The sequence below is a fragment of the Pantherophis guttatus genome, chromosome 2, assembly GCF_059756535.1.
Source record: "Pantherophis guttatus breed Tessera chromosome 2, ASM5975653v1, whole genome shotgun sequence".
Taxonomy (NCBI): domain Eukaryota; kingdom Metazoa; phylum Chordata; class Lepidosauria; order Squamata; family Colubridae; genus Pantherophis; species Pantherophis guttatus.
The window spans coordinates 71,253,220-71,375,115 of record NC_142064.1 but is presented as its reverse complement, the minus strand read 5'-3'; the positions used below and the strand labels follow the sequence as shown (position 1 = coordinate 71,375,115).

Genomic DNA, 121,896 nt, shown 5'->3' with positions numbered 1-121,896 from the left:
AACTTTTAAAAGCATTTTTTCTACAACCTCTTCGGCCGAAGAGGTTGCAGAAAAAAATGCTTTTAGAAGCCTCTGATGATAAGGCAACTCAGCTGGGATCGCCAGAGGCTTTTAAAGGCATTTTTTTTCCTACAACCTCTTTGGCCGAAGAGGTTGTAGAAAAAATGCTTTTAAAAGCCTCTGATGATCCCAGTTGAGCCGCGTGATCATCAGAGGCTTTTTTTTTAACTTTTAAAAGCATTTTTTTGGCTGAAGAGGTTGTAGAAAAAATGCTTTTAAAAGTAAAAAAAACAGCCTCTCATGATCGCACGGCATGGGGGGGCACAGGGATTTTTGCTACCGGTTCTCCGAACCACCCGCTGCCATCGCTATTGGATCGGGCGATCTGGTCCGAACCGGGAGCATTTCACCCCTGGCCTTCCATCCTTCCAAGGTCGGTAAAATGAGGACCCAGAGTGTTCGGGGCAATAGGCTGACTCTGTAAACCGCTTAGAACAGGGCTGTAAGGCACAGTGAAGCGGTGTATACCAGTAAATCTTAAGTGCTACATTCTAAATTACAGATTAAAATGAAAACAATGGCTTTATGTTTTTACTAAAGCAATTTAAAATTAATAAAATTAAAATTAATAAAATAATAGCTTGTATCTTCCAAAGGAGAACTGCTAATTCTCCATAAGGCATTGGGTCCAACTGACTTATTACTAAACTCATTTAATTTACTGCTTAGCATCATCTTTGAGTAACATATTTGGATGAATTTTTTTTTCTTACACTTTCCTTCCCTTTCCCTTTTTTTCTATTTTCCTTAACAGCCAACCAAAACAAAAATTGGCAAATTTGAAAGTTTAACATTTCTTTGTGATTTTTGGGGTAGTTTTTTTTATCAGAATTACACTGTTATGTTGTTGGATTTATGCTGTGACTTCCTGTAATTAATACTGTTAATTGCATGTATTTTCACACCATAACACTTACAAAGATACATAAATATCACAAAAGTAATTAAGGGAAGCACTTGCTATGGATGGCTTGGTGATTATTTAAATGTGACTGAATTTAACTATGTTCACTTTCAACGATTTTTTTTTAAGGTTAGTTACCTAACACTAAAATCTAAGTTAATAACAAACTCTTGACAATTTAATTCTAGCTAAATCTCTATTGATAGCCATGTTGGGGACCAATTAAGGCACCATGCTAGAAACCAGGAAGTCCATAAAACGTAGTTTCATCTTTGACATAACACCAGTCGTGTGATTTTGGGCCAGTTACTCTCTCTCAGCCCTAGGAAGGAGACAGTGGCAAATCACTTCTAAAATCTTGCCAAGAAAATGGCAGGGATTTGTCGAGGCAATATAGATATATAGATATATAGATATAGATATATATTGATATATATATAAAACCACTACCTAAACTAACTCTATGGAACGTAATCCAAAATATTAGATGTAAAATGCAAGTGAGAAATGTAAACTGCAGTTTCTATGGATGGGCATGGATGTTTCATAATAGCATCACTTTGATGTACATTTGCCTAAAAACTGAATCAGATTCTTTGTTACGTTCATATGCACTCCTTTTTCTTACTGTTGCATTAGCAGCATTTAGTCAGCTTTGAATGATCTCTAAACAATAAGCAAGATTAGACCCACTAGTATTTGGAGTGGAAATCATGGGGAAGTTCCAGAGCTCTAGATAAGACTTTGTGTGTGTGTGTGTGTGTGTGTGTTTATAATGTGTGTGTGTGTATGCATATATATGTGTATGTGTGTGTGTGTGTGTGTGTGTGTGTGTGTGTGTGTGTGTGTATATATATATATATATATATATATATATATATATATATATATATATGCAAAAAATTAAAATCTCGGGTGTTTTCCCACGTCATTATAAATAAGTTGGTTAAAATATTTAAAATCCTGGTTAAAATCCCAGCTTAAAATCTTCTAAAAATCCTTACAGAGCACTCTGCAAGGTCCTTTAAAACCTCAGTTAAAATCCTACCAGTGACTTTAAAAGTTTTTCTTAAAGCAACGTTTCAACAGGCCCACAACCCTGTCATCTTCAGGCTCTGTTTCATGTAGAAGCTATGGGTTCTCAGCTCCGGCCCCGCAACAGAGAACCCATAGCTTCTACATGAAACAGAGCCTGAAGATGACAGGGTCGAAACGTTGCTTTAAGAAAAACTTTTAAAGTCACTGGTAGGATTTTAACTGAGGTTTTAAAGGACCTTGCAGAGTGCTCTGTAAGGATTTTTAGAAGATTTTAAGCTGGGATTTTAACCAGGATTTTAAATATTTTAACCAACTTATTTATAATGACGCGGGAAAACACCCGAGATTTTAATTTTTTGCATATGCACACCTGCGAAAACTTAAGAAGACATAGATAGATAGATAGATAGATAGATAGATAGATAGATAGATAGATAGATAGATAGATATGTACTGTATGTATGTATGTATGCATATCAGTGGTGGGATTCAATTTTATTGAAAAATTTTATTTTTTTAAAACATAAACATAAAATACATCTTTTTAGAATGAAGCATTGATCCGGTCATAAATTGGTACAATCACAAATTTATCTTTAACAACGAGTCATCTCCACTAATCATCATCTTATAAAAATAATAAAAAAAATAAAACAGAGAAAAAAAAATCTCACAATAACTCGCTCAAAACAATTATCTTTCTATTTTTTCACCTCAGATCTTAATTCCCAAATAACACAACTTAATGTTTTACACAATTTTCCCCCTAAATTCTATCTATTTTATAATACCATTATTCAAGAACCCGTTATTTAAACCTTTAAATCCTAACTCAATATCATTTCATTATCTTTTCTTTTTATTTAGATGAATGTATCTTAAAAATATAAATCATTACTATTATCATAAACAATATCTTAACTATCACTCACAACAAATCATCTTCATTACTGTTTATCTTAACATAATCATCCTAATTTTACTAGTAATCACAACATAATCATCTTTAATTGTTTATCACAGCACATCATCTTCATCTTAATCCTCATCTTTTATTTTTAATCCCAACGTAATCATTTCTATTTTTACAGTTGAACCCAGCATAATCATTTATTTTTACTGTTATTCCCAGCAAGATCATCCTTATTTTTACTGTTAAACCCAGTATAATCATTTTTGTTTTTGCTGTCAGTCCCAGCGTAATCATCTAAATTTTACGGTTAAACCCAGTATAATCATTTTTGTTTTTGCTGTCAATCCCAGCATAATCATCTAAATTTTACTGTTAAACCAGTATAATCATTTTTAATCTCAACATAAACTTCTTTAATTTTACTGTTATACCCATTATAATCACCTTATTTTACTATCCATCCCAACATAATTATCTTTATTTTTACTGTTATACCCAGTATAATCATCTTTACTTTTGCTGTCAATCCCAGCATCATCACCATAATTTACTGCTTGTCCCAACATAATCACTTTTTTATTTTATAATCCATCTATACATTATTTAATCATATTCAATCGCATTATCATTATCATCTTTGTAACAATTTAACAATGAGACTTAGTTCTTACACCAAACACATCCTTATATGAGTTAATAAATTTCTGTTAGCATATTCTATTCCTCTCATATTCTAATTTCCCTCTTTATTTCAATTTTTAAAATATATATCTATAACAAATTCTTCTTATATTCATATTTATTCTTATTCATCTATAAAAACCTCCTTTTTATTATTACTTTCCATCTATACATTGCTTTTTCATTTTTAATCACATTATTTTTATCTTCTTTTTTCCCAGCCGTGTGTATCTTGTTCCTCATTTCCTTGTCTGTTAGCATATATTTAATTTCAATTTCATAGTTTGCAATTTTAATTCTCCATATATCAGTTTAGTTCTTTTTCTTACTTCTATTTCAAGCAAATTACATCAATTTTCTTCTTTTGTTCCTGCGCCAATTAATACCAATTATAGGAGTTCCGTTATATTTTCCCTTTCTTTTCGCCAAAGTCAAGCTGCTTGCAGACAAAGAAAAAACACCTCCATCGCCAAAGTCCCACGGTTATTATCTGTAAAATTCACAATGTTCCCAATCAAAAAGCAAATTACAATATTTCTTTTTGAAACAGAAGGTGTCTCTCTGCAATCCACAATTTCCATTAGTCACGCAAGTAACCATTTTGTTTCAATTATTTAACGTTCCTGCTTGATTCTTTCCTTCTTCTGTGTTTTGAAAATAATAATTCTTTTTTCTTTTTTTCTTTAACAGTCCAATTCAAATTTAAAACTTTGCTCCATTTTTGAACCAAGTCTCAATGTTTATTTTTCGGATTTGTTCTATTCAAACATCAATTTTCTATCGGGTCTTTTCTTTTCTTTTAAAAATTGCATCCTAAAATCTTCTATGCCCCATAGTTCCACAGCCGCTATTTTAAGGCTAGGGGTCTTACAAGTAAAAAACCATTGCTCCAAACGTTGTTTCGAGCCTGGGTTAGTTGTCACTCACCCAGCTTCAAAGAGCATTGTTCCTTTCCGCTTTCCTCCTGCACATCACTTTGCCCGGTTTGTCCCAGCTTTGTGGCAGCCGCCATGGCTGCCGCCTCCCACTGCCGACTTACAGAGAGTTCCCTCTGACCTCTGAGGAACTTGCCTGTTCCTCTTGGTCATCTGAGGCGCCTCTCTTTCTACCCCATCTCTGCAGGACGGTTCTGGTCCGAAGGCCCATCAGCGGCAGTTCGGCAGTCGGGGTTTTCACTGGGCTCTTCAGAGCCCGCTATCCCCAGCTGTCTCAACGCGATGCCAAACCGGAAGAAACCGGATTCAAATTTTTTTACTACCAGTTCTGTGGGTGTGGCTTGGTGAGTGTGGCAGGGGAAGGATACTGTAAAATCTCCATTCCCACCCAACTCCAGGGGAAGATTACTGCAAAATTCTCATTTCCTCCTGATCAGCTGGGACTCAGGAGGCAGAGACTAGATGGGGGCAGGGCCAGTCAGAAGTGATAAAGTGATATTTACTGGTTCTCCGAACCACTCAAAATATCTGCTACCGGTTCTCCAGAACTGGTCAGAACCTGCTGACTACCACCTCTGATGTATGTGTGTGTGTGTGTGTGTGTGTGTGTGTGTGTATGTATGTAGCAGGGGGTTTGACTAGAAGACCTCCAAGGTCCCTTCCAACTCTGTTATTTTATTCTGTTCTGTTCTATTTCTCACTGGATTTGGATTGGGCTGCTAATCACTGGTGGGTTGTCCCCGGTTCGCAATGGTTCTATAGAACCGGTAGTAAAACTGGCAGGAGACTCCGCCCACCGACTCCGATGTCATCAGAATGCTTCTGCACATGCGCAGAAGCTTCTGCGCATGTGCGCGGCCCGGTTGAGAACCGATAGTAAAGGTAAGTAGAACCCACCCCTGCTGCTAATGTATTCCAAATTCCATCTGAAAATACCCCACTGTATGTTACAAGCAAGTTATGTGTACAGCAAATTAAAGACTTATGCTTATGAATATAATAGTTTGCCCAGTTCAGAAATTCAGATAATCTCTTAACACTCAGGAGATTTAGGACAGCATGCAGTGGGAGGGAAGATTCCATTATGGTTTAACCAAATATTTGAATCAAAATATTTTATTTTGTCAATCTGAATAACATTGGAAAATTATTGGGAAATGCCAGAATACTTTTCTCTTATCTCGAAGAATTATGGAAAAGGTAGTGTAGTTGTTAGCAAAATGTTAAAGTAATCATTTTCTTAGATATGTTTGCACCATACTCATTGTTTTGATTCTCAAATAAATATGAAGTAAATTTTGGCAGTTCCAGTGCTTATTTTATAAGAGTCCACAAATAAGTTTCAAAATAAAAAATGTAAAGATTTCTTGCATATTTTCTTAGCACCTGGTAGAATGAGGTTGTCCTCTCTCTCACAATAAATAGGTAAAAGCTACTTACTGGAACAGAGCTATAAGCAAGAATAAGGTATCTATCATATAAACATTGTCTTGCCTTTTACAGTGGGGTGGGAAGTGTGAGAAAATTGCATTTTCATTTTATCATTGTCTGAGAAAGAACTTTTAAAAACTTGGAAGCTTAAACTGTTTGGAGATCTAAAACTGGCCAAATAAAAATATTGGTTATCTGAACACAACTACTGGAACTTCACTAATTCCTTGTAATTCTAAATTGAGACAATTCAATGTTTTTATTATGGATTAGAAAAACAGTGAATGAATATTGCCAAAGTTTTGTGAAAATAAGCACAGCAACATCATTATAATGCATATTTTATTTGCCTAATTTAGAAGGCTGCCCAACTCTAAACATCAAGAACAGTAAGAACTATAAAATGAAAGAAAGATGTGCTTCCAGAAGAGAAACATTCTGAATAGTATGTCAGATTTTAGAAAGGTTCACCCTCCATCCTAAATCCTAGGGAGAAAGCCAAATTTTCAAAAGTTTTTAAACCTAGAGGCCATTAGGGTCTATGGTAGGATGCTGTTCCCGAGAATAATTACTGCAAAAACAAAAGTGCCAAAATCTAGCAAGATTTCACCATGTTAAGGTAAGCCCTCATTTAGCAACCACAATTGACACTGGCAACTCAGTTGTGAAGTGGTCATTAAGTGAAACCACAACTGCACTTCCTATCTTACTTCAGCTTCCCTTTGCTTTAAAGACCTACAAAAGTTGTACACATCGAGTTGCAAAATTATATTTTTATCACTGTTGTAACTGCAAGTAGTCTCATTTAACAAGGACTATCGATATGTTCAATAAGGGCATAAAATAAAAAGTTGAATCCAGGATACTTCATCAATTCTTATGTACATTAGGGCTAAGTACACTTTGAAAACGGTTTAGAAGTACTTTGGACAACCCAAAAGCACAATACTTTTCATTAAAGCAGTTCAGTTTTTGAAAATGAACATTTGCTAAAAGAAGCACAATGGCTGTATATGTGAGCATGCTTCATCCCTCTTTCTTATATGGAAATAAGAATTGGAGACTTTAGGAGAAAATCAAAAGTAAATTGAGTGGAGTGGGAATCAGATGAGTAAGTATGTGTGATATAACAAGAAGAGGTTGGGTCAAGAATGAATATGGATTGAATATGCAAGTGAATGACCATGAAAGAAGGACACAAGAGATAGTCTGGTCAGAAAGAATAAACAATCAAATCACAAAACTTAAAGGAAGAGTGAATGGAGTGAAGGAGAGAAGAAATTGTGGTTAGATGGAGCTGAAGAGATTGTGAATTGAACAAAGGCAGTGCATTAAAAGTGGTATATGGACAGAATGGCCCCTAATAGAAACAAGAATGTTTAAGAAGAATAGAAAGATATAGAGAGGTATAGTGAATAGTGTTGGTATATTTCCTTTTCTTTTTCTTTTTCTTATTTCATGCCTCAATTTGGCTGAATTACTATTTCTCACTTATTTTCTGTACTTTGCGTAACATGGTATGCTCTAAAGGGAATAATATCCTGATGGGCATATATGAATGCTGCATTATGCAAGGAGACATTTCAGTTATCTCACATACCGTAGTTTCTATTTGCTGCTTTCTTCCTACACTGCATCACGTACCCTCTAAATTTTAAGAATCACAATTTTGAAATACTTTTGTGATTATGGGAAATTGCATAGGAAGGGAATCCGTTATGCTGGCAAAAAACAAGTCCTGTATCTAGTATTGACTATTTAATATAGCCGAGTCAACTATTACGTTCATTTACAAATGTACGTTACCTCTGTATTATAAATGCAATTTATATAAATATATATTCTGAAATGTTTAAAATGTGAGTGCCTTTTTGAGTACAACAATAATAAAGGCGGGATATAAAAAAACAAATGACTAGAATCCAGAATAATTTATATAAAAAACTATTTAACTACTAAGAAGAATTGTTTCAGCCTTTAATTTTTCCAGTATACTTAATGCTATTTTAATAATGCTGGTCCTATTAGAAAAATATATTTATTAAACAATTCTCGAATTAGTTTTTTCTTACTCTTATTTTTTGTAGCTGCTACCCGGTAGAAATGTCATTTTTAACCACACAGTGACACCTCCTGGGCAGTGATATTGCTGTAAAAAAAGCAGAGAGAGGTTTACAATGGGAAAAAAAAATGCTGGGAATCCATACATCTGAGAATAAAAACGGCTACTTTTATCTATCTATCTATCTATCTATCTATCTATCTATCTATCTATCTATCTATTATCTATCTGAAATGTCAAAAAATAAAAGGATACCTATGTTTGGAAGGAACCCATAGACAATTCTATTATAGAAATAAACAGAGAAATGAAATAAATAATTCCTTATCTCTTTATCTTATGTTTTAGTTTTTCAAATTTGTTATATCCAGTCTTTTCCCCCAGGAGCAGTAGGTAACCAACACAGTGTGTCCTCTTTTGATTTTTCCTCACAACAATGGATCTGAGATGTTTATGGTGGGTTATTTATTTTTAACAATTTTTTTGTTTCCTCCTAAATTGTACCCCACATGTTTGAGCAGGCTCCATTGCTCTGGCCAAGCCATGAGGACTAGAAAAGAGGATCTCTGTCTGATACCTAGGAAGTAGGGTACCTCCTTAGCTGAAACTTTGATGACCGGGTGACTCCAAAAAATGCTGATATTTTTGGACATGAGATAGTATTTTTAAAAAGAATGAAGAGTGACCCTGCCAAGCAGAAAGCATTTGTCCAAACATCCTCTCAGCTTGCCTATGTGTGTTTTGGGGAATTATTGTTAGTTTTCAATTAACAATAATTGCGCTTCTGATTAACATCATTGATTACCACTGTGCAAAGCTTAGAACTCTTTACCCAGTACAAATACCCAGGAAATTCTGACTTTTTAAAATACACAGCTGTAATCTGACCAGTTTGATTTAGTTTCCTTGAACATAGCCAAATTGTATTGCCTGTGAAATTAGGCACATTGTGACTGCTCACAGACGAGCCCATCACCAAATGCAACATTCTTGTTTTATTGGTTCAATTTATTGGTTCGATTTATATGCCGCCCAATTCCGGAGACTCAGGGCGGCTTACAATGCATTAAGCAATAGCCTTCATACTTTTGTATATAACTGCTTAGTAGGGCTTTTGCCCCCCCCACCCCAGCAGTGTTCTTTTTTATACAAAGTCAGCTTATTGCCCCCACAAACCGGGTCCTCATTTAACCTACCTCGAAAGGATGGAAGGCTGAATCAACCTTGAGCCTGGTGAAATTTGAACTTGCAGTAATTGCAGGCAGCTGGTGTTACTTAACAGTGCTTTAGTCTGCTGCGCCACCAAGGCTCTTTTGTGTTTTTATTCTTATATTACTTTTAACATGTTTTATTTTTCAACTCTGAACTGTGACTACAATAAACTATCTGTGTGTGATAGGCTTGAGGGTCTTAATAAAATGGTGACAGGTTTGATGTAAGATAAATGCATTAGGTGAAACTGGCAAATCTATTTGACAATTAAGGATCTGCGTTAGTTGACAATATGGTTATGAGCCCCAAGGAAAAGCCAATCACTCACAAGATGTTAAACTATATTCTATAATGTATATTCTCACATATTCTAGAATATGACTATTTTGCTTAGGCTTTTTATTGTTTTGTAATTGTAATTTTAGTTTTGTATTAAATATATATTCTCCCTATGTCTGATGGATTTACTTTGTATCCCAGCTGCCCTTAAAACTCCCTCTCTCTCCCCCCCACTTTATAGAAAGAGCTGCCAAAATGTGAAAAAATAAGAATGGAGGCAGAATTAAAACCCGTCAACCAGAAAAATTGCTGCTGATTCTTCCTGGTGGAAAAGCCTGACTTTCTCTATTTCCCATTTCTTCCATTTTGATAACGATTTTATTTATTTATTTATTTATTATCAGATTTATATACTGCCCTTCCCCCGAAGGACTCAGGACGGTGCACAGCCAAAGTAAAAACATAAATACAGACATTAAAATACAGTTAAAAAGATATATATACGTTTGGCCCCATAGTTAAAAAACAATAACAAACCTATTAAAACTATTTTTAAAAGTGTTAAGCCAGCCCGGCTTGCTGAAAAAGAAAGGTCTTAAGGGCACGGCGGAAGGCACCGAGGTCTTGGATTCTTCGTATCTCTGGGGGCAGCTGATTCCAGAGGGCAGGTGCCCCCACAGAAAAGGCCCTCCCCCTGGGGGCCACCAGTCTACATTGCTTGGCCGATGGCACCCTGAGGAGGCCCTCTCTGTGGGAGCGCACAGGTCGGTGGGAGGCCATTTCAAGGCCACGATGACCTTGAAAGAGAATTAATTACAGGTGGAAGCACTTTCGCTTTCTGGGCATTCTTGGGCAATCCCTTTGTCTCCTAACAAAGAGAACGGTTTAGGGCAGGAATTTCCAACTTTGGCAACTTTAAGACCTGTGGACTTCAACTCTCAGAATGACCCAGCCAGCAAATTTTGGGTAAAGATAAGAAGAGATTCTTTTGAAGCTTCTTTCTTTGAATGAAGAAAGCTTCTTTTACAGCTTCACAAAAGCTCCAGAAAAGCCTTTTCATTATTAAAAATCAGGCAAAGTGTTTCCAAGATACTAGGTCCTGCAAGGACCCAGCAGTGGCTGTGAACCAAGGTCATTTAGGGGAAGAGTTAGTCAACACACTAAAAATGGTGCACATACCTTTTTAAATCTATGCCACATGTGTTGCATGTCCACCAAAAGCATCAGAGTGTCAATCACTCTTTTGTGCCTGCCACTCCTATGGACACACCAGTTTTGATCTCTCTCAGATTGAGAGAGCAGAATAGAATAGCAAATGTTACTTAAGGTAAGTATAAGTAATACTTATTTGAAAAATGATTAGGGGGCTGGAGGCTAAACCATGTGAAGAATGGTTGCAGAAACTGGGAAGGTCTGTCTAACAAAGAGAAGGACTAGGAGTGACATAATAGCAATCTTCCAATATTTGAAGGGTTGTCACAAGGAAGAGGAGGTCGACCGATTCTCCAAAGTACTTGAAGTCATGATAAGAAGCAAGCGATGGAAATTTATCAAAGAGAGATCCGACCTAGAATTAAGGAGAAATTTCCTGACAACAATTAATTAGTGGAACTGCATGCCTCCAGAAGTAGGTGCTCCATCACTGGAGATTTTTAAGAAGAAATTGAACAGCCAATTGTCTGGAATGGTATAGAGCTGTGATGGTGAACCAGTGGCACCCATGCCAGATGTGGCACACAGAGCCCTCTCTGTGGGCATGAGAGCTGTCACCAGCTGCCGTTCTGGTTTCTGGAGCAATGGAAATCCAAAGACCAGCTGACCTGCACGCATGCATGCACCGGAAAGCGGAAGACCAGCTGGCTGGCACGCACATGCACGCACCGGCCAACTGGTCTTCCACTTTCCAGCTCTCTGGCATGCGCAGGGGCCAGCTGGCTGGTGCACATGCATGCACCAGAAACTGGAAGACCAGCTGGCTGGTGCATGCATGTGCACCAGCCAGCTGGTCTTCAAGGTTTCCGGGCTCCAGTGCACGGGAAAACCAGCTGGTTGGCACGCATGCGTGCACCAGAAATCGGAAGACCAGCTGGCCAGCACGTGCATGCTGGTCTTTGGGTTTCTGGGCTATGGCGTGCACGCATGCACACGCATTCCCTTTTTGGCACTTGGAGCCAAAAAGGTTCGCCATCACTGGTATAGTCTCTCCTGCTTGAGAATGAAGTCGGACTAGAAGACTTCCAAAGTCCTTTCTAACTGTTGATTTTGTTATTGTGAATATTCCTATTTAAGTCCAATGCTTTTCCCTCTCTCTGTTCTCCTTCTGTTTTTAGCCAGAGGAGAATAGACTCCTATTCAGCAACTCTCTTCTCTCTTTTGAACCCTTTTCCTTTCTCCAGAAGAGGCTAAGCCAGCTTCTCTCACATACTGAGACAGCAGACAAAAATAGGTAGCTTCTTGTTTCTTTTCTAACTGATGATTAGGTACAGCCAGGGGTGGGTTCTAAATTTTTTTACTACCGGTTCTATGGGCGTAGCTTATTTTGTGGGTGTGGCTTGGAGGTCATGTGACTAGGTGGGCGTGGCTAGCTGGTCAGAGTCATTTCTGGAAGGTCCTCGCACTTACGACCAGTCCTCGCACTTAGGACCCGACTCATTTGTTTGCTTTTAACACTGATCAGCTGTAGGATGGCCCTTTGAAGCCCCGCGGCAAGAGTTTAAACTTTAAACTTTAAACTTTAAACAAGAGTTTTTTTCCCTCTAGTCATCAGCTGGGACTCAGGAGGCAGCAATAGATTGGGGGTGGGACCAAATAAAAGGTAAGAATAATGTACGTGGGTGGGTGGGAGGGCGGGGGGGGAACTGGTTCAGTGATGTCATATCATCACCGCTACCGGCTCGGCCGAACTGGATCGAACCGGGAGGAACCCACCACTGGGTACAGTAAGTCCAGTGGTGGGATTCAAATAATTTAACAACCGGTTCTCTGCCCTAATGATTTCTTCCAACAACCAGTTCACCAAACTGCTTAGAAAGTTAACCACCGATTCTCCCGAAGTGGTGCAAACTGGCTGAATCCCACCACTGAGCAAGTCCTCAGGTGTCCTTAGGTCAAATTTGTATCTAATCTGGAACAGGTTAAGCAAACGTTTCTCTTACTACAAACCACTGAAAACAGGTCCCAGTGATGCAAACCCTGGCTGGGGGAGGGGGTTGTACACATCTGTGCAAGCAGGCAGATGGGCAAAACCAGGAGTGGGTTCTACTTACCTTTACTACCAGTTCACAACGGGCTCGCGTGCCTTGCTTCTGCGCATGAGCAGATCACTGATGATGACATCTAGGGCAGTGGGCGAGGCCTCTCGCCGGTTTTACTGCTGGTTCTTGAGAACTGATCCAAAAAGGGAGCAACCCACCACTGGGCAAAACCCTTGCTGAGGAGAGTGTATACGGAGGAGTAGATGGTGCTCTGTTTGTCTGCCATACCCCTCCCCTGCAGCACCAGCACACACCTGCCTTTCTTCCCAGGACAGACCTGCCTTTCTGCTGGCTCAGATTGGCCTTATGGCAGTCTCTTGGTTCCCAACCCTGGTGCCTCTAGGTGTCTTGCCCAACTGGTTTTCTTAATAAAAGATACCACTCCAAATTCTAGAACTTGCCAGTAGGAATATTTTCAATTAGGCCCTGGAGGGCAGGTGCCAGGCTGGAAAAATCCAGCTGCACTAGTAAATTACTCCAGCTTAGTGGAAGCCAGAAAAGTAAGTAGATAGCTAGACAGACATATGTAGACAGACAGACCGATGGGTAGATGGATGGACGGATGGGTAGATAGATAGATGGGTAGACAGACAGACAGGATGGATAGATGGATGGATAGCTAGCTAGCTAGATGATAGATAGATAGATAGATAGATAGATAGATAGATAGATAGATAGATAGATAGAGGATGGATAGATGGATGGACGGACAGACGGACAGATAAGACAGACTGATGTGTGCACTCTGTATGCTTGTGTCAGCCTCATGATTGGATCGAGCCTTGGTGGCGCAGCAGACTAAAGTGCTGTTAAGTAACACCAGCTGCCTGCAATTACTGCAAGTTCAAATCTCACCAGGCTCAAGGTTGACTCAGCCTTCCATCCTTTCGAGGTAGGTAAAATGAGGTACCCAGTTTGTGGGGGCAATAAGCTGACTTTGTATAAAAAAAGAACACTGCTTAGCGGCCCCTGAAAGCCCTACTAAGCAGGTATATACAAAAGTATGAAGGCTTAATTGCTTAATGCATTGTAAGCCGCCCTGAGTCTCCGGAGAAGGGCGGCCTATAAATCGAACCAATAAATAAATAAATAAAACCTCCTAAGAGCCCTCGCCTTCAGTTCCAAAGCCAGCCGGCTGGGGTCGCTCTTGCCAACTCGAAGCGACCGCACCGCAGCTCGCCAGAACGTCCCCTCGGCTTCTTGTGAGCGCGCAAATCGTTTTTCGCTGGAGGGACATTTTTTTTTTCTCCAGAGGAAGTGCGGGAAGAGGGAGGAAAACGGGAGAGGGAGCCCGATTCGCTGCAGATGCCGAAGCGAGCGAGGCGGCGGCGGCGGCATCTCCGATGGGGAGCTCGTTCGGCAGGAAAGCTCGCCGCTCCCCGCCCGCCTCCTCGCCTCCCTCGCCGGCCCTATAGCCTCCAAGCGGCTCCAGGCGCCCCGACCAGCCGCCGCCTCCTCCGTTGCCTGCCGTCTGCGCCCGCCAGCCTCTCCCCGAGGCGGCATCCATGGCTGCTCCGCCCGGCCAGCTTCTGCAGTGCAGCGTCCGGCTGCTTCGCCTCAATGAGGAGCAGCTCCGGGAAGGGCTGCAGATCGCCCAGCCCGCCCAGAAAGCCCTCCGCCTGGAGCTTTGCGCGCGGGACGGAGGCGCCGAGGTGGCCGTGACAGACGGTTAAGTAAAGCAGAGCCGAAGCGGCGCGGGCAGGTGTGGCCGGCCGGGGAAAGGGCGGGAGAGACGGGGCCGGCCGCCCGGGGAACCGAGCGTCCCGGAGAGAAAGCTTTCTCGGCCCGGGAGGAGAAGGAAAGGGAGAAGCAGCTCCGCGGAAAGTTTGGCGCTCTCGGCAGCCTTTGGGGAGCCGCTGCTTTGCCAGCCTCGCTTGTCCCGAGGAGCCTCTTCGCCTTTCTTAGGCTTGAATCCTAAAATGGCTCGGAGGGGCGGGGGGAGCTCGGGAGGAGGCTAAGAGGCAGCACGCAGCAGCAACCGGGTTTCTCTATCCCTCTGACCGGTCCCGGCGAGGGATTGCGGCGGCTGCTGCTGCTGCTTTCGCTTGAGCGCCATGGGGCAAATGGGGTCTGGCCGGTTTGGGGAATGCGGGCGAGGGCGACGTTGATTTGGGGGAGGTGATGGCGGGGAACTCGCGTGTGCGGGGTTTTCGGGTTCCCTGCCCCCCCTTCATCCGAGTGTTTGTGGGCTGATCGTGGGAACCGGTCTGTGGGGAAACCCTCACACCCTTAAATAATCTGTATTTTCCCCAAAGGTGCTTCCCCTCCCTCCCCCCCAAGAGACAACTTGGACTTTCTGGTTTTTCTTTGAAGACATTTCACTTCTCATCCAAGAAGCTTCTTCAGCTCTGGCTGGGTGATGAGGAAGTTTCCTCACCCTCCAGCCAGAGCTGAAGGAGCTTCTTGGATGAAGTTTCCTCACCATCCAGCCAGAGCTGAAGGAGCTTCTTGGATGAAGTTTCCTCACCATCCAGCCAGAGCTGAAGGAGCTTCTTGGATGAAGTTTCCTCACCCTCCAGCCAGAGCTGAAGGAGCTTCTTGGATGAAGTTTCCTCACCATCCAGCCAGAGCTGAAGGAGCTTCTTGGATGAAGTTTCCTCACCATCCAGCCAGAGCTGAAGGAGCTTCTTGGGTGAAGTTTCCTCACCCTCCAGCCAGAGCTGAAGGAGCTTCTTGGGTGAAGTTTCCTCACCCTCCAGCCAGAGCTGAAGGAGCTTCTTGGGTGAAGTTTCCTCACCATCCAGCCAGAGCTGAAGGAGCTTCTTGGGTGAAGTTTCCTCACCATCCAGCCAGAGCTGAAGGAGCTTCTTGGGTGAAGTTTCCTCACCCTCCAGCCAGAGCTGAAGGAGCTTCTTGGATGAAGTTTCCTCACCAGCCAGCCAGAGCTGAAGGAGCTTCTTGGGTGAAGTTTCCTCACCATCCAGTCAGAGCTGAAGGAGCTTCTTGGATGAAGTTTCCTCACCAGCCAGCCAGAGCTGAAGGAGCTTCTTGGATGAGAAGCAAAACCTCATCAAAGAAAAACAAAGCCCAATTGCCTCTTGGGAAAAAAAAAAGGACCTTTGGGATAACCATGACCTGGATGACTGAGAATCTCCATAGACATCTGTATTTTTGTTTGTTTCACGTGAGAATGTGTAGAAAGAGAGATGCCGGAACACGCATTGGTTTGTGGCTGAAGAGTTGGGCAGACATTCTTCAAAGTTTTTAATTTTTATTATTCTAGATTTGTAAAAAGTTGCTGGGATTTTCCTAAGAGCTTTGTTGTGTTGTGTATACTCGGACTTCCCAACTATTCTTCTTTTTTTTTTTTTGCACTTTGCGGAGTAAAATAAATGGTATAGCACAAAACAAAGGAGGATGGGATGCTTTGCTTTGTCCAATCTGTGGTCCTTGTCATCTCTTATCTTGTTTTCCCCTCTGTTAATTGGTTTTGTGGTAATTGCCTTGCTTTGGTTATTATGAGGTACCCAGTATCATTGGGAGTCAGGCAGCATGCAAGTTTGATTAATAAATAAACAGATACAATATGGAAGATGGTACTTTGTAGCTCTTCTTAATTCCATGGTTGCTGCCATAGAATTATTGCAACTTCTCAACTCTTAGATGTGTATCCTTTTTAAATGAACTGAAAAAATAAACTATATAGTAAGTATGCAGGTCTTATTTTTTTCTTTGTGTTGCAGATATTCGAGGGTTGAACCCTAACATGTAAAGTTCTAGGAAGCAAATGGAGCTGCTGACTTAAACTCCGATGCGCTTGAACTTTCAATGTGTTCAAATTAGACACCAACTCCTAATTAAGCTTTGAAATGTAAAAATTGTTTATGAAAGGCATGGCAGTTGTTTAGGTCAGACTTGCATTTAATTCTAATGTCTCATAACTATTTGGTTATACCTATTCCAGTAGTAAGCAAACAGAACAACCAGCCAGAGAAGTCACCCACATATTCCCGAACCATGCCAATTACGGTATTCTTTAAGGACACGTCCTCATGATGTTCCTTCTTCTCATCCAAAGCCCACAGCTGAGGCCACCTAACTTTGTAGTTATCTGAGCCAGGGTTAAAGTGTTTTCCATCTTCTGATGACACAGGCTGCACAATTACGCACAATTTGTGGTGCTTTAGCAGCTACTATAGAAGCATTGACCACAGCTAGAATTGATCCAACTCTCATTTGCTGCTTTTGGCTGCTACTGGTACAAGCAGATCCTTTACCTCCAGTCCCTAGGAACTTCCTTCCATGGCCATTTTCATTTGGGAAGCAGGAATGATCAGGTGCCAGGTATTGATGGAATTATAGGTCTGGAAGGGACTTTGATGGTCTATTAATCCAACAACACTCTTATCTATACAGATGTAGCGCTCTAATATGAAACAGATAGACATATACTTTTAAAATGTTCTGGCTGACTTGCAGCCTGCAGTGGTACTGAATAACAGGGTCATCCTCTATCCATCACTGGCTAATAGTTCCCAGTCACTTGTTTTAGGGCAGAGAGAGAGAGAGACAAGCAAGAGACAGGGAGAAAGCATGAGAGAGCAAACAGAAAAGCAGTGAAAATGTGTGAGAAAGAAGAAGTGAGAAGGAAGAACCATGGCGAAAGAGGAGCGTGTGCGTGGAAAAAAGTGACATAAGGATGAGCAAGAAAAAAAGATGAGAGAGGATAAATACAAGTAGTCCTCAACTTACAACAGCTTGTTAATTGACTTTTCACAGTTACCACGGCACTAAAACATGTGACTTATAAGCATTTTTCAGTTAGATCTATGTAGCATCCCCATGATCATGTGATTAAAATTCAAACGCTTGGCAATTGGCTCATATTTATGACAATTGCAGTGTCATGTCATCACCTTTTGTGATCTTCTGACAAGCAAAATCAATGGGGAAGCCAGGTTCACTTGACAACCAGGTTACTAATTTATCAACTGCAGTGATTCATTTAATAACCGTGGCAAGAAAGGTCATAAAAGGGGGCAATGTCTCACTTAACAACAGAAATGTTGGGCTCAATTGTGGTCATATCTTGAGGACTATACATTGTACATTGATATCAGGAGACACAGTATCCATTTCTGTCCTACTGTATTAAAACTCATTAGACAGGGCCTGGTGGCTCAGCAGACAGATAGCATTGTGATTAACACCAGCTGTCTGCAATTACTGTAAGTTCGAATCTCACTAGGCTCAAGGTTGACTCAGCCTTCCATCCTTTCTAAGGTAGGTAAATTGAGGACCCAGTTTGTGGGGGCAATAAACTGACTTTGTATAAATATACAAAAGTATGAAGGCTATTGCTTTATGAGTCTCCGGAGAAGGGCAGCATATAAATCAAATTAAAAAAAAAAAGATATGAGTAACCAGATGTTATTCCATGGGGTTCTAACCCTCTATTGGGAATCGAACTCACTGTCCTGCACACTTTAAGGTGCATTAACCAATTGTGGTCATAGGTTGAGGACTATCTGTAAGAGAATCCATGGATAATATGTGGGTTGGGTAAGGGCTACAGTGTCTTGATCTCTGAGTCAGTGTGGATTTTCCAGGAACCAGGAGAGCTGAAAAGTCTCCATCTACTCTTGTGAATCAGATTAAGGCAGATAAATATACTTACGAATACAGTTTTGGGTTTATCTTTCCGTTGGAACTTACCTCCTACCCAGTCCATCCCAAGGCTTTACAACAAGCACGTATAATATTTTTTCCTGCTAGTAGGAAATCACCTACTGCTTTCCTTAACTTTCTCCACATTGAGGACAGGATCACCCTCATTGGCCTTGCAATTAAGGCACAACAGGGAACAGAACAAATTATGCTGGCAGACTTTGTGCCACCTGGAGGAAAGTTAAACTGCCTATCTGGATGTGGCCATACTGCTCTGTTGAGGATATCCATTTGTCTCTGAAGCAGAGAACAATACGAAGGCAAACAGGCCCCACATGTTGCTATATTTTTCATTTAGTATGTGCTACCTGAGGGGACAATAGCTGAATCAATTCCTCACATAAGCTGTTCCTGCAATTTGTAAAAATTATCTTCATTTTTTTTCCCTGTAATGTGTGTGGTTTTTCCCCACTGTGGTCTGCAATCGACTGAAGGTTAATAGAAATGAGATCGGGCTCTCACATTAGTAGATGAGAAGCCTAGATTTATTGCTTTCGCCATAGTATTTGCAAGAGGTATAGCCTATTTATTTCTAGGGTCAGCTCAGACATTATGAACAACAAATCAATAAAATGAACTAACATGTAACCAACTACAGTGTCAATAATTTCTTAGCTGACCCTGAAACACTAGGAGTGCTTTTAAAAGGCTTCAGGCACAGGTAGTCCTCAACTTACAACCACAATTGATCCCAAAATTTCTGTTGTTAAGTGAGTTTTGCCCCATTTTATGCCTTTTCTTGCCATAGTTGTTAAGTGAATCACTGCAATTGTTAAGTTAGTGACACGGTTGTTAAGTGAATCTGGCTTCCCTATTGAATTTGCTTGCCAGAAGGTCGCAAAAGGTGATCACATGACCCCGGGACATTGCAATCGCCATAAATATGAACTAGTTGCCAAGCATCCGGATTTTGATCATGTGACCATGGAAATGCTGCAACGGTCATAAGTGTGAAAAATAGTCATAAGTCACTTTTTTCAATAATGATGTAATTATGAACGGTCACTAAACAAACTTGTAAATCGAGGACTACCTGTATTCCAATACACAAATCTGTAAGGACTGAATTATAGACTCAGTTTATGGGTTACCTGCTTCAAATTGAAATCCAAACAGGTGCTTTGGAGCATGTAAATCCAAAAGTAGTACCTATTTGCAGTTCTTTAAAGCAGCAGTGACCTTTCCTGAGATACTACTGTTGTCATCTATAGCTGCCTCACAATTGTGGGAAAAGACAACTGCTTTATGGATTCCAAAACACCTGTTTGAATTGAAGTCAGAATATTATATCTTCTTTCTGTTTACCTTTGTCTACTTAGTTGATCCAGAAGTAAATTAGAGATGCCTCCAGTCAGCCAGATGTCTGTATCACTGTACAATATATTTTATTTCAAATCCTCAAGTGTTAAAATTATATTAGTTTTCTAATGTTATTGTTGCCTTTGCTCTTCAGTAAAATAAGTTAGCAGCAAAATGTGAACATGGGTAATGAAGGAAGGCAGTTACATCTGAATGGTACAGCAAAACCTAGTTTACTTTAAGGGAGAAATGAATTTGTGGCTGGTACAATCTTCCTCTCCAATGTTCTTGCCCTATAAGAATCATGTTAGATAGAACGGACTGCTGTTATGCAAACATTTCAAAAGCTTTTCTTTTAAAAAAAAATTCTATATATACCACGCTGGAGCTAAAAATATTTATAGAAGTGGAAACTCTTTTTTTAAGGAAATGGGGGAATATTATCCTTTTAATTTATTTTTATGTATTTTTATTAATTATGGAGATTTATCAGGATAAACAAGCATCTGCTCTCTCTGAATCTCATCTCCAAAGAAGATCCTTCTGACATATTGAAAATATAACAATAATGCAAAATTATACTCTCATGTCATATTTAAAAATGCAGTGATCTGATTATTGTTCTACTGCCTACTGAAACAACCATTCATTTAGTGACTTTTCAAAGTTACAATGGCACTGAAAAATGTGACTTATGTCTGCTTTTCACACTTATGACCATTACAGCATCCTCATGGTCCCATGATCAAAATTCAGATGCTTGGCAACTGACTTCATTTTTATGATGGTTGCAGTGTCCCAGGGTCATGTGATCAACTTTTGTGACCTTCTGATAAGCAAAATGGGGAAGCCAGATTGACTTTACAAATGTGTTACTAATTTAACAACTGTGGTGATTCATTTAACACCTGTGGCAAGAAAGGTTGTAAAATGGGGCAAAACTCACTTAACAACTATCTTCTTAGCAACATAAATTTTGGGTTTAATTGTGGTTGTAAGTCAAAGACTACCAGCATTAATTCAAAGTGGATATGTGCTCTTTGGAAAGCTGTTTACAAATGATAGCAGCTTGTACTAATTACATGTCAGGGTATAAATTCCGCAATAAATATTTTCAATGGGGTTATAAAATTAAATATTGAAATAATACTTTTAATAGCAATAAATAAAAACACTGATGCAGCATCTGCTGTTTATTGATGCAGTGATGAAGTAGCTGAGTTTATTTTATAAATCTTAAGCCACCTGCGTATATTTTTTCAGACAAGTTTATGTGGCCTACAGGAATTGTTCCTCCTTTAGATCTCACCTCTGGAACTAATGACTAATGACTTTTTCCAGCTGTCGGTCCAGCTGACTTTTTCCAGTCAATAACAATCTCAATTTTGGATTAATCCTGAAGAGCACATTGCAAGTACTGGTCAAAATACAGACTCTGGATGCCATAAAACAAAATTTCAAAATAGTACACAGGAAACGGGATCTATATCCAGTTCACATATATCATATACCCAAAGGGACTTCCAGTAAAATTTTGGTTTACAAATAGAAAAAACTTCTGAAAATGGCTGAAAGATATCCTGGCCAGACTATCATATAGAAAATTCCCATGATTACATACATGGTGTCCCAATATTTTACTGCAGCTTTTAACCAGTGCTGGAGAGATGGGCACCACACACATAGACAAACATATCCATGTACTTGAGGATAAGCCCTTCCACAAATAAGCTAACCCTCAATTTTTGAACAAAAATATCATAAAAGTACACTGCCCATGAAAAAGCTGACCTCAATATCCTGTGAAAGCTTAGGATGAAGATATGAAAATGTAAAACATGTTGCCCTCTCTTCCCCCAAGGTTCCTGTAGCAGTATTACTTTTACTTACCGATTTGCCTAAAGCCATCCTTGAGTATTTGCCTGAGTTGAGTACTGAAAAAAATGTCCCGGGCACAGATCCAGTATATTAGCCACTGAACCATGCCGCTAGAAAATAATGAAACAGAATGCAGCTGGGATTTAGGCCATCTTCTGTTTGCTGTGCACTAAGTATGCAGTTCACAGATGCTGAGAAGAATGATGTTATCTCTGTGTATCTTAGAAAACTAATGCCAAATTTTCTATGGCTTTTGGAAAAAAGACTGCTGCTATTGTGTGTTGATGAATAGAGAACATGGGGAGTCCTTAAGGATGGTGATGCATTTCACAAAAGTAAATATTGAGCCCTGCCTTCTATCCTGAATCCATAGAGGTTGTGGGATTTTTTAAAAAACAAATGAAGACTTTCTTTTAAATGTTTGTTAGAAAAAGGAGATGCTGATTGAGAGAGTTCTGTGACCAATAGAAGCCAGAAGAATGAGATTAAAGTATGCTTTGGACTCTTTGTATGTCTGTATTGCAAAATACATTTGGGGTCCTTATTGATGGAGTCCCTGTTTGGGCAAATATGTGGCACCTATTTTTATTTGTCTAGTTAGTGGGTAATTTCTTTTCTTTCTCTCTGACATCTTTTCTGTGCTGCATCTGAAACTTTTTTCCCCAACTTTTCTATTTCAGCATTCAGATTATGAGATTTGTTGCTCAGATCAAATGGCTATAGTCACAAGGAATGTTTGCTAGCAAGATAATGGCTTTTGTGTTGTTGCTGTTTTTGTGCTGTTGCTGTTGTTATAAATGGATTTTGCCAGCAGATATGAAGGGACTACAAACCGTATTTGTAGCCGACAATATTATTGGTTCAAAAGCCATTAATCAGAGGCTTGGTTGCCTGACATAATCCAGGCTAAGTAGGAGTCTTCCAATCCACACCACTGGTTTTTCAAAGTTTCTTACTCTGAGAAATCATTCTGCTCCAAAAGTCCAATAAGAATATCCTCATGTCTCCTGTTGAGTCCCTGTTTGCTGTATAAGATCGTAGGATATTTGCTGCCGTGTCCATTCTTTTAATCTTGGTGTAAACAAAGTCAATTTACCCTGTGTGGAATATACCCTTTTACAGAATGTACCTTTGGAGATCCTTGTTGCTGTGATGATCACTTGCTGGAAAAGACAAGCTGTCTTCTTGGGGGGGGGGGAATGTCTGCTATTTCTGATGTTCTAACTGAAGAGCCATATGGTTCCCCAGGAAACAACTCAAAAACACACACATGCAGAAATCTATTATAGGGTCTGTAAAATATTATGTTTCTCAGATTGTCACAGAGAGCCGCTCAGTTACAGATGTAGATCTTTTTTAACGGTCAACCGCAATGAGCATGGAGAAATAGGTGAATAAAACTTCAGCGTATACTTTACAGTAGATTGATTTAATAGAGCGTTCTCCTGAAGCGCTGAATATCTTTAATGTTTCATGGAGGCATTACTACCTTGTCTTCACTGCTAGCAGCAGACTTCTACATCAAAGTTTATAGTCTGTGAAAATGCTTCACTTTGGGATGTTAGCAGATGGAATGAATGAATAATTAGTATCTTTGTTAAATGAAATCCAACTCCTTTTGATTCAAGAAAGCTAGAAATGATACTATTAAACGGGTGCATTTGTTTTCCTTCTCTTTTTTTTATTACATCTTCTTTCCCTATCTTGCACTCAGAGTAGTCAAAGCAATAGATTGAGTAACTTCTCCAGTTTTAACTTCACGAAAGTTACCTGAGGAGGAGGAGGAAGTGACATGTCACTTTCCCTCAAGTGACATCGCTGTCTGCCTGACATCTACACCAATCAATCAATCTATGTTCATCAGTAACACTCCTGGATAAATAACCTCTCTCACTGTCTCCCTCTTATGCAGGCTTCTTTCATTGTTTAAAAAATGAAATGTTTTCAGAAAGATCAAAAATCTGCCACTACTAGCTGAATTTTCTAGGAGATATTAAAGCAAGTAAAGTATCTTATTACAAGGAACACATAATCTTTTGAATTTTTAAAAAGTCTACATCTTCTGTAGACTTTTGCTAGTGTAATAATCATCCACAATGATATTACTATTGTTTCTCACTTTTTTTTAAAGCATTATTTTAATGCTTTCAACAGAACCATCTTCAGGAACATTAATTCCTCCATAGACATATGAATTATTTATATAAAGGTGCTGTGTTCCTTTTTGTTGGTCTTCCCAAAGATGCTTTTTCAAGAGGCAACTGGACTTTCTGGTTTTTCTTTGAAGACGTTTCATTTCACATCCAAGAACCTCCTTCAGCTATGACTGGATGGTGGGGAATCATCACCATTTCACTGATGATGGTTCTTCAGTGAGATCCCCCACCACCATTAGCCATGGTACACAGTGGTTAGAATGCAGTATTGCAGGCTGAATCTGCTCAGTGTCATGAGTTCGATCCTGACTGGCTCAAGGTTGACTCAGCCTTCCATCCTTCCAATGTCGGTAAAATGAGGGCCCAGATTGTTGAGGACAATATGTTGCCTCTAAATCACTTACAGAGTGCTGTAAAGCACTGTGATGCGGTATATAATTCTTATTGTTATTGCTATTTCTATTATTATAATAATTATCAGTTTATCTTGGCCTATAATTGAATTTTGAGTTCACGGGGGCTCTTTTATTACCTCATTTGATTTTGTAATTATTTTAAATCCTTTAAAAATAATATTTATCCTATACAGTGTTAGGAAGGTTTAGGAAACATATGTATGTTTAAAATGAAGTAAATAAAATAAGCTTTGTATCATAAAATTGAAAAGATTGGTCTCTTATTATCCATCTGGGCAGGCTGATAATAAAGTAATCAGTGAAGGTAAATGCACCACCCTTTTCATTCAATGGGAATTTTTCCAGAGTAAGACCAGTCTTACCTGCAAAAGTGAATAGCTCAGTTATCTTGTGTATTGCTATCCTGAGGCTCAATATAAAGTCCAAGTTAATTATATTGGATTAATATAGACAATTGCAGAATTATTCTAAATTTCCTTAATGGGTAAAATAAGGGAACCTTGTATATATTTGTATTTGACTTAAGCTAGTACCTTTGCTTAGCTTTGCCTGAAATAAACTGAAATTACTCGACTGTGCGGCTTTGATGTATTTGACATCAGTGGCTATATAAATCAAAATTACAGCTAAGGCAATATTCTATGTGGCTTATAATATCTTATTTATTTATTTATTTATTTTATTGGTTCTATTTATATGCAGCCCTTCTCCGGAGACTCAGGACGGCTTACAATGTGTTTAAGCAAAAGCCTTCATACTTTTGTATATACCTGCTTAGTAGGGCTTTCGGCCTCCCCTAAACGGTGTTCTTTTTTATACAAAGTCAGCTTATTGCCCCCACAATCTGGGTCCTCATTTTACCTACCTCGAAAGGATGGAAGGCTGAATCAACCTTGAGCCTGGTGAGATTTGAACTTGCAGTAATTGCAGGCAGCTGGTGTTACTTAACAGCACTTTAGTCTGCTGCGCCACCAAGGCTCCTTTTGACTAAGATTGTGTAGTATCAATGTAAAATATTAAGTTCCACAAGACTTTTGTCATTCTACTAAAATTGTTCATTTTGAAAATACATATGAACAAACTGGAGAAGTTATAAATAAATATTTTTCAGGTAAAGAATCTGACAGTTTTGGCAGATTTCCAAAAAAAGTAGAGTTTTAATTTCAAATATCACTGAACTGTAAAAGGAAAGTTATGCACAACTTGTTCTTCAAGATTCTTGCATTTAGGGTTTGATTGCATGTATATTTTTGTACTTTATACTGGAAAAAAGCAGTCAATTTGAATTGTTGGAAAATATTTGAGGAAATCCACCTTATATCTTTCTGTATAGCTGTGTATACTTTTATAATGATTGTTCTGCTTTAGGAAACCTGCCATATATTTATAATATATATTAATACTTGCTTATGCATTAGCAGTCAGCAGCAATTTTAGTATCTACTGTTTGCAGCAATAGTAAAAAAAAATCTGTCAAATATGGTAGAAAGTCTAAAGACAGTTTTAAGAAGAAGTATCCTTTAAAATCTAGCAGAATGTGGAAAAGGGGACAGTTTGCCTTGAAGCACATGTCAGATGGATTATTCACTCACCCATAAGATAAGGATGTATTTTTATCCCAAAGTTCCTTTGTTTCTTTAGATAATATCATTTTATCTGATAAGGGTTTAATTTAGAATAAAAAGCACATCCTAATTTTATCATAATTGTGATGTTTCTCACAGCAAGAATTAGTCAGTAGAAAGGTTCTCCTTGCCTCCCAATTTCTATTCTATCCATTTTTGAGCCACATTTAGTACATAACACTTTTCCCACTTACACCCAACAAAATAACAAATGTAGCCTGGCAATATCATTTTTTCTTCAGAGTCTCCATGATGTTGCTTTTATCTCTTTCCCAGGCCCGTGAGTGAAATGCTCTTAAAGTGTACTTAGCTGTACTATTGTTAAAATAGCAATCTCCCCTCCTACATCAGAGCATCCAACAACAGCTGAAAGATATGTAAAATGTTTACACTTTGGCATCTAGAACTTCGAAGCTGTTTCCAGCAATTTCAGATGATGTGGGTTTGGCTCTTGTGTCAGCTTCATCTGTTGTTGCGAAGGAACGTAAGTCTGCCCTTAGGAATGGAGAAAGAACAAAACAGCCATTAAGGTAGGACTTCCAGCAAAGATTACTCAGTCCTGGGGAAAGTGAGACGAAACTCAAAATAACCGCACCTTGATTTTGTTCAGCATAAGATGGGGCAGAGAGAAATTCTGAATAGCTTTCAAGATTCTGTTATTTTACCTTAACAATCAAGAGGATTCCTTGATACCTGCCATGCCTGTTTCTTGACCTTGCCAATGTGAAAGGCTGATTAGTGTCATTCTGCTCTGGTCCTCTCAAGAATTGTGCTCTATCAGTGATCTTTTAGAACTGTATAGTTGCTCTGGAGTAGTATTGCAGATCTTTTATTCAATTGTTCTCACTGATTTAATACAAGGTTGAAATAAAAATATTTCTCTCCTCTGGAAAGGTGGATCATATATACCATTCTGATAACATCTGTAAATTCTTTTTGCAATTGCTAAGCACCAGGATCTGGCTATCTCCTAAAGTTAATGCACCTTAAAGTGTGCAGGACATTGAGTTCAATTCCCAATAGAAGGTTAGAATCCCGTGTAATAACATCAGGTTACTCATGTCTAATGAGTTTTAATACATTAGGACAGAAATGGATGTAGTGTCTCCTGGTATCAATGTACAGATAGTCCTCAACTTATGACCACAATTGAGCCCAAAATTTATGTGGGTGAGAAATTTGTTAAGTGAACTTTTCCCCATTTTACGACTTTTCTTGCTACATTTTTAAAGTCACATTTATTAAGAATCACGGAAGTGGTTAAACTAGTAACATGGTTGTTAAGTGAATCTGGTTTCGCCATTGACTTTGCTTATCAGAAGGTCACAAAAGGGGATCACATGACTCTGGGACACTGCAAGCATCATAACTATGAGTCAGTTGCCAAGTGTCCGCATTTTGATCACGTGACCATGGGGAAGCTGCAACAGTTGTAAGTGTGAAAAACAGTCATAACTGACTTTTTTCAGTGCCATTGTAACTTCGAATGGTCACTAAACAAACTATTGTAAGTCAAGGACTACCTGTACTGAAATAATGAAATAATGGAATGATGGGGGAAAACCCCTCCCACACTGGTTACCTATATAAAGACAGGAAATAAAAGGATGAGAATGTGCTCACTTTGTGATTCCATTTTTACAAAATGGAGCTACGGTAGTCTGGGTTGCTGGAGAAGGAACCTAGGAAGAAATCTAAAGATGACGGACAATGCCTTGCAGCTAGCTCTGCCCTTTTCTTGCTGCAGCATCTCAATTGGCAGATTTTTCCTGCTGGCTGGAGACATGAAGGAGAGGGAGGACAGCAAAATTAAAAATCAACAAATCACTTTATCTTCACATGCGAAATCAAAACAGTGCCAATTAGCCACCTGTCATAACGGACTAGATAAGAATGAGGATAGCAAATGGATTCCTTAGTAGTTCATTAGTTCAAGGAAAAATGAATAGCACTTGGATAAGACAATGGGGAAATGCTGTTGTTCTGAAGGAGGCAGTGAGTCACACATTATTAATTTGGGCAAACTTCAGTTTTCATTTACAGACTAAGAGAATTCCATCACACATGGAATGAAAGGTAGAAGAATCAACCATTCCTCCTCTTTTAGGAGGCAGTACATTCAGAAAAAAATATCATTATTACTAATACATGGGTGAATGAAATGTACATAACCTGTTTTTCATTTCAAGTATTGCAATGCATATGTCAGCGTGAGATATTCCCAGATCATCATAATTCAGCAATGTGAAAATTAATTAGACAATCAGAAAGAAAATACAGAACCTTGGACAAGCCACTAGATGGGAGTGGTCTGGAATGCTGTCCCCAAATTTTAGAGTTGATTATGAGGGAGTTCAAAATAATCTTGGTCACAAGAAGATTTTAAAGACAAAAATGATGACATCATGAATATAGACTTAAGTATAAGGAAGATTTAAGCCTTCAGTTAAACACCCTATTTATAGAGAGCAAGATGGTAAACCTTAACACAACACAAAACCCCCGAGAAATAAAAACCCCAATGCAAAATCTGGAGTATCTATTTTACCGATTGCTACTTTCATCAAAGAAGATTCTCAGTCATCCAGGTTGAATAGTCTGGAAGTTAAGTCACGGCAACTGGACTTATTTGTTGGTTTGAGACTTTTCGCTGCCCATCCAAGCAGCTTCTTCATCTGAAGAAGTTGATTAAGGGAATCTGAATAGGCCGAGAATTGTTGGAATGTGTCTAAAATTCTTAGGGATTATTCCTTTACCAACCTCAGGGTTTTCCCTCCAAATTGCTTGGCAATATATCAATGAAGATTCTCAATCATCCAAGTAGAGTTGTCTGCTAACATCTGCTAATATCATAAACCAACAAGAAAATAAGGGCAATTGCCATGACTCAATTTCCAGATATTGCTACTGTTCTGAAGCAAATTGGGCTACAGCTTCTTCCAAGTGTTTTTCTGAGGCCATTGGAGAGGTGGAAATAGTCTTCCTCAATGCTCCCCTTTTTTCTTATTCCAGTTTTTATAATTCTTTAGCTATCCCTACTGCTATCTTAGCACTAAAGCCATTAAAAAGTATCTAGTGGTATCATCAGAGCAAAGTTTGAACCATAAAGAATGATTTCAAATTTCAAGTTCATCCATATATCCTGTGACCAACAGATGTATTTAGAAGCAACATTTGTATTCCATTACATTGGTAATAACTAAAGGCTTCAAGCCCTCTTTTCATATGTGTGATGGAGTAGGGAAAGCCCTCTTAATATAAGTGCTTTAAGGTTTTATGTATACTTATGTTGCCATAGCTTTATCACGGGGGAACTGTAACTAGCTTTTTAAAAAAAGGTTTATTAGTGCAGTAAATATTGTAAAAGTTGAGACCTGAAAGAATTAAAGAGACCCTAAATCTGATCTGTCAATCAAAACTCACTTGGCAATATAAGCAGGGAATAAAACCATGGGAAAATCAAACACAATTCAGCCAATCAGGAGTGGAAAAAACATGCCCTTTTGGGTAAGTTTTAGAAAGAGGAAGGGGCAGCTCCATTTTGTCTTTATTTCTTTTTTTTTCTCTCATGGAAGGAATTGGACATTGGTCTGGCTCCAAGCCAAGTAAGCAAAATTCCAAATCCCTAAGCATCTTAGGTGAGAAATTCAAGAAAAATACAACAATATAGGGAAGACTGAAGCTAGATGTACATTATAATTTTGGATTGTATTTGAGCTGTGTGCCTTAGTTACATCTTGTCTACTTATGTGTGTATGTGCATATATTACCTTTCTTAAGGAGCAAGTATCTATGTAAACCCCCCCAAAGTCAAAATGTTATTTACTTCCCTTTCTTCCAATGCCTTTCAGATTCCATTTATTCTTTTAATCTTGATAGACACAATAAAGAATTGCATTTCTTAGAAAATGAGCACACTCATTCTGATATAGAGCTTAATCATTCCATCACCTGTTATTCTGATAGGAGGAAACTGCAATCCCAACAAAATTGGCAAACTATTGCATATAAACACCAGGAAACCCCACACTCACTTGCACTGATGTTACCTAGTTGGGTAATAAAATGTCTACAAGCAAGCAAGCATCCATTGTCAGAGATTACCAAGTGCTCCATGGTCATCATTTTGCCTGCTTAGTTAGCTAAAGAGAAAAGCAGGGCAAGAGGTCTGCCAATTTCCTCCTCCCAAGAAAACCAGTGCAAAAACAATTATTCTTTGGAGTATTAAATAGATAGTGACAGCCAAGTGCAAAAGCTTTCCCCAGAACTGTGGCAGGGTTCATGTGAGGGTCTAGATGGAGATTCCAAGAACTCCTTCATGGGAGTCAGTCCACCAATGTTGTGCGTGCACTTCTGTAAGCAAACGTGGTTACAACTGTGGTTGTATAAAAGAATATTTTATAACCTTTTTCCTGGAGATTCTGTGGGGCTTATTTTTGAATAGACATGATAGCATTACACTGTAAATTATCATTGAAGCACCTTGATTGCAAGGCTTAATTAGATGAATTTTTGAAATGCTTTCTATTTTTTTTTTCCTGAGAAGTGATAGCATGTTGACTGAGTAATGATTAATCAAAGGAATTAAAGAACAAGAAATGATAATTCTGTTATTGGAAAATATCAAATCTGAAAAAAAAATCACGTACGTGATCATTTTTAAGTTTATCCATTTTCATAATTTGCTATTAAAAAATGAAAACTGTTGTAATTACATAAAAATTACAAAGGGAAGAAATTATACTAATTTTGTTTAGAAATAAAGGAGTTCTATACTAAATATTTATATATAAATGGGAAAAAGCTATTATCTTGTTTAAACTGAATTTCTATAAAATATGGAAAGAAAGTTCCACTATCAAAGTAATGAAACCTAGCATGTCAGGGATGTTTGCCTATGTTGAGGTGATGTGTATTTTAAAAGGTTATCTTTTGATAAGAATATTTGACACTAGTGGCATATCATTGTAGCAGTTCATTTTTTTAAAAAAGCTTGATGTTTGTTTTCTTTTACTATGGGAAGCACAGCATGAAGAATGATATTCACTGCCTGCTTTGCAACCAACATGGAAAAAAGTGCCATCTCATTCACATATCTTCAGTTATTTTTTTCAGCCCATATATACCTCAGTGCAATTATGTCCTACATCACACCTGTTGTACTGCATTGACTTTCTTCTAAATCAAAGTATCTGTGCATTCAATAAATACATTTACCGGTATATGTTGGGGAGAACTTGTGTGTGTGTGTGTGAGAGAGAGAGAGACCCTTTTTGTGGGTCTCTCTACATTATGCATACATAATGTATACAACATTGTGCAACAGGCAAATGAGCAAAACAAATTAAATGTAATAGAAAATGAAACTATAACTCTCTCTCTCTCTCTCTCTCTCTCTTTTTCACACCAATACCACCATTCTTTATACCTTTTCTACTTTACTATTTTCACAAACCACATCTACGTTGCCTTTTTTCTACCCCGATGTAGAATATTTCAGCTCCACTGACCCCTGACTTTCTCATTCTTCCTCCTTTGTACATCTCCTGTGTATTCCATTGGGAGATTAATCTATTTTCTAGATTTATAATGAGATGATTTATACTTTTTCTTCCTGTAACTATTATACTTTCATTTTTGTTTCTTTCACCCATTTCTGTTTTTCTTATAGGAATATTTTTCTTGTATTCATTTTTCCCAAGATTCACTCTGGATCCTACCAAAAAAATTATATCCTATTTGGAGTCTCTCGTCATCCTCTTATTGTCCACCAGTTATATCATTCATCTTAAACAATCAAACCAGTCATTTGATTCCATTTATATGCATTAACTCACATTTGGTGGAATCATGTATTTGAAACAAAAAGATCTTTAATTCTCTTTAGATGGCAGAAATTTGTATTTTATAATATATATTTTAAGTCTTTCATTTAATATTCACCTGGAACCTTTAATTCCATGCATATATTTGGCAGGTCCACTCCAGAAGACCATCTAAATTGAGATCTGTTGCATCCTTTCCATTTCAGTTAGTTTTACAAGCACATGGTGCATATACTGTATCTTTCATTCTTTCATTTATTGATTCATACTTTTTATTATTTACACTCATTACGTTTGAAGCTTCAATTTTTCATAAATCAGAATTGGGTTCATATATACTAACCTCTCCTTTATCCTGGTCAATATGGGTTTCATATTATGTTTTATGACAAGAAAGAAGTAGAGCATTTGCTGGTAACATTAAGAAGAATACCAATCAGTTTGACCAATATGCATGACCCAAATTCAGTTTTGTCCAAGTATGATTACACAGTTCTATATAAGATAGGATCTTGAATACATAGGAAAAACTTTACAACCCTATGCACTGCTGCTCATAATCCCCCAACAAGAAGTATTAGACTTCATACTGAGAAACTAACTTGCAAAGAAGAATATACAAAGAATATTATATACATTATACATTATATATTGTTAATAATAAATGCAAATATTCATGTGTTTTTGTTATCAATATTTTTTCTCCCTGCAGTTGATGGGGTGTGTGTATATAAATGCTTGGTTAATAAAGATACTGAATATTGCCGTGTAGGAAAAGAATCCATTTTGATAACACTTGGTTACAACAGCGCCTTACTACAATTCACGTCACATTCTGGTAAGTGGCTAGATATTATATATATTTGGAGATTTTTGTTTTCTTTGGTCCTATATTTGTTGAGGTCAGCTACAGTGATAGTCAAAGATTCTCAGGTGTTAGATCTGTTGGACCAACTTGCAGTCACTTTTTGATTGAGGACTCATTGATTGAGGTAAAATGGGCAGGGAGTGGAGAATGATTTGATGCTGTGGTCCTAATTTGATGTTCTGGAGAACCTGTTGTTCCAAGCTTTTAAAAATCAAGTTGGATTTATCCTAATCCTGAGTTTGTTTAATCTGATAATTCATTGACTGTATATATTTTATCTTTGCTGATGTTTGTAGAGAGTTTATATCTTTCAAGAGGATTCAAATGATGGTGATATTAAGGCCTAACTTAAGTCATTTACACACACAAATACAACACATATACACCAAAGGTTTATAGTCCTCTAATTGTTTATAATGGAATATTTGTGATGATTTGTTTGAGAATTCCATCATTCCATATTCTTAGTGTGATTTAAGTTTCCCATCTCCTGTTTCTTTTCTCTTTATTTTGACAACTGTTAGTCTAAACTGAATTCATGCGGAGGATTGTTATATTCCAGCATCCGGTTTCTACTATTTAGACAGCAGTAAATCATACATAGCATTTTCCGCTTCCTGTGTAACATGTGCACAACATCTGAATAGCATCAAGATGGCCATAAAATAGGTTTTTAGTGTGTCTAATATATAAGAGTTAGGTTTTTTTGCAAAGTAAAGCTATCCATCTAGAACAATTTAAGCAATAAAAATGCAGCCTACCATCTACTAACTGTATACTTTTCCACAGTAGTCTAAATGTTCAGCAGATAAGCCAATTTCTGGGTAAATACTGGCTTCAGAAATTTTATGGAAATAAAAATATAAATGTGCAGATGGAACTATAAATTTATCTCGCCTTGGTAGCCAGTGGTTATTGATGGATGTTACTTATCTCAGTCTTCTGAAGAAAAACTTTGAACTAGTCCTGGCACCAAGAGAAGGGAAGTGAAGGTCAGTTTTAGCTTTTGCATGATATTTAGAGACACCAGGAAGCAATAAGTGCAGTTTCTGTTGCTTTCAATTCAGTTCTGTTCCACAATATTTCTTTGGTCCACCACCAGCAAAATTTAAAAGAACAAAACAAGGAAAAAACAGAGTGAAGCAAATAAATATAATAGTATACTAAAAGCTAGAAAAATAAATCACAGAATATAACATTTGCTCCTCTATTACTATGTTAATACAGTTGTTACCCGGGTGATAAATTTAAAACATTAATAGGTGTACAAATAAATAATAATTTGCTATTGCTTTCAATAATTCCCTCAGGTCTAAGTTATAGAGACTGATTAGAGTGAATGACTGAAAAGAGGATGCACATTGGTAGATGACAGGAAATGTTTCTCCTTTCTTGATCATGCCCTTAGGACTCCCTTGATGGAACTTCTGATTATGGGTTACACAATACTTCCTGCTACCAATACTATCTTCTCAGAGAAAGAAAATACTTTGGCTCAGCTCTTCCCCTCTTATGCTACCTGAGGGCTAGTAGGTTCTTTAAGATTCAGAGACAATACAGGTAATCCTTATTTAGCAACTGCCTTGTTTTGCAAACATTCGCATTTTATCATCAGTGATTTAAAAAAAAGTAGCTTTATGACAAATCTTTGCCTTCATAACCTTCACAGGTTTCTAAAGCAAAGATAGATCATAAGCCCAGTCGCAGTTTCACTTAGGACCGCTTCACTTAATGGCTAAATTGCCAGTCCCCAATTGTGGTTGTTAAATGAGGATTATCTGTAGGTCAAACCAGGGTGAAACGCCAAAAAGGATTTTCTTGAGTAAATATTAAGAGAGTTATAGAGGACAAAAATATACCAATTCATGTCTTTCCAAATTGCCAGAGGCTCCAGAAATTGGTCCAGGCAGTTTTGCTGGAGCCAGCACTAGAATTTTGAGTCTACTGAGAAGTTCAAATTACCTGGAGACTTTTGCCACTTTTTTGCCACTTTTCTTTAGCTATAGGGAGTAGAACACCTGGTTTGATGGCATTTTGTGTCAGCGCCTCAATGAAGTTCAGACAGTTGATCTTCTGCTACAGATATTTTAAATAAGCCATTGTCTCTAGAGACAGTACCTGAGGATGTATGACTGATAATACTTCTTGTCAATACAGGTAGTCCTCAACTTATGACCAAAATTGAGCCCAAAATTTCTGTTGCTAAGCAAGATGGTTGTTAGGTAAAATTTGCCCCATTTTACCACCTTTCTTTCCACAGTTGTTAAGTGAATCACTGCAGTTGTTAAGTTAGTAATATGGTTGTTAAGTGAATCTGGCTTCCCCATTGACTTTGCTTGTCAGAAGGTTGCAGTGACCTTCGGATGGACCAACTGTCATCAATACATGTCAATTGCCAAGTGTCCGAATTTTGATCATGGGACTGTAGGGAATCAGTGTGAAAAATGGAGATTTTTTCGGTGGCATTGTAACCAGAGGTGGGTTTCAGCAGTTCTGATCAGTTCTGGAGAACTGGTAGCAGAAATTTTGAGTAGTTTGGAGAACTGGTAGTAAAAATTCTGACTGGCCCTGCCCCCATCTATTCTCTGCCTCCCAAGTCCCATCTGTTTGGGAGAAAATGTGGATTTTGCAGTAACCTTCCCCTGGAATGGGGTGGGAATGGAGATTTTACAATATCCTTCCCCTGCTACACCCACCAAGCCACCCCCACAGAACCGGTAGTAAAAAAATTTGAAACCCACTACTGATTGTAACCTCGAACAGTCACTAATTGAATGACTGAAAGCCGAGGACTACTGTAGGTTAAAAAGTGAGACAGCTGATCTTTGCGAAGAATATTTTAATAGGCATCATTATTTCTACTTGCAATTATTGTTGTTCCTCCTCCCATTAGGAATTGCTTGGTGCAGATAATGTACTTCCTCCTAGGCCCTCATAAAGTTTTTGAGCTGTGCAAAAAATGTGGGAAAAGACCATTTCATTAATAAAATCCAGCAGTTGGGCTATTTTAAGGGTGGATTTGTGTAGAAAAGAACAGACGATATAATTTCTATCTACAGCTATGGCATATTTTACTGGAATTTTGAATTATGTCTTGTGCAGAATAAAGAAGAGCATGGTAATAATTCAGTGACCTTTCTCACATTTGTGTCACCTGCCTGCTTTGGTTTTGTGTTTAATGTTCCTATACTTTAGCTTTATTCTTTCTTTTTCAGAATATAACATGTTTTCAAATACACTGAACAGCTGTAGGAATATAAACAAGGAGCATTCTGTATTCAGTCAGAGGACAGAAGACTCCTCTGCATCTCAGTATTTTCAGGTAGAGAACTCTTGTTTCATAATATATTCAATATTTCCCAGGTGGATTAGGATAACCTGTGGCAGAAAAAAAAGAAAATTCTTGTACCAACATAAAAGTCTAGCTAACACATGCTAAAACTGTATGCCATAATCAGTTTTTTTTAAATTTTCAGTGGCTATGGCTTTTTCATCCCCAATATTTCCCAGGTTTATTACAATTTAGGGCACTATCTTGGGTTTCTGCAGGAAAGACTTTATTCTTATTTTGTATATAGCTGTAGGGAAATTGTAGCAACTACATTTCTCCTCTTTTCTTTCTAGTTTTATGGATGCTTATCTCAACAACAAAATATGATGCAGGATTTTGTAAGGACAGCTACATATCACAGAGCAATACTTCAGAATCATACAGATTTTAAAGATAAGGTAAGATTTACCTTTCTGCTCAGTTTCAAATATCTACCTTTATTTTCTTACAAAGTTGGCCATAACATTAGATCGGCCAGCCCCAACTGACTGATGGGACCGTTTGGATCCAGAAGAAGCTTGGTGGTGTTGCAGAAGGTCTGCAACACACAGTTGGCCAAAACTTTAATGGCTCCCTGAAATGTAAAAATAGCTGCAACCTATGTTCTCATGGATCCTGAAGCTCTCCATGGTTCATGTATGAACTAAGGCACATGAAGAGGGTGAACAGATACCTAGTGCACTGCTGGTGAATGATAAAAAGTGAGGATGCTCAAGCACAAGCTAGAGCCACTATTAAAGCTGTCCTCGTGGTGATAAGGGCCCACTCGTATTATTTCTGCAGATAGCTGCCCAGCAGTCTTATTTTGGGTTACCTGCCCCCCCCCCTTGGAGGGAGTAATTTTGGGAAATGTATAGCACATTTGGTGAATCTGCCTCAGGCTGAGTGATACCATCCAAGTACCTGGAGGTTTTAGGAGCCTGAATTGGTAACAGTGAGCTTTGGCTCAATTCTAGAAAATCTGAGTGGTTTTGGGTATTTGGGCCTTCCAGGCTGCAGGTTATTCCCCCTTTGGTTCTGGGTGGAGTGGCATTGTCCCAGCGGATGCCAGTGCACAATCTGGGGGTGCCTCTTGGATTCATGACTTCTGCTGAAAAAGCAGGTGGCAGCTGTGGCTAAGAGGGCTTTTGCACACCTTTGCATTGTGCACCAGTTGTGCCCATTCCTGGATCAGAACATTCTGCTCATTGCCACTCATGTCCTCTTGACTTGTCCAAGTACCCAGTATAGGTTACTGTGACGTGCTCTACACAGGGGGTGGGGGTGGGGTCGGGTCCTTGAAAAGCATTCTGAAGCTTCAACTGATAAATGGTGTCAGATACACAACACATTTGTAACATCATTGCTTTGTGAGCTGCATTGGTTGCCAGTGTATTTCCGAGTGTAATTCAAAGTGCTGATTGTCACTTCTTGGCTTGGGACCAGGTTACCTGAGGGACCAACTTCTCCCAGTTATTTCTATCCATCTGATCCAGTCTAGTTGAATGGGTATGTTCTAGGACTTGTCAACCAAGGAGTATTGGCTGGTGGGCACTAGGAGGCAGGCCTTTTCTGTTGTAGTGCCTGCCCTCAAGGACGTTGTCCCTTCAGAGAGTAGGATAACCCCAGCCCTGTTTCATCAGGCCTTGAAGACCTGGTTATGTGGCCAGGCTTGGTGTCCCAGGTGTATGAAGGTCCCATTTCCTGGTTATTTTAACATTTGGTGATTCCTGGTCATTTAATATTAACAACATAATTTTTCTTGATTGCTGTATATATTTATTTATTTATTGGATTGCATTTTTAATTTGGTCTAGCTAACCTACTTAGCTAGGTTCTTTTCAGAGTTTCATTGTTAGGGCTGTGCATTTCTGCTGGAGAAACAAAATGACATTGCCTTATATTTTTCTACACAAAAGAGTTTAGTGGCTTTCTGACCTGGTAGAAAAATGCCACAACAATTGTGTCTGTACATTAGATCAGTTAGAGCTGTGAGATCAATGCCATGGCGCGCTGATGTGAGACATTTTCATTATAGAAATGATATGGCTCTTCTGCCTTCTACTGTTTGCCTTTTCCATCTTTCTCTGATTTCAAACTGAGGCAACAAATTGCTGTTTTGCTAGAGTGCTCTGAATCAAATATACCCCCTACCTCCAGTCTGGCACTACTCTGCCCTCTGTTCGAATGTGGTGTTGGGGAAGCATAAATAGTTTAATTCAATTTTTAAAATGTATTTGAATATTTTCAATCTGTTTTTTCATCGCTAAGAGATATTTTGGGGGCCAGCACCCTTCACAATAAAGTCAATGTAATATCCACCAATAAAATATAACTTAAAAGGATGTGGAGAAACTTCAGAAGTTTCAACATTGCTGGTTCTAACTCTCATAATGTATGCAGCCAGTTTATAACTGGGGAAGTTAATCCAAGAGATGAAAATCAGCCATTAACTACAAAACTTTGAAATTGTTTAATAAATATTACTACTACTACTACTACTACTACTACTACTACTACTACTACTACTAATAATAATAATAATAATAATAATAATAATAAAATATTATTCAAGCACAATCTAGTAAAAGTGTTGGAGATGCTGAGCTTGATAAATCTGTATAACATAATTTGTAGTGGTCCTTAAACGAGATGTTTTGATTGAAGGATTTACTTAGTGGCAGCTAATGCAGTTTCTTAGCTGTGTGACTTTGGTTAAACTTCTCAGTCCAAACAAAACCAGCTATGGTACAAAGCAACACTGACTTAATAAGCAACAATCATTTAACAATACGGCATTTAAATATACTAAGTTTAATAGCAAATCTGGGATTAAATGTAGAACCTGAACTATTAGGGATAGCGTTATAGCATTACTTCAGTTCTTTTTAGGGTAATGTATTGGTATGTTTGTATTTATTTCCCCCAAATGAAACTGACTAGGACTATGGAAGGAAATAAACTAAGGCAAGGGTCCCCAACTCTTAGGCCATGGCCCATTTCTGAGCTGTGGCCCATTCAGAATTGGGCTGTGTGAGTTCAACCACTGAACTAAGGCATTGAGGCACGCAGGAAAAATTAAGTAAATATAGGCCCATGAGACATTCTGATTCTAATCTAATGCATCACATTAGATTAGGAAACATGAATGTAGGTAGCTCTTCAACTGATAAAAAATACATTAATTTAGAGTTTGTTAGAGTAAAATTAGACTAATTAAAGTATGAACTTATTAGCTATCCAGAATCATTAAGAATCAGGTGGCATATAAATATATCCATCCATATATACATAAATATGCAGTATAGTCTAATTTAGTTCCCTTGCTGGAACTGAGAGTGACAAATGCTGTCCAAATGCTGTCCACTTTAGCACAAGTCTTTTTTTTTATTATTAATCTGTAACAACTGCGTAGAGAATTCTATTATTTTACCACTTTTGCTAAGTAGATTCTTAAAGTAATTTTAAAAAATAAAGGCTTCCAACATTGCTTTCTGACTTTAGATTAGGAGTATATTTAATGGAATAAAATAAAATACTTTGAAAAGCATTTACAAGCTCTACCTGTGTTAATAATCCTACAGCATATGTTCTGCTTCTTTTTCACACCTACATGGGAGACCAAGAGGAAATCCAGCTGAAATCCAGCTGCTAAGGAATAAAATAGCAAGAATAACTGTTGAATTCCCCTCAGAAAAAATAAATTACAATTTATGTGTAGGTTCTCCAAATTAATCATACTAAGAGCTTGTAATTTCAAGACTTGTTATTCACTTTTGTTAATAAAAATTATGCAAAGAAATATGTTATGAATTTGATGCCATATTTTAATTTCATGAAACCTTACCATTGTTTTAGTTAGATCTTGATGATTGGCAATGTCAAATATAGTATTTATAAATATTTGATAGCATTGATTGGCAGGAGGGTTTTTATACTTTCCGAATCTGCTGATAAGATTTGTAATATAAATAAAGCCTTATACAGTGGCATGTTCATCCCCATCCATTTTTCTGTTTCAAGGTGGTCCTAGATGTTGGATGCGGATCAGGTATTCTTTCATTTTTCGCTGTGCAGGCTGGTGCTAGAAAGGTTTATGCTGTTGAAGCTAGCTCGGTGGCCAAATATGCCGAGGTGAGTATGTTAGATTTGATGAGCAACTGCATTTGATTGCTTTGCTGTGTGTGTAAAAAACAAAGTATTTGTAGCTGAAATAACGGTGTGCAAATAATTTAGGTCCATTTTATTTCAGTGTTTCATCAGGATCGTGTCTTGAAGAGCATAATTCACTCTCAAGGTACATGTTAAATAAAAACATTTTGCTTATTTCAGTGAAACCTGTTCCCACTTAAGCAACTACAAATTTGGACATTTAGAGATCTGTGTGAAAGTTGATGGCGGAGGCAGATTTAAGGGAATCACTATCTCTGCTGACAACTACACTGCATCCTCACAATAGCTGATTAATATTTGAGAAATAGGCCTATTCAGTATAATGCAAATGAGGCTGGCATCATTTCATAGATAAATTAATAACAAGGAATAAGAATTGAATGCATTACTGAAATTTAAAGTAAAGTAACGACTTTTGATTAGAACTATCTTTATTGGCTACCATTCAGTGATTTTTTTCACCATATTGAAATACACTAAAACCTTTGGTAATTGAAACTCATCTCCTGTAAAAGGACTTAAATTAATTAGCAGCTTCTCTTATTCTTGAATGGATCCACAGTCAACCAAGAATATTGGGCATATTTCAGGGGAAAGCAAGCAGGGTTTATTTCCTGGAATTTCTCTTGTTTCACTTCAAATGCTGTACAGTAACAGCATGTGGAATATGCAAGTTACGCTGGTCTTGTTTGCAGTCTGGTGGTGGTGGAACTGAATTAGCATCACAGGTCTAGACTACATGATTCAGAAAGGCTTGTGAATTCAGTGGATATAGCTTCCTCCCTCTCCCTTTCTCTAATTCCAGAGAAGTAGCTGTGTAATTTATGCAAAATAAATTCTAAAGCTGTTTAGACTCATTCAAATGTAATGTAACCTATGTTATAATTAAGATGTTGTGACCATTTCAGTAGTATGGCAAGCATATCACAAACGAAATATTCATTTGAATGCATATATAATGAATGGCCAAGCCCACTACCCTATTCACTTGCTCCAGCCAACATAAGATTTACAGCCAATTTCCAGAATGGAAAGAGTTATCAAGCAGGAGAGTTAAGTTTGACTCAGCCTTCCATCCTTTCTAAGGTAGGTAAATTGAGGACCCAGTTTGTGGGGGCAATAAGATGACTTTGTAAAAATATACAAAAGTATGAAGGCTATTGCTTAACGCATTGTGAGCCACCCTGAGTCTCCGGAGAAGGGCGGCATATAAATCAAATAAAAAAAAAATACTCGCCTACAGATGAGCAATGGCTGGAAACATGTGGAGTCAAAGGAGATAAATCCAGGCTTGGCCAGGTAAGAAAAAAAGGAATTTCCTAAGCAACTTTCTTCTCTAGAGAAAAAAAAATGAAATCCAAATTTTGAAAGAGAAAGAGAACTTTGTGAAAGAGAGACCAAAAATACAGTGGGGAGGCTGACATAAGTGGACCTTACCATCTTCACTGAGTATCAAAAGTAAAATTTGACATTATCAGCCCTCCCTAGTAAACCAGACAGGAAAAAACAATGAATGAAGACAAATACATGTATCCCAGAATAATATTGCAGGATCCAGTCTGGATCGATCCCGGTGACCGATCCAGATTGGATCCGGTAGGAAAAAGAATGAACAATTTTATTTTATTGTAAGGTTACATTAAACAGATTCTTGGTAAGTTGAATGTACACCACCACATTCAACCATCTGATCAATTAGGGTGACAGCTTTACCCATAGCACACATGTCAAATGTATACTGGTACTGTAGTCCTCATTGAGCTGGCTTGTTTAGCAACCGTTCGTAGTTATGATGGTGATGAAAAAGTAACTTTGCAACCAGTCTTCGCATAACTTTTGTATGTCTGTAAAGCAAAGCTGAAGTAAGATTGTATGAACAGTTATAGTTTCACTGCTCTCCGTAACGACCAAATTGTTGGTCCCAATTGTAGTTGCTAAATGCTTGTACTAGATTTATGATAGGTGGTGCAATATAATTTTTCCCCTTTTTTCAATCTTGTTTTCTTTGATTTGTCAGTACAGATTGTAGGATTCCCTATATGTCCCACATGCTGGAGTTAAGAGGTGAAGTGTCACCTCGAACACTATTCTAAGCAGAAAACTGGTGGGCGCTGTAAAACTACCAAGCATCTGTTCCAAAGCAGGAAGGAAGGCAGGCCAGGAGAGTACAGAGTCTCTGGGAGAGGAAACTGAAAATCTCCCATCTTTCACCCTATGGCCTCAGCCCTTACCACTAAGCTAGACCATTGCAAATAATTAGCTTACCTTGTTTACCTATCTGGCTTTCAGATCTTTCTTGCATGACTTTGTTCTGGAATTACAGCTTCAGGAAACATTCTTTACTTCATCTCAAATAAATGCTGCCAAACGGTGCATTTTTTAAAAAAAGTATTAATGCAGCTTTTCCCAGTCTGTTACCTTCCTATGGTATGGGACTACAGATCTGTTTCACAGAACCTAAATTATATGAATATATTACAGCATGCCTTGTGATAAGAGGCCAGAGAAGGCTGGATGCTAGGATTAAAGCTGTGCTTTTAAATTTGATATCAAAATAAATCCCACCGAACTGGCTTAGGTTCTATTTACAGAATTAACTGAAGTACTGTATAATTGGACTAGACCTTTCCAATACTGCTTCCCCAGGTTTAGCCGGGAGCATGTTCTACAGAAATAACGAGATGTTTTCAAATAGCTGTGTCCAGAATTCATATTTAAATTACTTTTGCAAAGTCTGAGAAATAATGTGATGTTAAGATGGATGAAATTTTATGGAGGGCACTTGTACAAACAGAGCATGGGAGCAACCAGCATAAAGAAAACGTTCTGTACAGTATATGAGACAGGTCAACTACTGATGGGATCATTAGAAATAAAGAATTAGTCCTTGAGGAATACAGAGGCATTTGGCACACGAGGCTGGTGAAAGGGAGGTCTTTCTGGGAGATTTGGCAGCTGGGTTCCTTTTGAACAGAGGCCCAAAGAGAAGAAGCTCACACTCTTCCAGATGCTTGTTGCATATGCCTTCAGGCAAGGTTTTTTATTTAATGAACCAAATCAATTTTTTTTCTATTTAAAGAATCATGTTTTGGGAAAGACTGTTAGATCTGTACTGTTCCAAGAAATCTCCTATTTCTTTAATATGTCTGTGTTCCTCTTCTTCAAGATTTGTCCTAACTGGGGTTAATATTATTATTAAAACAATAAATAAAAACACTGATATTAAACATTAAAACCCAGTGTTTTAATTCACTTTTAATTAAAGCATTTTAAGCTATTTGAAAGGTTTCTGGTTGATGCTTAAAAGTTGAAGAATAGCCACAGATCATGCCTATCTGGATAAACTTTGGACTCCTGCTTGGAAAAGCCTGTTAGAATTTTTTGTAACTTTCCTTTCAACAAATAATATGGATGTTTTAAAAAAGCCTTTTGAGGATGACCTCAGTAGATGTAGAGAATGGTACAGAATTTTTTTTAAGACAACTGTGTTCTACATTGAGTTGGGCAGCCTTCTTCAACTTGGCCTCATCCAGAAGTTTTGGATCTGGCAACTTCAAGAATTTGCAGCAGTCATTCCACATTTGGGAAACATTAATGGATAGCAAGCACTAGGAGCTGAATTTAAATAAATAATGAATCTATTTTAATATTGGTAAAATAATGTCCCCAGTGATTAGAATTGGTTAGTTATGCAGCATCTGCAAACCTTCATATAGCATATAAAAATGTATCTAGAAAATACCAGAGCGTGCATTATAAAATTGTTTCTGCAGGAGGAAGGGCTACCAGGTTAACCAAATTTGTATAACAATTAGGGAAAAGGTGAGTGGAAAAAGGTCCTCTTCATTATTGATGGTTACAGTGATAAAGTAGATTTAAGAGCACATAATTTATGCATTTTATACCCTGTTTGGGAATTCAGCCGTGAATAGCAAATAGAGAAATAGGAATACAAGTTTTATCTATAGCAGAGGTCTTCAAACTTGGCAGCTTTAAGACTTTAGACTTCAAGTTCCAGAATTCTCCAGCCAGCATAGCACAGCTGGCTGGAGAATTCTAGGAGTTAAAGTCCACAAGTCTTAAAGCTGCCAAGTTTGAGGACCCCTGATCTACAGTATACCTAATTTGGTTGTGCCTACTGATTCTATACAAAGTATTAGCTTTATAAGCTCTCCTGCATCCCCTCCGCTTACAACCTTTAAATGGCCAACTGGTTGTAAATGTAAAACAGTTGCCAACTACCCAAAAATGAGATCAGATGTCCAAAGAGCACCAGATCATTAAATGGCTAGTTGTAAATCAAAGACCATCTTTATTGTTACATAAGAGTCTGCCTTTTTTTGTTGCCTAATCTCTTAATATCTGAACATGAGTGGCTTATTTAAGGATTAATGAATCCCTAATAAGCTTCTAAGGGGGCGCGGTGGTTCAGTGGCTAAGACGCTGAGCTTGTCGATCAGAAAGGTCTGCAGTTCAGTGGTTTGAATCCCTAGCGCCGTGTAACAGAGTGAGCTCCTGTTACTTGCCCCAGCTTTTCCCAACCTAGCAGTTTGAAAGCACATAAAAATGCAAGTAGAAAAATAGGGACCACCTTGGTGGGAAGGTAATAGCGTTCTGTGCGCCTTTGGTGTTTAGGCATGCTGGCCACATGACCACAGAATTGTCATCAGACAGCACTGGCTCTTCGGCTTAGACGCAGAGATGAGCATCGCCCCCTAGAGTCAGGAATGACTAGCACATATGTACAAGGGGAACCTTTACCTTAGGACCTGGTTACTTACAGGACCGCATTCTGCCACCGTTTTCCTCCCACCGACTGACACGCTCCCACAGAGAGGGCCTCCTCAGGGTGCCGTCGGCCAAACAATGTTGACTGGCGACCCCCAGGGGGAGAGCCTTCTCTGTAGGGGCTCCTGCCCTATGGAATGAATTGCCCCCGGACATACGAAGGATCCCCGACCTCCGCGCCTTCTGTCGTGCTCTGAAGACCCTATTATTTCAGCAAGCCGGTCTGACGGGATAAATGATTTTAAATTGGGTTTTAAAAGTGATTTAATATGATTTTAATTGGAAGTTTTAATTTTGGCCAAAGATTGAATTGTTTTAATATGTTTTTTAAATTTTGTCTTGTATGTTGTTTTATCATGGCTGTTCACCGCCCTGAGTCCTTCGGGAGGAGGGCGGTATACAAATATAATAAAAACTAAAACTAAACTACCTTTTTTAGTAAGCTTCTACTACAACCCAATCCCATCCCCTAGCTCCTGTATTCAGGGTCATGAGCAAAAATTGATAGTCTAATCTCTTTTGTGCTAATCAGAGTTTGCAGCCAGTTTTTGAAACTCAAGGATTAGACTCTTTAGCTTCCAAGCTTTAGATTCCAGACACTCTGTGATGTGAACCTGTTTTGAAATACCATCATTGTCAAATCTTGAAGTGTCTCCTGCTGTTTCTTGTCTTCCAAGTTCCAACACTGCTGTCCACTGCAGATTTCGCAATAGCTTATGTGTGTGCCTTGTATTGCACTTTGAGCTTTTGCTAACAAATCTGACTTTTCTCCGTTACAAATCATAGGCCATTTCTGCAGCCCAGCATGACAGGAACATGATGTAGAGGTGATATACTGTATGTCACACTGGAGGAATCATGATCAGACGTTACAAACGATCAGTCAGCTTTGGAAGCTGTTGACTTGGGATCATGGCATTTGCAATGGTTAGATACAAGCTCAAATAGGGCACCAACAGATGTTGTTATCATCAGCTGCCTTCTACACAAGGCTTTAGGGATCAGTTACTTTACCTTTGAAGTCTGATGCTTGAAAAATCAGCACTGAAGATTGATAGCCAAGCTTTTAAATATGGGATTGCCTTTGAAGACCACCTGGAAGTGTCAACAGGTCCAGAATATATTAACACATGCACATGTGGGTGCCTTTAGGTTTCCCAAGTAACACTCTGTTGCAGAAGCTGGATTCTAGTTTCCTTTTGGGTGCAATTCAAGATGCTGGTTATCACCTTTAAAGCTAAATGGTTTAGGGACAGGTTATCTGCAGAACCACCTTTCTCTAAGGACATCTACTTCTCCTACCAGGTTAGATAGATGGCCCACTCCTAATTCCTTCCCTTAAACATTGCTACTTTATGGGCCCTAGGAAGCATGCCTTCTCATGGGAGCCCCCGGCCTTGCAGTGTCCTATAGAGCACTTTTCACCCTGAAGTTCAACAGATCTCTATCTCCTAGCCTTCTGAAAAACATTGAAGACTTGGCTTCAACCCCAAGTGCTGGGATAGGATGAGATGTCTGTATATCAAAAGCTTGACTGGACACTAGGTTTTTGTTTTTAATGATTATGTTTTTAATAATCTTATATGGTTTTATGTTGTTTTAATTCTTGACTGGGAGCCGCCCAGAGTTTGCTATAAGACAGGTGTTTGTATAAATGTTTTTAATAAATACATAAGTCTGCTGACTGATAACTCAGAATGACTTCAGATATTGCTGTCTTATTAAATTAATGTGAAAAGAATTACAAAAGAAAATGGAGTCAGCTCAGAGTTTGGGGCATTACGAATTCGCAATAAGATTAAGACCTATAGAATTATGAACATGTGTCAGTATAAAAATTCTGACTTTGGAGAATAGCTGGAGTATTAAAAATTGTAAGTCTTGTGCATTCTTGATATTAGGCTACCTTTATTTTCTTAGGTAAAAGCTTATTTAATAACTTTTAATTTAATTTAATTTAATTTATCACATTTCTATGCCGCCCAACTCCCAAGGGACTCTGGGCAGCTTGATCCATTATAAGAAAAAAAAATCTGTCATACTTTATAAAAGCCTGGAACTAATCTAATGTCTTGCTTTCTAGTATTCTGCTCACTTTAACTATGAAGTTATTTTTTAAATAATGTTTTCAACCAATTAGACTATTTTAAGATTAGTTTCTTTCCATTTGGATTTGAACAGGTGCATGTGTGTCCCAATTCAAAGCAATCTTTTAATCTTTTCTTTAATGAATTTTATGGACATGCATGCTTTTAAATCATTCATTCCAATGTTCTTGTCTTCACTTGTAAAACCAGAAATGTGGTTAGAATTTAAGATAAGAAATTTAGTTCTAAATGATGTAGCCATAGCCCTGGTCTGAGAAGTGAAAAATAATGCTGAAAGATACGCATAATCGGAATATGTTAGGATTTATTCACACATTGCCATCTTAGAAATAGAAGGGCTTTCTCTATTTAAATGTCCTCCTAATGCCCACCACTGTTACTTGAATTCGGGAATTGTCCTGATGTCTTTTGGCAGCATGATCTTAAAAACCAGTCAGACTGCTGCTTAATGGACTGTGAGAAATCATCAGGATAGTACAATTTACTAGGGATATACAGAAAGCCAAACAACAGAAGCACCGGATACCTGCAAGTGCTACATGAAGCTCACAGTTTGCCAAACACCATCTTTTCCCTTTCTGTTCCAGAAATTAAAGCAGATATAGGTACAGTAATTTAATATTACTGCAAGGAGATACTTGAATAACCATTCACTGTATTAGTGAGATAACTGATTCATCTGTTCCACTCAACTTTTGGTCTGCTTTCATTCCTTTTAATTGCATTTTAATAATCACACCCTGTAACCCACCTTAATCCAAAATAGTAGTTTAGGCTTTGCCTCAAATTATAAAGAGCATTTTGCAATATATTGATAATGGCTGTATTTTGAAAAGATCTGGAAAACTGACACAGCAAAGAGGAATTGGGGAGCATCACAAGTCCGTGGTATTTACTGTTGCTAATATCTGTATGACAATATTGTACAGAATATCATTAAATCATCTTTAGAAATGATATAGTACTCTTTTTGCAGGGATGATTCATTTCATGCACGTTCATAAACACATTATCACAGCAACTTTGTATTACTTATTTGTTGGATTAATGTATAGCATTTCTGAGAAGCTAAGAGCTATGGTTGTGGAGGTTTGGATAAAATTAACTACTTTGACCCTTTAGAATTACAATTAATAAAATATGCAGATAATTTTATTCGGATCTATTCAATAAACTGTCTTTTCATTTTTAATCTTAACTCTGCCATATTCATGGACAAATCTTTCATTAACCTGTTGCAAGAAATGCTCTCAATATAAAAATTTGGCAAATATAATGGTTTCTTATTACAATACAGCTTCTGAGAACTACTTAGGAAAGAGTTCAAATATTTCCATAAATTTACACTGTAGCAACAGAAGGCAAGAACTCTTTGGATTAATACAGTAGCTTCGCTTTCTTCCAACTACTGTGATTAGGTAAAGGAAAGAAATTTAGGATTTATAACTGAATCATACTGGCCTTCTGCAGATTTACTAAAAAGATGGAACATGAAGATTAATAAACACAAATAAAAATAAAACTGCAGTGATTATATCTTTCATTCAGTGAAAACATTCCTAGGGAATTGGTATGTTGTATATGAGATTCTGGTGCCTTCTTCTGTGTTATTTATATTTTTTATTAATTGTTTTAATGGTTATTAAATATTTATTTTAATTGTTCATTTTATTGTACACCGCCCAGAGTCATGTCAATGATATGTGTAGCTACATAAATTTGATAATAAATATCTTAATTAATTTAACTTTGATTCCGATTTACTTAACAAACTGAGCGTACAGTATGGAATGCAAAAACATGATGTATTAGTTATATCGCTTTTTGGAAAAACAAATTCCATAAAAAAGATAAGCTGGGTAGAGTTCCATTAATCCATTGAATTGATATTTCATTAACTTATCTCTGAATCAACACAGCTAATACATATACTTATTTCTACTACTTCATTACTTTACAGATTTTAGTCCAGAGTAACAATGTGGCTGATAAGATCAGTGTTCTCTCAGGAAAAATTGAGGAAATCACCCTACCTGAAAGTGTAGATGTTATAGTTTCTGAGCCGATGGGTTACATGTTATTCAATGAAAGGATGCTGGAAAGTTACCTTCATTCCAAAAAATGGCTGAAGTCCAATGGTGAGTCTATATATTTGCAGATTCTGAGGGCCTGCATCTCACAGGCAGATTCATACGTTTATGAAATATAGCCACTAATAAGAGAGACTGCTTGTTTCCTTTCGGCACATGGTATTACATATTAATTGCTTTTCCCCCCCTCAAGTTATCTTGATGCAGCCAATAGATTAAATGATTCTGTCTTGCCCAGCAGGCTCATCCCCAATTTTAGGTCCAGATCCCAAGATACCTTGTTTACCAGACTAGGTTAAAATCTTAACACACAAGTCAACAAAGGAGATCTATCGATCTCTTTCTGCCTTGGTAGCACCAAAATATGGATCAATTGGAAGTAGAGGAAATTAAAAAAAAAAAAAACTTGTGTAATACAGCAAGCTTTATCAATAAAGCATCACTTTAGAGACTATGTGGAATTATTTATTTTATTTTTTATTTTATTTATTTATTTAGTGTAATTATGCATGATAAACAGAGGGGTTGAGTACAGTGTAGAAAATGGAGCTCTTTAGGATGGTTTCCTGCTTTTTGTCAAGCCTTTTTCTAACCAAGGAACCACAACTTTTAATCTACATTTTAAAGTGAATTTTTGGTTTGGCCTAATGGTTCCATTTAAATGTGTCCTTTCTGTGGTTCTTGTTCCTAAAATTTAAACCTTATTAGCAATGTGCTAATGATATTTTTTCCTCATTTGTAGAATAAAGAGGGACAATAAGGATGTATTTCTCTCTATATTATTTAATCCTAAGAGTTGCCTTTATATTATAATATTACTAAACTGAAACAACTTACTCTGAATAAAACTGAGTTCAGTAATTTACTTCAGAGAAAAGAGCTTTAGAATTTTAGTGTATAATCAATACCTTTTTGAAAGTAGAATTAACAATACTTTGCCCATCAAGCTACAAAAATGAATCAATTATCTTCCTAGCTAACAGCCATTAATTTAAAAGATGTATGTTTTCTTTTAAATGACCTAATCTCTCTTCTGTGTGCTAGTTCTCTATATTGTTAAGCTATTAAACAATTTACCTATTAAAATGCTTTCATCTGGTCATTCCCAAACGTTGAGTTAAGCTTTTATTTAAGTGAAGGATGACTAATAGGCAGTATAAATCTGTAATGTGGTCATAATTCAGTGGTATATTGCATTGAAATGGCATAAGGTTTGTAAAATGCTTTGTGGTCATTTGATATTCCTTAATATTCTATTTTTTTTATACTGACAATCTCTAACATTATCTACAATAAATTCCTGAAAAAGTAGTTTGCTGGTAGATTAGTAATAATTATTTATTATAAATTATATTTTGAATCTTCAGTTTAAGAAATATAATCCCATTTTTCTAATAGTGGTGGATGAACTGAAATACATGCTTGCTTTTAATTTAAGGATTTTATTTAAGTACCTAATTGTTAATATGTTAAAAATATGAATTGTTTATCAGTTTGGTGCAGTAAGTTAGCATTATCATCTTAAGTGTTTTCTTTTTGTCAATAGATTTACTAAAATGTGACCAAGAATTAAAGCAAACTTTAATATCTATTGCTAATTTACCAAAAAAATGTATCGGATGGATAGCAAATAATGCCTCTTGGATATTTCCACTAAATGTTTAAGGACTACATAGAAGATTTGAACTTTGCTACTGTATATTATTTTTTGTTCACCAGGAATGATGTTTCCAACATTTAGTGACATTCATTTGGCTCCTTTTTCCGATGAACAACTCTACATGGAACACTACTCCAGAGCCAATTTTTGGTAATAATTGTTTCACTTTTTTCACACAAAAAGGTGTTTTGCTTGGCAATTTAATAGGAATTTTCAAATGAAACAGCTTCTTGGAACCGTAAAGAAGTGGTGAATTATAGATGTCTAAAGTAACTGCAAAATACTTATTTTGTTGGTCTGCAATTGTAGCACTTAGAGTTGATTCTTAGGGCTATTGTTGCATTTATTTTTATATCCCTACACACTTGTTTTAGAGGCCGTGAGAAGTTACAGTCATATTATTTGTAACGTAATTACAATACCATGCAATGACTTAGTAATTTGATGCCTGGGTCACATTGCTACTCTCCATTTGATGCCTTCTTAGTTACAGGCAATAAATTCTTAGGAAAGCCGTGATTGTATGTTGTGAGAGTATCACTTGCAAACAAAGTGGTAATAATAACATAATATGGTGGTCAAAGCAAAGAATTAGAGGATAATAAGGAAAACATTTAGTGGCAGTGTTAAGTCAAGGTTAATATACTATTGATTGAGTCACAGTACAAAAATCAAACGAATAAAAAGTATGAGGGAAAATTAGAACAGGCCATGGTAATAATGCTACTGAAATAGTAATTTTGTGGGAGCCATAAATCAGGAACAAGTAAGATAATTTATACTCTAATCACATGCTTTGGAAATGAACTCTAATAGTGAAGTTGGATTTGAAGATTGAATCTTCTCATTACAGGACTTTAGCTAAGGTCATGTTAGAAGCTGAATGAATGTTGACCCTTCAGTGCCTTTTCCAAAAAAACTACTGTATTTTTTGGACTATAAGACACACTTGTTGTTTCCCAAAAGGGGGTAAAATGTCTGTGCGTCTTATAGACTGACTATTGCTGAAGCCCTGCCCACCCACCAGCCATTTTTTGACCTTCGCACGCCCTGTTTTCGGGCCTTTTTTTGGCCTTTTCCAGGCCTTTTTTGGCCCATTTTTTGGCCTTTTTTCAGCCTGTTTTTGAGCCATTTTGGGAGCTTTTTCTGCCTGTTTTTGAGGCTTTTTTTGGCCCATTTTTTTGGGCCGAAAAAAGCCCCAGAAACAGGCTGGAAAAGGGCTAAAAAAGGCCTGAAAAAAGGGAGGCCAAGAACTTTTTTTTTTGTTTTCCTCTTCTAAATTTAGATGCGTCTTATAGTCAGGTGCGTTTTATAGTCTGAAAAATACAGTACTTTGCTGCTTGACGATGAAGAATTTCCCTTAAAGTAGGAAATGATATATGATATCATTATGATGATATCAAAGGATGATGAACATAGCAAAATCTAAGAATGGAAACAGACAATAGGAGAGAGAGCACCTGTGTCCTCTAATTACTTCACTTCTGAGAGCATATCACATTTAAGTTGAATTCAATGTGTCTTAAGGTTTCATCCCCTGGAACAAGTTCTCATCGCTCCATCTTGTTACAAAGTGAGGAATACAGGTAGTCATCGACTTACAACAGTTCATTTAGTGACCATTCAAAGTTACAATGCCACTGAAAAAAGTGACTTATGACCATTTTTCACACTTATGACCATTGCAGCATCCCCATGATGTATGATTTACATTTGGATGCTTGACAACTGGTTCATATTTATGACAGTTGCATTGTCCCAGGGTTACGTGATTTTATGAACTTCTGGCAAGAAAAATCAATGGGGAAGCCAGATTCAGTTAACAATTGTGTGATTAACTTAACAACTGCAGTGATCACTTAACAAATGTGGCAAGAAAAGTTGTAAAATGAGACAAAACTCACTTAACAAATTTCTCATTAGCAACATAACTTCTGGGCTCAATTGTGGTCGTAAGTCGAGGACTACCTGTACTTTAACTGGAGTTCTCTATTACTTGCGTCATCCGGTTCTATGTTTCGGCTAAGCTAATTTAGTATGATTCCCTTTGGAGACACCACAATAAAGAAATGAATTTGTTTGGATTACATTGAGGATGTGGTGCCTTGAGGATGATGCGGCTGCAATTGGTAGCTATCACTCCAAGTTTGGGAAATCACCAATAAAAGCATATGGCATGAAAATGAAAGGGGGGCACCGCTTGAATGTAACAATCTGCAAAGCAGGGGTAAAATGTAAAATTTGTTACTACCGGTTCTGTGGGTGTGGCTTGGTGGGGGGGGCGGTAATGTGACTGGGTGGGCGTGGCCAACTTTTTTTAAAAAAACTTTTCAAAGCATTTTTTCTAATGCTTTGAAAAGCCTCTGCCGATCAGGCAACTCAGCTGGGATCGTCAGAGAGGCTTTTTAAAAAATATCTTTCTGACGATCCAGCTGAGTTGCCTGATTGGCAGAGAGGTATTTTTTAAAAACTCAGCTGGGATTGTCAGAGACTTTTCAAAGCATTTTTTTTACCACCTCTTTGGCCAAGAGGTTGCAGAAAAAAATGCTTTGAAAAGCCTCTGATGATCCCAGCTGAGCTGCGCGATGATCAGGGCTTTTTTTTTTTACTTTTAAAAGCATTTTTTCCTTGGAAGAGGTTGTAGAAAAAATGCTTTGAAAAGTTAAAAAAAAAGCCTCTGATGATCATGCGACTCAGCTGGGCATGGGGGGGGCGCAGGGATTTTTGCTATCGGTTCTCCGAACCACCCGCTGCCATCGCTACCGGATCGGGTGATCTGGTCCGAACCGGGAGCATTTCACCCCTGGTGCAGAGAATAAGGAAATTGTTCTGTTTTGAACCTGAAATAAATGTGGCATTTATTGCAAGAAAACAAAATGCTCAGAGAACACCAAGAACCCCACATTTCAACCCTGAGCTACAAACATTCTCCTTTATTGATTCCACTGGTTTCTTAAACCATTTGGGGGTCAGCCACTGTTTGGCAGGACTGAGACCTGGACTACTATAACTCTTGAGTTTTTCTTTGCTTTAAGCTAGATCAAAGATATTGTGAGATAAGAAACTATATAACGTGTTTAAATAAATAAAAAAATAGCAAAAAATTACACAGATTTTGTTAAGAGACAAAGGGTTTTAATGCATTAGGATTATTAGGAGGAAGAAGATGTATTAGATAATTGGTGATCTTTTCACATATTATTGGATTAGCATAATCCCCATTTTCCCCTACCTTTGCATCTGCCCCCTCCCTTTATTCTAATTTAAATCCTGTATCAGTTTAACCAGAGGTCCCCAGCCTGTGGGCTGTGAGGCAACTGGGCAGTGGAAAAGGCCAGCGAGTGTATATGCACATGCGCATCCTCACTTGCGTGAGCAGCAAATATGCATGCGCACACTCCATTTGTGTGAGTGGTAGGTATCCATGTATGCTGCTCGCGCATATGGAGCAGCGCACGCTCATTTGCCAGCCGCTTGCACGAACCATCCCCTCCCCCTCACTGGTCTGTAAAGCATTGGGAACTCTGGTTTAACCCATTGTTTTTCAGTCTTGGCAAATTTGAAAGTTATAGAGTTGGACTCATCGAATTCGTCCACTAGTGTGGCCAGAGTTGAAGTCCACATATCTTAAAGTTGTCAAGTTTGAAAGACAGGGGGTTAATCGCATGTGATGAATTGAGGTGTAATTAACAAAAGCTTATGCCTTTTAATAACACTCGTTAGTTGCTAGGTGCTACCAGACCCTTTTATATTTCATAGGGTATCTAGCTTGGGCTAAATACAGAATATTGGAAACCGTCAGAGGAATTTTCCACCTTCAATTATAGTTAATTAAGATGGAGTACTTCTGATTTAAAGTGGTTTCTCCTCAGATTTCTGTCCACCTGGTTAAGTAGCTGTTTATTAGATAAGCTGTTCACCCACTTGTCTGCTTGATTACTTATGTCTGTTTTCTCTCCCATTTCTTTCTGTCAACTTCTTTCCCATTTTAATTATATAAGTTGCTTTTGCAAATAACATTCTTTTTTTCTGGAGACAATAACCTACATGCTTCAGCATTTGAGGAAAACATTTATCAACGGGTATTTGTAGCTCCTATAATCTAGAAAGATTTATTTTATTCAGAACTCAACTTTACTGAGAATAACTCATTCATTTCATACAGTTTTGCACGTTTCAGAATATTGTGATACGGTTTACAGTTTACATCTGCAAGCAAACAACCAAGCTCAGAGAGCACCAAGAATGCCATGTATTACAGATCGCCACAAGAGAATGCAGAGCATGACACCTGGAAAGAATGTGTCATAAGTTATAAAATCCAGAACCCTGTAAGTTTTACAAGTGTACCAGTTTAATATAATGGAGAAGGTGCTGATCTAGAAACCAGGAGGCTGTGAGCACTAGGCCTTCATTAGTCATGAAAGCCACCTGGGTGACTAACTCATTAAGTCATTGATCAGTGCTGTTGACCTAGAATGGCTTTGCCCAAAATGCCAGTAACTAATCTTGAGACCCTCTGCCCTCATAACCTATGCCCTTTTATGAGATATTGTTCAAAGAGGGTTACAAAGAAAACCAATTGTTTATAGTTGAGATGACCCTCTATACTTCATAAAAGCAGTTCTGGAATGTAAGAACTCCTTAGGCAGTATCTGCAGTTACCATGTGGGCCATCTGAACGTAGTACGCTTAGGACCATGTACTTGAAGAACAGCAGCCAACTGAGTCCACATAGCTGATCATTATGAAATGTTATCATGGATTCCAGCTGAGGGAAAGGAGTATGGCATTTTCTATATTCCCCTACCATGTTCTTCTTGCCATTTACAAGGTCAAGATAGGCTGTATCAATGCATTGGCCTGCTCTGGAATATAGACCTTTCTTTTGTGTTTCTTGCTTTCCTTCATTGAAAAGCAAATATTCACCTCTCCACTACCACTACTGTGACATCACAAATTTCCATGTGATTGTGTATTATTGCTATGTGACTAGACTTGCAGCGTGGATGCTGCCTGAGTTTTAAGATGACATAGTCCTTTTACAATACAACAAAATGAACACAAGATTTTTTTTCTCTGTTCTGCTTTTTCTTACTGTTGCAATGGAAATGAATGGCTGCATACAAAGCCAATCATATACAATTACACACAATATTTATAGAAAGAGAAGTACTGAAACACCTGCAAGATAATTTATTCCAAACTGGGAATCTCAACAAGACTTTCTAAATTCTCCTTAATTATTCGGTGTTCTTTTTATTAATACACAGACAGATGTCTGCAGTGCATTTTAAGATGGATTTTGTTAGGCACTTGTTTACTTTAGAAGTCATTTAACAGCTCATTAAAAAGATGTAATTAAGGACCCCATGATAATTCACGATGTGTAGAGAAAATTATTTATAGCATCTTCTCTTTGCACTTCCTTTTAAGTTGTCTCTCTCCTACTGCTTCCACAAATGTACTTATAATAATTATGCACTTTCATTTGCAAACATAAATTTAAATTTATCACAGATGTACACAGATAAGTGTATGCAGTTTAATTTATTTGTGTATGTACACACAGACACACATGCCCATTCATTACATTGTACTTACAATGTATAAGATGTAGCCTTCAGACATAGGCTCTTACAAATATAATTAAATAGTTAAATATAAATGTAAAAAACTAAACTAAAAATAGCAAAATAATAAAATAGGTAAGAGTCCCATGGCTACACTCTATGCAGGAAAATAAAAATGGTAATTATCTGGATTTGCCAAGCAGAAATCCTTTTACAGAGTATTTTACAGTTTGAGATACATAGGCTTGGTGACAAAATTGAAAATTAAGAACGGGATTATGGAATGGAGATATGTACTTGGGGAAAGTATATAGGCACTTCCCTCTTACCATCTTGATGGTGCAGTTCAGATCTAGGACAGACATGGTCACAACCCTAACCAATTGTATGACACCACCACTGCAGCCTGCAATTACAATAGGCCTATATGCCACAGCCTTTTTTTTTTTTTACCTTGAAGGGAGAAGTGCTATTTCAGCAAACGCGGCTTCAAAAATTTCTGTGTATTACAACATTGCCTTGTATTTCCAGTAACCATCTGTTCTCACTATGCTCAGTTATTAGTCAGATGTCTGAAAAATGAATTGGCTGTCAATTCTTGGATTTCTATATAGTACTTGGAAATAGAGGGAGATGACCATACTCATAGTATCATTATGCCTAATTAGATCTGCAAACAGCCTGAATTAATCTTGGGTACATTTTAAAATGTTTGGGAAGGATAAAGAGATGGAAGGCTGATCATCTAGAACAGAGCTGTCAAACTCACGGCCCACAGGCCAGATGCGTCACACGCTGGCCACGTCCACGCCTGGCTTAGTGAAGGGGAAAAAAGTCCTGATACATCATGAGTCACCGCCGTGACGATGCGACTTTGACACCCCTGATTTAGAATATCTCTTGGAATATCTGAGGATTAGTAGGGAGCAATATATCTTCCACTGTATTTTTGCAATGGTAGCCATTCTTTACTCTGTACAAGTTGTATTGTACACACAATGAAACATTTATTTTACAAATATTTGGCTCATCTAGAAAGCTAAACAAGGCTTGTCTCTGATTAACACTTACATCAGGGGTGAGTTGTATTTACGTTTACTACCGGTTCGCATCAGGAGCGCGTGTGCGTGCTTGCTTTGCTTGCGCGCATGTGCACGCTTCTGCACATGCGCAGATCACCTATGATGACGTCCAGGTTGGTGGGTGGAACCTCCCATTGGTTTTACTACCAGTTCTTGTGAACCGGTCCGAACTGGGGGCAACCCACTACTATCTTACATGTGAGATCACATGGGAAAACCAGGATTTTAGGATGGATTGGGAATTGGAATTGGATTGGAAGAAAGCAATGTCAAACTCTTCCCATACTTTTGCAAGAAAGTGGTACTAACACATCTATCACCCCAAATTCAAGATTTTAACTTTCTCTATTAGAATCCCACTAAGGTCTCTGGCTGAAATATATAAATATAAAAGCTTAACTTTAATATTATCATCTGATCCTTCAAAATTGGCTCAAAATATTCTTTTGGAATGTTTTAATCACTTTATTTATAGTATGAATAGAAAAAAACCAATAAATATAGAACTATATAGTTCTCTTGTAACAGTAAATATGTTTACTGTTTTTTAAGATAGAAACATAAACTAGTTCTATAGGCTGTTTTGTTTTCATGCCTAGATGTAATTTTTGTGTTGGAGAGAACTTGCACATTTTATGTGCTGTGCTTACTATGTTATCTGACTTCAGTTTGATTGAGTTAATGCATTGTTAAAGTATCTCTGAAAGCAATATGGTTACTCTGACTCTGCAATACTAAATTGATCTTTATTTTTATCTTAAATGTGGTTTCCTTTAGAACTAAGTCCACTTAAATTACTTTCCATTTAACTGTGCAATGCTAAGCTGTGGTTCAAAATTATTTGTCTAGCAGTAATTCTTGTTGTGTTGAGAAGTGTGCTTTTAGCAGACATTCCTTGGAGTTTCATTTGTTTGAATGAATGTGTACTTCTTTCTCTCGTAGTAACATGTCATTTTCCAATGAAAATGGTTTTCTCCTTGTTGTTATTTTCTAAAATTGTTGAGTATATGATGTTGACTTGATGAAGTTTTGGAACTTCTGAATATTGGATTTTGCTGCACTCAACCCTGGAAACCACTTCTACATGAACATTAGTACTTGTAGCAGTGCTTTATGTGGTAATAAAGTTTGGCATGTGAGAATGACGTACCTATGTTGATATGAAGTATCATCCAAGATCAATAAAATCCTAATTGATATGATGTATCAATAAAGATACTGAACTCGGTGAAGCAAAAATTTGAAAAAGAAGAGGTAGGTCCTCAAATTGACAACATAAATATGCTGAGACATGGTTGAAGAAGTTTTTAATTCACCCTTGCCTAACTTGGTTATCCTCCAGATGTGTTTGTCCATTATTCTCATCATCTCCTGCAGGCAAGCAACTTGCAAAAGGCTGTTCGAATTAATATGCCATTATCACATTGCAATATTCTCCCCTTACACCACCTGGATCCAGGTTCTTTTGAATTCTGGCTAAATAACGGCACAGCTGTTGAGATTCATATATTTCTTACTTATTAAATGTACCAGTTGTCAAAAAGGATCTCTGTCCTAGCTTTTGTAGTTTTATCTTTATTTAAGGTACTCCTCAAAACCATGGCTCTGGATATCCATTTAATCTCCATTTTTGTTCTGAAAAGAGTGCCCAAATGGAAAGTCAAGAGCATAGCTATAAATAAAAACTTTTCCTTGCTCTTGCTCATCATATACCTTGTCTATAAATTGAATTAAGAGGCATATTCATTCTTTTGTTAACTAAATTAAGTCCTGAGGTAGTAGAATGTTGTATTACAGATATCTAATTAGAGATAAATGTGCTGCTATTTAATTATCCAATATAGAGTTCTAGTTGGGAAAATAACTCATTTGCAAAATGCTATCACCCTTCTAATGGATAGCAAAGATCAGGATGGCATGAGTCACAAATCTATAATTATTTCTTTTGCCCTTAGACCAGGATTAAGAATCCTGTGAAGCAATTCTTTGTGCGAGCCCAAATGTTCAAAAATTGAACATTTCCATTATGTCCAGGCGCTTGCTGTCTTTGATTGATAAAGTCTGCTATAATCTTTTTTGGCCATTCCGTTTCATCTTCATTCATATATATGGTCCTAATATAGGAGCATTTTGATTTGGTTCAAGCCTGGACTTTTCTCTTGCCTAGTTGTAGTTCTTCCTCAATTGGTGCTTAAAATCCACTCCAAGGGCCAAAGTATCCTTGCTAAGTTATTTTTCTGCTTTCTTACTTGGAGACCTTCCATCTGTTTTGCCTTTAAAAATATTATTTTCCTCTGGAAAAAAAACCACCTGTGAAATCCATATCCAGATTCCATGCATGATGTGGCTGAAAAAGCCAGCTTCTGCCTATCGGCCCAAGGTTTGAGAAGAGTTGTAGCACATAAGTACCAAAATTAATGTTGTAGCTGAATGGTGATCATTAATTCTTTAAAAATTTAACCAAATTGCTTAAGGCTATGGACTTTTTTTTTTTACAGAGTTAATTACTCCATTAAGCAGTTAGCAATAAACAAATACACTGAGTCAGAATTTTTACAATTAAAAAATGCTTTAGGCAGTCTTCATGTTTTGAGTGTGTGCTTGTGTGTGCTTGTGTGTGTGTGTGTGTGCTTGTTTTTTAATAATATGCATGGATCTGATGTCGTTATATGAGAACCGTAAGACTTCTTTCTCTGAATTTAATTTAAAAAGCAAAACAAATATATTCTTCCTTCCAGGTATCAGCAGTGTTTTTATGGGGTAAATCTGTCCAGTCTCCGTAATGCAGCTGTAGATGAGTACTTCAGACAGCCCATTGTAGTAAGTTCACTGCTATTTTTTTTTTAATGCTTTGTCTTTCTTTTGCATTATATTCCAAAGGCAGCCATTTTTCTCCATCTGGGAGCTTTTGAGATTTCCTAGAACATGTCCTTCAAAAAGGCTCAGTTTTTCAAAGTTCTCACTGATTGATTGTCCTCATTTTAGCAAAGGCTCTTCTCAAGCCACATTTTGCTCTTTTACAACTTATTAAAATTAGCCTATCCTGTCTGAGGCCTTCATTACAATTAAAATCAACCTCTACCTTCTGTCCTTAACTGTTCATCGTTTTTTCTTTTTTTTGTATAGAAGTAGTCCTCAGTTAACAAACACGGTCAACAACCATTTGAAATCACAAGGATGCTAAACAGGTGGTACACATAGCCCTGACTTACAACAATTCATTTAGTGACCATTCAAAGTTACAGCGGCACTACAAAAATGACCATTTTTCACATTTATGACCATTGCAGCATCCTCATGGTCACATGATTTACATTCAGACTCTTGATAACAGGTTCATATTTATGATGGTTGCAGTATCCAGGAGTCATGTGATCCCCTTTTTGCAACCTTCTGACAAGCAAAGTCAACGGGGAAGCCAGATTCACTTAACAACCGTGTTACTAACTTAAGAACTGCAGTGATTCATTTAGCAACCACGGCAAGAAAAATCGTAAAACGGGGCGAAACTCAATTAACAAACTTCTCATTCAGCAACATAAATTTGGAGCTCAGTTGTGGTCATAAGTCGAGGACTACCTGGACTTACGATCGGTCCTCCAAGTCAAAGTTCTGGCCATCCCGGGGCCCAGATGGTCATGGGTGATTTGCACTCACCACAGTTGCAAGATCCTGTTTCATGTGATCACCACTTGCGATCCTTCCTGCCAGCTTCCCACAAGCAAAGTCAATGTGGAAACTGGCAGGGAAGTTTGTAAATTGCTTTGGTAAGTCGCTCATATCCCTGCATTTCCTGAAGAGCCTGGCTATGGATTACGAGAGTTTAAGGGTCTCATATATCATAATGCATGTGCATGCCTGCATCCCCCCCCAACCTGGCCATTCCCCACCCAACCCTTATGCACCTTCTCTGACCTGACTTACCTGCCTGCTGGCCTCCTTGCAAGCCAACTAGGATTTAAGACTTCCTTCCAGCCTTTGACTTTGCCTATTGGAAGCTTGCAGGAAATTGAAGGGAGATCCTTGCTTAATGACTCACAATCCTCGCTTAAAGATGGCAAAGTGTTCCAGGATTAACTCCTAAGTGATGGAGTCACATGATGTCCTGTTTTGCAACCGTGTTGCTTAACAATGGAAATCCTGGCCCCAATTACCATTGTAACCCAAGGACTGTCTGTATTTCCAATCCAAAATATCCGAAATAAGAAAAGAAACGGTATCCCACGAATAGTTGCTTAGTTCACGTCATTGCTATTTTTCTAGTTGAAATCAGTGTATTCCAAACAGATTTTCCAGTTGCAACAAGAGAAAAATTATTTTCTCTCTCTCTCCCTTAGTGAAATAATTTATGGTGATATTGTATTCAGAGAAAATAAAGGAAAATGTTTACTTAGCATCCATTTCTGGGCGTATAAATATTTCTTGAAGTAGAGCACGGCCAATTCTTTTTTAAAATGCACAGAAATGGCATCAGAAGTACTCATTTTTTAAATTGATTCACTTACTTATGCTACACTGATGAATATATATATATATATAAAGCAGCACTAAAGGATCAATATGTAACATGCATTTTTTTAATAAAAAAGAGAAAAAGAGTCTGGAAATTACATTATAAACAAAAGAACTCCAAAACCTTTAACTGTATTGCTAAATCTCCTTTGCCTCTTTGTTAATTTTTTTTTTTTTTTTTGGTCACAGGCCCAGACAGTAGTGGGAGTATATGTGTTATTTGATTGCTTGAAAATATTCATCAGTGACAAATATTTCTAATTTTTAAAAAGCTGTACTGTATGATAATCTGATCCAAAGCAATGAAAAATCTATAATTTATTGTTGAAATGAATTCAGAGGATTTTATTTGAACAGGAAGAGTTTATTTAGAACATGTTTATGAAAATGATTTTTAAGTGAAAGGCATGAGAGATTAATTTATGAAAACGTATGTTCATTATATTTTTTCCAAAAATGGGGCTGGGGGGGTGGGGCTGGGGAATCAAGTGGAATTATGTAAGACTGTCTGGAGCTCTGGAGCTAATATTTGTTTCTCTACAATGTGCCAATTTCTATTATGTAATAATAAAACGTTTTTGCCTCTTTTATACCTGAAGATTACTTTGACTGGTCCCCAAGTTTTATGTGCTTGATAATTACCTCTATGGGTTATTACCTGGATGAGCAATTTATAGGAAATATCAGAGCTGTAGGCTAGACTGGATTGTAAAAAAAATAATCTTAGAAATTGGCAGTTATAAATCACTTTCATGCTACTAAGAAAACAAAATGAACTTGCCAAAGAAGAAAACAGGAACTTAGCTTGACTTGAAGGAGACTTAACATTTATTTTGGCTTGAGTTGGTGTTGGTGTTGGGTTGGTGATATATACAAGGAAGGAATTCTTAAGCTTCCCGCCAGTTTGTTTCTTACACATGTGCACACCCCCTAAAATGTTGCCTAGTCCCATTAGAGAATGTAAAAATCTCACTTGAAAATGCAAATATCTCATAAAACCTTGAGATTCTATCTTAAAATCTTATGAAAAATCATGTGAAAACATTGAAGTGATTTCACAAGATTTCAACAAATTTATTTTGTTGAATTGTGATTTCATATGGAAGTTGTCAGACCTAGTTGTCAACCCTACTCTAGATCATCATATGTGTTCTTTCTTTTCCATTTTTATTTGCAGGACACATTTGACATTAGAATTTTGATGGCCCGGACTGTGAAATATACTGTCAGTTTTCTAGAAGCAGAAGAGGAAGATTTGCATAGGTGAGAGTCTATCATCCCATTTCACAGTGTTCCATTTTAAACTACTATTTGTTGGTATAGTTTTCACTTTATTAGCAAGCTAGTCACTGTAGGGATACACTCAAAATATGTAGTTCTTTCTTATCCTAGAGTAATGTGCTTTAGAAAGCCAGCCTGGTTAAGGCATCAGACTAGAAACCAGGAGACCCTAAGTTCCAATCCTGCCTTAGAAACAAAGCCAGCTGGGTGACCTTAGGCCAGTCACTTTCTCTAAGCCTTAAGAAGGAGGCAATGGCAAACCACTGCTGAAAACCTTGCCAAGAAAACTGCAGGGTCTAGTCCAAGCCGTCTTCAAGAATTTGACACAATTGAATGGAAGAAAAAAAAGTGCTCTACTAAAATAAGCATAGTATTATGGTTATTTAGAGTGGAAAGTAATTTAGTAGAAAGTGACCCAACCCATGTGCATTAGCATTTTATTGTATACCATCCAAATTTAGGCAGCTCTTAGATAATTGGATAAGAAAAGTTGTTATAGCCACTCCATGCATTCTGATGTTACTTCTAAAATGTGTTCTTGAAACACAGAATTTGGTCTTGTAATGAGAGTACAAATGAACCTAGGGATTTTTTTTGTCTGTGAGTTTTGATGGCCTCAATTGCCTTTGGGCTTCAGTTATTTTTTTAAAGGACTGCATGGTGCTAAATTTAGTAAATATGCTCAGTAAATATTTAATCCAGAAAAGCTAATATTTTTGATACAATTCCTTGGATGAAAATCCATTTAATTTGATTTCTAGTGAAATGTTTTAAGGATGCCGATCTTCATGACACTTTCATATTTTTAATTGCGGTTTTCTAATTAAGTTGTTAATCTTTTCTTATTTCCTTCTGCAGAGTGGAAATCCCTTTTGTATTTCAAATGATGCAATCTGGATTAATTCACGGCTTGGCATTTTGGTTTGATGTGGCATTTGTTGGCTCACTGTATGTATTTTTTCCTTCTTTCCAACATTGATTGAGTTGGCCACATCAAAAACAAATATTAATTGAGGCTGCTTTAGAGAATGCGGTGAATCAAAAACAAATCACATCCTGAGTGGATTTAGGATGTCATCCAGAAATTAGCACTTTACAAGACAGATGGGAGGAAAGGAAAGAATCCAAAATCCATGGCAATAAAATAGACTAGGAATCTTGCTTCATCTTCAGGATTGACCAACATTATAGCCGCATATGCTTTTGTAAGCAAAAACTCCCATCATCAGAAGCTTATATCCCAATGAAACTGGTTAGCCTTAAATGTGTTACCAGACTATTTTGTCATTTTAGATCAGGAGTCCCCAACCCCGGACGATGGATCAGCATCGGTCGGTGGTATGCCAGCAACTGGGCCGCACAAATAAGTGTAGCCCCATCCGCTGGATGTAGGCAGCATGCAAAACCACGCCCCCTCTGGTCTGCGGAAAAACCTTTCTCCATGGAACCAGTCCCCGGTGCCCAAAAAGTTGGGGGCCGCTGTTTTAGAGTATATTTTTAGAGCAAATATTTAGAGCATAAATCTTCTGCTGAAAGAAGCACTTTGTCTGTGAACGATAACTCTTTCTATTAAGGGGAAGTTCCATTTGTTCTCAAAATAATAACATAGGAACTGTGATATTATTATTATTATTTTGAACATACAGAAAATTGTTTTACAGCAACCTTAATTTCCATTTCTTCCCATTGATTTCTCATTTTAAGGGTAACAGTTTGGCTTTCCACTGCTCCAACAGAGCCTCTGACCCATTGGTATCAAGTACGCTGCCTTTTTCAAACTCCTCTCTTTGCCAAAGAAGGGGAGACCCTTTCAGGGGAAGTCTTATTTGTAGCAAATAAACGGTAAGTAGATTTCTTTCATGGTTGTAGGAAAGGTTAATTCTGTCCAGCTGTCTTACGTAATGTCTAGTCACTAGTGGAATAATTATTTTTAGTGGAATAACGTTAGTTGTTTTCTGTTACTTTTAACACTGGTGGAGTCAATAGAGGTGTATTTTGGGCAATCTGATGTAGCAGCAGATGTGTTTATCTGGAAAAAAAATGCTAGTAGGACCTGCAAAAAAATAATAGATATAAATAAGAACTAGCACGTGCATATTAATTCAGTAGACTAGAAGTTAGTCATTTTGGATGCCCAGAATCTCCAGCTTTTGAGGGCTAGTGAGCACATAGGAAGACACCTATGAGTGTTCTTGCCTAATGGTTGCCTGAAGAGCTTCCCCTTTCACAAAATGGCTTCCACGAAAGACATAACCACTTCCAAAGAACCAGTGTTATTGTAAGTTTTTTATTTTTTCCTCCTGAAAGATTAGTTTTTCAATTGAATTGTATAGTTTATATGTTATATTAAAAGTGGAAAAATTCTGAAGTGATTTATCTTGGTCTGATTTTTTTTTATATCTCAAAGACTTGGCTTTTTAACAGGGGTGTGTAGACTTTCTGTATCCGCTGTAGTATTCTGTTTTTCTGTCATAATTTTGAGGATGGGTCATAAGTCACTTTTTTCGAAGCTGCCATAACTTCAACTGTCGTTAAATAAACGGTTGTAACTCAAGGACTACTTCTACCAAAGGGACTTATTTGTAATACCGTGTTTCCCCAAAAAGAAGACCCTGTCTTATATTTTTTTGAACCCTGAAATAAGCACTTTACTGCCATGCGTTCAAAAGTCCGATTGGGCTTATTATCAGGGAATGACTTATTTTGGGGGAAACAGGATAGTTCAATTTTATCTTAATATTATTTACAACATTACTGGTAATGTTATGCACTAATGATGCGTGAGCTCATTCTTCAAAAATTTGCTTCTGAATACATATCAAATATATGTATTATGGAGACAAATACATTACCAATGAAAGAGACTATTTGTAGCTCAGGGTTGAAATGAGGGGTCCTTGGTGCTCTCTGAGCTGGCTTGTTTTCTTGCAGATGTTTCATTACCCAAAGTAGGTAATATCATCAGTGCTAGTAAGGAGTGGGGTTTGATCTCACTGATGATGTTACTCAAATTACCTAGGTTGGTAATGAAATGTCTACAAGAAAACCAAGCAAGCTCAGAGAGCACCAAGGACCCCACACAGCTACATTAATTCCTAAATTCAATCTCTTTCTTTTTGCAGTGACATAAACCCATGACATAACCCAAATGTTTCTTTGTATCTCCAATGGAAAGCCCTCACTCCCAAATTCAGTACTGCTAATACATGAGCCATGGTGGCGCAGTGGTTAGAGTGCAGTATTGCAGGCTACTTCTGCTGACTGCCGGTTGCCTGCAATTTGACAGTTCAAATCTCACCAGGCTCAAGGTTGACTCAGCCTTCCATCCTTCTGAGGTCGATAAAATGAGGACCCAGATTGTTGGGGGCAATATGCTGACTCTGTAAAACTGCTTAGAGAGGGCTGTGAAGCACTGTGAAGCGGTATATAAGTCTTAAGTGCTAAGTGCTATTGCTATTTTTACAAGAAAAAGTTGTGCAGAATGTGTACAAAACAGCACAAAACAGTAATTTAATTCCAGGGTCAAATGATAAAAAAAAAAGAGTATCAACCCACTTATTGTTCAATAAAGATTACATAACCAATTGCTTACATTAAAACTGTATTTCCTATTTATGATGCAGGCAGAGTTATGACATCCAGATTGTTGCCATCGTGGATGAGACAGGCTTTAAATCAGGCAATGTGCTTGATTTAAAGAATCCATTCTTTAGGTAAGAAGTGCCTTGAGGTTTGATTCATAGTAATTGCTATGAATTATAAAATGATTTCTATTTAAGAATTTATAAGTAAACCTCTAATGCTGCCTCTTCTCAGGAAGAAGAAACATTGCTTGTTAGTATTGAACCCAGAGCATAAACTTTTGCCATCTATAAGTGACTAGAGCAGGAAACCCCCCCCCCAATCCCCATTTCTCCAATTTTGTTTCACCCACTCAGTTTGATGCAATGTTGGTTACCACTTAATCCAGTGGTGAAATCTAAAATTTGTTACTACCAGTTCTGTGGGCGTGGCTTGGGGGGGTTAATGTGACTGGGTGGGCGTGGCCATTTAAAAAAAACTTTTAAAACCATTTTTTCTACAACCTCTTCGGCGAAGAGGTTGTAAAAAATGCTTTCAAAAGGCTCTGACGATCCCAGCTGAGTTGCCTGATTGGCAGAGGCTTTTTTCTTTTAAATGCCTCTGCCAATCAGGCAACTCATCTTGGATCGTCAGAGCTTGGATCGTCAGAGGCATTTAAAAGAAAAAAACTTTTTTTCTTTTAAATGGCTCTGACGATCCAAGCTGAGTTGCCTGATCATCAGAGGGTTTTTTAAAAACCCTCTGCCAATCAAGGCAATTCAGCGTGGATCGTCAGAGCCATTTAAAAGAAAAAAAGCCTCTGATGATCGCACGGCTCAGCTGGGCATGGTGAAGGGCAGGGATTTTTGCTACCGGTTCTCCGAACCACCTGCCTCCATTGCTACCGTATTGGGTGATCCAGTCCTAACCGGGAGCATTTCACCCCGGCCTTAATCTCCAGTTTTCTCATAATGTCTTCATTGTGATCGTAATATTGTGAATGTGATGATGTGGCCACCATGATGTGATACAAATTAGATTTATGGCCATGTGGGTGATTTTAATGAAAATAAACGAAGGCATGTGGCTTTCATTATGTCATTGCATGCATCCAGATAGAGCTTTCGTTGTGCAAATTCTATCTGCTGAAACATCTTGTATGCATCATCCAACTTTTACTTTTTGAAACATTTGTATAGGTACGCTTAGATTTGATGAAACTAACTTGCTGGAAGAACAGCCAGGATTATAAACAAACCAAGGAGTCTATGAACAGTTAAATACGAGCATATTGGCATTGCTGCTTCTGTGAAATCTGTATGTACGTATTAAAAAAAATATTTTCTACAAATTGTATAATATTTGTGAAAACTATTTTTTCAGATGTATATCTCCAGCGTTTAAACACATCTGTTTGGAACTGTAATCCACTGTAATGAATAAATGATACTTGGTTGATGTACCACTTTTACTTTGAAATTTGTTATGGTGGAATCAGCAGGAGGAAGTAAATATGAACAGTATAAATTTGAAATGTTAGTCCCACGTTGCTCTTTGGAATTATTTTACTTGTCAATGGACATTCTCAATCATCCAGTTCATGGTTGCCCCAAAAGTGCTTTTTCCAAAAGGCAACTGGACTTTCTTGGTTCTTTTTTCTTTGAAAACATTTTACTTCTTGAATGAGAAGCAAAACGAAGCATCTTTGGGACAATTATTCTGTTTGTTCCAACTTAAGTGAAATTGGATTGCTACAGGAAATTGTATTTGGTTTCTCTTTGTAATGTTGACATTCCTTTCACTTTTATTCCTTTCCCTGAAATATTTTTAACATAACATATGAGCCATGGTGGCACGGTAGTTAGAGTGCAGTACTGCAGGCTACTTCTGCTGACTGCTGGCTGCCTGCAATTTGGCAGTTCAAATCTCACCAGGCTTCAAGATTGACTCAGCTTTCTATCCTTCCGGAAGTGGGTGAAATGAGAACCCAAAATTGTTGGGGGCAACATGCTGACACTGTAAACCGCTTAGAGAGGGCTGTAAAGCACTGTGAAGCGGTATATAAGTCTAAGTGCTATTGCTATAACCTACCTCTGTGTGTGTGTGAGTATGTGTATGAATAATATGAACAAAATATTATACTTCAATCTGTTTTAGTATGGGCAATGTAATTTAAATATTAAAACATTTAAATATCTAGAGTTTATTTTCAGCTAGCCAATAATAAATAATTAACTACCTTGTGGCAAATGGCATTAGAGTACTTACTTGATGGATGTCATCAACCTATAATAATATTAATGGTTGGGGGGGAAACAACTTTGAGTCACTCAGCAATGCAGCCTTCTTAAAATCAATTTTAGATGGAAGAGCGTATAACCTCTGCATCCATTTGCATATATTATGCAAATATATACAAATATATGTAAAATATAAAGAGGTTTTAACAGAGTAATTTTCAAAAATTATTATAAGATAATATAGAAACATATATTATAAGAGAGAAGTATGCAAAAAACTGGAAAAAGTAATTGACTAAGAGACATGAAGTCATCTACCAGTATCTTGAATAAGATGTTGTTGAGTGCACCTTAATTCCAGCACCTGTTTGGGAAAAAGCAAGTAAACTTGCTCTGTTTCTTTTTAAAAAAAAACAAAAAACTTAAAGCCACTTATCTTGCCAAGCAGGAATACAAGCATTCAATAAAAAATATCATATAAAACATTAAAATAATAGAGACCAGAAATTTAAAATTTGGTTACAATTAAATTGACCAAGATAGAGAGGAAAAGAACAAGTGCACATAGGGAGAATGTGAGTCACACCTAATCCATTAACCACTTCCAGGATGTCACTCCCACTGGGGCCCCATGCCAGCTGGCAGAGCCATGTCCTTTTGGAAAATTGAAAGGGTCTCACCTCTCACCTCTGGGAGCATGATGTTCCAGAGAGTGGGAGCCAAAGCAGAAAAGGCTCTTCTCCTGAACTGCATCAGCCAAAGTTCCTCAATCAACAGGATCTGCAATGGGCCTCTTCTGTCGGCTTGGGTGGGATGGGCTAATCCCATTGGGGTGAGACCGTTCCTTGGGTAAGATGGTTCTCTTTTTAAGGGAAGATTGAAAAGTAAATGAGAGAAGGGCACTCACTGCTGCTGGAGCAAAGCATACTCAATCCTCTGTCAAATCATAGCGAGTATTTCAGCTCCCTAGCTCCCTAATCACTTACTCCTTCTGTCGTTGCATTTTAGCTTTGAAAACTCCAATTTTTGCCCTCAAGACAGTCCTATTAAGCAGCTACTGCAAGAAGTCCTACATTAATCTTCCTAACCTGTTGGATATAATATGGTTGATAAACTGAAAGACAGAAAGCTTCATTTATTTCAAGCCAGTTAACTGCACAGATGATCAATCTGGCAATCATAATCCATAAGGTCATAATTGTAATGTGTCCAAGGAGTTGAATATAAGAAACCAAGGTATTTACTGAATGTCACAAAGAAGTATTCTTTGAACTCCATTGCTGAGAGAGGGAGGGAGGGGAGGGGAGGGGAGGGAGAAGGAGGGGAGGGAGAGGGAAAGGGAGAGGGAAGGAGAGAGAAGATAGATTGATCAATAGATAGGTAGAAGGATTCAAAGCACCAAAGTGGGTGAGAGATGTTGGATAGAAAGAAAACGTCTTTTAATAAAAGGGTGACATGATTAAAAGTTAGAATAGAGATAGAAATAAGAGAAAGGGAGAATATTAGGGTATACATTTTTACATAATTAAATAAAAGCAATAACAAGAGGGAAGCGTAGAAATTGAATGGTGGTATTATTATGTATGGTCAAATAATATGGTGAGTGCCATTAGAGCAATGTATTAAAACATGGAATAATTAAATAATTATAAACTACCAAAAAAGAAAGAAAGCTAGACAGATATAGAAAAAATGATCAAAGCAAATGTGTTTACCTTCTTTAAAAAACCAAACTTACCTCAATTTAATTCTAGATTCTTGGAAACCTACAGTAAATGAAGGCTATCATTTGGATTACATACTTCTGGTTGTTTACAGCACATGTATCTCAATCTGTAAGGTGTGCTATCCAATCCTAAAACGCCTACAATCTTGATCACAAGTGGTAATAATGGGAAAAAGCAAAAGGCAAGCTAAACTCTTATCAATGACCCTAGAGCATCACAAAGACTTGCAGAATACAGATTTAAAAACAGAATTTAGATCAAAGACCTGAATAATCTTGACAACTTCAAGGAAATTAATAAACATAGCAAGAGAAAAAGAAAGTCATCTATATATTATGCATCCTATACAGTGGTGAAATCCACATTTTTTTACTACCAGTTCTGTGGGCGTGGCTTGGTAGGCATGATGTGGCTTGGTGGGCGTGGCTTGGTGGGCATGGCGGGGGAAGGATACTGCAAAATCTCCATTCCTACCCCACTCCAGGGGAAGGATATTGCAAAATCCCCATTCCCTCCCCACTCCTGGGGCCAGCCAGAGGTGGTATTTGCCGGTTCTCCGAACTACTCAAAATTTCCACTACCGGTTCTCCAAACCGCTCAAAATTTCCGCTACCAGTTCTCCAGAACCTGTCAGAACCTGCTGGATTTCACACCTGATCCTATATATGATAGCTACATTTCCTACTGAAGGGCTTTGAAAAAGATATTCAATGCTGTGATGTATCTACAAAGATCATAAGAGTGCAAGCAATGTATTCCCTGTGATGCTCTATGAAGAAAAAGTTGGACTTAAAGAAGCAGGAATAGAAATAGTACTGATACTTCAGAATTTTGGTATGGGAGATTTTTGAGAACACCATGGATATAGTCAAGAAAACAAACAAATGGATCATTGAACAAATTGACCTGGAGTCTTGACCATGCTCAAGTTATCCTTCTTCAGACACATTATGCAAAGACCAAGTTTTTTGGAGAAAGTTGTAATGCTGGGAAAGGTGGAAGGAAAGAAAAGAAGACAACCAGCAACAAGTAGATGGACTTAATTGCAGTGTTAATGAATGCACTATTGAAGACCTGAAGGGTAAATTGCTAAGAGTGAACGCCAAATCAATGGCCCATAATCAACTAAAAAAAAAAACCTCTACAGGAAATAATCAGGCAATTTAAATACAAAACTCTACTTAACTAGACATTTAAATAACAAAAAGATAAAAATCTTTAAAGATAATAAGGGCTCATTCGGCTTCCATGGAAAAAACCTTAGAATCTAAATAAGAAAATTAAGCTTCCTTGAAAAAATAGATAGGATTCCCAAATGCTTTGTATTTCATTACTGTTTCAAATCAGTGAACATTATGTTTTAGAGAACTCAAAATGAAACACATGCATCTGTCACCACAAAAAAAGACAACCAGCAAATAGCCAGTATTTGGCTTTATCTCAGACTATCAGTTTTACAAGCATCACTCTCAGACAGAATTAGCTGGAAATACACAGCAAAAATTATTAAATGGAACATTTTCCAAAAGCATTTGGCAGTGAAAGGTAATCCTGTGTTGTATAACTGCTTCAAGGTGTGAGAAATTTAAACCTCCCCCCCATAGCCACAAATAAGGAAAGAAAAAATATGTGTGAAAAAAAGAGTAATTGTCCTTCCATCAAAACTAGCATTTGGCATAGTTTAAATGTGTAAGCAGTGCATCACGTTCAGATGGATTGCATAATTAAAAAACATTTAAAGGCCCAAGGAAGCTTTGCAGAGCAAGATGTGCAGCATATAAATTTAGATGATAGATAAGATAGATAGATAATGATTGATTGACATAGATCATGGGTGTCAAATTTGCGGCATCACGTTGCTGTCACATGACGTTTCACGACTCCCATTTGTGGAGCTGGGGTGGGCATGGCCTGTGCATATTCAAATAGTTTAACAACCAGTTTTCTGCCTTAATGACTGCTGGGTGGGCTTCACTGGGTGGTCATGTGACTGGGTAGGTGTGGCCAACTCAATGTCACTCACCTGGCCTTTCCTCGCCTGGCCTTTCCTCGCCCCTCCCCTTCCAGCCTGTCCTCACCTCGTCTTGCATGTATGGTGAGAGAGGAAGCTTTTTCAAAGTTATCTTCCCCCTGATACTAGCCAATAAGATGAGATTTTGCTATCAGAAGACCTGATGTATATTTCCAAGTATTGTTTATTATCATTCTCTTGGTAAGACTGAATCGAGAGATTTATAAAGAATAAGAGTTGGAAGGGACCTTGGAGGTTTTCTAGTCCAACCCCTGCTTAAGCATGAGACCCTATACTATTATGGACAAATTTCTTCTTAAAAACCTCCAATGATGGTATACCTACAACTTCTGAAGGCATCCCATTTTCCTTCCCCTCCATCAGCCTTACCTTCCAGCCCATGGGGCTCACACTGTTCTCACAGCAGCAGTCTGCATTTTGAAGTGCGCTGGCCAGCAGGCCAGCGAGGGAGGGGCAGCTGGTAGAGGGGCGATGCAGGCAGTGTAGCATCATGCTCCTTGGTCTCCCGTGACCCCCCTGGTGGGCAAGACCCAGAAGCTGTGGAGAATCTGGGAGGGGGGCAAGATGTGGGCTGGGGGGGGGCTGAGTCGCAATGGCTCAGCCCTGGCTGGCTCACTTTCCCCTCTGCCATTAGCTGTGGGAGGAAGGTAAGGTCACAGGATGAAAAAAAAGGCAGTTGTGGGGGAAGAAGCAGGGAGAGTGAATAAGGGGCCTCTGAAGGAGGGGAAACAGGGCGGAGGTAAGCGGGCCAATTTGGCAAAGGGTGAGACCGCAGTGGAAACTTGTGGGAGCAAGCGGGGTGGTGGTGGAGAGGTGTTCTTTTAGAAAACTCAGGAACTGGTGCATCCTCCAACCTGAGGCGAAGGGTGAGTGGGCGGCATGCGGGTGGAAGGATGATGAGAGCCAGGCCCGAAAGGTGGCCAAGCATCACTCTGTCCACCCTGAGGCGGTCCTTTAGCTGAGTGCCTTACTTTTGTGGGCAGCCATGGTGAGCAGGCGAGGCGCAGAGATCAGCTGGGCTGAGTGGTCTGGGCGAGCAAGCAAAGGAGCCAGAGAGTAGCTAGGCATGGGCATGACTCTAGCCACTGGCCAAGGTGGGCAAGATAGGGCGGGGCCAGCCAGTGGTGCGATTAGCCGGTTCTCTGAACTGCGCAAAATCTTAACCGGTTCTCTCAAACCGGTCCAAACCGGCTGAAGCCCACCTCTGCCTGTGCGTGATGCATCTGGCCCACAGGCTGCCAGTTTGACACCCCTGTCATAGATGATTGATAGATGATTGATAGGTAAATAATTATAGAGAAATAGATAGCTCGATAGAGCTAGATAGCTAGGAATGTTTGACTTCACTTTTCAGTGTAATGTTACCAGATTTAACCATATGCTACACATTCACAGATCTTCAATGTTTTAAGAAAGAAGCAAGACATGACCTAATGTAGCATGGCATCGTTTGACAAGCAAGAAATAATACAGCCTTGTGTTAACATAAACCTTATTATCTTGTCTATTATTATACCAAGATGAATAATCCATTGATCTTTTTTTGCTTTTTCCATTGTTGAAATGTTGTAAAAAGAATCGTATAAACTGAATTCCAGTTACTTCATCTTGAAATGTTCACTAAGGAGCTATGGATTATATTTATCAAAAGAAACTAATCAGTAACACTGAAAAGGGCAGGCGACTCTAGAATAAGATTTTATTTATAGCAGCTGGAGTCATTTCACTAAACCATTAGAATAAATTCTACGATAGAAATAGCACATTATGATAAAGCAATTGTTTCTAATTGAAACAATAAATTATCCAAAGAGTAGTTCTGACTATTCCTGAATGCTTGGCTCTGTGTTTGCTGGCTATTTTACAGATTGCCATGCCAAACTGTAAATTAGGTTTGAACCTATCATTTTCCAAATGGTTTTCCATTTCACTGGGAAATCTATTTTCAAATAGGTCAAAGTATCTCTGAGCATTTGCATCAAGCTGGAGAAGTTGTGAAGTCTACAGGTTGCAGAATGTGATATTGCAAATAGGAGAATCAATATCCATTTTCCTAACTTGTTTGAACTTCCTTTGATTCTAAATGTAAACCTGCAACCACTTTTGAGAATAAGATTCACTGAATTCAATTGGAGCAATTCACTAGATCTACCCAGAATGCAATTAACTTTTCCAACTCTTCCTTTCCCACTTCATTTTAATCATAACACCATGATTCTTTGGTCATCTCTACTGCAAGCTCTGCTCATTCAATAGGAACACTGTTTCTGTGAAACATCCTTTACCTTCTTCCTGTTTATAACATTTTTCGTAAAGTCAATCTTACCTGAACACGGTATTTTCATTGCATTTATCGGTTTGTAGTCCACAATACATTTCAGCTGAAAAATTGTGTGGTTTCTTCAGTGGTAGTAGCCATGTTTGTTGCATTAAAAACATTTTGCATTATCCTAAACCAAATGTATTTCTGTAAATTATGGAACTCTGCAGCCCATTCCACCAAACTGCCTCAAGTTATTCCATTACAGGGCAGCAGTTACAGCCTTCCAGCTTTTCCTTCTGGACTTCCCAAGCATTTCCATCCATTGGCCACACAGCATACTTTTAACTCCCTAAACCATTCTGCAGGCTTAGGTTGATGGAACACACTACCTCATTGTGAGTTTGTACCAACTTTGGCCAGCTTCAATGACTTGGAAAAATAGTGCCATCTATTTTTCCTTCACAGGCAGCAAAATGTCTTAGGCTGGCCATGTTCACCTTATGCATGAAATATTCTATTCAAAGGCCGTATCTAATGTGCATAATTTACATTTTAACCAGGGTGGATTTGATTTAAATTGAGTTGATTTAAATCACAATTTAAATCACTAGTAAAAAGACTTGATTTAAATCAACTCAATTTAAATCATAATTTTTAAAGAGCAACTGTCATCTCTGCTACTCCTTTGACCCACTGTTGACTCACCGAGAGTCCCAGTGTTGCAGAATATACAGCCTCATGCTAGATAACTAAGCTCCATTTCATGCTGAATAAACTAAATTATTTATGTATCTTAAATAGAAAACTATCTTACGATAGATTTTTACCCCAAAAGTTTTTTATTAAAATAAATTCAATAAAAATCAAAAAAATCCGATTTAAATAAAAAAATCCGATTTAAATCAAAAAAATCTGATTTTTTTTAAAAAAAATTTAAAAATCATTGATTTTTATCCACCCTGATTTTAACACAATGTAAGGTTATACCATTACTATCAGACCACATCGTTTGCTTGTTCTGCTTAGCAAGTTGACCATTGGGGACAACAATTCACGCAACTTATGAAAGCTAGGAATGTTTATCCCATTATCAATCCATTTACAATGGCAGAAAATAGCTGTTCGCCAAAAAAATTCTCCCTCTATTTGCAATAGAAATGAGACCCCAAATTGGCATATCTGGCCTTTTCATAATTTTAAGTAGGCCTTGACTAGCGTAAAGCAAGCATTTGTGCAGTTAACAGCTTACCAACATGCAACAATATATCACACTTTGCTATAAAATCAATCAAATCGTTTTTTCCAAATATCTCCCAGGGATGGGATGCTATAATGCAAGTTATTGTTGCTCCTGGAAGGATATTACAGATTCACTTAAAATCTGATAGATTTCATTGGGACTCCTCTGCAGGCTAGCCTGAATTTGTTATAATGAGAAGAACATGTGGGAGACACAGGAAGGAAATTAAGCCGAGCGAGGCTAATGATCAGTAAAAAAGGCTAGCACATGTATTAATGGTGTGTAGGACTTAATCTTTGCAAGTGTTATTCAGAATATTACTGCTATTCTTAATTCTCCAGGCAAATATAAGTGTAACTTTGCTTTGACTGAAATGTGACTGCCATCTGTTGGTGGCTATGCTTTTTATTCCACATAAAATGGCATAAAAAGATGGAACTTCAAATTAAATCATGAACTTATTTGGTCACCTATACTCTTTAGATAGACTTTAATAAATACAACATCTTTTTAAAATTGGTAAATTCAAATTAGTAAAGAGCATCTCTACAGCATGGTTTTCAAGCACACAAAGTAACTAAGAAACCAATTTGCTAATTTATTCTTTCAGTCTAGACAAGGCCAGCACAAGATGGCACTGAAGAGAGAAAAACACTGGGCCACATTACAAGTGATAATAGCGTTACAATAGTAACTAGGATATTCATCACCACCACATACATATATCTGGTAGGGTTTGTGCATCTGCAATGGCTCTATAATAGAACGTAATTCAACGAGTGGCCTTTTTTTTTTTTTAAATGGAAGGCCACAATTTCTGATTGTTACACAGCCATGAGAGGCATGAGCTGTATCAGAAAAATTATGATAATCTTCACTTGGGTCATAGAAAATTTCCCTATTTATACCCATGGTTTCTACAGCTCTATGGGTTGGCAGCTAGAAGACTCTTAGTATTTCTGAAAATAGTTTAGGATCGCAATCACTTTATATACAAAGTTGTGACCAAACTGAAATTGAAATCTTGTTGCATAGAGAAAATGTTGATTTGATTTATGCAGTTTGAAAAATTGTTCTCCAATCGTTCCTGTTCTTGGTTCGCAGATATTGTTTCAGGATAGGACATTTTATGTATTTTAACATTGTAGATGGCCTCCCATCACATTATCACAACCCTGGGCAACTAATAGGATATTAAAAAGCAACAAAACATAAATCCAAAAAACATTTTTAAAAAACCCTGTAACAAAGCCATTCAAATACAGTCTTATGATTTGCTGAGGTCCACAAAAAAACACTTTCAATCATTCACATAGACATCATTTTCTATTTTGAAAATCCCTAACTAGCCCCTTTCATTGCTATTCTTACAAAACGAGAAAAAATAAGTGTGGCATGCCTTTTAAGTTGACATCTTGGAAATCTTACATCTAACAGCACCTATGCATTTATTCATTAAGGGGTCCAAACTGAGAAATGTGCAGCACCTGAGGATCTTTAATTTCATAATGCAGAATGGGAGGTAGGCATCACCTCCCACAAGTAGGACCACCATTCTTCAGATGTGGGCTCAATTGATAATGATTTGCAACTCTTTAATAGTCTGGGAGTCCTACTGGATAATCACTTAAATATGAGCTAGCAGTGTGCTGTAGCCACCGCCAAAAAAAGCCAACAGTCTTAGGCTGCATTCACAGAGGGATAGAATCAAGATCACACGAAGTGTTAATACCACTTTATAATGCTTTGGAAAGGCCACACTTGGAATACTGCATCCAGAATTGGTCACCATGATGTAAAAAAAAAATGTTGAAACTCTAGAAATAGTACAGTACAGAGAAGATCAACAAAGATGATTAGGGGACTGGAGGCTAAAACCTGGTTTATTCGTTGCTGGAATTGGGTATGTCTAGTAGTCTAATGAAAAGAAGGACTAGGGGTGACATGATGGCAGTATTCCAATATCTAAAAGGCTGCCACAAAGAAGAGGCACCTGAGGGTAGGACAAGAAGCAATGGTCGGAAACTAATCAAGGAGAGAAGCAACCTAGAACGAAAGGAGAAATTTCCTGACAGTTGGAACAATTAATCAGTGGAACTATTTGCCTCCAGAAGCTGTGGATGCTCCAACAATGGAGGTTTTTCAGAAGAGATTGGACAACTAATTTCTGTTATTCTGTTAATAATGATGCTAAATAATGATGCTAAATGCAGGGACCTATTTTTTCCCTTTATGAGCTCAATCTACTCATTGGGTTGGTGGTATGGGAAGAAAGGGAGGAGACAGCGCTGTCTACCCTCAAACTCCTAAAGCAGGGGTCTCCAAACTTGGCCACTTTAAGACTTGTGGACTTCAACTCCCAGAATTCCTCAGCCAGCAAAGCTGGCTGAGGAATTCTGGGAGTTGAAGTCCACAAGTCTTAAAGTGGCCAAGTTTGGAGACCCCTGTCCTAAAGGATATTAAATAGACACAGACACACAGAGATCGGACTCTCCATGACAGAGTTCCTGTAATCCAGTCTTTCCCAATCCGGTGCCCTCCGCAGGAGTTGGTCTTTCAATATTTCGCTCCCCAGACAAGAGGATGACGGAAGCTGCGCAATTTCTTCAGGAGGAGCGCGAGGTTGAAGAACGGTTAAACGGCCGCTTCGATCCCAGTGAAACCAAACCAACATAGCATCTCAGTGGTCGCTTTCGGTTCCCACTGGAACCCTGCAACGGGGAAAGGGGTGGAAGCATAAGGCCGGATGCGACTCAGTAGAGCCACTCTGCCACTCAATCTCCATGGTGTTCATTCAGCAGGCATGGTTCAATTGGGAACCGGAAGAGCCGCTTCAGCGTCTTGGGTTCCCTCTAAAGTCTAGGAGTTATAATCAATCTCGCCGCTCGGGATTGCTCCACGCTTGCTTTACGGCCGCGCTTTTATCACGCTGTCGTGAATCGCCGTCAAGCAAGATCGACGGGGAACGTAGCCTATACCGGAAGCAGGGGGGGGGGAAAGAGAGGAAGTCTCGGAAGGAGCGGCACACGTGCGGCTGGTAGTGGGTGAGTCTTCCTGCGGGAGGGAGACGGCGACGGTTGAGTTGTTTTTAGGGCGCTCGAGCGAGGGTTTGCGAGTCATATCTTCGTTTCCGGTGGGCTCTTTCCTCAGCTTGCATGGGCTTCTTGCGCTCACCTTAACCAGTCGTTTACGGCTTATGAGAGTTGTTGTAGTCCAGGGGTGGGCAAATGTGGCTCTTATACAACCTGTGGACTTCAGCTCCCAGAATTCCTGAGACAGCCAAACTGTCTCAGGAATTCTGGGAGTTGAAGTCCACAGGTTGTAAAAGAGCCTCATTTGCCCACCCCTGTTGTAGTCCATCTGCTGCTACCCCTCCCTTCTTGGAAATTAGGCAAATTTGGGGGATTTGTAGGGTAGCTGTTTCCCTTCTTGTGGCTATCCCCGAGGCAGGAATGACTTGAGTACTGTCCTAGGTGGGTTTAGACTACAATTCCCATAATCTCCCAGTAGCGGGGTCTCTGGAGGTTGCCTGGCTGGGCTTTCAGCTCTTATTCACCCTCCTAATACTGTGATCCAGTGACCTTAATAAACAGTTTCTCAAACGCCTAAGAAGTAGAAGGTGAACTGTTGATCGTGAAAGTAACCGTGTTAATACATCAACAGTTCTTAAAAGAAAGTCATATTTAATACATTGCAATAGTTCAAATACTACGGCTGTTCTGCTTGTATGGTCTTTCCAGTAATTTGTGCATTGATGCTTAGTTTAGAATTTGCAGGATGGATACCAAAGAAAGAGAACATCAAAGATGATGGATAAATGGTTGTATATAAAAAGACTAGAATCTCATTTTGGATTGATGGAAACCAAAGCTTTTATGACATAAAGAATAGTGGATCCAAATCTTTTCTAAATCCAGCCTGTCCTGAAATGGGTCTTATCTTAGGCAACTTATCTTCGTCTGTAAGTTATCTTAGCCAATTAAGGCATCAGGCTGGAAACCAGGAGACGGCGAGTTCTAGTCTTGCCTCAGGAATGAAAGCCAAGTGGGTGTCTTTGGGCCAGTCGTACGCTCTCTCAGCCCAAGCAAGATTGTTGCTTTGGGGGAAAAAGAGGAGTGGGAAGAAATATTATGAATGTTCGCCGCCTTGAGTTTCTTAAGTAATAAAGGCAGGAGAAAACACTGCATTATACCATTATGACAGAAATATACCTGGTATTATTTTTAATATTTTTATTGTCTATGTCAGGGATCTCCAAACTTGGCAACTTTAAGATTTGTGGACTTCAACTCCCAGAATTCCTCAGCCATCTTGCTGGCTGAGGAATTCTGGAAGTTGAAGTCCACAAGTCTTAAAGTTGCCAAGTTTGGAGACCCCTAGTCTATGTAGTAAATACCCTACAGATACACAGGAATGAATACCCTAAGGTCGTCTTTGATTTTAGCCAGTAAGAGAAAGCAACCTTGTAAAGGACCCTTAAAGCTGCAAATAAGCCCCAAGGCCCCTTGATAGGAATTCCCAAGAGTTATTTTTTTCAGTTCACCTTCTCCAAGCCTCCCAAAATATTATTACACTGTTACTGTGGGTGTTTGCCTCAGATGGAGGTTTATTTATCTTATTAGAGTTTTATATCAGTCCAAATGGCAAGTGATGGTTTGAAAATATATTCCCAACCACGGTAATGGTCCTGAATTTTTGATGGATTCTAATAGAATCCATCAAAATGGTGTTATTTTTCCCTAGATTATTTTTTCTTTTATATTTTTCGTAGACTTTTAGATCCCCAGCCACATTGATGTGACGTGACTAGTATTTATATTGTTTTTTAAAAAATATTATACTAATTCCAATTATTTTATCTTTAATAAACTGACAGCTAGTTGCAACCTCACAAAAAGTAGTAAAAAAAATCAAAGATGAAATGTCAAATTTATCATTGCCTTTCTTGTCCGTTGCAGCCTTTTATCCTTGATACTTTTAAATGTCTTAAAATTCAAAGACATTTAAATAACTCAGCAACATTGCATGGGCTGACTAAGAGTTATGGGCTTGTAACAATATATCTGTCACATTTCAGAATAGAAAAAGTTGATTTCTAGAGCTTCTGCAGTCTTGAATTACATATTTATGAGGAATGGGATACTAGAAGCAGTCACGATAATTTTCTGTTTTTCAGCATTAAATTAATGGATGCCAAAAGGAAATTTATTGGTAAAGGTGGAAAAACTGGGCGTGGTAAAAAGAAGTTTACAAAGAATAATGGTGAGATATTACAAAATACACATTTTCTAAATCTGACATAGGTGGTAGGTTATGTCTAATAAGTAATTGGTTTAATAGATACTTGTAGATAAAGTCATAGAATATAGGAAATGTGATCTTAGCAGATATATTTAAAGAGATACTTGAATTAGGCTTCTACAAATAGGAACTCATGCATGCACACATGAACAAAATACAGTATATATTTTAATAATTAGTAAAATTTAATAGTTGCCCATTTGCATAGTAATTATTCCATATATACTGACAGAGGTTGGCATTTGTAAAACAGTATCTAAATATTGCAGAGCAGTTTTTTCTTTCTAGAGTCCTCACATCATTATTTGAAAATTAAATGCTTGTATATATTGGATTTTCTGGTGTTTATTTTTCAATCTTTTGAATATTTGGTTTGAAACCAAAGAGGTTTTTCATGATCTAAGTATGTTTATCAACAATATGAACTGTACCAAATACATTTTAATTTCAGTTAATGAAAGTACTTGGAGAAAAGGAATTAAAACTGTCAAAGCTGGGTTAAAAATAAATACAAAATAATACTTGTAGGTATAAACAAATAGGTTGTTGATTTTGGGAATTCTTTCTCTAAAACATTAAAACAGATCCTGGCCATCCAAAGAGAGTCCTTAAAAAAAATGAAGATATCAAACACAAATTTAAATCTAAGAAAACTGAAAAAGGAGGCAAAAAACCTGATAAAACTGGCGTGAAACATTGGAAAAGTAAGCAACTCCCAGGGAATGCTTCCAGAAAGCGCAAGCTTCAAGGTGATACTGAAGGTAAGAATGTGCTTCTGAAAGTTAAATGTACTAATCTAACAGCTGCCTTCAATGGTTTTAAATGCAGTTTTAAAAAGGGTCCTTTGGTAGAAAGCAGGAGTGAAATCTAGCAGGTTCTGATAGGTTCTGGAGAACTGGTAGCGGAAATTTTGAGCAGTTCGGAGAACCAGTAGCAGAAATTTTGAGTAGTTTGGAGAACCAGCAAATACCACCTCTGGCTGGCCCCACAGTGGGGTGGGAATGGAGATTTTGCAATATCCTTCCCCCAGAAGTGGAGTGGGAATGCAGATTTTGCAGTATCCTTCCTCTGCCACACCCACCAAGCCATGCCCACAGAACCGGTAGTAAAAAAAATTGGATTTCACCACTGGTAGAAAGGCTATAACACAAGCTCTGTCACTCCCAAATTAGACCACATCAAAATAGACTCACGCTTTGATTCAACACTGACCAGTTTATACAGGTTTTAGACGAAGAGGCCTCAATTAAAAGCTGTTTCTTCAAGACCTGCCATTGCTGAAATTACAATTAGGACAAAATGAACCAAAATTAGTTGAAGATCTTGGATAAGAACCCAGAAAAACATAACTTTAAACATTTGGTGCAGTATTAATTAGTACAGATGGTATTCACTACACATGAACCGCCTCTAAAATGACATTTTGTTTTATTTATTTATTTATCATTAGGCTCCCAACCTAAAAAGCCTAAGTGGGCTGACATCAAGAAGAAAAAGAAGGAGCTAAAACAGAGCCGTCAGCTGAATGACAGGACCAATTATGACATAATTATTAAAGGAAAACAGATTTGGGAAGCTCTACGGCGGTAATCATCATTGCTATAGTTGTATAGTCAATAACTTAATGTCTATTTTTGTTTTTCTTCAGTGCAGAAATTTACTTAGTCTTTGTGCAGAGGTGATCTTTCTGAACAAAGATCATCTCTGCAAAATTAAGGGCTTAGTTGATGTTTGGATATGATAAATATAGTAGTAGTAATGGGTGGGTGGATGGATGGAAGGAGGGAGGGAGGATGGATGGATAGATAGATAGATAGATAGATAGATGGCATCTTATAAAGAAAATATAATAGAGAAGGAGATAATTGATGCCCAAAAGGCTCAACTCATAAGTTATTCGGTGATATTATTGTGTACCTAGTTGATCTAATCCATGTGCTGTTGCAAATACGTTTGTCCTGATAGTTTAAGAGTGCTAACATAATTAGAACAGTTTAACTGTCAAAACAAAAATAATAAACTATTGATTTACTCCTGGGTGCAATTGTAGAAAAAACTGTGACAAGGAAAAACGCAAGAAGCTGTTGAGTGATCTTCAGAAGTTACTTCATGGAAAAATTAAAGACGTAAGAAATATAAAACATGTATATATTTTGAAATACAGTAAAAGCAATATAATTCACAAATTGCTGAATAGTGAATATGTGAATAGCGAACAGGTTTATGTAAAGATGTATTACTTCTCTCCATAGGAGACGAAGCTGAAATTTGGATGATCTCATTTCCCTTTTTTTTTTTTTGCATAAACTTGCCATAATTTATTATACTATAGACCAGTGATGGCTAAGCTTTTCTAGACAGAGTGCCCAAAGCGTGCGCGAACCCCCCAAATGCAATGTGCGTGAGGCCCCCTGCATGCTGCCCCCCCCCGCAACAAATTTTGGGCTCAGTTGTGGTTGTAAGTCGAGGACTACCAAATACCTCCTTAGACTTAGGAGATAGTAAAATGTGTAAGAGGCTAACATACAATGAGATCATTAGAAAAGTAACAACTTGTAAGAACTGCTTGGCATTCCAAATCTTGGAGAAGTGAAAGTTATTGAAGAAATATGTTTCAGATTAGTTTTATTTCTTTTTGGAAGGCCATACCATTCTTGGTACTCTTAGGCAATTTGTTTTTGGACCATATGTTATTGTATTTCTTTATAGGTTTGTATGGATGGAGGGAGAGAGATCCACCCCGAAGCCCCTCACATGTGGGGTGCTTCAGGGGTCGGTTCTTTCCCCCCTGCTCTTTAACATCTATATGAAGCCGCTGGGTGAGATCATTCATGGTTTCGGGGTGAAGTACCATCAATATGCTGATGATACTCAGCTTTATATCTCCACCCCGGACCACCCTGGGGATGCCCTTTTTGTGCTGTCCCGCTGCCTGGAAGTGGTACGGGCCTGGATGGGAAGAAACAGACTCAGACTCAACCCATCCAAGACTGAGTGGCTCTGGATACCGGCATCTCGTGATCTAGTGGTCCCATCACTTGTGATAGGAGGGGAGGTTCTTACTCCCTCAGAAAGGGTCCGCAATCTGGGTGTCCTCCTAGATTCATGGCTATCTTTAGAAGATCATTTGACGGCCGTGACCAGGGGGGCCTTCGCACAAGTACGCCTGGTGCGCCAGTTGCGCCCTTTCCTAGACCGGGATGCCCTTGCCACGGTCACTCACGCCCTTGTTACGTCTCGGTTGGACTACTGTAACGCCCTCTACATGGGGCTGTCCTTGGGATGCACCCGGAGGCTACAGCTAGTCCAGAATGCGCCTGCGTGGGTTGTTACGGGGGCTTCTCGTTACTCCCGTGTGACACCTCTCCTGCACAAGCTGCACTGGCTACCGGTGGTCCTTCGGGTCCGTTTCAAGGTGCTGGTGCTCACCTATAAAGCCCTACATGGCTTAGGCCCGGGGTACTTGCAGGATCATCTCCTGCCATCCTTCCATCGTCCTGTGCGCTCCCATAGAGCGGGCCACTTCAAGGTGCTTTCAGCCAGACAATGTCAGCTGGCGGCCCCTAGGGGGAGAGTGTTCTCTGTGGGAGCGCCGACTCTCTGGAATGGGCTGCCCACCGGCCTTAAGACAGCCCCTGATCTCCTCTCCTTCCACCGCGAATTGAAGACGTGGCTCTTTCATCAAATGGGCTGATCCGCAGGGGTGATTTTAAATAATTTTAATTAATTTTTAATTGGATTTTTAATGTTTATGTAATTTTTGTTCCATTCTTTGTAAGCCGCCCTGAGTCCTTCGGGAGAAGGGCGGCATATAAATTACATACATACATACATACATACACTCCACCAGCTATAGTAATAATCTATTTACATTATTGCTAAATATTTAAAAAGTAGCAAGATCCAACAAATAAAATGCTACCTAAATGACATGTTAAGTTTCTTTCTCCTCAGATGGCATTTGCTCATGATTCCACACGTGTCATTCAGTGTTACATTCAGTTTGGCAATGAAGAACAAAGGCAAGAAGTATTTGAAGAATTAAAAGGTAACACTTCCTCAAAGAGTCCGTGTTGGCCTCTAGAATGCTTTATGAGGTCAGTTTCTCACTATGGTTTTCCATCCCACAGAAAGCTTCACAGAATTAAGTAAATCCAAGTATTCTAGGAACATTGTGAAGAAACTTCTCATGTATGGGTAAGTAGTCAGTGCATCCATATACTTCATCCCTGCATAGCCTCATATTTGACTAAAGAGTGACAGTGCTTGTTTTCCTCCTGTTTTATTTGAATTAATTGGAAAAATTAAAAAATGGGTTCTGAAACACTTCTCTTTTTTTAAAAAAATAATTTTTATTAATATATTCTATGCACCAATACACAAATGAAATATACAATCCTGCCACCATGGTGTAATGTGAGTACATTGTCCATAAATATAAAGTCACTCCTTTATACATACATACTTGCCATCATATATATACATCATCATATATCTATTCTATCCCACTTTTTCTGGACCCAATCGTACCATAATTTCCAACTGTTATAAAATTCTGAATCTTTTTTACCATTGATCAATCTAGTTAATCTATCTGATTCACTTTTGAAACTTTTGAAACACTTTTCTTTAGAACAATGAGCGGAATATATAAGGATAATTATTCCTATGGCTTTGCTGTACAAAAGCTCTCTAAAAATTACACAAGAGAAGGACTTTTCTAAACAGGATTATTCAAGCTTTTGAAAAAATTCATTTTAAACCATGAAAGAGATTAATAACTGAAAGAGTAGAGAAGCAGGTCTCAGTCTGATCTGGTCTTCATTTTTCAAAAAGATGTTAGAATCCCAAAATAGTAAATGTAAAAAAAAAATCACAAATAATGCCTAATTAGACTAGATATCCCAGCAATGAAAAAAAAAAACCCTGTTATTGAAGATACAAGGAACTGAAAGTAATAAGGCAACAAAAATGATTCTGCTGACTTTTTTTTTTTGTTTTACATTTTTCTTCTTCTAAAAACATGGCAAAAATGCTATCAATATGTAGCTCTCTTTTGTAAATTAAAGTTATTCATATTCCAAGTTTGTACTGTGTTTCTCCAAAAAGAAGGCAGGGTCTTTTGACCCCCCCAAAAAACGGCTAGGCCTTCTTTTTATAGGGTTCTAATTATTGACTCACCTTGCGGCGGCACCGACAGCCCCGCCCAGTAGGGGCCACTTGCTGCCACTCACACGCATCGCCCCAGCCTCCATTTTGCTTTAAGATGCCTGGCTTAAGAAGTGGCTGCAGAAGACGCCGAGGTAGGTGTCAGTGTGTGCAAGGCTTGGTAAGTAGAGAAGCTCCACCCCCCTATCACCACCCTAGCTTATTTTTTACCTTTGTGCTTTGCCCCACCGCCTGCACCCCAGGATGGGTGGGATCTTAATTAGGGCTAATTTTGTGGGTTGGGCTTAATTTGATTGCATGCACTCAAAAATGTGATAGGGCTTCTTTTTGAGGTGGATCGTCTTTTTGGAGAAACACGGTAATAATTGTATGAATTAGTCATACCTTTACTTTTATAACAGTAGTTTCTGGCAAAGCTTAACAAGGTTGTGCAAATCCTTGGAAAGCGATTTGGAACACATGGACACATTTATAAAATAGTTTTTTAAAGTACTTCTATATTCAGATATGCACAGCTGTTCCAAAGCTGCTTTTGGCTGTCTGCTCACATGCTCCAAAATTTACGCCCTGTTGTTTTTGTTATTGTTGTTGAAAGTGTTAAAAGGGGCTTTGCAAAATAGAAATGTAAATGGACCATTTTATGATTCCACCAGGTTCATAAACATGCTTCAGAAAATCAGTCACTTTTATGAAATTTGACTGCTCAGAAATAATTTAGTGAGGTCTTTTTTTTTTTGTTTGCTTTTTTTCTGATGCCTGCTTAATATCTGAGAAATGCTGGTTTGATTTATCTAAATATGAGATTCTTTGCTAAAATAACTTCAAATGAAATACCATTCTTTTGTGGATGAACGATTCATGGTGCAAAGTAACTTTGACAAATCTATTTATAAATTCCTTATAAATTCCGCTTAGTGTGAAAGGCCAATTCCAATCCTGCCTAAAATTTGATGTACATATCATAAAACTGATGAGGTTCCCCAACAGTGGCCTTTAATTCCCTCCCCAAATGTATGGGGAAAAACAGAAAAAAAAAGACCCAAACATGTCAGCCTCACTTCTAGATGGTAGTATATCATCACTATATATGATCCCTGTGACCCTAGGAACCAGGGTTAAATTGGACATAATGAATTTTCCTGACTGAAAAAGTAGCTCATCCCTGAGTTAAAATCCTTGGTTGATTTTCTTTTGTCCTTATGTTTTCTTTATCCACTATATTTATTTTTGAAATAGAACAAAGCCACAAATTGCAGAAATAATCAAAAGCTTTAAAGGTGAGGTTAAAAAGATGTTACGGCATGCCGAAGCATCCACAGTGGTGGAATACGCCTACAATGATAAAGCCATTCTCAAGCAGCGGAACATGTTGACAGAGGAGCTTTATGGTAATACATTCCAGGTCTATAAGGTGATTATTGATACACTTTTTTTTTCTTCAAGAAACCAGATTCTTAAGTGAATCTGGTTTCCCATGGACTTTGCTTGTCAGGAGGTTGCAAAAGGTGATGACATGTCTCTGGGACACTGCAACCGTCATAAATGTGAGTCGGTTGCCAAGCATCCAAATGTAAATCACGTGACCATGGGGATGCTGCAATGATCGTAAGTGTGAAAAGTGGTCATAAGTCACTTTTTTCAGTGCCGTTGCATCTTTGAATGGTCACTAAATGAACTGTTGTAAGTCGAGGACTACCTGTAGATGACTTTGGGCCAGTCCCTTTCCTTTAGGCTTTGGCAGTGGGGAGCCAGTCCTGGAAATGTTTCTATGAAAAATCCCTGCAATTACCAGGAATCAAGACCAACTTTTAGGAACCCAAGAAACCAAAAAATATTTGGGCAGTAAAGATTCCACATCTCTGAATTATGGAACTTATTTTGCATTTGTTGTGAAAAAAATGAATATCATTTAATATTTAATTAACCTTTAACTTCATTAAAATAAATGCGTTCAAAATAGTAGTTATCCAAACAACTGCAACCAAGGATGACCGTATCAGAAATGTGGAATTTAACATGTTGTTTGTTCTGAAAGTTGATTTCAACAGCTTTAAAGTTTTTGTGTATTTTAATCTCCTTGGTATAAAATTTTGGAACCTAACCTATATTGGCAGAAGAATTATTTTGTAGAGCATGGGTTGCAAATTGTTACAAGTGAGCAGATGGCTAACATTCATATGTAATTTTAATTTAAAAAGATAGAAACTTATAATTAAAGTGTTGTACTTCAAACTTTGTTTTAACTTAAACGATAAAATCCATTACACAACAATCTGTTTTATTAGAATTCTTAAGTTTGTAAGATTGGTAAATATTTTTTAAATAGTAAGTACTAAACAGAAAGTACATTAACAGGAAGTTTAGAAAGTATGATAGATATATTCTATAAAAGGCAATGAGGTATTGTTGAAGGTACATATGTGACGTTATGTTTATCATATTCTTCAAGAACAATATTCTTCAGTATTTTATATTGAAACTTTAATAAGTTCTTGAGGGACAACCATGTTACTTTTTTTGCAGCAAGTGTTTTTATAGACGCCTTTCAGGCTCATAGACTTATTGTAATATAAGGTTTATTGGATCAAGTAGGTTATGACAGTGGTGAAATGTAAAATTTGTTACTACCGGTTCTGTGGACATGGCTTGGTGGGGGTGGGGGTAATATGACTGAGTGGGTGTGGTCAACTTTTTTTTTTTTTTTAACTTTTAAAACCATTTTTTCTATAACCTCTTCGGCTGAAGAGGTTGTAGAAGAAATGCTTTTAAAAGCCTCTGATGATCCCAGGTGAGCCGCGCGATCATCAGAGGCTTTTTTTTTTACTTTTAAAATTATTTTTTCGGCCAAAGAGATTGTAGAAAAATGCTTTTAAAAATAAAAAAAAGCCTCTAATGATTGCGCGGCTCAGCTGGGCAATTGAGGGGGGGCGGAGGGATTTTTGCTACTAGTTCTCCGAACCACCCGCCTCCATCACTACTGGATCGGGCGATCCGGTCCGAACCGGGAGCATTTCATCCCTGGGCTATGATTACATATCATATATGATCGTCAAGTTTGTTTCAGAGAGTCAGTTCAGAGTGACTTTGTTCTGTGGTATCCAATTTGCGGTTAGGTTGGGTACTCCATGGTAAGCTTTTCCAGTTCAGTTTCAAGAACCCTTATACTACATTTATTTCAGATAAACATTTATGTCTGTAGTAGTTCCTAGTTATCTTCTCAATCTTAAACCCACTTTTTTTGCCTGAGGTCCTAGAGTCTTTGAATTAATCCAGCAAGGTCAGAGTGCCAGATTAAGCTATAGCTGACTACAATTGAGAATTTTGGATAAGTATGTCAAAATCTTTTGTTTTCTGATCGTTTCGTTCTATACATGTTTCTATCTTGTTTCAGACAGCAGATCAATCAACCTTGGGTAAAGTGCTAGAGATTCAGCCTGAAAAGCGAGAAGCCATTATGGATGAGATGAAACAGATCCTTACCCCAATGGCTCAAAAGTAAGAACAAATACCAGACTGCTTGTATACTTGACTTGAAATTCTGTTTTAAGAGATTTTCCTTAAATCCATTTGAAATGGTGATCTCTCTACTAATAACAGCAGGATAGTTTCATTATGGTATAGAGCTCTAACTGATCTAATGTTAACCTGTTAAATTTATGGGATTTTCTCCCATCCCTACAAACCCCAAATTCTTACATCTACTATGTCTTTCTCCACCACCCCTCCCCAAAAAAATGGATAGACAATTTCTGCTTCCAGTTTGGTTGGATTCTGCTGAAGCTTTGTCCTCTGAAAGTACTGTCTTGATCCAGCTGCAAATGAAAATATGTGGCAAATGTCATTCTTTGTGTTATTGCAAATATTTCACATCAGGTAAATACAAAGTTCTTTTTATTGTCTTCCTTTTCCCCTGACAGAGAAGCTGTAATAAAGCATTCATTGGTACATAAAGCTTTTTTGGACTTTTTTTCTTATGCTGTCCCCAAACAGAGATCTGTAAGTATTTATTCATTAAACTATGTTTACTTCATTACATTCATTACTTATGTTTTTAATCTGTTTTCATGTTAAATAGAGTTAAAAGTCATACCAGTTACTTAGTGCTATTTGTTCCGTTTGGGCTTTCCAATAATAGCAGCAACAATGAAATAATCCAGTCCAGCCAAAGATATTCTGTTTTGACTCTATGCAACTTTGCTTGTTGAGTCAGGTCTGGAAGCCTCACTGCCCCTCAGAGTGTTCCTTTGCACTTTTTTCAATAGGATCAGTGGTGGGTTGCTATAGGATCGGGCGAACTGGTAGCCGCAGCAGCGGGAGGCTCTGACCACCCGCCCGGACATCTCTGCGCATGCGCAGAAGTGTTGCGCGCACACCCATGAGTGGACCGGTAGCGGCCGAAATTGAAAACCGCTACTGAATATGATTTATATCTTGTTCTACTTTCTGGCACAGCTAGTCACTTATAATTAAAATGTAAGCCGGTCACCTTATATTAAATTACATAAAGGATTTAGTTTCTTTGTCATATTTGCAAATTTTGCAAATAAATGAAATTCTTTCTTCATGCATGTTTTTGTTAATGCAACTTAGTTGTTACATGCTGAAATGTGATGCAGATCCTAGAAGCCTGAAATAGTTTTTAAGTTAGGAGTTAACAGATTCCACACCAAATTAAACTTTTCTTTTAGAAAGCAGACATTGATTCAAGGTTAGGAACAGGGCTATTATTTAAGGGGTAGAAGAAATAATACAAATTGCCCAATATCTAAACTGATTGCCAGTATTGTGAGAGAATGGGTTGAAGATTATATACATTTATTTACTGGAGACAATGGCGAATTCTTAAAACTGTTTCCTAAAACAATGTTCTCTGACTCTAGGAAATGATTGAAGCAATTAGAGAAGCTGTCATTTACTTGGCACACACTCATGATGGCGCCAGAGTAGCCATGCATTGCTTGTGGCATGGGACTCCCAAGGTATTGTGTGTGAAGGAGCTTGTTTGTGTAGAAAGTCTTACACTATGGATAGGTGTGAACTGGTTGTCTCAGATGCAGCAATCAAAAATACAGTGTATTTTGACAACTTGTTTAAAATAGAGAAATATCCATGCATTTTATTGGGATTAGTTTTTGAGAAGCACCAAAAAGTGCTTCTCAGTTGAGTGAATTAATTGAGTGGTTAAATTTAGTGGTTGGATACATTCTACTACCAACTTCAACTTATCCGAAGATACAGGTTGATTCACAATAGATATGCATATGATTATATATTTTGTTTAATGCAGGGTGTCCCAACTTTGATGACTTTTAAGACTGGTGGACTTCAACTCCCAGAATTCCCTAGCCAGCCATGGCTAGCTGGGGAATTCTGGGAGTTGAAGTCTAAATGTCTTAGAGTTAAGGTTGGGAAACCCTGGTTTAATGGAAGTAAGTTTTAGAATTTTTTTAATATGCAAGTATAAAAAAAACCATTAAACATATAACATTAAGAAAAAGTAGGAAAAAATAGAAAATTAAGAAAGAAAAATGCTCATGCTATTTGCTAATTGAACAGTTCTGGGCAGTTTGAAGGAAAGAGTAATTGATTACCTTACAGTCTTAACCTAAACTTGCATAACTGATGTACAGACTGACATAGAGAGTAGAATGTGGAACATGAAGCATTATATGTATTTCACTTCATATAAAGATTTGAGGGTAGAAAGAAGCAGAGATTAGTTGCTTATATTACCGTACAAAGATGGTTTCCAACTGCTTTTATGGATGTCTTTCTATCTCTAATCCAGATGTGGATTTCTAAATATTGCATTTGCTTTATTATAATAATAGTTTTTTTAAAGTCAACAGCCTGATTTCATAGCATGTTATATTACATGTATTTTAAAGTGTGAAGCTTCTCACTATTTTTTCATTTCACATTATTTAGGACAGAAAAGTGATTGTAAAAACAATGAAGACGTATGTTGAAAAAATAGCCACAGTGAGTATTTTTAATGTGTCCTATTATATTCGCTACAGTGCAATCCTAATTCATGCTTACTTAGAAGTAAACTATTTGTACTCAGTAGTGTTTCTTTCATTGTAAATTTAGGATTTCAATCTCATGATTTCATTTCTGGAATACTGCTTTACCCCAATATGAATTCAGAAGAAATTAATAGTGACAATTATGTTTGTAATTGTAATATTAAGAAATGTTGATAAACTTGAAAGAAATTCCATGGCAAGAAATCTATAGAATTTGTTCAGTTATGATACATATGAATATTTTTATTAAAAAAAAAAGAATCCAGAAAGATAATCATTAGCAAATTTACTGAGGAATAAGTCTCACAGAGTTCACTGTCTAATTTTTAAAAAGTGGGCATTGGAATTTAGCTTTATATAAGACATTTGAGAAGTTTGATATTTTGGTGGGTTGGATTGTTGTTGTTTTTGGCTTTGAAGAAACTTGTTTAAATATTTAAGCAAAAAAAAAATGTTAAAACCAGAAATAAGATGAAGAATCACTTTGGATAATTAGGAGCTAGTATTCAAGAATTGTTTTGGCTTGAGTCTTATACTTGTAATTTTTGGCTCCTGTTTCAGGGTGAATTTTCACATTTGGTTTTGCTGGCAGCATTTGACTGCATTGATGATACCAAACTTGTGAAGCAATTGATTATATCTGTAAGTAAATACGATTTCCAATCTTCATTTTTAATCATTCACCTAGCAGAATAATATAAGTAATGTAGGAAATTTCATTGGTTTTATACAAAGATGATACACTGCAGATAGTCCTCAACTTACCACAATTGAATCCAAAATTTCTGTTATTAGTGAGACATTTGTTAAGTGAGTTTTGCTCCATTTTACCACCTTTCTTGCCACAGTTGTTAAGTGAATCACAGCGGTTGTTAAGTTGGTTGAGTGAATCTGGCTTCCCCATGGACTTTGCTTGTCAGAATGTTGCAAAAGGTGATCACGTGACCCTGGGGCAATGCAACCATCGTAAATATGAACCAGTTGCCAAGCATCTGAATTTTGATCACATGATCATGGGGATGCTGGAAAGGTCATAAATGAAAAACAGTCCTAAGTCATGTTTTTCAGTGCTGTTGTAACTTTGAACAGTCACTAAATGAACTGTTGTAACTTCTAGGACTACCTGCATTCATTTTGTTGTTTAAAATGAAAAATGAATTACCCAAGTTATTGTTGGGGCGATTGGCTTCTTGGCCACTTAGGTGAAGAAATACTTTTTTTTCATTTATCCATTATTCTTTCTTTTGCGATAGAAATTTTTAAACTGTATATCGGTGTACCAGTGAAGGATTATGCATTGGATGAAAACATTGGGGTTGTATAATGCTTTGCTATATATCTTGACATAAAAAGAGATGACTGAAGGCAAACAAAGAATATGAGACAAATGCTTAGGATTTTCTCTCCATAGACAGGACTGTCCAAGCTTGACAACTTTAAGAATTGTGGACTTCAGCTCCTAGAATTCCCCAAGCAGCAAGGCTGGCTAGGGAATTCTGGGAATTTAAATCCACAAGTCTTAAAATTGCCAAGATTAGATACCCCTGCCATAGACCATTTTCCATCTTCCTTCCCTCATATTCAGATCCAGTGACCAAATGACCAAATAGGAACCGTGCTGAGGGTAGGGAATCCTTAGCATGTCTCCCATATTCCTCTTTTGCCTACACATAGCTTTCATGCAAGGATCCTTTCATAAGTAGACTTCTCTCTGTAGTGATAGAATGCAGTGGATGAATTGCTAGCAATTTGTTCTATTTTTTCCCCCCTGTGATGGTTTATTTATTACTGTCAGCCCAACAAGGTAGAGTAGACTATGAAAGCCTTGCCATTTAGGTCAGGACTCCTTTTATTGCAATAACTGTAGTAACAGAATCCTGCAAATCTGAATGTGCTTCTCCTTTATGTTCATATTGCATGTGGGAGCTTGTCTGAGACGTTTACTTAAACTGATTTCTTGGCCCAGGCTCAAGACCCTCTTATCTGACTGCAGCTTTGACTGCAATTCTTCCTCCTGTCCTTCAAAGCCATTCCTTATGCCCTCCATAGTTAGTTGTTTGTCTGTCTCTGCAGCTAAAAATTTCTACCTTAACACGTATTAATGTAAAAATTAAAAGGCTATCTTAACAGATAACACTGTTTGTAGGTCAGCAGGGAGAGAGAGAGATCAGGTGTGTGGCTAATAATTCATTTTAAAGGGCCATCTTAGTCAAAGTGGCAATAACTTTTGATGTTTTAGAAGTTTTTTAGATCAGCTCAGAGCCACCATGTTGTAACTTTCTTTTTATAGCCCTGTTGCTATGCATGCCTTGAATATGTATGAGTTTGAAATGGTGTTTAAATTCCTCTCTCAGTCTGTTTGTTGAACTCTACTTAGCTATTATCGTATTTGAGCTTTCCAGCCAAAAGTGATATAGACACTATTGAATTGAGTTCAGCTTCTGGTGACATAAATGTATTGTTTTCTTGGCTACAGTACAAGTATTGTCTCAGGATGATTGTTGATTTCTTAGCCTACACCCTTGGAATTTATTGGTGGTCCCTCATCCAAATGTTAACCAAATCTGGCCCTACTTAGCTTTCTGACTTTAGCAGAGTAACCTAGATGCTACCAAGTTAAAATTGAAACAGATGCTGCCCTGATTTAATGGTGAAATTGATGAGTTTGAATTTTCCACTGATGGAGAAGCTGTAAGATGACAGAAGCTGTGAGATATCGGTTTTAATGAAATTAAATTAAAGCCAATTTAAAGATTAGACTGGGTAAATTGAAGAAAGAGAACCATGATTGAAGTCTTATGACTTTACCTTCATTTGACTAACATCATATTTCCTTTGCCTCAAACAGTTGTATAACAGAGTCCAAATGTTTAGCAAACATGTTTGGTATTCCCCAAAGACTTTTTAATGGTTATTATCATTATATCCTAAAGCAATTACCTTAAATTTGAAACTTAAGCTAGCATCCTTTCAGCTTCCCTATGCTTTATTGTCTGATTTGCTACAGCTGAGTGAAGGGATCATTCCTTTATGTTGTGATTCTAATTTTGCTCATCCTGCTTTGGGATTTTGGGACTTTCTTCATTAACAAAGATGCATGTAGCAATAATGGCTACGCAGGTTAGTGCTTGTGCTTATAATAGTAACTTCAATTTGAAAGGCAGTTTCATATCTTATCTCATTTGGGTGACAAAACTCTAACCCACCATCCTCCAAACTGTTTCAGTTTTTTGTTTAATTCTGTCTTGTCCTGTATATGGTAGAATTTGAGATCTATCAAATAGTTCAGAACAGGAAGCCAGGGCTACTCTTTTAGTTGAAGAATTTATATATCCTCATATATTCTCCATTTTTTGATGGGATGGCAGTAAAAGCAAGAGAAGAATCTTCAGAGTTCTCATTTAGTAAAGGACACTCTCAAGAGATAAAAGGCTTATCAAGTGATGTATTTCAGTATATAGACTTCTCTGCTCATTCATGAATAAAGAATGAATGGAGTAAGCCTACAAACTCCTAAGCTAAAAGATTTTGATGAATGAAGAGAATGATTAAAATTTGTTGTGTTTGCAAAAGAGCAGTAGGCAAATATATTTAAGGGACTATGAACAATACTATATTTATCTAAAAAAAAACCCTCTTTTTCTCTAAATAATTTGTCTTCAAAATAGGAGGTCATCTGATAGTAATGGGGGTAAATGATGGGGTTTTTTTCTGCCTAACTGTTATTTTTCAGAAATAGGTACAGCATTTGACATGCTGTAATATGTGAACATTATGGGAAATTACTGAAAACTGGATTTAATGGACCATAGAGTCGTCACATTCATAGAAATGGTCTTACCTTAGTCAACTTGTCTTAGTCAATTTATCATAGTCCACTATGTTACATTATCTTAGAGAGCCAGTTTGGTCTAATGGTTAAGGCACAAGGCTAGAAGCTGGGAGACTGTCAGTTCTAGTCCTGCCTCAGGCATGAAAACAGATGGATGACTTTGAGCCAGTCACTTTCTCTCAGCCCACAACATCAGGCTTAGGTGACAAGCCAGTTGATCAGTTCCTATCAGAGCCAATGGGTCAACACTTGGTTAACCCAAAAAAAAACCCAGATTCTACACTTGCAGGAAAACCACTAGGAAGGAGAGAAAAAAGGTGTCACCCACAATATATTTCCTTACCAGAACTATGAGGAAAAGATGTCATTTTGAATGAAAACATTGCATTACCTTCATGTTAAAGGAAACTAAACTTGACTGTTAGATAAACCGCCCTCTCTTTTTGTGTGTCTCCTTTAATCATGTTATTGAAATGCTTTTAGTAATACTATCTGCATAAGTATGGAGTATCTGATTTAAACTTAAAATTCCAGCAAGCTGGATTGATCAATATGTACAAAGGGGATGAAAAAATGGAGGCATTATCAGTTGGTAATATTTTGAAGTCATGTCATAGGGAAAACGTCTTAAATTAGACTTTGCACTTCTGATGTATTCAGTTTTTTTTGATGAGCCGGCTTGTGAACAGCAAAATGAAACAACATTGCCCTTTAATACTTATCTAAAAGCTTTATATTACTTATTATTATCTGTAGCCAGAGTTGCTAAAGATGGCTTTTGAAATGGAAAAAAAGGTGGTGTGGTGATGGGGAGGGAGTATAAACAAAAGAAAATGCAAGGAATGGTGATAATGTTATTTCCATCTATACATATGGCTAATCAGTTCTTGTCCATGATTTGGAGGGAAGGCTGTGTATTAGCATAATGCCTTATTTAGTCATAGGTAAGATTTGAATAAGGATAAAAGAACTGGCTGGCTTCCTTCCAAAAAAATAAACAAACTGAAATTGGAAAAAAAACCCTGTTGTTAACAGAATTTTTTGTCTTTTCCCGAACACTTAGGAATTGAATGGTAATTTAGCCGCTGTTATAAACAACAAATATGGAAGGAAAGTCCTGCTGTATTTATTGAGTCCAAGGGACCCGACATATTTTTCCCCGGCAATAATCAAAATCCTGCAACAGGGTGATGAAAATGCTCACAGGTACTTGGGTACAATTTATTGAGATTTCTGCATCTTCTCTCTGGTTATGTCTGAATGTTTGCTGCTTTTCACTCTTCCAAATCCCAGTCGATTGAATTATGGTTATACAGCTGCCTAAGAATGCTGTGCCAAGTAGAATTTGACCTATATTTTATTGTACATAAATGACCTTAAAAGGTGGTGTAGCAAGTTAAATTTTTTAAAAAGTAGGATAACATTTTGGTAGGAAATAGTGGATTTCATATTGGGTAATTTTCTATGAATTTCGCTCACATTTTCTTGTAGTGGATTTGGTAAAATAATAGTTTATTGCCATGTGAGTCAAGTGACAAATAAGAACAGCAGGTGTTTATTTCAACACTGGCAGAATAAGGCATGTTATGCTTTACCTACAGCTGGTTATGATACAGACTAGATTCGTTTCTCGGTATTCATTTCAATACTCCTATATTTTATCTGTTTTTATTTGGTTAACTGTATCTTGCCTTCATATATCATTTATTTTTTTGGAAAAAATCTTTCAAGGATACAGAATCTGACCTATTCAAGGCTAAGTGATGTTATTGAATCCAGAGTAGATTCTGCAAAATTTGTGGATGGATGTAGCTTTTAGCAATGTGCCAGTGTCGGAGACCTCCGTGAAAGAATACTTACAGAAAAACAAATGAATTTTTCTCAAGGTCCTATCACTAATAGAAAATAAAACCAAGAGATAGGATATGCTCAGTTTCATTTAGTTTCCATGTTTAGATATTATGAGCAACAGGGGAGCTATTATACATTGTTGTGAGGACACCAAACATATAGCAATGGGCTGATATCAATAGTGCAGGGTTGAAATGAGGAGTCCTTGGTGCTCTTTGAACTTGGTTGTTTTCTTGTGAATGTTTCAATACCAAACTATGTAACTTCATCAATGCTAATAGGGACTGAGGTTTGCTCTCATCTTATATTCTAGTGACTTGCCCTGTCAGTGTAGGTGGGGCATGGTCTTGGTGATTCCTTGGCAATGAAACATCTGCAAGAAAACAACCAAGTTCAGAGAGCACCAGGGACCCCAATATCAATAGTTTATTGAAGTGGCATGTGATTTCTGAAAAAGTGGCAAGAAAAAAGACTTGGAGGCATTCTGGTCAGTTCTTTAAAAAAGTTTTATTAATGTCCTCCATTTCCTGATATTTTGTTGCTATTTGTTTATTCATGTGTTTGGGGGGGGGTTCTATTAATTAATTTATGCAATAAAACATTGTAAAAAGAATTAAATTAGGTTTCAGGCAATTATTATTGGATCCTCTTTGAGGCAGGATATTTTATTTGAAATATCCCACAAAACTCTGCAAGTATGAGCAAATGAATGTTCGGGCCATAGATCAAAATACTACAGGGAGAAGCAAACTGTCACCTTCATTCCTAACATAAATATACTCACTGCCAACAGACAGCTTTGATTGATATCACCTCACAGGTAATTAAATGGCACCTCAACATAACACCTCCTGCTGATTGTGTAAAAATAGTGCTGCTCTGCAGGCCATAGGCATGGCAGCCATGAGAGTCACACCACCATCTGTCTCTCTTGATGATCTTTCCAGTGACACTAATTGCAGCAGCCACGCAAATCACTTTCTTGCTGACCAATCTTGGTTTTTAAAAATTAAAAACAGTCAAGGAAATGGAGCCTGAACTGAGGATTGCAACTGTGTGGCTGTTAACGAGATTTACCTCTGGCCTGAAGCTGAATTCTCCGTTCCAGCATTTTCCCATGAAAATATGCTTCATAAACACTTTGCTCCTTCATAAATGCTTTACTGATTTAGGTAGAAACAACTGCTTTGCAAAGATCCAGTGCATGCAGTGCATGATCATAGGTGATCTCTAAGGCAGGGGTCCCCAACCCCCTGTCCATGGATTGGCAGTGGTCCGTGGCATGCCAGCAACCAGGCAGCATAACAAAACCATGGCCCCTCTGGTCCACAGAAAATCCTTACTCCACGGAAGCAGTCCCTGGTGTCCAAAAGTTTGGGGGCCGCTGCTCTGGGGTTGTGATTTGGAGCATAAATCAAAACTTTTCATCTGTTGTTGGAGATTGTTCTGGGAAGAATATGAAAATAATGTCCTGCTGAATTTGGATTTTTTAATTTTGTACAATTCGCACTTTTCTTTGTCAAGCAAAGATTCTTATTCTGTCTGTCTTTATTCCACCAGTAAAAAGGATGCAGATGTTCGCCATGCTGAGCTTCTGGAAGCCATTTCCCCTCCCTTATTACAGCACCTCAGTGCACACGCTGAAGAAATGGTGATGGACAAAGTTGCCTTCATTATAGTGACAGGCATCCTCAAGGCGGCTGTTGGTGATGTCCAGCCAGCGATGAAAGCCATCGCTGGTCTTGCTGCAAGAAAGATGATTCCAGGGGGAGAAGATGGACAGGTAAGATAGACACAAAGCAAACTGTAATAAGCAGCCCCAAATTAGCAGATTTCTCTTTCATTGTTGTTCACTCATCTCTCTGAGGTAATAGTAATTGTCTAGGGTAGGACAGTCACAACATATTTATTTATTTATTTATGTCCAAAGCAGTATGAACATGGAAACATTAGATTGTCTGGGGTTTCCAATCTGACCTAGGGAAAGAATTTCGGTTCCATCTAAAATCAGAAGATGGAACTGATAGTTTTACTCTGAATTTCAGGAACTTGCATAAAGAAAGCATGGCTTTTCCTGGTCTCACAGATATTGCACAGGCTCAGGAAATTCATTTTTAAGTTAAGGAGGCATAAAGAAAAATAGCAACAGTGTGTAATCACCGAATGTCTCCATGTTGCCACATCCTTAACTCAACCATACAAATTCCTGAATCTGCATAGCTACCATGAGAGTCTACAAGAAGCATGGCTTTCCTAATGAGTCATCAACATCCTGCACAAGGTGTCTGCACCAAACTGAAGCATCTTTGCTTTGTTGGGACAGAATTTATCATACTGTTCTGGACTCAAATGTGTGCATGACTCCAAAGTACTACTTTAATACATATTTTTATAGCATTGGCTGTGTTCAAATATTTGCCTAGATACTTGAAGATCAGGACTTGATTAAAGGACAGGGCAGTGCTTGTACTCTGCCTCATATGCTTTTGTGCTCTATCACTCTCTTCCACCAACACACACACTCTGTTAGAACATAGGGACCTTGGAGGTTTTCTAGCCCAACCTCCTGCTCAAGCAGGACACCTTATAGAACTCCAGACAGATGGTTGTCCAATCTGTTCTTGAAAACATCCAGTGAAGGAGCACCCATAGCTTCTGAAATCCGTTCCACTGATTAATTGTTCTCGCTGTCAGGAAATTTCTCCTTAATTCTAGATTGGATTTCTCTTAATGATCTTCCATCCATTACTTCTTGTCCTGCCCTCAGGTGCTTTGGAGAATAGATCTTCTCTGTGATAGCCCCTCAAATACTGGAAGACTGCTATCATGTCACCTCTAGTCCTTCTTTTTGTTTGACTAGACATATCAGTTCCCTCAATCGGGCATCGCTTTCCACACATTTAGGCAGAAAATCTAAAGCAGAATTAAAATAGAAGCATAGCTGTCTCTATAATCCTAAACACAGCTTGTGAGGTTTGTGTATAACGGGGCAAGCTGCATTTCTGTTCAGACTTGCATGGTTCCCTTGAGATCTCTGGGCTCAACCCAAAGAGCAGGGTAGACGGGCTGCAGAAAAGCCGGTAAGTAGTGGAATGACAAGCCTAGGGTTCCGGAAAGTGACCTAAGTGGAATGAAATTAGAAGCATTTTACAAAATTTGCCCAGCTAGTGCCTGCAGGAACTATGAAAGTGATAGAACATATTCCAAATAGTATTTGAGACTGAAGCTGATTGATTTTTCCTTCCAAAAAGAAGTACATTTCTAATCCTAGTGACCACCAAGATCTCTGGTTGTTTAAAATTTAAACTGTTTTGCTATTTCTCCACCAATTAATTAATGGGCCATTTAATTATATGAAGAGTAAGTGCATGGGACACTTCTTACATGCTGTATGACTTGACCCTGCTTTTAAAAAGCTGCACATGTGAAGATAATGAAGAATGACCCAGTGAGATCTTGACATGTTCATGCTTTATTTTAAAGCTTCACATTGCTGAACATCCAGCCGGTCATTTGGTGCTGAAGTGGCTAATAGAACAAGATGAGAAGATGAGTCAGTCTGGCAGAGAAGGTATGTTGGCATATCTGTAAATCGGGGGTAAAATTAATCAATAGACCTTTAATTGGTAGAGGGTTGGGCAAGTTAGCGAGGTCCTGGTTTCCATTTTGGAAGCCTTAATTAAAATAACTTCTCTGAGTGATGTGGCTCCAAGGACATGGAGAATTGCTCATAGTAAGAATGGAAAAGTATTTTTGAAAAAGAAGGCAATTCAAGGGATAAGTTTCCTTTTCCTTGAATTCAACTGTGTGTATATGTGAATAATGTAGAAAATTAGATTAAAAGCGCATGTGCTCTGAATGCTACAAACCAGCATTATGCATAATCTAATCAGTATCTCCTTAAAGCGAATGCAGATGTGTTGATTAGCATTAATTCATAACCGATCTGAGATGGTAAATGTATAATACCTGCTTTGGATTCTCCCAAACAGGATGTTTTGCAAGAATCCTGATAGAACATGTGGGAATTGATCTTCTAAAGACCTGGGTGGATGTGAATCGTGGTGCAATTATTCTGTGCCGGTATGTAGAAGGTTTCTAGATTACTGAACATCTATGAGGGTTTGTTTTAGGCAATGACCTACTTATTTAATATTAATATTTTTAAATCGCTGTTTTTTAAGAAGTGCCTGTAACCATTCCTGCCAGTAAGTAGACTGCAGCTGAGTTAACTTGCTGAATCACCTTCAAAGTTTCATTACTTTGCTTTCAGCTTCATTATTATTATTATTTTTAAAGTACAAGGGAAGTAAGCTGAAGCTTTGCTACATTTTTTTTTTAAATCCAACTGCTGTTGATTGTCTCTTCCTATTGGACTGTCTTTCTTTGAAGGTAATAATTTGTCTTTCCTGGAATTTATGATGTCTAGAGGCTCTGCTGTCACAGCCTTCAGACGTACTACATTCTTTCTTTATAATGTGGTAATTCAATTTATTCCAGTGAGGTAACCTACAAAGATTGCTTGCTCAGAAATGTGAATAATACAGACATTATTGGTTCTCTTATATACAGTACACATTGCAAATGAGCTTGAAGTTTGTGCTCTTATGCCAAGCAGTTTTGTTGCAATTATTGACATAACCTCAAGCAAACAAACTGAGAACACAACTGCTCTGTTTTAGAATAAATCAATATGATATTAAACAAATCATTTGCAGCATCTTCATTTAGAGAATTATTTAAAATGTATTAATAGGGTATGAAACTAAAATATCTTTTAACTTGTATTTACTCATCGTAACTCCCTGCTTTTGTAGATTAACTACTCTATTTGAATCAACTGACAATATTCCCAAGTTAAGTTTTAACTTCTGTCTTGTAAGTTTTCTCAGGATTAGTAATGATGAGATCACTATAGCAGCACGCTCCACTAAATGAAAACTGATGGATTTGTTCAAACAATCACTAGAAATGGATCAATTGAACCAACCGAATTGTACCTAGAATATCTCCTGATATCAAATTACTTTTGTTACTATTTTCCTGATGCCTTTTGACAAAGAATAAATGCCCCTTTGGGAGTAGAGGTGCATTCAATGAAAGCAAACTGGGAACAGAAAATGATAGGTTGCAGGATAGCTGAACCTCAAAGCCTAAACATAAGAGGAACAGTTCTGTTTATCGGTTTGCTGAGGAGGTGCTAATCTTCCCTCTCCAGCTGACCTGATCAAGGTCACTGCAGGAGAGAAAATGAGAAAGGCTATAATTATGTTCCAGGATTCTAATCAAGCCTACTGAAATAATGATCTGTATCAGGGGAAAATAAAGGTAAAGATACCCTCAAGCTTAATTCCTGGTGATCAGGAGTTTCTTCAGTGTGTTACAGAAGTATTCCCCCCTCCCCCCCACCTCTTCCTATGGACTTTTCTTCTGTCGTGCCCTTGAGTTGTTGTTGTTGTTGTTGTTACTATTATTAATTGAATTTGTATACCGCCCTACTCCCGAAGGACTCAGGGTGGTGAACAGCCAAATAAAATACATATAATACAAATGTTAAAAAACCATTAAAATACAATTAAATAATTGGCCCAGAAAACAAAATTTAAAACACCCCAAATTCATAAGACAAATTTAAAATTTAAAAATTTTTAAATTTTTAAGAAAGTTTAAAAGAGAGGTTAGGCCAGGCCGGCTTGCTGGAAAAGAAATGATTTGATGGCACGGTGGAAAGCGCGCAGGTCCGGGATCCTCCGTATCTCCGGGGGGAGCTCGTTCCAGATGGCGGATGCCCCCACAGAGAGGCTCTCCCCCTGGGGGCCGCCAGTCGACATTGTTTGGCCGACGGCACCCTGAGGAGCCCCTTTCTATGGAAGCGTACTGGTCGGTGCGAGGCTACTGGTGGCAGAAGGTGGTCTTGTAGATACCCCAGTCCCAAGAGGTGCCTTGTCCAAACACATTTCAGGGGAAATCAGTGGTGGGTTGCTACCGGTTCTCCCCGGTTCGGGAGAGCCAGTAGCGAAAATCTTGATGTGAGAGCGAACCGGTTCGCTTCACCCATTAGCTGGGCCCTCCCGCCCTCCGCGCTATATCTACCTTTATTCCTTCATTTTTAGCCCAGCTGTAAGGTGCGGCAGAGCGGATTGCCATGCCTCAGCTACAATAAAATTCAATGGGCTTACGCAAAGCTCAAGTTTGGCATGTGTGCGAGCCGATCGCACGCAAAGCACATGCGCAAAGCAAACCAGTGGTAAAACCGGTTAGAACCCACCACTGGGGGAAATGTAGAGGTGTGCAAATCTTTAGTTCAAGATTGACCTTTCCAATACAGTTAAGACGATTCCTGAAATGTTCTGAACTTGAGAAGATAATCAAGATTGCTTTGTCTTTGCAATCTCCACACCAATAATCTCTAATGAAAGAGTACTTGTTTTCTTGCTTCTGTTAACAGAAATGTCAATCAAGATCACCAAAAAGCAAGAGATCATTTATTTTGTTTCACTAATCTGAATTTGAGGGGGTGGGGGAACAGAGTTTGAATGCATGAAGTTCTAGCTGGTTTCCCTACCTGAGGGGTCTATAGGCTCATCCAAAGTGCCTGTCAGTCTGATGGTACCCCTACCCCCCAAAAATATATTGCTTCTCATAGCCAAGCTCCATCAGAACTACACACACATCTGTTAAAAATAATTGGTTTCCTTCTTCATTATCCCATTCTTAAAAAAAAAAATCTAGTGTTTTTGATATATATCAGAATAAAGTTGCTATTAATATGGATCAGTGCAAAACCAGATTTAAACCAAACTTCCATTTCACATGTTTATCATTGTGAATTTCCACTGTTCAGCCACTGCTTTTCTGAAATAGAACTGTGGGGATTTTTAATTGTACCTTAGAACAGAACCCATACATTTGACAAGAATGCTTAATTCCTTGTAAAAAATTTGTGACCTCACACACAGCTGCTAAATAAAGATTTGTGGGGAATTGTTTCACATGTGGCAAAGTTTTCTATTTGAGGTGCAAAAGATGTTGAGGAATCGGGTCTAGCAGAGACATCCTGATTGTTTCTGCTTGAATTCTAGAAATGGAGATTTGTTGCTTTTTAAAAGAAGTTTTATCTCTCAAGGATGGTTTTACAATTATTAATTTAGATGGTTGATACTTCTAGTACTGAGTTTTAGTTTTCTTCCATTATTTTAATAGAACTCAGTTGATCTGCTGCTACCATATCTGAAGTAATTGTATTTTTGACATCTCATTGGAAAACTAATCTGAAGTCATGGACGAGCTAGAGAGAGTTAAAACTGCTACGGCCAGTTAATGCAACTGGCCATGTATTTAATTAAATGGGTCCAGAATTTAGTCAAAGATGCTTCAGATCAAACTTGAGCACCATTTACTCCCTAAAAGAGTCATATCCAACCTCCTGAATTTTCATGAGCAATTGTGTGACTGCCAGAAAAGAAGTTACTCCTTTGGGAGATGTCCTACTGAATCTTTAGCCTTGGTTTGCTTCAGAACCTCTGCAGATCTCTATATTTGATGCAACAATTCATCCAATATCTAATGTGGATTCAGAAGCAGATACAGAGTTTTCATATCTTGCTCTAGTGTTGTATGAGAATTTGAGAAGGGAACGTCTATAATCAGATTAAATTTCTGCTCCAATGTTTTGGTAATCTTGGTGACTGCTTACACCCATGCTTGTCCTTCCCTAAAATGGTAACAAGCCTATAAAGACAAAACGTCCTAGAAGGCTCCTTACAATCATCTGTATTGCATATTATGTAATTTACGTAATCTCTTCAAATATGTAATACTACGTCAGCGTGCTTGCTCTTAGATAAGACAGAACTATTTTGGATCATACTGAAAAACAGATTTTTTTCTCAATCCAAGCTACTTTAATTCTTTTCTTCTATTTGTTTGGCAGAATCATACTTCTTTGTTTTTAAAAAAAAATGCAAGGTTGGATGTGACAATTTAAATGGAATGTTATGATAAAAATTGCAGATTTTTGCAGGCTACCATTGATATCTTCATACTGAAAAAAAACCTGACAAACAAACCTGCTTAATTTTCCTGGAAAAGTAATGTTTTTTTTTTCCATTTTGCATCCCATTATTAATCATGATGCCCTTGTGAATTTGCACACATACAACCCAATTCCCCCTTATCTCTTTTCAAATATGTTTTTTTAAAAAGCAAAAATTAGAATCAATGTTTATATCCGAACAAGAGATGGAAGTAGCATTGTTTACTCACATTGTTGACCTATGATAATGCTTGGATGTGGGTAGCACATAATTCTGATCAATCTTTCAATGACCATTGCTATCTCTAACCATGATATCTTTCTGAACTATTGGCAATAGTTGACACTTGGGGAAACCATTTTGTGATAGTTCAATTCCTTGAGTAGGCATTTCCAGTCAGAGTGTATGAGGGAGAGGCTGAGCCCTTAGACACTGGTATGGGATGCTTCAGTTCATCCCTTTCCCAAATCCTGTTTCATATTTATTTCATCTGTCTTATTCAGTACATAAATATCAATGATTGTGCCAGTTATATATCCCTGCCAGGAAGGAAAGTCTAAATTGGGAGAAGTAGGCTGAGATTCAACACTAGCAAGGCTGAGTTGCTGTGGGTTCAAGAGCTGACTGATTTGAGGATAGTATCAATCTTAGTTCTAGATGTTTTGTGTTACCATGCTATTTGGGGTACCCCTGAACTCTCGGCTCCTGCTCAAACAGCAGTTGGAAGCTGTGGCTAGGAGGGCCTTCAGCTCAGTTTCAACTGGTGCACAAATTTCTAGAGTTAGAAGGTGTGCTTGTCACATTACGGGTGAATTAACCATGGGGTTACTCTTGAATAACATCCAGAAACAGCAACTAATGGCCTACATGCTAACTGGAATAAACTGATGTTGTCATGTGATATCAATGTTGCAGGAAGTGTTGCTTTGTCTCTGGGTGTAATTCAAGATGCAGATGATCATTTTTAAGAATTGACCTGACAACTGGTGTTCTTTTGAGATTGCTTACTCCAGATAGACAAAATGGTTGCAGCTGTATGAAAATATTCCTAATGAATAAAATCCCAGAGTAAATATAGTCCTATTTAAAAAACTTAATTGAAAATACCTTCAAATACACAAAGACTCTGTTCTGTTCTGACAATTTGAACGATTAAAGTGAATAATTATTATTAGTATTACCTATTTTCTATGAGGTGGTGTCCCCAATTTTTCCTCAACAAATAGAACTATTCAGTCATATGTTGATCTGTCTGTCATGTATTAATTCAGTTTGTAATAATTGTTGATTTTTAAAGGATACTGTTTAAAACATATCTTAAGTATTCTCTTTCTTCCTCTTACAGTCTTCTTCAGAGCACTGATCAAGAAGTTGCAACACAAGTCAAAGATGGATTAAAGAGCGTTATTCCAAAACTAAAAAGGACTAAAGACTGTACAGCAGCAGCAAAGGCATTGCTGGAGAAATTATTATCCTAATTTAATAATTATTCAGTTCCTTTATAACATGACAAACTCATGTCATCACGGAGGCATTGTGACGTATTGGAACTTTTTTCCCCTTTGCTAAACCGGGTGTGGGCGTGGCCAACGCATGATGCATCCGGCCTGTGGGCCGCGAGTTTGACAGCCCTGCTCTATGACAACCAGACCCCTTTTTAAAAGAAATGGAAATGAAAAGGGGTTTGGACAGTGTTGGGTTAACTTTTTAAAAAATTACACAATTTAATTTGTCAATAAATTCTTATACCTTTTCCAATGTTTGCCTCTTGAATTTTGTTACTCAAATTACCTTTCTGTTTCTAACCTCCCACTGTTTATTTGGAGTCAGTGTGGTATCATGGCTAAGGTATTAAATGAGGAACAGTGAAACCAAGTACTACCGGTAGTCCTCCCTCAGTCCTGCAGGTTTCCTGGATGATTTGGAACCAGGCATCCTCTCAGCCTAACCTATTTTACTGGGGTTATTAGCCAGGGTGGGTGGAACAACATGTACAAAAGGCAGTATTGGTCTAATGGTTAAGACACCAGGCTAGAAACCAGGACACCATGAATTCTAGTCCCACCTTAGGCCTGAAAGCCAGCTGAATGAAGCCAACCCACCTCACAGGGTTATTGTGGGGAAAATAGGGAGAGGGAGGAGTATTACCTCGAGTTATTGTTCGCCACCTTGAGTTATTGATAAAAAAATAAAAGGGGGGGGGGAAATACAGATATTTATATTTATACATTTTATTGGATGCTTATGTCACCACATGGTAACTGGGCTGCTTACAGTCATAAAAACCTATCTATGTACATTAAAACATAAATAAAAATACCATAATACCAACCATAAAAATCATCTAGAACCTAATTACACGGGAGGGGAGGGGAGGTGGGATCTCTTGTTACTCAACCACCTCCACTGTGCTGTTCCCCCATGGGGGCCCCAAGCCAGATAAATCTTAATAGATGAATAGCTACATATACAATCTAGATCAATGGCTCCCAGTCTTTTGAGCACTAGGGACTGATTCTGTGGAGAGAGATTTTTCCACAGACCGGAGGGGGCGTGGTTTCATGTACTTCCTGCATCCCGTGGGTGGGACCGCTTGTTTGGCCCGGTTTCTGGCATGCCACGGACCAGTGATGGTCCGTGAACTGGGGTTTGGAACTTGGGGACCCCTGATCTAGATGATTCTTGTTCCTGTCTCCTTTGATCTCTGATGCCATGGATGATTTGCTTTTTTGCCTTCATTTAACGAGCTGTGTATCTTAATAGAAGTGGAAAAAAGACAAGCAAAGAAGAAAAGTAGTTCTTTTACTACTTCTGTTTTGAAAAGATGTAATTCAGCTACTGCAGTTTGTGTGTGTGGGGGGAAACTAGGCAATACCAAGGAATACAACATGTACACCCATTTTTCAAAGTTAAAGTCAAACAATGGTGTAACTCACAAAGTAAACACCAGCAGCAAGTACATGAGGCTGCCATCAGTCAGCACTATCAGTGGCGCTGGTCCAACCAACCTTCCTTGCCGCCTGAAGATAATCATGCACAATAGCAGAGATGAAATACGCTGCGTTGGTTTAAGGAGAGCTCCTTGGCATAGGGTTTGCAATTGATCACCCTCTGTTCTGCAATGCGCTCCAGGCCCAGCCTGACAAAAGTTGTGGTTTGCCATTATTATTATTTTTTTAAAGCATTGAGAGCAGCTGCAGGCTCCTACAAGCTCTTTACCCTTGTAAAGAGAATAAATATTACCTAGACTGTGTTCTATATTTCAGATGCCAGTTGTATAAAGCCTGATGGATGAAGTTTTTCAATAAATCCAATTTATTGAAGTTACCTATTACCTATTCACCTATTTTAATTATTTAAAGAAATTACGGGTAGTCCTAGAGGTACAACAATTCATTTAGTAACCATTTGAAGTTACAACGGCACTGAAAAAAATGACTTTTGACCATTTTTCACACTTATGATGGTTTCAGCACCCTCATGGTCAGGTATTTTGCGTTTGGAAACTTCACAACTGACTCACATTTTATTATGGTTGCAGTGTCCCGGGGAAATCACCTTTTGCGACCTTCTGACAAGCAAAATCAATGGGGAAACCAGATTCACTTAACCTCCGTGTTACTAATTTAAGAACTGCGGTGATTCACTTAACAAATGTGGCGAGAAAAGTCGTAAAATGGGGCAAAACTCATTTAACCGATTTCTCACTTAGCAACATGAATTTTGGCCCCAATTGTGGTTGTAAGTTGACCAGCTGTATATGGTTACCCATTTTTATCAAATAGCTCCAGGCAGCCAACAAAGCCAGTACATAAAATAATGTACCGTATTTTTCGGAGTATAAGACGCACCTTTTTCCCCCAAAAAAGAGGGTGAAAATCTGTGTGCGTCTTATACTACGAATGTAGCCCCGCTTCTCAAACAGAGGTTTCAGAGGCTGAAAAAAGCATCAGAAAGGAAGATTCAGAAAAGAAGCCCCCAAACAGAGCTTCAGAAAACAAGCCCCCAAACAGAGCTTCAGAGGCTTTTTTTTCTGAAGCTCTGTTTCGGAGGCTTTCAGGGGCAGGAAAAAATGTTTTTTCTTAAACAAAGTTTCAGAAGTTTCAGAGGCAGAAAAAAAAGCAAAAAAAAAAAAAAAAAAAAGCAAAGCACAGAGCTCACAACCAAGGAACCTATTGCTAAAATTCACCTCTGGAAGCAGCTGATTGGGGGTATTCCGGGAGGCCAATCCACCTGCCAATCAGCTTTTTTCTTATTTTCCTCCCCAAAAACTAAGATGCGTCTTATACTCCAGGGCGTCTTATACTCCAAAAAATACGGTAAAAGCCACAAAGCAACACATAATTAAAAATGAACACACATCCTCATCAACCATCTCATAGCACAAGACAAACACACAAGGGACTCCGCTAACATCAGAGCCCAGGTGCCCCAGAAGACTAAACTCTTCAGAAGGAGAGAGTTTCAAAGGGCAGGCCCCACATCAGAGGCAGCATATCTCCTAAGTGACCGCTAGATGGCCTTGTTTCACAGAAGGTCCTTGGCACAGGCCTAGTGGGACAACAGAAATAGGTAGTTCCTCCTATCACAGTCAGTGGTTTTACTGGAGTTGCTGTTTTTTGATGGAATAAGATCACGCTTAGCGAAGGGGTCCTCCAAACCAGTGTGATAACTTGAGATGCTATTTTTTTGTGAAAGTAACCTAATTTATGTTGTTATAATTGACTTAATGCAACACATTTTCATGTGCTGGTTCTCTTTGAAAATCCCATTTTCATTGCTGACTTTAGATAAGCTTCAAGATTGCCAGATCTGCCAAAATTCCCACAGGCTTGGGAGCACAACTCTGCACCCAATACGAGCTTCCTCAGCTTTTGCTGGTTAAGATTTAATTACATCTTAATTCATTGCTCCTTAATTAGCAGAGGCTGAGATCTGTTAGAGCCCTGTTTAAATCTTGTTCTGCGAATTAACTAATTGAGGGCACAACTGTCTTGGCTATCTCAAGAAAACCTATTCTGTATAATGGAAGATCTTTTTATATGATTAGATTTATATGCTGTTCCCATACAAGTTCCATTTTGTTACCTAAGTGGAATACTATTTTCTGACTCATTTTTTAAATAGTCCAATGGAGTAACTAACGGCAATCTCAAGAATAAAATATGACAAAGCAAAACCTGACTCTCATATATTAATTTCCAGGAATGCTTTTGGATCTCCAAGCAGTGCACTCCTAGACCACAGAGCATTCTCTGCAGATTTGGGATTTTAGGATTTGCCATGCCTGCTATGACAACCATTTTGGGACCTGGCAACCATCTTTTGGCAACCATTTTAGGAACAAGCTCACCTGATGCTTTCAGCCTCTCCCCTGTCTAAAAAGATTGCCTGTTCCTGACATAGTCATGGTAAGCAGAGCAACAGCAAATGAATTTCATCTTCCCCTTTTAAAATAATTTATAAATTGCCATCCTAAATTGGGTAGAAAGATCTATGTTGAAGAGAGACATACAGAAAGCGAGAGAGGAAGGGAGGGAAAGAGAGAGAATATACACCAGTGCCAATAATGTTTGGCCAATTGCATTGACACAACAGACTTTTGAGCTGTAAGTAAGCAAATATATCTTGTCCTAAAGGTTACACAGCCAAAAGAGCCAGGATAAATAAACCAACTGTCTGCCTGGGTAACACAATGCTGACTAAACCATAGTCCAAAACTTTATTGGCCTGGATAAAGCTTAAAGATTAATCTCAACTAGGTTAATTGGCAGGGACACAATCATTTGCATCCAAAGCACCTGCAAGCGCTTAGGTTGAGCGCCTAAAGTTCTCCCACTAGGATTGTCTCTTGGGATATGAAATACATATTGGCTTAATATTGGCTTTTTGAGTGCAAAGGTCAGTGGAAAATGACTTCAAGCAAATGTTTGTTGCTATCCTACAACTCCATGGTAGAAGTACAACAAAAGGATGGTGGAAAGAAACATTACTACAAGAGACAGCTGGGCTGAAATGCAGTTGCACACCTGTCAAAATGAGCTGTCTTTTAAAAAGACAAAGCATTTCTCACAATCTTTGGCATATAATATGCATGTTTTGCACTTCAATTCTGGTAGAACTAAATATGGAATTCTTGCAGGTGTCCAATATCCATAGTGATGGTCTCTTCCTGCTTTATCTCCAAGATTGTATTTCAGAACAGAGAGAGTGTCAGATCAAACCCAGTTAGTGGGAATCATCACAGTGATATAAGAATTGTCACAGATCATGTAAGATAATGATAAATGAGAGCAGTGTTCCAATATTTGAGGGGCTGATACAAGGAAGTGGGGATCAGCCTATTCTCCAAAACACCTGAAGGCAGAATAAGAAGCAATGGACAGAAACTAATCAATGAGAGAAGAAACCTAGAACTGAGGAGAAATTTCCTGACAGAACAATTAATCAGTGGAACCACTTGACTTCAGAAGTTGTGGGTGCTTCAATGCTGGAGGTTTTTAAGAAGAGGTTGAACAACCATTTATCTGAAATTGCGTAGAGTCTCCTGCTGGAGTCCAAGGTCCCTTCAAACTCTGTTATTCTGTTATTCTTCTATTGTTGCTTCCAGCAGCTAATATTTAAAGGTTGTTCCCATGACTTCTTTTGGCTTTCCTAAAAAAACCAACTGGGATAGAGTAATTTTTTTTGAAAATTATTTTAACCTCATGGTAAGCAACCTTTTCTGGATTCAGTGGAATTTTAGTGTTTTAAGAGTATATTGAAGGTGCTCTCCCAAAACAATTGTGCAAAGGACTCCTCTGCTCCTAAAAACAATAGTGAGAGTGGCCAATCACAAAACACCTATGTACTCTAAAGTAGTGGTGAGTGGACTCTATTTTTGTTCCCCTTCCCTAAATACATCCTGCAACAAGTGTGTGTGTGTGTGTCTCTCTCTCTGTGTACATCTGGAAACAGTTCCAAAATAAGTGCTGTTCTGTAACCTCCAGCGGTCTATGTTCAGCGAGTAGTTTTGAGCTCCATGTAGGCCCTAATGGCATTCTTATAAACAAAATGGATACTAAAGGGAGGTGTGTTGTTTTGAGGAGTGTCAGGTTTGGATTTATTTTTAAATTTTAAAATAGCTGAAAGATAAAATCAAGGGTGGCCAGGAGGTCAGTGAGTGAGGAGTGTTCTACATTGCCTAAGCATGGTTTAATGTTTCCTCTCTCCAATATGCTATTGATTTTTTTTCTTTGTTGTTCCTGTTAATAAGTATTGATACTAGATGTTCTAAGTCTAATGTTGGCTACAGTGCTTTGTTTTTAATAAATCCAATGTCTACTCTTTCCAAAGAGACTTGGCCAAGCCAAAACATCGATTTCAAGATTGCCAATCCTCCATTTAAATGATTTTGATTTAAAGTGTCCTAAAATGAATATAAAATTTGCTCAATGCTAGTTCTCCCACAGAAGGTTAAAATAATTCATTTGAAGGTCGGTATGGGTCAGGGCAGGTGTTCTCCAACTGCACACAAACACACACAAGTACACACACATGTACACAGACAGACAGACAGATATTCATTTTATTTATTTATTAAATTTGTGGCACCCATCTCATTGATATTTGGGATGTTCTGTTACTGCTTTACTTTCCTTCCAACTAGGAGGGTGTTTGTGTGTATTTTGGTTTGAAATGTTGCTTTGGGCCAATTTCCTTTCTATAAACACTTCAAAAGCAGGAACTGAAAAGTCTAGAAAAGAACTGCAAGCAATGTATGTTCTGTGCCTTCAGGATTGTGCAAATGGACAACGTTCCCTCATCATGGAATGAACCATCCATCTACTTAGTGTGTATAAACACGGACATAGACCTGTTTACTTTTGAACTAGTCCCTTTTTTATCACTGTTTACCTAAGGATGGGCCCAACAAGGACTTGCTGATATTTCTTTTTGCAATATTGATTGTCTTTAACTTGTGTATCTTTTAAAATCCACTTTATCTTCCTTCTTTTTTTTAAATATATAGAATGAAGGTGACTTTATTGTCTGGCTATCATGGCAAATACTGTAATCTTTCTGTCTGGTATCTTTAAAAGATATCCAAAGAATACTTTACAGTAAGGACTGAAGTGATTGATTGGCTGGTATCTTTTTAGGACCTGATAAATTTAATCTGAGTATCAACATTTTCCCAGGTCTTCTATCTGCCTCTCACCCATCCCACCCAAGAGATAATTTTCAAATAGTAATTTCAGAGGTAGAAGCAGAGGAAACTGCTGTATTCCATGCAGGTCATCAGTTGTTGCTTGATAGATGAAGTTCCTAATCTTCTCTCCCCACCCTTCCTGTAATAAAATATCTCAGTTTGAACTGTATCTAGTTCCTTTCAAATCCTTAGCATCTGTCTGTCTCTAATATAGCCCTTGACATTCAAGCACAACTGAGCTCAAAATTTCCATTTCTAAGCAAGGCATTGCTAAGTGAGTTTTGACCCATTTTTTGAACTTTTTTGGCCACAGTTGTTAAGTGAATCACTGCAGTTGTTAAGTTTTTCAAAAAATGGGGAAAAATGGCAGTTGTCCAACATAGCTGGATTAAGTGACAGCTTGAAGTGTGCACCACCACCATGGCCTGCCTGCCTGCCTCTCTCTCTCTCTCTTTCTCCTTCTCTCTCTTTTCCTCTCTCCCTCCCCCTTTCCACCTCCCTCTCTCTCCATCTCCCTCTCTCTCTCTTTTCCCCTCTCCCTTTCTCTTTTCCCCTCTTTCTCTCCGTCCCCACTTTCCCCTTCCTTCCCCCTTCCTCTCTCCCTCCCCCCTCCCCCTCTCTTTCCCCCTCTCACTATCCGTCCCTATTTTCCCCTCCTTCTCCCCCTCCTTCCCTCTTCCCCCTCTCTCTCCCTCTCTTTCCCCCTCTCCCTCCCCCTTTCCCCCTCCCTCCCTCCCTCTCCCTCTGTCCTTCATTCTCCCCCAAGGGTGTTTTAATTATCATCCCAACCTAGCCTCTTGTTAACTTCCTAAGGGCTTTTACCAACCAGAAAGGGCAGGTATCCAAGCCACAAATGGCAAAATGAAGAAATCAATCTATTTCCTCTTGCATTGTTTCCTGGAACTATTTTGTACCGTTTTAAACCTTTCATTGCTAAATTCTACTTTTGTTTTTTGTTTTTTTAAAAAAACCCAGCTCAGGGACGACAAGAGTTCTCCTGGAACCCAGTTTCTGGTGAATCTTTGTCCTCTTAACCCAATCCAAAGTCAACACAGGGAACCGAAGCAAGAGACACACATGTTTTGTGTTTTGTGTTCTCCAATTCCCTCAGCACAAGGGATTGCTCCAGAGCAGCACTTATCTGGCCTTGTTTCCCTACTATATTACACGAGAATGCTGAAGGCCTTCACAACATAGAGAATAAGTGTAGGCCTTCTACTATAGTAGCTGATATGCCATCTCACACAACTTACTGTTACAAGGATGCTCCTTATTCCACACTAGCTGTATTGGCATTGGCTTCCAAAACTGCTTCTCTTTACTCTATAGGGTACTTCTTTACCCTACTTAGGTAATTATATTGAGTAATTCTTTGTTATGTTTTGCTTTGAATGTGGACACTATTTCTTTTGGGAAATTGAGCTTTTTGGGGGGAGGGGGTGTTGCTTCTGCTTCTCAACAAATAGTTCACAGTTTTCAGGAGGACCTTGAAACCCAGAAATGTCAAGAGCATGTTTATATTTAATGTGGAAATTTCCATGTCTACTGTGCCCAAAGCCCTTGAGAACAGGGCAATGGAATTTCTTATCTTGCAAAGCAGCAGCACCCTTGCCAAATTCTTCAAGCAAACAGCACATTGAACTTGAACAGGCCGGGACAGTTTCCTAAATTACTTCTCACATTAATTCACCTCGTGTCAATGTCAGGAGGAGATACTGTAGGTTCAACCTCCTGCGCGGCTATTTGAGAGGAGGATGAAAGTAAATGTTTCCATTTAGTTAGGTTTGAACTCTTTGAAGGAAGAGTGAGATATGAGGAGTTGCTTTTCATTTTCCCACCCCAGTTCCACCCTGTTAACATTACAAAGGCCATCTGAGCCTACACTTTCTGAAAATGAAATTGTGTATTTCTAAGAACACATCTGGAAATGTGACATATATGGAATGCACGTTGATACTCCTTAGCCTTATAGCTACTGCCAACAACATTCTCCATTATGGTTTTTCGCATGACTGCTATTTTTTCCCCCAACCGGTGACAGATGAAAGTGGCTTCCTGACAGGTTCCCCCAAACAATTGTTTAGAGAATGTTTGAACCAGGACATGCTGATTCCAGTAATGTCCTTAAGTTTATTGAACTACAACCAGCGCTGAACATGCCAAAATCTTCTTACAGCACCATATCCAAAAAGTGATCAGCACTGAGTTCAACAAACTTTGAATAAAATTAAGTGTATTTAGGAGGTTCAATAAAATATCTCTTAGACAGACATTAGTGGTTTGCCTTTTTTCTTCTTCATACATATCTCTTCCAACAATATATGGAACATACAGATGTTTCTTCTTTCCTCAAAACATTCTCATTGTAACTTAGCTAAGACTAAGATTGTCTGGCAAATTTGATCCAAAAGGAGAAAGATGCTTTAGATTTGGTGTGTGGGCAGCTCACTGTATGTTTTTGTGACACCAACAGACACAACAAGCTTCCTCACTCTGAATCCAAAGCTCCATGCCTGCTTTAGGTTCCAATAGGTAATTTAACAATGTTAATTGAAACCGGCAATCCCATTGTTAAGGAAGCATTAAGTGAAACATCATGCTATGACCATGCCAACTATGACATTAAATCAGTCCTGGTTCCAGTCATTAAATGAGACATGTGACTCACAAGTGACTGTGACTTGGGAAGTCCTGCTAGCTTCCTTGTTGCTGGAAGCCAGCTGGGAAAATTGTAAATGGCAATCATGTCACTCACAGTTGCTGTGTACCATCAGAAATTTGAAATATTGTCAGGTGCCTAAATTTCAATTACGGGGTTATGAGGATGCTGCAAGGGTTGTAAGTGCAAGGATTAGTCATAAGTCATTTTTTTCAATGCTGTTGTATCTTCAAACAGTTGCTAAACAAATGTTTGTTAAGCGGGCATTACTTGTACTACTCCCTGGGCACCCGGTTTTATTTTGTTCTGGTTTTTTTTTTTTTTTTTTTGTTACAGAGAGAATTTAAACCCCAGTTTCGCAAATCCTAAACCAGGGATTGCTAGAGACAGTCTTCAGATATGGGATTAAAAGTTCCTCTGTGTGGGAATCATAAGTGGTAATTCTGCATCTGTAGAGTCAGTGTTGGACATCATGTCTTAGGCCACCATTCAGCTTGATCTCTTGGGCCTAATTATTTCAAATAGTTCTCTATGTCAGCAAAAACATTTCGTTAACTTTATCTTATGCACTGAAAAATAAAGTAGGTGCATTTTTTTTTCAATTGCAAGACAATTTATGAAATAAAGACAGGCTACAAAGTGGCCTCAGCAGCCCCTTTCTATTCTCATCCCCCTGTGTGTTTTATCACCTTAAAAGCTAAACAGCTTTATTGTACAAAACGTTGTAAACATTGATCCGAAAAGCTACAATATCTGCACGCATGCTTATTTCTGGACATTGGAACATGAGCCTTTCCAAACTTCACACCGATACCCATGCTGCTGGGAATACTAGGTGTTGTAGTTCCAACAGATGTGGAGGGCAGCAGCTTGGGCAGGGCCATTTTGATAATAGCTGAAAATGAAATGGATACTTGCCTTGTGTGCACCAAATCAAACTGGCCGGGAATAGCCTACAATTTATCCAATAAAGTTTTGCTCCCCAGTATGTTGCTAGGCATTTCCTGACATTTGCTGAAAAGAAATGACAGCAAATTAGGTTAAATGAGAGTGGAAATGCTGCTTAGAAAAAGAAAAAAAAATTTAGAAGGTTAGCTTGAAAATTAATAATTCCTTTGTTCCCTGATGAATGTTGTGCTAAAATAAGCCCTAAAGGGACTTTCCCTCTCTTTTCCTTTCCCACCCAGTTATCTCTTCCCGTCATTTGATATCTATCTGCAGAATTTTTCTGGAGGGTATGGTGAAAAATGTGACAATACTGGCCACATAATAATGGTCAGGTTGCCATCCTGACTTTTTTGACGGCACCTACAGCTGCCTCTACCTCTCCACTTCTCTCCCTTCTTTTTTCCCCCTTGGCAATGCATCCGCCTCTTCTCTTTAGCTGTCTCTCCTCCTCCACCCCTTTTCCTTATGCTAAGAATGGGAGGAAGACGAAACTGTGTGCATGTGCCGTGTTGTTTCGTTGTGTGAAGGAGACCAATTGGCAGATGCAGATGGAGGAGCAATTCATTTAAAACCAGTACCTTATTTTACACGCAGTTAATATTAATCAATGGATAGGCTCTTGTTCTCCCTTGCTTTACTCATTTTTTTTTTTTGGTTTCTCGCAGATATATTTACACACACCCACAAGTGTGTGACACATACAAACACCGATGGGGAGAAGGAAAACTCCAGGACTGGTTTCAGCTGCAGAGGGCAAACTTAAGTTGGAGATAATGGGCATTGCCCAGGAAGGCTGTTGTGACCTCTTCCTTTTAGGTAAATACAGTTGATTGATCACTGTAAGCGCCACAAACATCCTTAGACCTTCCAAGGATGCCCGTCTGTCAGAGAGATTCCCTCCGACTCTTTCTTTCAAGCACGGTGTGTGCTTCAGTTTCTGAAGGGAAAAACAACAGATGGTCCTCTCTGGCGTAGAGAGAGAGAGAGGAAAGTGCTAGCTGAATTTATTGCTTTCCATTGATAGATAAGCATAATCTCCTGAGGCTGCCAACAACAGTAGATTCTGTAGATATTTTTGTCTGCTAGCTAGTTCGCTGGAGAATGGCTTCTCCCCACCCCCACCCCCACATCCTTGGCTAGCTTCCCAATTGTATTTCACACTCATCTCGAGAATGTGATAACAGAGCTGTAGTAGCTCCAAATCACTTGATGTGTTTTGGGACCGCCCAGGCTCTGTGGCTGGAAAAGGTCCTGTCGCTGGGCTTATTAATAGACGCCAACAGTACAGCCCCTGCCCAATATGGAGTCACCTCCTCCCCTCCCATTCATGACTCTGGAGGGTTTCCATCAATTCCCAACATCTTTTTCATCCTGTTCCCAAGCCCATCGAAGTTGGTGTCTATTTTTTGCCTTTCATCCATTGTTAGCATCCTATTCATATCAATGGATTTCAATGTCACCTTGGCAGGTATTTATCCTGACGGATATTGCAAATATGCAAAATAACGATTGCTTATGAGATACATTTTGGGTAGGAGGTTTTGAGCTCTCTTTCTCTCCCTTTCCTGTCCCTTATCGGGAGATGGTAATTGACAGTACTCCTCTTTTTCTAGTCACTATGTTTTTTATCCCAACTTAGAGGATTCTTTGCTGTCAAAATACTCTGGTTTCACAATAATGTTCTTGGTAGTAAACTATGTTACATTAGAATGTGTATTGAACCTCTTGTTTTCGCCCACAGGGTAAAATAGAATTTAGAATTTACAAGAAGCAATGGGTGGAAACTAATAAAGGAGAAAAGCAACCTAGAACTAAGGATAAATTTCCTGACAGTGAGAACAATTAATCAGTGGAACCACTTGCCTCCAGAAGGTCTGAGTGCTCCAACACTGGAGGTTTTAAAAAGAGATTGGACAACCATTTGTCTGAAATGGTGTAGAGCAGGGGTGTCAAACTTGCATCGTCATATGACGTATTGTGACTTCCCCCCCTTTGCTAAAAAGGGGGTGGGCATGGCCAGTGCGTGACGCATCTGGCCCGCGGGCCACGAGTTTGACAACCCTGGTATAGAATTTCCTGTTTGAGCAGGAGGTTGGACTAGCCGACCTCCAAAGTCTCTTCCAAATCTGTTATTCTGTTAGAATGGAATTTCAAATAGAACGGGAATCCCTTTCAACAAATTCCAGAAATCTTGCCTTCTGGGTAACGAGAAAGAAATCTAACAAAAGAACTAGAGGTGGTTAAAAAGGTGAAGCTGATGGCACAATGATATAATCAAAGATCCTCCTGTTTTTTAATGCACAGTGCTTCAACTGAACTGTCACAGCTTTGTTGGAACTTTTGTGGCCCCAAGCTGACTTTTGGGGCTGTACCTTGAGGATAGCTCTGCAGAGAATCATCTTCCTTCTTTGATCAATCAGCAGAGGATTTGGTCATTTTCATAATTCAATAGTAACCAGCAAGCACAAGACATACAATATTTAGTTTATTAAAAAATGAATGTTCAGCAAAACAAGTCAACTGTCTCACAACTAATCTAAGGCTGAGGTAGCATCTGGGAACAAATGTGTGTTTGCTGAATCTTCACTACATTCCCTATATTCCCAGTTGTCTAACAAAGCCTTTCCTGATGTGTTGATCTATCATTCAAGACTTGAGGCCCAGAGACCATGTTGGTTGCAGATGAAAAGAGGCTCATGCATCTGAAGAACAGAGGCAGGGGAGAAACTCATAGTCAGACACAAAACCGTTCTCTGATATACTGCAATCCCCATAATAACATTTGAGTATGTGATTCGTATGAAAATTGGGGTTTTTATTTTCCTACTTTGTGATTTCTCTCCTGCATGTTAACAAGGGTACCTGCTGAGTTTTAACGTGGAATCTCGGAATATTTAGAGGGTTCTGTATCAGACTGCATTGTAGTGGCCTTCCAGCGTAGATAACCTGGATCTGGCCAGTAGAGTCCCCAAAGAAGTAAACCCTGTGCATCTACTGAGAGGACCATTGGATAAATTCGCTTCTTCACTGGTACTTTTAATCCACCCCAATCCCAAAAGACTCCGGGTGTCATATAATTAAAACAAGCAAAACCAAAAAGAACTGAAGTCACAATAAAAGCATGATAAAAAAAGCCAAAGGCTCACTGGAATAGAACTGCTTTGGGTTATTTCCAAAATATCTCCTTTCTCAATTCTTGGGGGGGGGTTATTCTACAGAGTGGGGACTAACAGAGAGAAAGTCTGCCGTTTAATTCCCATGAAATTCCCCATTTTATGGGAATTAAATGGCAGACTTTCTCTCTGTTAGTCCCAAGGCCCTCTACAAATGACCAGCCTTTCCCAAGGCCCTCTACAAATGACCAGCCTGGAGAAGCAGATTCAGTTTTCCTGAAGCATTTCCTGACACAAACTGCTGCGGCATCATTTAGGATAACAAGCAGCACTTTGAATTGATCTTGGAAGTGCACTGGCAGTAACTGCAATGTAAGTGTAATTCCTCCCTGGCGGTTTGTCCAGCCAGGAGTCTGGATGCAATGTTTATACAAAGCTAGGAGAATGGCGCAAATTATTTCCTTCAGTAGTAACTCCAAAATTGGATCTTCTCTATCAGGAATGAGCCTTAGTTCCCCATTTTTATGGTCCTCAAAGCCACCTACATTGTTGAAAAGAGAACCTGATTCAAAACAGTAGAAGCATTTACTGTAAACTTTAAATGAGTTTATCATGAAAAGAAAG

At 38.2% G+C, this 121,896-nt stretch overlaps 3 protein-coding genes and 1 long non-coding RNA gene across 7 annotated transcripts in view; 3 read left to right on the top strand and 1 right to left on the bottom strand.

The window, feature by feature from the left end:
* Positions 1 to 13,915: 13,915 nt before the first annotated feature.
* Positions 13,916 to 68,103, top strand: LOC117661483 (histone-arginine methyltransferase CARM1-like). Its single transcript, XM_034410323.3, has 13 exons — positions 13,916 to 14,437; positions 32,348 to 32,473; positions 35,719 to 35,825; positions 36,128 to 36,232; positions 39,837 to 39,947; positions 48,843 to 49,020; positions 50,692 to 50,782; positions 60,026 to 60,107; positions 62,977 to 63,062; positions 63,939 to 64,028; positions 64,785 to 64,922; positions 66,704 to 66,793; positions 67,841 to 68,103. The coding sequence occupies exons 1-13, from the start codon at positions 14,275 to 14,277 to the stop codon at positions 67,848 to 67,850; spliced, it is 1,377 nt and encodes a 458-aa protein (XP_034266214.2). The 5' UTR covers positions 13,916 to 14,274; the 3' UTR covers positions 67,851 to 68,103.
* Positions 68,104 to 69,889: 1,786 nt separating this feature from the next.
* Positions 69,890 to 71,823, top strand: LOC148115147 (uncharacterized). The gene is made up of 2 exons (XR_015732264.1): positions 69,890 to 70,117; positions 70,636 to 71,823. It is a non-coding gene; the product is annotated as an uncharacterized LOC148115147 (long non-coding RNA).
* Positions 71,824 to 78,712: 6,889 nt separating this feature from the next.
* On the top strand, positions 78,713 to 108,119 carry PUM3 (pumilio RNA binding family member 3). 3 transcript variants are annotated; one of them, XM_060690514.2, is made up of 18 exons: positions 78,713 to 79,187; positions 81,320 to 81,405; positions 82,029 to 82,205; positions 82,895 to 83,030; positions 83,495 to 83,570; positions 85,399 to 85,492; positions 85,575 to 85,641; positions 87,850 to 88,024; positions 90,005 to 90,108; positions 90,531 to 90,609; positions 91,494 to 91,592; positions 92,542 to 92,595; positions 93,204 to 93,284; positions 97,538 to 97,680; positions 99,886 to 100,108; positions 101,809 to 101,896; positions 102,318 to 102,408; positions 107,707 to 108,119. In XM_060690514.2, the coding sequence occupies exons 2-18, from the start codon at positions 81,330 to 81,332 to the stop codon at positions 107,837 to 107,839; spliced, it is 1,896 nt and encodes a 631-aa protein (XP_060546497.2). In that variant the 5' UTR covers positions 78,713 to 79,187; positions 81,320 to 81,329; the 3' UTR covers positions 107,840 to 108,119. The 3 variants fall into 3 exon arrangements, with proteins under 3 accessions (XP_060546497.2, XP_060546498.2, XP_060546499.2); XM_060690515.2 differs by having other exon boundaries at positions 79,165 to 79,276; XM_060690516.2 differs by lacking the exon at positions 78,713 to 79,187 and adding an exon at positions 79,192 to 79,616.
* Positions 108,120 to 120,626: 12,507 nt separating this feature from the next.
* Positions 120,627 to 121,896, bottom strand: part of KCNV2 (potassium voltage-gated channel modifier subfamily V member 2) — a 12,263-nt gene continuing 10,993 nt past the window's right edge. For both annotated transcript variants that reach the window (XM_034411255.3, XM_034411254.3), the window contains one exon: positions 120,627 to 121,896. This exon is cut by the window's right edge. The gene's annotated coding sequence lies outside the window, so the exon portion shown is untranslated.

Excerpts from the sequence above, each read along its gene's own strand:
- PUM3 (XM_060690514.2), top strand. The coding sequence starts at position 81,330 with ATGGATGCCAAAAGGAAATTTATTGGTAAAGGTGGAAAAACTGGGCGT. Across the intron at positions 90,610-91,493 it reads CTGTCCCCAAACAGAGATCT|GAAATGATTGAAGCAATTAG; the intron begins GTAAGTATTTAT and ends CTCTGACTCTAG. Across the intron at positions 101,897-102,317 it reads GAGTCAGTCTGGCAGAGAAG|GATGTTTTGCAAGAATCCTG; the intron begins GTATGTTGGCAT and ends TCTCCCAAACAG.
- LOC117661483 (XM_034410323.3), top strand. The coding sequence starts at position 14,275 with ATGGCTGCTCCGCCCGGCCAGCTTCTGCAGTGCAGCGTCCGGCTGCTT. Across the intron at positions 35,826-36,127 it reads CTGCATCTCAGTATTTTCAG|TTTTATGGATGCTTATCTCA; the intron begins GTAGAGAACTCT and ends TTTTCTTTCTAG. Across the intron at positions 63,063-63,938 it reads GAAGAGGAAGATTTGCATAG|AGTGGAAATCCCTTTTGTAT; the intron begins GTGAGAGTCTAT and ends TTCCTTCTGCAG.